Raw genomic sequence first — 144,179 nt, 5'->3', positions numbered from 1 at the left:
ACGCGAGATAAGTGAGATTTGACATCTCACGCGAGATGAGTGAGATGTGGCATCTCACGCGAGATGAGTGAGATTTGGCATCTCACGTGAGATGAGTGAGATTTGGCATCTCACGCGAGATGAGTGAGATTTGGCATCTCACGCGAGATGAGTGAGATTTGGCATCTCACGCGAGATGAGTTAGATTTGGCATCTCACGCGAGATGAGTGAGATATGGCATCTCACGCGAGATGAGTTAGATTTGGCATCTCACGCGAGCGAGATGAGTGAGATTTGGCATCTCACGCGAGATGAGTGAGGTTTGGCTTCTCACGTGAGAAGAATGAGATTTGGTATCTCACGCGAGATGAGTTAGATTTGGCATTTCACGTGAGATGCGTAAGATTTGGCATGGGCGTGCCAACGATGACGTCAGCGGCTGCGCCCAGTTCCCCGTAATCACTATTTGGCATCTCACGCGAGATGAGTGAGATTTGGCATCTCACGCGAGATGAGTTAGATTTGGCATCTCACGTGAGATGAGTGAGATTTGGCATGTCCCGCGAGATGAGTGAGATTTGGCATCTCATGTGAGATGAGTGAGATTTGGCATCTCACGCGAGATGAGTGAGATTTGGATCTCACGCGAGATGAGTGAGATTTGGCATCTCACGCGAGATGAGTGAGAGTTGGCATCTCGCGCGAGATGCGTGAGATTTGGCATCTCACGCGAGATGAGTGAGATTTGGCATCTCATGCGAGATGAGTTAGATTTGGCATCTCACGCGAGCGAGATGAGTGAGATTTGGCATCTCATGCGAGATGAGTGAGATTTGGCTTCTCACGTGAGAAGAATGAGATTTGGCATGGGCGTGCCTACGATGACGTCAGCGGCCGTGCCCAATTCCCCGTGCTCACAATTTGGCATCTCACGCGAGATGAGTGTGATTTGTCATCTCACACGAGATGAGTGAGATTTGGCATCTGATGCGAGATGAGTGAGATTTAGCATCTCACGCGAGATCAGTGAGATTTGGCATCTCACGCGAGATGTGTGAGATTTGGCATCTCACGCAAGATGAGTGAGATTTGGCATCTCACGCGAGATGAGTGAGATATGACATCTCACACGAGATGCGTGAGATTTGGCATCTCACGCGAGATGAGTGAGATTTGGCATCTCATGTGACATGCGTGAGATTTGGCATCTCACGCAAGATGAGTGTGATTTGTCATCTCACACGAGATGAGTGAGATTTGGCATGTCCCGCGAGATGAGTGAGATTTGGCATCTCACGTGAGATGAGTGAGATTTGGCATCTCACGCGAGATGAGTGAGATTTGGCATCTCACGCGAGATGAGTGAGATTTGGCATCTCACGCGACATGAGTGAGATTTGGCATCTCACGCGAGATGTGTGAGATTTGGCATCTCACGCGAGATGAGTGAGATTTGGCATCTCACGCGAGATGAGTGAGATATGACATCTCACGCGAGATGCGTGAGATTTGGCATCTCACGCGAGATGAGTGAGATTTGGCATCTCATGTGACATGCGTGAGATTTGGCATCTCACGAAAGATGAGTGTGATTTGTCATCTCACACGAGATGAGTGAGATTTGGCATGTCCCGCAAGATGAGTGAGATTTGGCATCTCACGTGAGATGAGTGAGATTTGGCATCTCACGCGAGATGAGTGAGATTTTGCATCTCACGCGAGATGAGTGAGATTTGGCAACTCACGCGACATGAGTGAGATTAGGCATCTCACGCGAGATGAGTGAGATTTGGCATCTCACGCGAGATTAGTGAGATTTGGCATCTCACGCGAGATGAGTGAGATATGTCATCTCACGCGAGATGCGTGAGATTTGCCATCCCACGCGAGATGAGTGAGATTTGGCATCTCACGCGAGATGAGTTAGATTTGGCATCTCACGTGAGATGAGTGAGATTTGGCATCTCACGCGAGATGAGTGAGATTTGGCATCTCACGTGAGATGAGTGAGATTTGGCATCTCACGCAAGATGAGTGAGATTTGGCATCTCACGCGAGATGAGTTAGATTTGGCATCTCACGCGAGATGAGTGAGATTTGGCATCTCACGCGAGATAAGTGAGATTTGGCATCTCACGTGAGATGAGTGAGATTTGGCATCTCACGCGAGATGAGTGAGATATGGCATCTCACCCGAGATGAGTGAGATTTGGCATCTCACGCGAGATGAGTGAGATTTGGCATCTCACGCGAGATGAGTGAGATTTGGCATCTCACGCGAGATGAGTGAGATTTGGCATCTCACGTGAGATGAGTTAGATTTGGCATCTCACGCGAGATGAGTGAGATTTGGCATCTCACGCGAGATGAGTGAGCTTTGGCATCTCACGCGAGATGAGTGAGATTTGGTATCTCACGCGAGATGAGGTAGATTTGGCATCTCACGTGAGATGCGTGAGATTTGGCATGGGCATGCCTACGATGACGTCAGCGGCCGCGCCCAGTTCCCCGTAATCACTATTTGGCATCTCACGCGAGATGAGTGAGATTTGGCATCTCACGCGAGATGAGTTAGATTTGGCATCTCACGCGAGATGAGTGAGATTTGGCATCTCACGCGAGATGAGTGAGATTTGGCATCTCATGCGAGATGAGTGAGATTTGGCATCTCACGCGAGATGAGTTAGATTTGGCATCTCACGCGAGATGAGTGAGATTTGGCATCTCACGCGAGATGAGTTAGATTTGGCATCTCACGCGAGCGAGATGAGTGAGATTTGGCATCTCACTCGAGATGAGTGAGATTTGGCTTCTCACGTGAGATGAATGAGATTTGGCATGGGCGTGCCTACGATGACGTCAGCGGCCATGCCCAATTCCCCGTGCTCACTATTTGGCATCTCACGAGAGATGAGTGAGATTTGGCATCTCACGCAGGATGAGTGAGATTTAGCATCTCACGCAAGATCAGTGAGATTTGGCATCTCACGCGAGATGTGTGAGATTTGGTATCTCACGTGAGATTTTGCATCTCACGCGAGATGAGTGAGATATGACGTCTCACGCGAGATGCGTGAGATTTGGCATCCCACGCGAGATGAGTTAGATTTGGCATCTCACGCGAGATGAGTGAGATGTGGCATCTCACGCGAGATGAGTGAGATTTGGCATCTCACACGAGATGAGTGAGATTTGGCATCCCACACGAGATGAGTGAGATATGACATCTCACGCGAGATGAGTTAGATTTGGCATCTCATGCGAGATGAGTGAGATTTGGTATCTCACATGAGATGAGTTAGATTTGGCATCTCACGCGAGATGAGTGAGTTTTTGCATCTCATGCGAGATGAGTGAGATGTGGCATCTCACGAGAGATGAGTGAGATTTGGCATCTCATGCGAGATGAGTGAGATTTGGCATCTCATGTGAGATGAGTGAGATTTGGCATGTCCCGCAAGATGAGTGAGATATGGTATCTCACGCGAGATGAGTGAGATTTGGCATATCACGCGAGATGAGTGAGATTTGGCATCTCACGCGATATGAGTGAGATGTGGCATCTCACGCGAGATTAGTGAGATTTGGCATGTCACGCGAGATGAGTGAGATTTGGCATCTCACGCGAGATGAGTGAGATTTGTCTTCTCACGTGAGATGAATGAGATTTGGCATGGGCATGCCTACGATGACGTCAGCGGCCATGCCCAATTCCCCGTGCTCACTATTTGGCATCTCACGCGAGATGAGTGCGATTTGTCATCTCACGCGAGATGAGTGAGATTTGGCATCTCACGCAGGATGAGTGAGATTTAGCATCTCACGCGAGATAAGTGAGATTTGGCATCTCACGCGAGATGTGTGAGATTTGGCATCTCACGCGAGATGAGTGAGATTTGGCATCTCACGCGAGATGAGTGAGATATGACATCTCATGCGAGATGTGTGAGATTTGGCATCTCACGCGAGATGAGTTAGATTCGGCATCTCACGCGAGATGAGTGAGATTTGGCATCTCACGCGAGATGAGTTAGATTTGGCATCTCACGCGAGATGAGTGAGATTTGGCATCTCACGCGACATGCGTGAGATTTGGCATCTCACGCGAGATGAGTGTGATTTGTCATCTCACGCAAGATGAGTGAGATTTGGCATCTCACGCGAGATGAGTGAGATTTGGCATCTCACGCAGGATGAGTGAGATTTAGCATCTCACGTGAGATCAGTGAGATTTGGCATCTCACGCGAGATGTGTGAGATTTGGCATCTCACGCGAGATGAGTGAGATTTGGCATCTCACGCGAGATGAGTGAGATATGACATCTCACGCGAGATGCGTGAGATTTGGCATCCCACGCGAGATGAGTTAGATTTGGCATCTCAAGCGAGATGAGTGAGATTTGGCATCTCACGCGAGATGAGTTAGATTTGGCATCTCACGCGAGATGAGTGAGATTTGGCATCTCCCGTGACATGCGTGAGATTTGGCATCTCACGCGAGATGAGTGTGATTTGTCATCTCACGCGAGATGAGTGAGATTTGGCATCTCACGCGAGATGAGTTAGATTTGGCATCTCACGCGAGATGAGTGAGATTTGGCATCTCACTCGAGATGAGTTAGATTTGGCATCTCACGCGAGATAAGTGAGATTTGACATCTCACGCGAGATGAGTGAGATGTGGCATCTCACGCGAGATGAGTGAGATTTGGCATCTCACGTGAGATGAGTGAGATTTGGCATCTCACGCGAGATGAGTGAGATTTGGCATCTCACGCGAGATGAGTGAGATTTGGCATCTCACGCGAGATGAGTTAGATTTGGCATCTCACGCGAGATGAGTGAGATATGGCATCTCACGCGAGATGAGTTAGATTTGGCATCTCACGCGAGCGAGATGAGTGAGATTTGGCATCTCACGCGAGATGAGTGAGGTTTGGCTTCTCACGTGAGAAGAATGAGATTTGGCATGGGCGTGCCTACGATGACGTCAGCGGCCGTGCCCAATTCCCCGTGCTCACTATTTGGCATCTCACGCGAGATGAGTGCGATTTGTCATCTCATGCGAGATGAGTGAGATTTGGCATCTCACGCGAGATGAGTGAGATTTAGCATCTCACCCGAGAACAGTGAGATTTGGCATCTCACACGAGATGTGAGAGATTTGGCATCTCACGCGAGATGAGTGAGATTTGGCATCTCACGCGAGATGAGTGAGATATGACATCTCACGCGAGATGCGTGAGATTTGGCATCTCACGCGAGATGAGTGAGATTTGGCATCTCATGTGACATGCGTGAGATTTGGCATCTCACGCAAGATGAGTGTGATTTGTCATCTCACACGAGATGAGTGAGATTTGGCATGTCCCGCGAGATGAGTGAGATTTGGCATCTCACGCGAGATGAGTGTGATTTGGCATCTCACGCGAGATGAGTGAGATTTGGCATCTCACGCGAGATGAGTGTGATTTGGCATCTCACGCGAGATGAGTTAGATTTGGCATCTCACGCGAGATGAGTGAGATTTGGCATCTCACGTGACATGCGTGAGATTTGGCATCTCACGCAAGATGAGTGTGATTTGTCATCTCACGCAAGATGAGTGAGATTTGGCATCTCACGCGAGATGAGTGAGATTTGGCATCTCACGCAGGATGAGTGAGATTTAGCATCTCACGCGAGATCAGTGAGATTTGGCATCTCACGCGAGATGTGTGAGATTTGGCATCTCACGCGAGATGAGTGAGATTTGGCATCTCACGCGAGATGAGTGAGATATGACATCTCAGGCGAGATGCGTGAGATTTGGCATCCCACGCGAGATGAGTTAGATTTGGCATCTCACACGAGATGAGTGAGATTTGGCATCTCACGCGAGATGAGTTAGATTTGGCATCTCACGCGAGATGAGTGAGATTTGGCATCTCCCGTGACATGCGTGAGATTTGGCATCTCACGCGAGATGAGTGTGATTTGTCATCTCACGCGAGATGAGTGAGATTTGGCATCTCACGCGAGATGAGTTAGATTTGGCATCTCACGCGAGATGAGTGAGATTTGGCATCTCACTCGAGATGAGTTAGATTTGGCATCTCACGCTAGATAAGTGAGATTTGACATCTCACGCGAGATGAGTGAGATGTGGCATCTCACGCGAGATGAGTGAGATTTGGCATCTCACGCGAGATGAGTGAGATTTGGCATCTCACGCGAGATGAGTGAGATTTGGCATCTCACGCGAGATGAGTTAGATTTGGCATCTCACGCGAGATGAGTGAGATTTGGCATCTCACGCGAGATGAGTTAGATTTGGCATCTCACGCGAGATGAGTGAGATTTGGCATCTCACTCGAGATGAGTTAGATTTGGCATCTCACGCTAGATAAGTGAGATTTGACATCTCACGCGAGATGAGTGAGATGTGGCATCTTACGCGAGATGAGTGAGATTTGGCATCTCACGCGAGATGAGTGAGATTTGGCATCTCACGCGAGATGAGTGAGATTTGGCATCTCACGCAAGATGAGTTAGATTTGGCATCTCACGTGAGATGAGTGAGATTTGGCATCTCCCGTGACATGCGTGAGATTTGGCATCTCACGCGAGATGAGTGTGATTTGTCATCTCACGCGAGATGAGTGAGATTTGGCATCTCACGCGAGATGAGTGAGATGTGGCATCTCACGCGAGATGAGTGAGATTTGGCATCTCACGCAAGATGAGTGAGATTTGGCATCTCACGCGAGATGAGTGAGATTTGGCATCTCACGCGAGATGAGTTAGATTTGGCATCTCACGCGAGATGAGTGAGATTTGGCATCTCACGCGAGATGAGTTAGATTTGGCATCTCACGCGAGCGAGATGAGTGAGATTTGGCATCTCACGCGAGATGAGTGAGGTTTGGCTTCTCACGTGAGAAGAATGAGATTTGGCATGGGCGTGCCTACGATGATGTCAGCGGCCGTTCCCAATTCCCCGTGCTCACTATTTGGCATCTCACGCGAGATGAGTGCGATTTGTCATCTCACGCGAGATAAGTGTGATTTGGCATCTCACGCGAGATGTGTGAGATTTGGCATCTCACGCGAGATGAGTGAGATTTGGCATCTCACGTGAGATGAGTGAGATTTGGCATCTCACGCGAGATGAGTGAGATTTGGCATCTCACGCGAGATGAGTGAGATTTGGCATCTCACGCGAGATGAGTTAGATTTGGCATCTCACGCGAGATGAGTGAGATATGGCATCTCACGCGAGATGAGTTAGATTTGGCATCTCACGCGAGCGAGATGAGTGAGATTTGGCATCTCACGCGAGATGAGTGAGGTTTGGCTTCTCACGTGAGAAGAATGAGGTTTGGCATGGGCGTGCCTACGATGACGTCAGTGGCCGTTCCCAATTCCCCGTGCTCACTATTTGGCATCTCACGCGAGATGAGTGCGATTTGTCATCTCACGCGAGATAAGTGTGATTTGGCATCTCACGCGAGATGTGTGAGATTTGGCATCTCACGCGAGATGAGTGAGATTTGGCATCTCACGCGAGATGAGTGAGATTTGGCATCTCACGCGAGATGAGTTAGATTTGGCATCTCACGTGAGATGAGTGAGATTTGGCATCTCCCGTGACATGCGTGAGATTTGGCATCTCACGCGAGATGAGTGTGATTTGTCATCTCACGCGAGATGAGTGAGATTTGGCATCTCACGCGAGATGAGTTAGATTTGGCATCTCACGCGAGATGAGTGAGATTTGGCATCTCACTCGAGATGAGTTAGATTTGGCATCTCACGCTAGATAAGTGAGATTTGACATCTCACGCGAGATGAGTGAGATGTGGCATCTCACGCGAGATGAGTGAGATTTGGCATCTCACGCGAGATGAGTGAGATTTGGCATCTCACGTGAGATGAGTGAGATTTGGCATCTCACGCGAGATGAGTTAGATTTGGCATCTCACGCAAGATGAGTGAGATTTGGCATCTCACGCGAGATGAGTTAGATTTGGCATCTCACGCGAGCGAGATGAGTGAGATTTGGCATCTCATGCGAGATGAGTGAGGTTTGGCTTCTCACGTGAGAAGAATGAGATTTGGCATGGGCGTGCCTACGATGACGTCAGCGGCCGTTCCCAATTCCCCGTGCTCACTATTTGGCATCTCACGCGAGATGAGTGCGATTTGTCATCTCACGCGAGATAAGTGTGATTTGGCATCTCACGCGAGATGTGTGAGATTTGGCATCTCACGCGAGATGAGTGAGATTTGGCATCTCACGCGAGATGAGTGAGATATGACATCTCACGCGAGATGCGTGAGATTTGGCATCTCACGCGAGATGAGTGAGATTTGGCATCTCATGTGACATGCGTGAGATTTGGCATCTCACGCAAGATGAGTGTGATTTGTCATCTCACACGAGATGAGTGAGATTTGGCATGTCCCGCGAGATGAGTGATTTGGCATCTCACGCGAGATGAGTGTGATTTGGCATCTCACGCGAGATGAGTTAGATTTGGCATCTCACGTGAGATGAGTGAGATTTGGCATCTCACGCGAGATGAGTGAGATTTGGCATCTCACGCGAGATGAGTGAGATTTGGCATCTCACGCGAGATGAGTGAGATATGACATCTCACGTGAGATGCGTGAGATTTGGCATCCCACGCGAGATGATTAGATTTGGCATCTCACGCGAGATGAGTGAGATTTGCAATCTCACGCGAGATGAGTTAGAATTGGCATCTCACGCGAGATGAATGAGATTTGGCATCTCACGTGACATGCGTGAGATGTGGCATCTCACGCGAGATGAGTGAGATTTGGCATCTCACGCGAGATGAGTGAGATTTGGCATCTCACGCGAGATGAGTGAGATTTGGTATCTCACGCGAGATGAGTTAGATTTGACATCTCTCGTGAGATGCGTGAGATTTGGCATGGGCGTGCCTACGATGATGTCAGCGGCCGCGCCCAGTTCCCCGTAATCACTATTTGGCATCTCACGCGAGATGAGTGAGATTTGGCATCTCACGCGAGATGAGTTAGATTTGGCATCTCACGCGAGATGAGTGAGATTTGGCATCTCACGCGAGATGAGTGAGATTTGGCATCTCACGCGAGATGAGTGAGATTTGGCATCTCATGCGAGATGAGTTAGATTTGGCATCTCACGCGAGATGAGTGAGATTTGGCATCTCACGCGAGATGAGTTAGATTTGGCATCTCACGCGAGCGAGATGAGTGAGATTTGGCATCTCACGCGAGATGAGTGAGATTTGGCTTCTCACGTTAGATGAATGAGATTTGGCATGGGCGTGCCTACGATGACGTCAGCGGCCATGCCCAATTCCCCGTGCTCACTATTTGGCATCTCACGCGAGATGAGTGCGATATGTCATCTCACGCGAGATGAGTGAGATTTGGCATCTCACGCAGGATGAGTGAGATTTAGCATCTCACGCGAGATCAGTAAGATTTGGCATCTCACGCGAGATGTGTGAGATTTGGCATCTCACGCGAGATGAGTGAGATTTGGCATCTCACGCGAGATGAGTGAGATATGACATCTCACGCGAGATGCGTGAGATTTGGCATCCCACGCGAGATGAGTTAGATTTGGCATCTCACGCGAGATGAGTGAGATTTGGCATCTCACGCGAGATGAGTTAGATTTGGCATCTCACGCGAGATGAGTGAGATTTGGCATCTCACGTGACATGCGTGAGATTTGGCATCTCACGCGAGATGAGTGTGATTTGTCATCTCACGCGAGATGAGTGAGATTTGGCATCTCACGCGAGATGAGTTAGATTTGGCATCTCACGCGAGATGAGTGAGATTTGGCATCTCACTCGAGATGAGTTAGATTTGGCATCTCACGCGAGATGAGTGAGATTTGACATCTCACGCGAGATGAGTGAGATTTGGCATCTCACGCGAGAAGAGTGAGATTTGGCATCTCACGCGAGATGAGTGAGATTCGGCATCTAACGCGAGATGAGTTAGATTTGGCATCTCACGCGAGATGAGTGAGATGTGGCATCTCACGCGAGATGAGTTAGATTTGGCATCTCACGCGAGATGAGTGAGATTTGTCATCTCACGCAAGATTAGTGAGATTTGGCATCTCACGCGAGATGAGTGAGATTTGGCATCTCACGCGAGATGTGTGAGATTTGGCATCTCACGCGAGATGAGTGAGATTTGGTATCTCACGCGAGATGAGTTAGATTTGACATCTCTCGTGAGATGCGTGAGATTTGGCATGGGCATGCCTACGATGACGTCAGCGGCCGCGCCCAGTTCCCCGTAATCACTATTTGGCATCTCACGCGAGATGAGTGAGATTTGGCATCTCACGCGAGATGAGTTAGATTTGGCATCTCACGCGAGATGAGTGAGATTTGGCATCTCACGCGAGATGAGTGAGATTTGGCATCTCACGCGAGATGAGTGAGATTTGGCATCTCATGCGAGATGAGTTAGATTTGGCATCTCACGCGAGATGAGTGAGATTTGGCATCTCACGCGAGCGAGATGAGTGAGATTTGGCATCTCACGCGAGATGAGTGAGGTTTGGCTTCTCACGTGAGAAGAATGAGATTTGGCATGGGCGTGCCTACGATGACGTCAGCGGCCGTTCCCAATTCCCCGTGCTCACTATTTGGCATCTCACGCGAGATGAGTGCGATTTGTCATCTCACGCGAGATAAGTGTGATTTGGCATCTCACGCGAGATGTGTGAGATTTGGCATCTCACGCGAGATGAGTGAGATTTGGCATCTCACGCGAGATGAGTGAGATATGACATCTCACGCGAGATGCGTGAGATTTGGCATCTCACACGAGATGAGTGAGATTTGGCATCTCATGTGACATGCGTGAGATTTGGCATCTCACGCAAGATGAGTGTGATTTGTCATCTCACACGAGATGAGTGAGATTTGGCATGTCCCGCGAGATGAGTGATTTGGCATCTCACGCGAGATGAGTGTGATTTGGCATCTCACGCGAGATGAGTTAGATTTGGCATCTCACGTGAGATGAGTGAGATTTGGCATCTCACGCGAGATGAGTGAGATTTGGCATCTCACGCGAGATGAGTGAGATTTGGCATCTCACGCGAGATGAGTGAGATATGACATCTCACGTGAGATGCGTGAGATTTGGCATCCCACGTGAGATGATTAGATTTGGCATCTCACGCGAGATGAGTGAGATTTGAAATCTCACGCGAGATGAGTTAGAATTGGCATCTCACGCGAGATGAATGAGATTTGGCATCTCACGTGACATGCGTGAGATGTGGCATCTCACGCGAGATGAGTGAGATTTGGCATCTCACGCGAGATGAGTGAGATTTGGCATCTCACGCGAGATGAGTGAGATTTGGTATCTCACGCGAGATGAGTTAGATTTGACATCTCTCGTGAGATGCGTGAGATTTGGCATGGGCGTGCCTACGATGACGTCAGCGGCCGCGCCCAGTTCCCCGTAATCACTATTTGGCATCTCACGCGAGATGAGTGAGATTTGGCATCTCACGCGAGATGAGTTAGATTTGGCATCTCACGCGAGATGAGTGAGATTTGGCATCTCACGCGAGATGAGTGAGATTTGGCATCTCACGCGAGATGAGTTAGATTTGGCATCTCACGCGAGCGAGATGAGTGAGATTTGGCATCTCACGCGAGATGAGTGAGATTTGGCTTCTCACGTTAGATGAATGAGATTTGGCATGGGCGTGCCTACGATGACGTCAGCGGCCATGCCCAATTCCCCGTGCTCACTATTTGGCATCTCACGCGAGATGAGTGCGATTTGTCATCTCACGCGAGATGAGTGAGATTTGGCATCTCACGCAGGATGAGTGAGATTTAGCATCTCACGCGAGATCAGTGAGATTTGGCATCTCACGCGAGATGTGTGAGATTTGGCATCTCACGCGAGATGAGTGAGATTTGGCATCTCACGCGAGATGAGTGAGATATGACATCTCACGCGAGATGCGTGAGATTTGGCATCCCACGCGAGATGAGTTAGATTTGGCATCTCACGCGAGATGAGTGAGATTTGGCATCTCACGCGAGATGAGTTAGATTTGGCATCTCACGCGAGATGAGTGAGATTTGACATCTCACGCGAGATGAGTGAGATTTGGCATCTCACGCGAGAAGAGTGAGATTTGGCATCTCACGCGAGATGAGTGAGATTCGGCATCTCACGCGAGATGAGTTAGATTTGGCATCTCACGCGAGATGAGTGAGATGTGGCATCTCACGCGAGATGAGTTAGATTTGGCATCTCACGCGAGATGAGTGAGATTTGTCATCTCATGCAAGATTAGTGAGATTTGGCATCTCACGTGAGATGAGTGAGATTTGGCATCTCATGCAGGATGAGTGAGATTTGGCATCTCACGCGAGATGTGTGAGATTTGGCATCTCACGCGAGATGAGTGAGATTTGGCATCTCACGCGAGATGAGTGAGATATGACATCTCACGCGAGATGCGTGAGATTTGGCATCCCACGCGAGATGAGTTAGATTTGGCATCTCACGCGAGATGAGTGAGATATGACATCTCATGTGAGATGTGTGAGATTTGGCATCCCACGCGAGATGAGTTAGATTCGGCATCTCACGCGAGATGAGTGAGATTTGGCATCTCACGCGAGATGAGTTAGATTTGGCATCTCACGCGAGATGAGTGAGATTTGGCATCTCACGTGACATGCATGAGATTTGGCATCTCACGCGAGATGAGTGTGATTTGTCATCTCACGCGAGATGAGTGAGATTTGGCATCTCACGCGAGATGAGTGAGATTTGGCATCTCACGCGAGATGTGTGGGATTTGGCATCTCACGCGAGATGAGTGAGATTTGGCATCTCACCCGAGATGAGTGAGATATGACATCTCACGCGAGATGCGTGAGATTTGGCATCCCACGCAAGATGAGTTAGATTTGGCATCTCAAGCGAGATGAGTGAGATTTGGCATCTCACGCGAGATGAGTGAGATTTGGCATCTCACGCGAGATGAGTTAGATTTGGCATCTCACGCGAGATGAGTGAGATTTGGCATCTCACGCGAGATGAGTTAGATTTGGCATCTCACGCGAGCGAGATGAGTGAGATTTGGCATCTCACGCGAGATGAGTGAGGTTTGGCTTCTCACGTGAGAAGAATGAGATTTGGCATGGGCGTGCCTACGATGACGTCAGCGGCCGTTCCCAATTCCCCGTGCTCATTATTTGGCATCTCACGCGAGATGAGTGAGATTTGGCATCTCACGCGAGATGAGTGAGATTTGGCATCTCACGCGAGATGAGTGAGATTTGGCATCTCACGCGAGATGAGTTAGATTTGGCATCTCACGTGAGATGAGTGAGATTTGGCATCTCACTCGAGATGAGTTAGATTTGGCATCTCACGCGAGATAAGTGAGATTTGACATCTCACGCGAGATGAGTGAGATGTGGCATCTCACGCGAGATGAGTGAGATTTGGCATCTCACGTGAGATGAGTGAGATTTGGCATCTCACGCGAGATGAGTGAGATTTGACATCTCACGCGAGATGAGTGAGATTTGGCATCTCACGCGAGATGAGTTAGATTTGGCATCTCACGCGAGATGAGTGAGATTTGGCATCTCACGCGAGATGAGTTAGATTTGGCATCTCACGCGAGCGAGATGAGTGAGATTTGGCATCTCACGCGAGATGAGTGAGGTTTGGCTTCTCACGTGAGAAGAATGAGATTTGGCATGGGCGTGCCTACGATGACGTCAGCGGCCGTGCCCAATTCCCCGTGCTCACTATTTGGCATCTCACGCGAGATGAGTGAGATTTGTCATCTCACGCGAGATGAGTGAGATTTGGCATCTCACGCGAGATGAGTGAGATTTAGCATCTCACGCGAGATCAGTGAGATTTGGCATCTCACACGAGATGTGTGAGATTTGGCATCTCACGCGAGATGAGTGAGATTTGGCATCTCACGCGAGATGAGTGAGATATGACATCTCACGCGAGATGCGTGAGATTTGGCATCTCACGCGAGATGAGTGAGATTTGGCATCTCATGTGACATGCGTGAGATTTGGCATCTCACGCAAGATGAGTGTGATTTGTCATCTCACACGAGATGAGTGAGATTTGGCACGTCCCGTGAGATGAGTGAGATTTGGCATCTCACGCGAGATGAGTGTTATTTGGCATCTCACGCGAGATGAGTGAGATTTGGCATCTCACGCGAGATGAGTGTGATTTGGCATCTCACGCGAGATGAGTTAGATTTGGCATCTCACACGAGATGAGTGAGATTTGGCATCTCACGTGACATGCGTGAGATTTGGCATCTCACACGAGATGAGTGTGATTTGTCATCTCACGCAAGATGAGTGAGATTTGGCATCTCACGCGAGATGAGTGAGATTTGGCATCTCACGCAGGATGAGTGAGATTTAGCATCTCACGCGAGATCAGTGAGATTTGGCATCTCACGCGAGATGAGTGAGATTTGGCATCTCACGCGAGATGAGTTAGATTTGGCATCTCACGCGAGCGAGATGAGTGAGATTTGGCATCTCACGCGAGATGAGTGAGGTTTGGCTTCTCACGTGAGAAGAATGAGATTTGGCATGGGCGTGCCTACGATGACGTCAGCGGCCGTTCCCAATTCCCCGTGCTCACTATTTGGCATCTCACGCGAGATGAGTGCGATTTGTCATCTCACGCGAGATAAGTGTGATTTGGCATCTCACGCGAGATGTGTGAGATTTGGCATCTCACGCGAGATGAGTGAGATTTGGCATCTCACGTGAGATGAGTGAGATTTGGCATCTCACGCGAGATGAGTGAGATTTGGCATCTCAGGCGAGATGAGTGAGATTTGGCATCTCACGCGAGATGAGTTAGATTTGGCATCTCACGCGAGATGAGTGAGATATGGCATCTCACGCGAGATGAGTTAGATTTGGCATCTCACGCGAGCGAGATGAGTGAGATTTGGCATCTCACGCGAGATGAGTGAGGTTTGGCTTCTCACGTGAGAAGAATGAGATTTGGCATGGGCGTGCCTACGATGACGTCAGCGGCCGTTCCCAATTCCCCGTGCTCACTATTTGGCATCTCACGCGAGATGAGTGCGATTTGTCATCTCACGCGAGATGAGTTAGATTTGGCATCTCACGTGAGATGAGTGAGATTTGGCATCTCACGCGAGATGAGTGAGATTTGGCATCTCACGCGAGATGAGTGAGATTTGGCATCTCACGCGAGATGAGTGAGATATGACATCTCACGCGAGATGCGTGAGATTTGGCATCCCACGCGAGATGATTAGATTTGGCATCTCACGCGAGATGAGTGAGATTTGCAATCTCACGCGAGATGAGTTAGAATTGGCATCTCACGCGAGATGAGTGAGATTTGGCATCTCACGTGACATGCGTGAGATGTGGCATCTCACGCGAGATGAGTGAGATTTGGCATCTCACGCGAGATGAGTGAGATTTGGTATCTCACGCGAGATGAGTGAGATTTGGCATCTCACGTGAGATGAGTGAGATTTGGTATCTCACGCGAGATGAGTGAGATTTGGCATCTCACGTGACATGCGTGAGATTTGGCATCTCACGCGAGATGAGTGTGATTTGTCATCTCACGCGAGATGAGTGAGATTTGGCATCTCACGCGAGATGAGTTAGATTTGGCATCTCACGCGAGATGAGTGAGATTTGGCATCTCACTCGAGATGAGTTAGATTTGGCATCTCACGCGAGATGAGTGAGATTTGACATCTCACGCGAGATGAGTGAGATTTGGCATCTCACGCGAGAAGAGTGAGATTTGGCATCTCACGCGAGATGAGTGAGATTCGGCATCTAACGCGAGATGAGTTAGATTTGGCATCTCACGCGAGATGAGTGAGATGTGGCATCTCACGCGAGATGAGTTAGATTTGGCATCTCACGCGAGATGAGTGAGATTTGTCATCTCACGCAAGATTAGTGAGATTTGGCATCTCACGCGAGATGAGTGAGATTTGGCATCTCACGCGAGATGTGTGAGATTTGGCATCTCACGCGAGATGAGTGAGATTTGGTATCTCACGCGAGATGAGTTAGATTTGACATCTCTCGTGAGATGCGTGAGATTTGGCATGGGCATGCCTACGATGACGTCAGCGGCCGCGCCCAGTTCCCCGTAATCACTATTTGGCATCTCACGCGAGATGAGTGAGATTTGGCATCTCACGCGAGATGAGTTAGATTTGGCATCTCACGCGAGATGAGTGAGATTTGGCATCTCACGCGAGATGAGTGAGATTTGGCATCTCACGCGAGATGAGTGAGATTTGGCATCTCATGCGAGATGAGTTAGATTTGGCATCTCACGCGAGATGAGTGAGATTTGGCATCTCACGCGAGCGAGATGAGTGAGATTTGGCATCTCACGCGAGATGAGTGAGGTTTGGCTTCTCACGTGAGAAGAATGAGATTTGGCATGGGCGTGCCTACGATGACGTCAGCGGCCGTTCCCAATTCCCCGTGCTCACTATTTGGCATCTCACGCGAGATGAGTGCGATTTGTCATCTCACGCGAGATAAGTGTGATTTGGCATCTCACGCGAGATGTGTGAGATTTGGCATCTCACGCGAGATGAGTGAGATTTGGCATCTCACGCGAGATGAGTGAGATATGACATCTCACGCGAGATGCGTGAGATTTGGCATCTCACACGAGATGAGTGAGATTTGGCATCTCATGTGACATGCGTGAGATTTGGCATCTCACGCAAGATGAGTGTGATTTGTCATCTCACACGAGATGAGTGAGATTTGGCATGTCCCGCGAGATGAGTGATTTGGCATCTCACGCGAGATGAGTGTGATTTGGCATCTCACGCGAGATGAGTTAGATTTGGCATCTCACGTGAGATGAGTGAGATTTGGCATCTCACGCGAGATGAGTGAGATTTGGCATCTCACGCGAGATGAGTGAGATTTGGCATCTCACGCGAGATGAGTGAGATATGACATCTCACGTGAGATGCGTGAGATTTGGCATCCCACGTGAGATGATTAGATTTGGCATCTCACGCGAGATGAGTGAGATTTGAAATCTCACGCGAGATGAGTTAGAATTGGCATCTCACGCGAGATGAATGAGATTTGGCATCTCACGTGACATGCGTGAGATGTGGCATCTCACGCGAGATGAGTGAGATTTGGCATCTCACGCGAGATGAGTGAGATTTGGCATCTCACGCGAGATGAGTGAGATTTGGTATCTCACGCGAGATGAGTTAGATTTGACATCTCTCGTGAGATGCGTGAGATTTGGCATGGGCGTGCCTACGATGACGTCAGCGGCCGCGCCCAGTTCCCCGTAATCACTATTTGGCATCTCACGCGAGATGAGTGAGATTTGGCATCTCACGCGAGATGAGTTAGATTTGGCATCTCACGCGAGATGAGTGAGATTTGGCATCTCACGCGAGATGAGTGAGATTTGGCATCTCACGCGAGATGAGTTAGATTTGGCATCTCACACGAGCGAGATGAGTGAGATTTGGCATCTCACGCGAGATGAGTGAGATTTGGCTTCTCACGTTAGATGAATGAGATTTGGCATGGGCGTGCCTACGATGACGTCAGCGGCCATGCCCAATTCCCCGTGCTCACTATTTGGCATCTCACGCGAGATGAGTGCGATTTGTCATCTCACGCGAGATGAGTGAGATTTGGCATCTCACGCAGGATGAGTGAGATTTAGCATCTCACGCGAGATCAGTGAGATTTGGCATCTCACGCGAGATGTGTGAGATTTGGCATCTCACGCGAGATGAGTGAGATTTGGCATCTCACGCGAGATGAGTGAGATATGACATCTCACGCGAGATGCGTGAGATTTGGCATCCCACGCGAGATGAGTTAGATTTGGCATCTCACGCGAGATGAGTGAGATTTGGCATCTCACGCGAGATGAGTTAGATTTGGCATCTCACGCGAGATGAGTGAGATTTGACATCTCACGCGAGATGAGTGAGATTTGGCATCTCACGCGAGAAGAGTGAGATTTGGCATCTCACGCGAGATGAGTGAGATTCGGCATCTCACGCGAGATGAGTTAGATTTGGCATCTCACGCGAGATGAGTGAGATGTGGCATCTCACGCGAGATGAGTTAGATTTGGCATCTCACGCGAGATGAGTGAGATTTGTCATCTCATGCAAGATTAGTGAGATTTGGCATCTCACGTGAGATGAGTGAGATTTGGCATCTCATGCAGGATGAGTGAGATTTGGCATCTCACGCGAGATGTGTGAGATTTGGCATCTCACGCGAGATGAGTGAGATTTGGCATCTCACGCGAGATGAGTGAGATATGACATCTCACGCGAGATGCGTGAGATTTGGCATCCCACGCGAGATGAGTTAGATTTGGCATCTCACGCGAGATGAGTGAGATATGACATCTCATGTGAGATGTGTGAGATTTGGCATCCCACGCGAGATGAGTTAGATTCGGCATCTCACGCGAGATGAGTGAGATTTGGCATCTCACGCGAGATGAGTTAGATTTGGCATCTCACGCGAGATGAGTGAGATTTGGCATCTCACGTGACATGCATGAGATTTGGCATCTCACGCGAGATGAGTGTGATTTGTCATCTCACGCGAGATGAGTGAGATTTGGCATCTCACGCGAGATGAGTGAGATTTGGCATCTCACGCGAGATGTGTGGGATTTGGCATCTCACGCGAGATGAGTGAGATTTGGCATCTCACCCGAGATGAGTGAGATATGACATCTCACGCGAGATGCGTGAGATTTGGCATCCCACGCAAGATGAGTTAGATTTGGCATCTCAAGCGAGATGAGTGAGATTTGGCATCTCATGCGAGATGAGTGAGATTTGGCATCTCACGCGAGATGAGTTAGATTTGGCATCTCACGCGAGATGAGTGAGATTTGGCATCTCACGCGAGATGAGTTAGATTTGGCATCTCACGCGAGCGAGATGAGTGAGATTTGGCATCTCACGCGAGATGAGTGAGGTTTGGCTTCTCACGTGAGAAGAATGAGATTTGGCATGGGCGTGCCTACGATGACGTCAGCGGCCGTTCCCAATTCCCCGTGCTCATTATTTGGCATCTCACGCGAGATGAGTGAGATTTGGCATCTCACGCGAGATGAGTGAGATTTGGCATCTCACGCGAGATGAGTGAGATTTGGCATCTCACGCGAGATGAGTTAGATTTGGCATCTCACGTGAGATGAGTGAGATTTGGCATCTCACTCGAGATGAGTTAGATTTGGCATCTCACGCGAGATAAGTGAGATTTGACATCTCACGCGAGATGAGTGAGATGTGGCATCTCACGCGAGATGAGTGAGATTTGGCATCTCACGTGAGATGAGTGAGATTTGGCATCTCACGCGAGATGAGTGAGATTTGACATCTCACGCGAGATGAGTGAGATTTGGCATCTCACGCGAGATGAGTTAGATTTGGCATCTCACGCGAGATGAGTGAGATTTGGCATCTCACGCGAGATGAGTTAGATTTGGCATCTCACGCGAGCGAGATGAGTGAGATTTGGCATCTCACGCGAGATGAGTGAGGTTTGGCTTCTCACGTGAGAAGAATGAGATTTGGCATGGGCGTGCCTACGATGACGTCAGCGGCCGTGCCCAATTCCCCGTGCTCACTATTTGGCATCTCACGCGAGATGAGTGAGATTTGTCATCTCACGCGAGATGAGTGAGATTTGGCATCTCACGCGAGATGAGTGAGATTTAGCATCTCACGCGAGATCAGTGAGATTTGGCATCTCACACGAGATGTGTGAGATTTGGCATCTCACGCGAGATGAGTGAGATTTGGCATCTCACGCGAGATGAGTGAGATATGACATCTCACGCGAGATGCGTGAGATTTGGCATCTCACGCGAGATGAGTGAGATTTGGCATCTCATGTGACATGCGTGAGATTTGGCATCTCACGCAAGATGAGTGTGATTTGTCATCTCACACGAGATGAGTGAGATTTGGCACGTCCCGTGAGATGAGTGAGATTTGGCATCTCACGCGAGATGAGTGTTATTTGGCATCTCACGCGAGATGAGTGAGATTTGGCATCTCACGCGAGATGAGTGTGATTTGGCATCTCACGCGAGATGAGTTAGATTTGGCATCTCACACGAGATGAGTGAGATTTGGCATCTCACGTGACATGCGTGAGATTTGGCATCTCACACGAGATGAGTGTGATTTGTCATCTCACGCAAGATGAGTGAGATTTGGCATCTCACGCGAGATGAGTGAGATTTGGCATCTCACGCAGGATGAGTGAGATTTAGCATCTCACGCGAGATCAGTGAGATTTGGCATCTCACGCGAGATGAGTGAGATTTGGCATCTCACGCGAGATGAGTTAGATTTGGCATCTCACGCGAGCGAGATGAGTGAGATTTGGCATCTCACGCGAGATGAGTGAGGTTTGGCTTCTCACGTGAGAAGAATGAGATTTGGCATGGGCGTGCCTACGATGACGTCAGCGGCCGTTCCCAATTCCCCGTGCTCACTATTTGGCATCTCACGCGAGATGAGTGCGATTTGTCATCTCACGCGAGATAAGTGTGATTTGGCATCTCACGCGAGATGTGTGAGATTTGGCATCTCACGCGAGATGAGTGAGATTTGGCATCTCACGTGAGATGAGTGAGATTTGGCATCTCACGCGAGATGAGTGAGATTTGGCATCTCAGGCGAGATGAGTGAGATTTGGCATCTCACGCGAGATGAGTTAGATTTGGCATCTCACGCGAGATGAGTGAGATATGGCATCTCACGCGAGATGAGTTAGATTTGGCATCTCACGCGAGCGAGATGAGTGAGATTTGGCATCTCACGCGAGATGAGTGAGGTTTGGCTTCTCACGTGAGAAGAATGAGATTTGGCATGGGCGTGCCTACGATGACGTCAGCGGCCGTTCCCAATTCCCCGTGCTCACTATTTGGCATCTCACGCGAGATGAGTGCGATTTGTCATCTCACGCGAGATGAGTTAGATTTGGCATCTCACGTGAGATGAGTGAGATTTGGCATCTCACGCGAGATGAGTGAGATTTGGCATCTCACGCGAGATGAGTGAGATTTGGCATCTCACGCGAGATGAGTGAGATATGACATCTCACGCGAGATGCGTGAGATTTGGCATCCCACGCGAGATGATTAGATTTGGCATCTCACGCGAGATGAGTGAGATTTGCAATCTCACGCGAGATGAGTTAGAATTGGCATCTCACGCGAGATGAGTGAGATTTGGCATCTCACGTGACATGCGTGAGATGTGGCATCTCACGCGAGATGAGTGAGATTTGGCATCTCACGCGAGATGAGTGAGATTTGGTATCTCACGCGAGATGAGTGAGATTTGGCATCTCACGTGAGATGAGTGAGATTTGGTATCTCACGCGAGATGAGTTAGATTTGGCATCTCTCGTGAGATGCGTGAGATTTGGCATGGGCGTGCCTACGATGACGTCAGCGGCCGCGCCCAGTTCCCCGTAATCACTATTTGGCATCTCACGCGAGATGAGTGAGATTTGGCATCTCACGCGAGATGAGTTAGATTTGGCATCTCACGCGAGATGAGTGAGATTTGGCATCTCACGCGAGATGAGTGAGATTTGGCATCTCACGCGAGATGAGTGAGATTTGGCATCTCATGCGAGATGAGTTAGATTTGGAATCTCACGCGAGATGAGTGAGATTTGGCATCTCACACGAGATGAGTTAGATTTGGCATCTCACGCGAGCGAGATGAGTGAGATTTGGCATCTCACGCGAGATGAGTGAGATTTGGCATCTCACGCAGGATGAGTGAGATTTAGCATCTCACGCGAGATCAGTGAGATTTGGCATCTCACGCGAGATGTGTGAGATTTGGCATCTCACGCGAGATGAGTGAGATTTGGCATCTCACGCGAGATGAGTGAGATATGACATCTCACGCGAGATGCGTGAGATTTGGCATCCCACGCGAGATGAGTTAGATTTGGCATCTCACGCGAGATGAGTGAGATTTGGCATCTCACGTGACATGCGTGAGATTTGGCATCTCACGCGAGATGAGTGTGATTTGTCATCTCACGCGAGATGAGTGAGATTTGGCATCTCACGCGAGATGAGTTAGATTTGGCATCTCACGCGAGATGAGTGAGATTTGGCATCTCACTCGAGATGAGTTAGATTTGGCATCTCACGCGAGATGAGTGAGATTTGACATCTCACACGAGATGAGTGAGATTTGGCATCTCACGTGAGAAGAGTGAGATTTGGCATCTCACGCGAGATGAGTGAGATTCGGCATCTCACGCGAGATGAGTTAGATTTGGCATCTCACGCGAGATGAGTGAGATGTGGCATCTCACGCGAGATGAGTTAGATTTGGCATCTCACGCGAGATGAGTGAGATTTGTCATCTCACGCAAGATTAGTGAGATTTGGCATCTCACGCGAGATGAGTGAGATTTGGCATCTCACGCAGGATGAGTGAGATTTAGCATCTCACGCGAGATGTGTGAGATTTGGCATCTCACGCGAGATGAGTGAGATTTGGCATCTCACGCGAGATGAGTGAGATATGACATCTCACGCGAGATGCGTGAGATTTGGCATCCCACGCGAGATGAGTTAGATTTGGCATCTCACGCGAGATGAGTGAGATATGACATCTCATGCGAGATGTGTGAGATTTGGCATCCCACGCGAGATGAGTTAGATTCGGCATCTCACGCGAGATGAGTGAGATTTGGCATCTCACGCGAGATGAGTTAGATTTGGCATCTCACGCGAGATGAGTGAGATTTGGCATCTCACGTGACATGCGTGAGATTTGGCATCTCACGCGAGATGAGTGTGATTTGTCATCTCACGCGAGATGAGTGAGATTTGGCATCTCACGCGAGATGAGTGAGATTTGGCATCTCACGCGAGATGTGTGAGATTTGGCATCTCACGCGAGATGAGTGAGATTTGGCATCTCACGCGAGATGAGTGAGATATGACATCTCACGCGAGATGCGTGAGATTTGGCATCCCACGCGAGATGAGTTAGATTTGGCATCTCAAGCGAGATGAGTGAGATTTGGCATCTCACGCGAGATGAGTTAGATTTGGCATCTCACGCGAGATGAGTGAGATTTGGCATCTCCCGTGACATGCGTGAGATTTGGCATCTCACGCGAGATGAGTGTGATTTGTCATCTCACGCGAGATGAGTGAGATTTGGCATCTCACGCGAGATGAGTTAGATTTGGCATCTCACGCGAGATGAGTGAGATTTGGCATCTCACTCGAGATGAGTTAGATTTGGCATCTCACGCGAGATAAGTGAGATTTGACATCTCACGCGAGATGAGTGAGATTTGGCATCTCACGCGAGATGAGTGAGATTTAGCATCTCACGCGAGATCAGTGAGATTTGGCATCTCACACGAGATGTGTGAGATTTGGCATCTCACGCGAGATGAGTGAGATTTGGCATCTCATGCGAGATGAGTGAGATATGACATCTCACGCGAGATGCGTGAGATTTGGCATCTCACGCGAGATGAGTGAGATTTGGCATCTCATGTGACATGAGTGAGATTTGGCATCTCACGCGAGATGAGTTAGATTTGGCATCTCACACGAGATGAGTGAGATTTGGCATCTCCCGTGACATGCGTGAGATTTGGCATCTCACGCGAGATGAGTGAGATTTGGCATCTCACGCGAGATGAGTGTGATTTGGCATCTCACGCGAGATGAGTGAGATTTGGCATCTCACGCGAGATGAGTGTGATTTGGCATCTCACGCGAGATGAGTTAGATTTGGCATCTCACGCGAGATGAGTGAGATTTGGCATCTCACGTGACATGCGTGAGATTTGGCATCTCACGCGAGATGAGTGTGATTTGTCATCTCACGCAAGATGAGTGAGATTTGACATCTCATGCGAGATGAGTGAGATTTGGCATCTCACGCAGGATGAGTGAGATTTAGCATCTCACGCGAGATCAGTGAGATTTGGCATCTCACGTGAGATGTGTGAGATTTGGCATCTCACGCGAGATGAGTGAGATTTGGCATCTCACGCGAGATGAGTGAGATATGACATCTCACGCGAGATGAGTTAGAATTGGCATCTCACGCGAGATGAATGAGATTTGGCATCTCACGTGACATGCGTGAGATGTGGCATCTCACGCGAGATGAGTGAGATTTGGCATCTCACACGAGATAAGTGAGATTTGGCATCTCACGTGACATGCGTGAGATGTGGCATCTCACGCGAGATGAGTTAGATTTGGCATCTCACGCGAGATGAGTTAGATTTGGCATCTCACGCGAGATGAGTGAGATTTGGCATCTCACGCGAGATGAGTTAGATTTGGCATCTCACGCGAGCGAGATGAGTGAGATTTGGCATCTCACGCGAGATGAGTGAGATTTGGCTTCTCACGTTAGATGAATGAGATTTGGCATGGGCGTGCCTACGATGACGTCAGCGGCCATGCCCAATTCCCCGTGCTCACTATTTGGCATCTCACGCGAGATGAGTGCGATTTGTCATCTCACGCGAGATGAGTGAGATTTGGCATCTCACGCAGGATGAGTGAGATTTAGCATCTCACGCGAGATCAGTGAGATTTGGCATCTCACGCGAGATGTGTGAGATTTGGCATCTCACGCGAGATGAGTGAGATTTGGCATCTCACGCGAGATGAGTGAGATATGACATCTCACGCGAGATGCGTGAGATTTGGCATCCCACGCGAGATGAGTTAGATTTGGCATCTCACGCGAGATGAGTGAGATTTGGCATCTCACGCGAGATGAGTGAGATTCGGCATCTCACGTGACATGCGTGAGATTTGGCAACTCACGCGAGATGAGTGTGATTTGTGATCTCACGCGAGATGAGTGAGATTTGGCATCTCACGCGAGATGAGTTAGATTTGGCATCTCACGCAAGATGAGTTAGATTTGGCATCTCACGCGAAATGAGTGAGATTTGGCATCTCACGCGAGATGAGTGAGATTCGGCATCTCACGTGACATGCGTGAGATTTGGCATCTCACGCGAGATGAGTGTGATTTGTCATCTCACGCGAGATGAGTGAGATTTGGCATCTCACGCGAGATGAGTTAGATTTGGCATCTCACGCGAGATGAGTGAGATTTGGCATCTCACTCGAGATGAGTTAGATTTGGCATCTCACGCGAGATGAGTGAGATTTGACATCTCACGCGAGATGAGTGAGATTTGGCATCTCACGCGAGAAGAGTGAGATTTGGCATCTCACGCGGGATGAGTGAGATTCGGCATCTCACGCGAGATGAGTGAGATGTGGCATCTCACGCAAGATGAGTTAGATTTGGCATCTCACGCGAGATGAGTTAGATTTGGCATCTCACGCGAGATGAGTGAGATTTGGCATCTCACTCGAGATGAGTTAGATTTGGCATCTCACGCGAGATGAGTGAGATTTGACATCTCACGCGAGATGAGTGAGATTTGACATCTCACGCGAGATGAGTGAGATTTGGCATCTCACGCGAGAAGAGTGAGATTTGGCATCTCACGCGAGATGAGTTAGATTTGGCATCTCACGCGAGATGAGTGAGATGTGGCATCTCACGCGAGATGAGTTAGATTTGGCATCTCACACGAGATGAGTGAGATTTGTCATCTCACGCAAGATTAGTGAGATTTGGCATCTCACACGAGATGAGTGAGATTTGGCATCTCACGCAGGATGAGTGAGATTTGGCATCTCACGCGAGATGTGTGAGATTTGGCATCTCACGCGAGATGAGTGAGATTTGGCATCTCACGCGAGATGAGTGAGATATGACATCTCACGCGAGATGCGTGAGATTTGGCATCCCACGCGAGATGAGTTAGATTTGGCATCTCACGCGAGATGAGTGAGATTTGGCATCTCACGCGAGATGAGTTAGATTTGGCATCTCACGCGAGATGAGTGAGATTTGGCATCTCCCGTGACATGCGTGAGATTTGGCATCTCACGCGAGATGAGTGTGATTTGTCATCTCACGCGAGATGAGTGAGATTTGGCATCTCACGCGAGATGAGTTAGATTTGGCATCTCACGCGAGATGAGTGAGATTTGGCATCTCACTCGAGATGAGTTAGATTTGGCATCTCACGCGAGATGAGTGAGATTTGACATCTCACGCGAGATGAGTGAGATTTGACATCTCACGCGAGATGAGTGAGATTTGGCATCTCACGCGAGATGAGTGAGATTTGGCATCTCACGCGAGATGAGTGAGATTTGGCATCTCACGCGAGATGAGTTAGATTTGGCATCTCACGCGAGATGAGTGAGATTTGGCATCTCACGCGAGATGAGTTAGATTTGGCATCTCACGCGAGCGAGATGAGTGAGATTTGGCATCTCACGCGAGATGAGTGAGGTTTGGCTTCTCACGTGAGAAGAATGAGATTTGGCATGGGCGTGCCTACGATGACGTCAGCGGCCGTTCCCAATTCCCCGTGCTCACTATTTGGCATCTCACGCGAGATGAGTGCGATTTGTCATCTCACGCGAGATGAGTGAGATTTGGCATCTCACGCGAGATGTGTGAGATTTGGCATCTCACGCGAGATGAGTGAGATTTGGCATCTCACGCGAGATGAGTGAGATATGACATCTCACGCGAGATGCGTGAGATTTGGCATCTCACGCGAGATGAGTGAGATTTGGCATCTCATGTGACATGCGTGAGATTTGGCATCTCACGCAAGATGAGTGTGATTTGTCATCTCACACGAGATGAGTGAGATTTGGCATGTCCCGCGAGATGAGTGAGATTTGGCATCTCACGCGAGATGAGTGTGATTTGGCATCTCACGCGAGATGAGTTAGATTTGGCATCTCACGTGAGATGAGTGAGATTTGGCATCTCACGCGAGATGAGTGAGATTTGGCATCTCACGCGAGATGAGTGAGATTTGGCATCTCACGCGAGATGAGTGAGATATGACATCTCACGCGAGATGCGTGAGATTTGGCATCCTACGCGAGATGATTAGATTTGGCATCTCACGCGAGATGAGTGAGATTTGCAATCTCACGCGAGATGAGTTAGAATTGGCATCTCACGCGAGATGAATGAGATTTGGCATCTCACGTGACATGCGTGAGATGTGGCATCTCACGCGAGATGAGTGAGATTTGGCATCTCACGCGAGATGAGTGAGATTTGGCATCTCACGCGAGATGTGTGAGATTTGGTATCTCACGCGAGATGAGTTAGATTTGGCATCTCTCGTGAGATGCGTGAGATTTGGCATGGGCGTGCCTACGATGACGTCAGCGGCCGCGCCCAGTTCCCCGTAATCACTATTTGGCATCTCACGCGAGATGAGTGAGATTTGGCATCTCACGCGAGATGAGTTAGATTTGGCATCTCACGCGAGATGAGTGAGATTTGGCATCTCACGCGAGATGAGTGAGATTTGGCATCTCACGCGAGATGAGTGAGATTTGGCATCTCATGCGAGATGAGTTAGATTTGGCATCTCACGCGAGATGAGTGAGATTTGGCATCTCACGCGAGATGAGTTAGATTTGGCATCTCATGCGAGCGAGATGAGTGAGATTTGGCATCTCACGCGAGATGAGTGAGGTTTGGCTTCTCACGTGAGAAGAATGAGATTTGGCATGGGCGTGCCTACGATGACGTCAGCGGCCGTGCCCAATTCCCCGTGCTCACTATTTGGCATCTCACGCGAAATGAGTGCGATTTGTCATCTCACTCGAGATGAGTGAGATCTGGCATCTCACGCGAGATGAGTGAGATTTAGCATCTCACGCGAGATCAGTGAGATTTGGCATCTCACGCGAGATGTGTGAGATTTGGCATCTCACGCGAGATGAGTGAGATTTGGCATCTCACGCGAGATGAGTGAGATTTGACATCTCATGCGAGATGAGTTAGATTTGGCATCTCACGCGAGATGAGTGAGATTTGGCATCTCACGCGAGATGAGTTAGATTTGGCATCTCACGCGAGCGAGATGAGTGAGATTTGGCATCTCACGCGAGATGAGTGAGATTTGGCTTCTCACGTTAGATGAATGAGATTTGGCATGGGCGTGCCTACGATGACATCAGCGGCCATGCCCAATTCCCCGTGCTCACTATTTGGCATCTCACGCGAGATGAGTGCGATTTGTCATCTCACGCGAGATGAGTGAGATTTGGCATCTCACGCAGGATGAGTGAGATTTAGCATCTCACGCGAGATCAGTGAGATTTGGCATCTCACGCGAGATGTGTGAGATTTGGCATCTCACGCGAGATGAGTGAGATTTGGCATCTCACGCGAGATGAGTGAGATATGACATCTCACGCGAGATGCGTGAGATTTGGCATCCCACGCGAGATGAGTTAGATTTGGCATCTCACGCGAGATGAGTGAGATTTGGCATCTCACGCGAGATGAGTTAGATTTGGCATCTCACGCGAGATGAGTGAGATTTGGCATCTCACGTGACATGCGTGAGATTTGGCATCTCACGCGAGATGAGTGTGATTTGTCATCTCATGCGAGATGAGTGAGATTTGGCATCTCACGCGAGATGAGTTAGATTTGGCATCTCACGCGAGATGAGTGAGATTTGGCATCTCACGCGAGATGAGTTAGATTTGGCATCTCACGCGAGATGAGTGAGATTTGACATCTCACGCGAGATGAGTGAGATTTGGCATCTCACGCGAGAAGAGTGAGATTTGGCATCTCACGCGAGATGAGTGAGATTCGGCATCTCACGCGAGATGAGTTAGATTTGGCATCTCACGCGAGATGAGTGAGATGTGGCATCTCACGCGAGATGAGTTAGATTTGGCATCTCACGCGAGATGAGTGAGATTTGTCATCTCACGCAAGATTAGTGAGATTTGGCATCTCACACGAGATGAGTGAGATTTGGCATCTCACGCAGGATGAGTGAGATTTGGCATCTCACGCGAGATGTGTGAGATTTGGCATCTCACGCGAGATGAGTGAGATTTGGCATCTCACGCGAGATGAGTGAGATATAACATCTCACGCGAGATGCGTGAGATTTGGCATCCCACGCGAGATGAGTTAGATTTGGCATCTCACGCGAGATGAGTGAGATTTGGCATCTCATGCGAGATGAGTTAGATTTGGCATCTCACGCGAGATGAGTGAGATTTGGCATCTCACGCGAGATGAGTTAGATTTGGCATCTCATGCGAGCGAGATGAGTGAGATTTGGCATCTCACGCGAGATGAGTGAGGTTTGGCTTCTCACGTGAGAAGAATGAGATTTGGCATGGGCGTGCCTACGATGACGTCAGCGGCCGTGCCCAATTCCCCGTGCTCACTATTTGGCATCTCACGCGAAATGAGTGCGATTTGTCATCTCACTCGAGATGAGTGAGATCTGGCATCTCACGCGAGATGAGTGAGATTTAGCATCTCACGCGAGATCAGTGAGATTTGGCATCTCACGCGAGATGTGTGAGATTTGGCATCTCACGCGAGATGAGTGAGATTTGGCATCTCACGCGAGATGAGTGAGATTTGACATCTCATGCGAGATGAGTTAGATTTGGCATCTCACGCGAGATGAGTGAGATTTGGCATCTCACGCGAGATGAGTTAGATTTGGCATCTCACGCGAGCGAGATGAGTGAGATTTGGCATCTCACGCGAGATGAGTGAGATTTGGCTTCTCACGTTAGATGAATGAGATTTGGCATGGGCGTGCCTACGATGACGTCAGCGGCCATGCCCAATTCCCCGTGCTCACTATTTGGCATCTCACGCGAGATGAGTGCGATTTGTCATCTCACGCGAGATGAGTGAGATTTGGCATCTCACGCAGGATGAGTGAGATTTAGCATCTCACGCGAGATCAGTGAGATTTGGCATCTCACGCGAGATGTGTGAGATTTGGCATCTCACGCGAGATGAGTGAGATTTGGCATCTCACGCGAGATGAGTGAGATATGACATCTCACGCGAGATGCGTGAGATTTGGCATCCCACGCGAGATGAGTTAGATTTGGCATCTCACGCGAGATGAGTGAGATTTGGCATCTCACGCGAGATGAGTTAGATTTGGCATCTCACGCGAGATGAGTGAGATTTGGCATCTCACGTGACATGCGTGAGATTTGGCATCTCACGCGAGATGAGTGTGATTTGTCATCTCATGCGAGATGAGTGAGATTTGGCATCTCACGCGAGATGAGTTAGATTTGGCATCTCACGCGAGATGAGTGAGATTTGGCATCTCACGCGAGATGAGTTAGATTTGGCATCTCACGCGAGATGAGTGAGATTTGACATCTCACGCGAGATGAGTGAGATTTGGCATCTCACGCGAGAAGAGTGAGATTTGGCATCTCACGCGAGATGAGTGAGATTCGGCATCTCACGCGAGATGAGTTAGATTTGGCATCTCACGCGAGATGAGTGAGATGTGGCATCTCACGCGAGATGAGTTAGATTTGGCATCTCACGCGAGATGAGTGAGATTTGTCATCTCACGCAAGATTAGTGAGATTTGGCATCTCACACGAGATGAGTGAGATTTGGCATCTCACGCAGGATGAGTGAGATTTGGCATCTCACGCGAGATGTGTGAGATTTGGCATCTCACGCGAGATGAGTGAGATTTGGCATCTCACGCGAGATGAGTGAGATATAACATCTCACGCGAGATGCGTGAGATTTGGCATCCCACGCGAGATGAGTTAGATTTGGCATCTCACGCGAGATGAGTGAGATTTGGCATCTCACGCGAGATGAGTTAGATTTGGCATCTCACGCGAGATGAGTGAGATATGACATCTCACGCGAGATGCGTGAGATTTGGCATCCCACGCGAGATGAGTTAGATTTGGCATCTCACGCGAGATGAGTTAGATTTGGCATCTCACGCGAGATGTGTGAGATTTGGCATCTCACACGAGATGAGTGAGATTTGGCATCTCACGCGAGATGAGTGAGATATGACATCTCACGCGAGATGCGTGAGATTTGGCATCCCACGCGAGATGAGTGAGATTTGGCATCTCACGCGAGATGAGTTAGATTTGGCATCTCACGCGAGATGAGTGAGATTTGGCATCTCACTCGAGATGAGTTAGATTTGGCATCTCACGTGAGATAAGTGAGATTTGACATCTCACGCGAGATGAGTGAGATGTGGCATCTCACGCGAGATGAGTGAGATTTGGCATCTCACGCGAGATGAGTGAGATTTGGCATCTCACGCGAGATGAGTGAGATTTGGCATCTCACGCGAGATGAGTTAGATTTGGCATCTCACGCGAGATGAGTGAGATTTGGCATCTCACGCGAGATGAGTAAGATTTGGCATCTCACGCGAGCGAGATGAGTGAGATTTGGCATCTCACGCGAGATGAGTGAGGTTTGGCTTCTCACGTGAGAAGAATGAGATTTGGCATGGGCGTGCCTACGATGACGTCAGCGGCCGTTCCCAATTCCCCGTGCTCACTATTTGGCATCTCACGCGAGATGAGTGCGATTTGTCATCTCACGCGAGATAAGTGAGATTTGGCATCTCACGCGAGATGTGTGAGATTTGGCATCTCACGCGAGATGAGTGAGATTTGGCATCTCACGCGAGATGAGTGAGATATGACATCTCACGTGAGATGAGTGAGATATGACATCTCACGCGAGATGTGTGAGATTTGGCATCCCACGCGAGATGATTAGATTTGGCATCTCACGCGAGATGAGTGAGATTTGCAATCTCACGCGAGATGAGTTAGAATTGGCATCTCTCGTGAGATGCGTGAGATTTGGCATGGGCGTGCCTACGATGACGTCAGCGGCCGCGCCCAGTTCCCCGTAATCACTATTTGGCATCTCACGCGAGATGAGTGAGATTTGGCATCTCACGCGAGATGAGTTAGATTTGGCATCTCACGCGAGATGAGTGAGATTTGGCATCTCACGCGAGATGAGTGAGATTTGGCATCTCACGCGAGATGAGTGAGATTTGGCATCTCATGCGAGATGAGTTAGATTTGGCATCTCACGCGAGATGAGTGAGATTTGGCATCTCACGCGAGATGAGTTAGATTTGGCATCTCACGCGAGCGAGATGAGTGAGATTTGGCATCTCACGCGAGATGAGTGAGATTTGGCTTCTCACGTTAGATGAATGAGATTTGGCATGGGCGTGCCTACGATGACGTCAGCGGCCATGCCCAATTCCCCGTGCTCACTATTTGGCATCTCACGCGAGATGAGTGCGATTTGTCATCTCACGCGAGATGAGTGAGATTTGGCATCTCACGCAGGATGAGTGAGATTTAGCATCTCACGCGAGATCAGTGAGATTTGGCATCTCACGCGAGATGTGTGAGATTTGGCATCTCACGCGAGATGAGTGAGATTTGGCATCTCACGCGAGATGAGTGAGATATGACATCTCACGCGAGATGCGTGAGATTTGGCATCCCACGCGAGATGAGTTAGATTTGGCATCTCACGCGAGATGAGTGAGATTTGGCATCTCACGCGAGATGAGTTAGATTTGGCATCTCACGCGAGATGAGTGAGATTTGGCATCTCACGCGAGATGAGTGTGATTTGTCATCTCACGTGAGATGAGTGAGATTTGGCATCTCACGCAAGATGAGTTAGATTTGGCATCTCACGCGAGATGAGTGAGATTTGGCATCTCACTCGAGATGAGTGAGATTTGACATCTCACGCGAGATGAGTGAGATTTGGCATCTCACGCGAGAAGAGTGAGATTTGGCATCTCACGCGAGATGAGTGAGATTCGGCATCTCACGCGAGATGAGTTAGATTTGGCATCTCACGCGAGATGAGTGAGATGTGGCATCTCACGCGAGATGAGTTAGATTTGGCATCTCACGCGAGATGAGTGAGATTTCTCATCTCACGCAAGATTAGTGAGATTTGGCATCTCACACGAGATGAGTGAGATTTGGCATCTCACGCAGGATGAGTGAGATTTGGCATCTCACGCGAGATGTGTGAGATTTGGCATCTCACGCGAGATGAGTGAGATTTGGCATCTCACGCGAGATGAGTGAGATATGACATCTCACGCGAGATGCGTGAGATTTGGCATCCCACGCGAGATGAGTTAGATTTGGCATCTCACGCGAGATGAGTGAGATTTGGCATCTCACGCGAGATGAGTTAGATTTGGCATCTCACGCGAGATGAGTGAGATTTGGCATCTCCCGTGACATGCGTGAGATTTGGCATCTCACACGAGATGAGTGTGATTTGTCATCTCACGCGAGATGAGTGAGATTTGGCATCTCACGCGAGATGAGTTAGATTTGGCATCTCACGCGAGATGAGTGAGATTTGGCATCTCGCTCGAGATGAGTTAGATTTGGCATCTCACGCGAGATAAGTGAGATTTGACATCTCACGCGAGATGAGTGAGATTTGACATCTCACGCGAGATGAGTGAGATTTGGCATCTCACGCGAGATGAGTGAGATTTGGCATCTCACGCGAGATGAGTGAGATTTGGCATCTCACGCGAGATGAGTTAGATTTGGCATCTCACGCGAGATGAGTGAGATTTGGCATCTCACGCGAGATGAGTTAGATTTGGCATCTCACGCGAGCGAGATGAGTGAGATTTGGCATCTCACGCGAGATGAATGAGGTTTGGCTTCTCACGTGAGAAGAATGAGATTTGGCATGGGCGTGCCTACGATGACGTCAGCGGCCGTTCCCAATTCCCTGTGCTCACTATTTGGCATCTCACGCGAGATGAGTGTGATTTGTCATCTCACGCGAGATGAGTGAGATTTGGCATCTCACGCGAGATGTGTGAGATTTGGCATCTCACGCGAGATGAGTGAGATTTGGCATCTCACGCGAGATGAGTGAGATATGACATCTCACGCGAGATGCGTGAGATTTGGCATCTCACGCGAGATGAGTGAGATTTGGCATCTCATGTGACATGCGTGAGATTTGGCATCTCACGCAAGATGAGTGTGATTTGTCATCTCACACGAGATGAGTGAGATTTGGCATGTCCCGCGAGATGAGTGAGATTTGGCATCTCATGCGAGATGAGTGTGATTTGGCATCTCACGCGAGATGAGTTAGATTTGGCATCTCACGTGAGATGAGTGAGATTTGGCATCTCACGCGAGATGAGTGAGATTTGGCATCTCACGCGAGATGAGTGAGATTTGGCATCTCACGCGAGATGAGTGAGATATGACATCTTACGCGAGATGCGTGAGATTTGGCATCCCACGCGAGATGATTAGATTTGGCATCTCACGCGAGATGAGTGAGATTTGCAATCTCACGCGAGATGAGTTAGAATTGGCATCTCACGCGAGATGAATGAGATTTGGCATCTCACGTGACATGCGTGAGATGTGGCATCTCACGCGATATGAGTGAGATTTGGCATCTCACGCGAGATGAGTGAGATTTGGCATCTCACGCGAGATGAGTGAGATTTGGTATCTCACGCGAGATGAGTTAGATTTGGCATCTCTCGTGAGATGCGTGAGATTTGGCATGGGCGTGCCTACGATGACGTCAGCGGCCGCGCCCAGTTCCCCATAATCACTATTTGGCATCTCACGCGAGATGAGTGAGATTTGGCATCTCACGCGAGATGAGTTAGATTTGGCATCTCACGCGAGATGAGTGAGATTTGGCATCTCACGCGAGATGAGTGAGATTTGGCATCTCACGCGAGATGAGTGAGATTTGGCATCTCATGCGAGATGAGTTAGATTTGGCATCTCACGCGAGATGAGTGAGATTTGGCATCTCACGCGAGATGAGTTAGATTTGGCATCTCACGCGAGCGAGATGAGTGAGATTTGGCATCTCACGCAAGATGAGTGAGGTTTGGCTTCTCACGTGAGAAGAATGAGATTTGGCATGGGCGTGCCTACGATGACGTCAGCGGCCGTGCCCAATTCCCCGTGCTCACTATTTGGCATCTCACGCGAAATGAGTGCGATTTGTCATCTCACTCGAGATGAGTGAGATTTGGCATCTCACGCGAGATGAGTGAGATTTAGCATCTCACGCGAGATCAGTGAGATTTGGCATCTCACGCGAGATGTGTGAGATTTGGCATCTCACGCGAGATGAGTGAGATTTGGCATCTCACGCGAGATGAGTGAGATTTGGCATCTCATGCGAGATGAGTGAGATTTGGCATCTCACGCGAGATGAGTTAGATTTGGCATCTCACGCGAGCGAGATGAGTGAGATTTGGCATCTCACGCGAGATGAGTGAGATTTGGCTTCTCACGTTAGATGAATGAGATTTGGCATGGGCGTGCCTACGATGACGTCAGCGGCCATGCTCAATTCCCCATGCTCACTATTTGGCATCTCACGCGAGATGAGTGCGATTTGTCATCTCACGCGAGATGAGTGAGATTTGGCATCTCACGCAGGATGAGTGAGATTTAGCATCTCACGCGAGATCAGTGAGATTTGGCATCTCACGCGAGAGGTGTGAGATTTGGCATCTCACGCAAGATGAGTGAGATTTGGCATCTCACGCGAGATGAGTGAGATATGACATCTCACGCGAGATGCGTGAGATTTGGCATCCCACGCGAGATGAGTTAGATTTGGCATCTCACGCGAGATGAGTGAGATTTGGCATCTCACGCGAGATGAGTTAGATTTGGCATCTCACGCGAGATGAGTGAGATTTGGCATCTCACGTGACATGCGTGAGATTTGGCATCTCACGCGAGATGAGTGTGATTTGTCATCTCACGCGAGATGAGTGAGATTTGGCATCTCACGCGAGATGAGTTAGATTTGGCATCTCACGCGAGATGAGTGAGATTTGGCATCTCACTCGAGATGAGTTAGATTTGGCATCTCACGCGAGATGAGTGAGATTTGACATCTCACGCGAGATGAGTGAGATTTGGCATCTCACGCGAGAAGAGTGAGATTTGGCATCTCACGCGAGATGAGTGAGATTCGGCATCTCACGCGAGATGAGTTAGATTTGGCATCTCACGCGAGATGAGTGAGATGTGGCATCTCACGCGAGATGAGTTAGATTTGGCATCTCACGCGAGATGAGTGAGATTTGTCATCCCACGCAAGATTAGTGAGATTTGGCATCTCACACGAGATGAGTGAGATTTGGCATCTCACGCAGGATGAGTGAGATTTGGCATCTCACGCGAGATGTGTGAGATTTGGCATCTCACGCGAGATGAGTGAGATTTGGCATCTCACGCGAGATGAGTGAGATATGACATCTCACGCGAGATGCGTGAGATTTGGCATCCCACGCGAGATGAGTTGGATTTGGCATCTCACGCGAGATGAGTGAGATTTGGCATCTCACGCGAGATGAGTTAGATTTGGCATCTCACGCGAGATGAGTGAGATTTGGCATCTCCCGTGACATGCGTGAGATTTGGCATCTCACGCGAGATGAGTGAGATTTGTCATCTCACACGAGATGAGTGAGATTTGGCATCTCACGTGAGAAGAGTAAGATTTGGCATCTCACGCGAGATGAGTGAGATTCGGCATCTCACGCGAGATGAGTGAGATTCGGCATCTCACGCGAGATGAGTTAGATTTGGCATCTCACGCGAGATGAGTGAGATGTGGCATCTCACGCGAGATGAGTTAGATTTGGCATCTCACGCGAGATGAGTGAGATTTGTCATCTCACGCAAGATTAGTGAGATTTGGCATCTCATGCGAGATGAGTGAGATTTGGCATCTCACGCAGGATGAGTGAGATTTGGCATCTCACGCGAGATGTGTGAGATTTGGCATCTCACGCGAGATGAGTGAGATTTGGCATCTCACGCGAGATGAGTGAGATATGACATCTCACGCGAGATGCGTGAGATTTGGCATCCCACGCGAGATGAGTTAGATTTGGCATCTCACGCGAGATGAGTGAGATATGACATCTCATGCGAGATGTGTGAGATTTGGCATCCCACGCGAGATGAGTTAGATTCGGCATCTCACGCGAGATGAGTGAGATTTGGCATCTCACGCGAGATGAGTTAGATTTGGCATCTCACGCGAGATGAGTGAGATTTGGCATCTCACGTGACATGCGTGAGATTTGGCATCTCACGCGAGATGAGTGTGATTTGTCATCTCACGCGAGATGAGTGAGATTTGGCATCTCACGCGAGATGAGTGAGATTTGGCATCTCACGCGAGATGTGTGAGATTTGGCATCTCACGCGAGATGAGTGAGATTTGGCATCTCACGCGAGATGAGTGAGATTTGGCATCTCACGCGAGATGAGTGAGATTTGGCATCTCACGCGAGATGAGTTAGATTTGGCATCTCACGCGAGATGAGTGAGATTTGGCATCTCACGCGAGATGAGTGAGATTTGGCATCTCACGCGAGATGAGTGAGATTTGGCATCTCATGCGAGATGAGTTAGATTTGGCATCTCACGCGAGATGAGTGAGATTTGGCATCTCACGCGAGATGAGTTAGATTTGGCATCTCACGCGAGCGAGATGAGTGAGATTTGGCATCTCACGCGAGATGAGTGAGATTTGGCTTCTCACGTTAGATGAATGAGATTTGGCATGGGCGTGCCTACGATGACGTCAGCGGCCATGCCCAATTCCCCGTGCTCACTATTTGGCATCTCACGCGAGATGAGTGCGATTTGTCATCTCACGCGAGATGAGTGAGATTTGGCATCTCACGCAGGATGAGTGAGATTTAGCATCTCACGCGAGATCAGTGAGATTTGGCATCTCACGCGAGATGTGTGAGATTTGGCATCTCACGCGAGATGAGTGAGATTTGGCATCTCACGCGAGATGAGTGAGATATGACATCTCACGCGAGATGCGTGAGATTTGGCATCCCACGCGAGATGAGTTAGATTTGGCATCTCACGCGAGATGAGTGAGATTTGGCATCTCACGCGAGATGAGTTAGATTTGGCATCTCACGCGAGATGAGTGAGATTTGGCATCTCACGTGACATGCGTGAGATTTGGCATCTCACGCGAGATGAGTGTGATTTGTCATCTCACGTGAGATGAGTGAGATTTGGCATCTCACGCGAGATGAGTTAGATTTGGCATCTCACGCGAGATGAGTGAGATTTGGCATCTTACTCGAGATGAGTGAGATTTGACATCTCACGCGAGATGAGTGAGATTTGGCATCTCACGCGAGAAGAGTGAGATTTGGCATCTCACGCGAGATGAGTGAGATTCGGCATCTCACGCGAGATGAGTTAGATTTGGCATCTCACGCGAGATGAGTGAGATGTGGCATCTCACGCGAGATGAGTTAGATTTGGCATCTCACGCGAGATGAGTGAGATTTGTCATCTCACGCAAGATTAGTGAGATTTGGCATCTCACACGAGATGAGTGAGATTTGGCATCTCACGCAGGATGAGTGAGATTTGGCATCTCACGCGAGATGTGTGAGATTTGGCATCTCACGCGAGATGAGTGAGATTTGGCATCTCACGCGAGATGAGTGAGATATGACATCTCACGCGAGATGCGTGAGATTTGGCATCCCACGCGAGATGAGTTAGATTTGGCATCTCACGCGAGATGAGTGAGATTTGGCATCTCACGCGAGATGAGTTAGATTTGGCATCTCACGCGAGATGAGTGAGATTTGGCATCTCCCGTGACATGCGTGAGATTTGGCATCTCACACGAGATGAGTGTGATTTGTCATCTCACGCGAGATGAGTGAGATTTGGCATCTCACGCGAGATGAGTTAGATTTGGCATCTCACGCGAGATGAGTGAGATTTGGCATCTCGCTCGAGATGAGTTAGATTTGGCATCTCACGCGAGATAAGTGAGATTTGACATCTCACGCGAGATGAGTGAGATTTGACATCTCACGCGAGATGAGTGAGATTTGGCATCTCACGCGAGATGAGTGAGATTTGGCATCTCACGCGAGATGAGTGAGATTTGGCATCTCACGCGAGATGAGTTAGATTTGGCATCTCACGCGAGATGAGTGAGATTTGGCATCTCACGCGAGATGAGTTAGATTTGGCATCTCACGCGAGCGAGATGAGTGAGATTTGGCATCTCACGCGAGATGAATGAGGTTTGGCTTCTCACGTGAGAAGAATGAGATTTGGCATGGGCGTGCCTACGATGACGTCAGCGGCCGTTCCCAATTCCCTGTGCTCACTATTTGGCATCTCACGCGAGATGAGTGCGATTTGTCATCTCACGCGAGATGAGTGAGATTTGGCATCTCACGCGAGATGTGTGAGATTTGGCATCTCACGCGAGATGAGTGAGATTTGGCATCTCACGCGAGATGAGTGAGATATGACATCTCACGCGAGATGCGTGAGATTTGGCATCTCACGCGAGATGAGTGAGATTTGGCATCTCATGTGACATGCGTGAGATTTGGCATCTCACGCAAGATAAGTGTGATTTGTCATCTCACACGAGATGAGTGAGATTTGGCATGTCCCGCGAGATGAGTGAGATTTGGCATCTAACGCGAGATGAGTGTGATTTGGCATCTCACGCGAGATGAGTTAGATTTGGCATCTCACGTGAGATGAGTGAGATTTGGCATCTCACGCGAGATGAGTGAGATTTGGCATCTCACACGAGATGAGTGAGATTTGGCATCTCACGCGAGATGAGTGAGATATGACATCTCACGCGAGATGCGTGAGATTTGGCATCCCACGCGAGATGATTAGATTTGGCATCTCACGCGAGATGAGTGAGATTTGCAATCTCACGCGAGATGAGTTAGAATTGGCATCTCACGCGAGATGAATGAGATTTGGCATCTCACGTGACATGCGTGAGATGTGGCATCTCACGCGATATGAGTGAGATTTGGCATCTCACGCGAGATGAGTGAGATTTGGCATCTCACGCGAGATGAGTGAGATTTGGTATCTCACGCGAGATGAGTTAGATTTGGCATCTCTCGTGAGATGCGTGAGATTTGGCATGGGCGTGCCTACGATGACGTCAGCGGCCGCGCCCAGTTCCCCGTAATCACTATTTGGCATCTCACGCGAGATGAGTGAGATTTGGCATCTCACGCGAGATGAGTTAGATTTGGCATCTCACGCGAGATGAGTGAGATTTGGCATCTCACGCGAGATGAGTGAGATTTGGCATCTCACGCGAGATGAGTGAGATTTGGCATCTCATGCGAGATGAGTTAGATTTGGCATCTCACGCGAGATGAGTGAGATTTGGCATCTCACGCGAGATGAGTTAGATTTGGCATCTCACGCGAGCGAGATGAGTGAGATTTGGCATCTCACGCAAGATGAGTGAGGTTTGGCTTCTCACGTGAGAAGAATGAGATTTGGCATGGGCGTGCCTACGATGACGTCAGCGGCCGTGCCCAATTCCCCGTGCTCACTATTTGGCATCTCACGCGAAATGAGTGCGATTTGTCATCTCACTCGAGATGAGTGAGATTTGGCATCTCACGCGAGATGAGTGAGATTTAGCATCTCACGCGAGATCAGTGAGATTTGGCATCTCACGCGAGATGTGTGAGATTTGGCATCTCACGCGAGATGAGTGAGATTTGGCATCTCACGCGAGATGAGTGAGATTTGGCATCTCATGCGAGATGAGTTAGATTTGGCATCTCACGCGAGATGAGTGAGATTTGGCATCTCACGCGAGATGAGTTAGATTTGGCATCTCACGCGAGCGAGATGAGTGAGATTTGGCATCTCACGCGAGATGAGTGAGATTTGGCTTCTCACGTTAGATGAATGAGATTTGGCATGGGCGTGCCTACGATGACGTCAGCGGCCATGCTCAATTCCCCATGCTCACTATTTGGCATCTCACGCGAGATGAGTGCGATTTGTCATCTCACGCGAGATGAGTGAGATTTGGCATCTCACGCAGGATGAGTGAGATTTAGCATCTCACGCGAGATCAGTGAGATTTGGCATCTCACGCGAGAGGTGTGAGATTTGGCATCTCCCGCAAGATGAGTGAGATTTGGCATCTCACGCGAGATGAGTGAGATATGACATCTCACGCGAGATGCGTGAGATTTGGCATCCCACGCGAGATGAGTTAGATTTGGCATCTCACGCGAGATGAGTGAGATTTGGCATCTCACGCGAGATGAGTTAGATTTGGCATCTCACGCGAGATGAGTGAGATTTGGCATCTCACGTGACATGCGTGAGATTTGGCATCTCACGCGAGATGAGTGTGATTTGTCATCTCACGCGAGATGAGTGAGATTTGGCATCTCACGCGAGATGAGTTAGATTTGGCATCTCACGCGAGATGAGTGAGATTTGGCATCTCACTCGAGATGAGTTATATTTGGCATCTCACGCGAGATGAGTGAGATTTGACATCTCACGCGAGATGAGTGAGATTTGGCATCTCACGCGAGAAGAGTGAGATTTGGCATCTCACGCGAGATGAGTGAGATTCGGCATCTCACGCGAGATGAGTTAGATTTGGCATCTCACGCGAGATGAGTGAGATGTGGCATCTCACGCGAGATGAGTTAGATTTGGCATCTCACGCGAGATGAGTGAGATTTGTCATCCCACGCAAGATTAGTGAGATTTGGCATCTCACACGAGATGAGTGAGATTTGGCATCTCACGCAGGATGAGTGAGATTTGGCATCTCACGCGAGATGTGTGAGATTTGGCATCTCACGCGAGATGAGTGAGATTTGGCATCTCACGCGAGATGAGTGAGATATGACATCTCACGCGAGATGCGTGAGATTTGGCATCCCACGCGAGATGAGTTGGATTTGGCATCTCACGCGAGATGAGTGAGATTTGGCATCTCACGCGAGATGAGTTAGATTTGGCATCTCACGCGAGATGAGTGAGATTTGGCATCTCCCGTGACATGCGTGAGATTTGGCATCTCACGCGAGATGAGTGAGATTTGTCATCTCACACGAGATGAGTGAGATTTGGCATCTCACGTGAGAAGAGTGAGATTTGGCATCTCACGCGAGATGAGTGAGATTCGGCATCTCACGCGAGATGAGTTAGATTTGGCATCTCACGCGAGATGAGTGAGATGTGGCATCTCACGCGAGATGAGTTAGATTTGGCATCTCACGCGAGATGAGTGAGATTTGTCATCTCACGCAAGATTAGTGAGATTTGGCATCTCATGCGAGATGAGTGAGATTTGGCATCTCACGCAGGATGAGTGAGATTTGGCATCTCACGCGAGATGTGTGAGATTTGGCATCTCACGCGAGATGAGTGAGATTTGTCATCTCACGCGAGATTAGTGAGATTTGGCATCTCATGCGAGATGAGTGAGATTTGGCATCTCACGCAGGATGAGTGAGATTTGGCATCTCACGCGAGATGTGTGAGATTTGGCATCTCACGCGAGATGAGTGAGATTTGGCATCTCACGCGAGATGAGTGAGATATGACATCTCACGCGAGATGCGTGAGATTTGGCATCCCACGCGAGATGAGTTAGATTTGGCATCTCACGCGAGATGAGTGAGATATGACATCTCATGCGAGATGTGTGAGATTTGGCATCCCACGCGAGATGAGTTAGATTCGGCATCTCACGCGAGATGAGTGAGATTTGGCATCTCACGCGAGATGAGTTAGATTTGGCATCTCACGCGAGATGAGTGAGATTTGGCATCTCACGTGACATGCGTGAGATTTGGCATCTCACGCGAGATGAGTGTGATTTGTCATCTCACGCGAGATGAGTGAGATTTGGCATCTCACGCGAGATGTGTGAGATTTGGCATCTCACGCGAGATGAGTGAGATTTGGCATCTCACGCGAGATGAGTGAGATATGACATCTCACGCGAGATGCGTGAGATTTGGCATCCCACGCGAGATGAGTTAGATTTGGCATCTCAAGCGAGATGAGTGAGATTTGGCATCTCACGCGAGATGAGTTAGATTTGGCATCTCACGCGAGATGAGTGAGATTTGGCATCTCCCGTGACATGCGTGAGATTTGGCATCTCACGCGAGATGAGTGTGATTTGTCATCTCACGCGAGATGAGTGAAATTTGGCATCTCACGCGAGATGAGTTAGATTTGGCATCTCACGCGAGATGAGTGAGATTTGGCATCTCACTCGAGATGAGTTAGATTTGGCATCTCACGCGAGATAAGTGAGATTTGACATCTCACGCGAGATGAGTGAGATTTGGCATTTAACGCGAGATGAGTGAGATTTAGCATCTCACGCGAGATCAGTGAGATTTGGCATCTCACACGAGATGTGTGAGATTTGGCATCTCACGCGAGATGAGTGAGATTTGGCATCTCATGCGAGATGAGTGAGATATGACATCTCACGCGAGATGCGTGAGATTTGGCATCTCATGCGAGATGAGTGAGATTTGGCATCTCATGTGACATGAGTGAGATTTGGCATCTCACGCGAGATGAGTTAGATTTGGCATCTCACACGAGATGAGTGAGATTTGGCATCTCCCGTGACATGCGTGAGATTTGGCATCTCACGCGAGATGAGTGAGATTTGGCATCTCACGCGAGATGAGTGTGATTTGGCATCTCACGCGAGATGAGTGAGATTTGGCATCTCACGCGAGATGAGTGTGATTTGGCATCTCACGCGAGATGAGTTAGATTTGGCATCTCATGCGAGATGAGTGAGATTTGGCATCTCACGTGACATGCGTGAGATTTGGCATCTCACGCGAGATGAGTGTGATTTGTCATCTCACGCAAGATGAGTGAGATTTGGCATCTCACGCGAGATGAGTGAGATTTGGCATCTCACGCAGGATGAGTGAGATTTAGCATCTCATGCGAGATCAGTGAGATTTGGCATCTCACGCGAGATGTGTGAGATTTGGCATCTCACGCGAGATGAGTGAGATTTGGCATCTCACGCGAGATGGGTGAGATATGACATCTCACGCGAGATGAGTTAGAATTGGCATCTCACGCGAGATGAATGAGATTTGGCATCTCACGTGACATGCGTGAGATGTGGCATCTCACGCGAGATGAGTGAGATTTGGCATCTCACACGAGATGAGTGAGATTTGGCATTTCATGTGACATGCGTGAGATGTGGCATCTCACGCGAGATGAGTGAGATTTGGCATCTCATGCGAGATGAGTTAGATTTGGCATCTCACGCGAGATGAGTGAGATTTGGCATCTCACGCGAGATGAGTTAGATTTGGCATCTCACGCGAGCGAGATGAGTGAGATTTGGCATCTCACGCGAGATGAGTGAGATTTGGCTTCTCACGTTAGATGAATGAGATTTGGCATGGGCGTGCCTACGATGACGTCAGCGGCCATGCCCAATTCCCCGTGCTCACTATTTGGCATCTCACGCGAGATGAGTGCGATTTGTCATCTCACGCGAGATGAGTAAGATTTGGCATCTCACGCAGGATGAGTGAGATTTAGCATCTCACGCGAGATCAGTGAGATTTGGCATCTCACGCGAGATGTGTGAGATTTGGCATCTCACGCGAGATGAGTGAGATTTGGCATCTCACGCGAGATGAGTGAGATTTGGCATCTCACGTGACATGCGTGAGATTTGGCATCTCACGCGAGATGAGTGTGATTTGTCATCTCACGCGAGATGAGTGAGATTTGGCATCTCACGCGAGATGAGTTAGATTTGGCATCTCACGCGAGATGAGTGAGATTTGGCATCTCACTCGAGATGAGTTAGATTTGGCATCTCACGCGAGATGAGTGAGATTTGGCATCTCACGCGAGATGAGTGAGATTTGGCATCTCACGCGAGAAGAGTGAGATTTGGCATCTCACGCGAGATGAGTGAGATTCGGCATCTCACGCGAGATGAGTTAGATTTGGCATCTCACACGAGATGAGTGAGATGTAGCATCTCACGCGAGATGAGTTAGATTTGGCATCTCACGCGAGATGAGTGAGATTTGTCATCTCACGCAAGATTAGTGAGATTTGGCATCTCACACGAGATGAGTGAGATTTGACATCTCACGCAGGATGAGTGAGATTTGGCATCTCACGCGAGATGTGTGAGATTTGGCATCTCACGCGAGATGAGTGAGATTTGGCATCTCACGCGAGATGAGTGAGATATGACATCTCACGCGAGATGCGTGAGATTTGGCATCCCACGCGAGATGAGTTAGATTTGGCATCTCACGCGAGATGAGTGAGATTTGGCATCTCACGCGAGATGAGTTAGATTTGGCATCTCACGCGAGATGAGTGAGATTTGGCATCTCCCGTGACATGCGTGAGATTTGGCATCTCACGCGAGATGAGTGTGATTTGTCATCTCACGCGAGATGAGTGAGATTTGGCAACTCACGCGAGATGAGTTAGATTTGGCATCTCACGCGAGATGAGTGAGATTTGGCATCTCACTCGAGATGAGTTAGATTTGGCATCTCACGCGAGATAAGTGAGATTTGACATCTCACGCGAGATGAGTGAGATTTGACATCTCACGCGAGATGAGTGAGATTTGGCATCTCACGCGAGATGAGTGAGATTTGGCATCTCACGCGAGATGAGTGAGATTTGGCATCTCACGCGAGATGAGTTAGATTTGGCATCTCACGCGAGATGAGTGAGATTTGGCATCTCACGCGAGATGAGTTAGATTTGGCATCTCACGCGAGCGAGATGAGTGAGATTTGGCATCTCACGCGAGATGAGTGAGGTTTGGCTTCTCACGTGAGAAGAATGAGATTTGGCATGGGCGTGCCTACGATGACGTCAGCGGCCGTTCCCAATTCCCCGTGCTCACTATTTGGCATCTCACGTGAGATGAGTGCGATTTGTCATCTCACGCGAGATGAGTGAGATTTGGCATCTCACGCGAGATGTGTGAGATTTGGCATCTCACGCGAGATGAGTGAGATTTGGCATCTCACGCGAGATGAGTGAGATATGACATCTCACGCGAGATGCGTGAGATTTGGCATCTCACGCGAGATGAGTGAGATTTGGCATCTCATGTGACATGCGTGAGATTTGGCATCTCACGCAAGATGAGTGTGATTTGTCATCTCACACGAGATGAGTGAGATTTGGCATGTCCCGCGAGATGAGTGAGATTTGGCATCTCACGCGAGATGAGTGTGATTTGTCATCTCACGCGAGATGAGTTAGATTTGGCATCTCACGTGAGATGAGTGAGATTTGGCATCTCACGCGAGATGAGTGAGATTTGGCATCTCACGCGAGATGAGTGAGATTTGGCATCTCACGCGAGATGAGTGAGATATGACATCTCACGCGAGATGCGTGAGATTTGGCATCCTACGCGAGATGATTAGATTTGGCATCTCACGCGAGATGAGTGAGATTTGCAATCTCACGCGAGATGAGTTAGAATTGGCATCTCACGCGAGATGAATGAGATTTGGCATCTCACGTGACATGCGTGAGATGTGGCATCTCACGCGAGATGAGTGAGATTTGGCATCTCACGCGAGATGAGTGAGATTTGGCATCTCACGCGAGATGTGTGAGATTTGGTATCTCACGCGAGATGAGTTAGATTTGGCATCTCTCGTGAGATGCGTGAGATTTGGCATGGGCGTGCCTACGATGACGTCAGCGGCCGCGCCCAGTTCCCCGTAATCACTATTTGGCATCTCACGCGAGATGAGTGAGATTTGGCATCTCACGCGAGATGAGTTAGATTTGGCATCTCACGCGAGATGAGTGAGATTTGGCATCTCACGCGAGATGAGTGAGATTTGGCATCTCACGCGAGATGAGTGAGATTTGGCATCTCATGCGAGATGAGTTAGATTTGGCATCTCACGCGAGATGAGTGAGATTTGGCATCTCACGCGAGATGAGTTAGATTTGGCATCTCACGCGAGCGAGATGAGTGAGATTTGGCATCTCACGCGAGATGAGTGAGGTTTGGCTTCTCACGTGAGAAGAATGAGATTTGGCATGGGCGTGCCTACGATGACGTCAGCGGCCGTGCCCAATTCCCCGTGCTCACTATTTGGCATCTCACGCGAAATGAGTGCGATTTGTCATCTCACTCGAGATGAGTGAGATCTGGCATCTCACGCGAGATGAGTGAGATTTAGCATCTCACGCGAGATCAGTGAGATTTGGCATCTCACGCGAGATGTGTGAGATTTGGCATCTCACGCGAGATGAGTGAGATTTGGCATCTCACGCGAGATGAGTGAGATTTGACATCTCATGCGAGATGAGTTAGATTTGGCATCTCACGCGAGATGAGTGAGATTTGGCATCTCACGCGAGATGAGTTAGATTTGGCATCTCACGCGAGCGAGATGAGTGAGATTTGGCATCTCACGCGAGATGAGTGAGATTTGGCTTCTCACGTTAGATGAATGAGATTTGGCATGGGCGTGCCTACGATGACGTCAGCGGCCATGCCCAATTCCCCGTGCTCACTATTTGACATCTCACGCGAGATGAGTGCGATTTGTCATCTCACGCGAGATGAGTGAGATTTGGCATCTCACGCAGGATGAGTGAGATTTAGCATCTCACGCGAGATCAGTGAGATTTGGCATCTCACGCGATATGTGTGAGATTTGGCATCTCACGCGAGATGAGTGAGATTTGGCATCTCACACGAGATGAGTGAGATATGACATCTCACGCGAGATGCGTGAGATTTGGCATCCCACGCGAGATGAGTGAGATTTGGCATCTCATGTGACATGCGTGAGATTTGGCATCTCACGCAAAATAAGTGTGATTTGTCATCTCACACGAGATGAGTGAGATTTGGCATGTCCCGCGAGATGAGTGAGATTTGGCATCTAACGCGAGATGAGTGTGATTTGGCATCTCACGCGAGATGAGTTAGATTTGGCATCTCACGTGAGATGAGTGAGATTTGGCATCTCACGCGAGATGAGTGAGATTTGGCATCTCACACGAGATGAGTGAGATTTGGCATCTCACGCGAGATGAGTGAGATATGACATCTCACGCGAGATGCGTGAGATTTGGCATCCCACGCGAGATGATTAGATTTGGCATCTCACGCGAGATGAGTGAGATTTGCAATCTCACGCGAGATGAGTTAGAATTGGCATCTCACGCGAGATGAATGAGATTTGGCATCTCACGTGACATGCGTGAGATGTGGCATCTCACGCGATATGAGTGAGATTTGGCATCTCACGCGAGATGAGTGAGATTTGGCATCTCACGCGAGATGAGTGAGATTTGGTATCTCACGCGAGATGAGTTAGATTTGGCATCTCTCGTGAGATGCGTGAGATTTGGCATGGGCGTGCCTACGATGACGTCAGCGGCCGCGCCCAGTTCCCCGTAATCACTATTTGGCATCTCACGCGAGATGAGTGAGATTTGGCATCTCACGCGAGATGAGTTAGATTTGGCATCTCACGCGAGATGAGTGAGATTTGGCATCTCACGCGAGATGAGTGAGATTTGGCATCTCACGCGAGATGAGTGAGATTTGGCATCTCATGCGAGATGAGTTAGATTTGGCATCTCACGCGAGATGAGTGAGATTTGGCATCTCACGCGAGATGAGTTAGATTTGGCATCTCACGCGAGCGAGATGAGTGAGATTTGGCATCTCACGCAAGATGAGTGAGGTTTGGCTTCTCACGTGAGAAGAATGAGATTTGGCATGGGCGTGCCTACGATGACGTCAGCGGCCGTGCCCAATTCCCCGTGCTCACTATTTGGCATCTCACGCGAAATGAGTGCGATTTGTCATCTCACTCGAGATGAGTGAGATTTGGCATCTCACGCGAGATGAGTGAGATTTAGCATCTCACGCGAGATCAGTGAGATTTGGCATCTCACGCGAGATGTGTGAGATTTGGCATCTCACGCGAGATGAGTGAGATTTGGCATCTCACGCGAGATGAGTGAGATTTGGCATCTCATGCGAGATGAGTTAGATTTGGCATCTCACGCGAGATGAGTGAGATTTGGCATCTCACGCGAGATGAGTTAGATTTGGCATCTCACGCGAGCGAGATGAGTGAGATTTGGCATCTCACGCGAGATGAGTGAGATTTGGCTTCTCACGTTAGATGAATGAGATTTGGCATGGGCGTGCCTACGATGACGTCAGCGGCCATGCTCAATTCCCCATGCTCACTATTTGGCATCTCACGCGAGATGAGTGCGATTTGTCATCTCACGCGAGATGAGTGAGATTTGGCATCTCACGCAGGATGAGTGAGATTTAGCATCTCACGCGAGATCAGTGAGATTTGGCATCTCACGCGAGAGGTGTGAGATTTGGCATCTCCCGCAAGATGAGTGAGATTTGGCATCTCACGCGAGATGAGTGAGATATGACATCTCACGCGAGATGCGTGAGATTTGGCATCCCACGCGAGATGAGTTAGATTTGGCATCTCACGCGAGATGAGTGAGATTTGGCATCTCACGCGAGATGAGTTAGATTTGGCATCTCACGCGAGATGAGTGAGATTTGGCATCTCACGTGACATGCGTGAGATTTGGCATCTCACGCGAGATGAGTGTGATTTGTCATCTCACGCGAGATGAGTGAGATTTGGCATCTCACGCGAGATGAGTTAGATTTGGCATCTCACGCGAGATGAGTGAGATTTGGCATCTCACTCGAGATGAGTTAGATTTGGCATCTCACGCGAGATGAGTGAGATTTGACATCTCACGCGAGATGAGTGAGATTTGGCATCTCACGCGAGAAGAGTGAGATTTGGCATCTCACGCGAGATGAGTGAGATTCGGCATCTCACGCGAGATGAGTTAGATTTGGCATCTCACGCGAGATGAGTGAGATGTGGCATCTCACGCGAGATGAGTTAGATTTGGCATCTCACGCGAGATGAGTGAGATTTGTCATCCCACGCAAGATTAGTGAGATTTGGCATCTCACACGAGATGAGTGAGATTTGGCATCTCACGCAGGATGAGTGAGATTTGGCATCTCACGCGAGATGTGTGAGATTTGGCATCTCACGCGAGATGAGTGAGATTTGGCATCTCACGCGAGATGAGTGAGATATGACATCTCACGCGAGATGCGTGAGATTTGGCATCCCACGCGAGATGAGTTGGATTTGGCATCTCACGCGAGATGAGTGAGATTTGGCATCTCACGCGAGATGAGTTAGATTTGGCATCTCACGCGAGATGAGTGAGATTTGGCATCTCCCGTGACATGCGTGAGATTTGGCATCTCACGCGAGATGAGTGAGATTTGTCATCTCACACGAGATGAGTGAGATTTGGCATCTCACGTGAGAAGAGTGAGATTTGGCATCTCACGCGAGATGAGTGAGATTCGGCATCTCACGCGAGATGAGTTAGATTTGGCATCTCACGCGAGATGAGTGAGATGTGGCATCTCACGCGAGATGAGTTAGATTTGGCATCTCACGCGAGATGAGTGAGATTTGTCATCTCACGCAAGATTAGTGAGATTTGGCATCTCATGCGAGATGAGTGAGATTTGGCATCTCACGCAGGATGAGTGAGATTTGGCATCTCACGCGAGATGTGTGAGATTTGGCATCTCACGCGAGATGAGTGAGATTTGTCATCTCACGCGAGATTAGTGAGATTTGGCATCTCATGCGAGATGAGTGAGATTTGGCATCTCACGCAGGATGAGTGAGATTTGGCATCTCACGCGAGATGTGTGAGATTTGGCATCTCACGCGAGATGAGTGAGATTTGGCATCTCACGCGAGATGAGTGAGATATGACATCTCACGCGAGATGCGTGAGATTTGGCATCCCACGCGAGATGAGTTAGATTTGGCATCTCACGCGAGATGAGTGAGATATGACATCTCATGCGAGATGTGTGAGATTTGGCATCCCACGCGAGATGAGTTAGATTCGGCATCTCACGCGAGATGAGTGAGATTTGGCATCTCACGCGAGATGAGTTAGATTTGGCATCTCACGCGAGATGAGTGAGATTTGGCATCTCACGTGACATGCGTGAGATTTGGCATCTCACGCGAGATGAGTGTGATTTGTCATCTCACGCGAGATGAGTGAGATTTGGCATCTCACGCGAGATGAGTGAGATTTGGCATCTCACGCGAGATGTGTGAGATTTGGCATCTCACGCGAGATGAGTGAGATTTGGCATCTCACGCGAGATGAGTGAGATATGACATCTCACGCGAGATGCGTGAGATTTGGCATCCCACGCGAGATGAGTTAGATTTGGCATCTCAAGCGAGATGAGTGAGATTTGGCATCTCACGCGAGATGAGTTAGATTTGGCATCTCACGCGAGATGAGTGAGATTTGGCATCTCCCGTGACATGCGTGAGATTTGGCATCTCACGCGAGATGAGTGTGATTTGTCATCTCACGCGAGATGAGTGAAATTTGGCATCTCACGCGAGATGAGTTAGATTTGGCATCTCACGCGAGATGAGTGAGATTTGGCATCTCACTCGAGATGAGTTAGATTTGGCATCTCACGCGAGATAAGTGAGATTTGACATCTCACGCGAGATGAGTGAGATTTGGCATTTAACGCGAGATGAGTGAGATTTAGCATCTCACGCGAGATCAGTGAGATTTGGCATCTCACACGAGATGTGTGAGATTTGGCATCTCACGCGAGATGAGTGAGATTTGGCATCTCATGCGAGATGAGTGAGATATGACATCTCACGCGAGATGCGTGAGATTTGGCATCTCACGCGAGATGAGTGAGATTTGGCATCTCATGTGACATGAGTGAGATTTGGCATCTCACGCGAGATGAGTTAGATTTGGCATCTCACACGAGATGAGTGAGATTTGGCATCTCCCGTGACATGCGTGAGATTTGGCATCTCACGCGAGATGAGTGAGATTTGGCATCTCACGCGAGATGAGTGTGATTTGGCATCTCACGCGAGATGAGTGAGATTTGGCATCTCACGCGAGATGAGTGTGATTTGGCATCTCACGCGAGATGAGTTAGATTTGGCATCTCATGCGAGATGAGTGAGATTTGGCATCTCACGTGACATGCGTGAGATTTGGCATCTCACGCGAGATGAGTGTGATTTGTCATCTCACGCAAGATGAGTGAGATTTGGCATCTCACGCGAGATGAGTGAGATTTGGCATCTCACGCAGGATGAGTGAGATTTAGCATCTCATGCGAGATCAGTGAGATTTGGCATCTCACGCGAGATGTGTGAGATTTGGCATCTCACGCGAGATGAGTGAGATTTGGCATCTCACGCGAGATGGGTGAGATATGACATCTCACGCGAGATGAGTTAGAATTGGCATCTCACGCGAGATGAATGAGATTTGGCATCTCACGTGACATGCGTGAGATGTGGCATCTCACGCGAGATGAGTGAGATTTGGCATCTCACACGAGATGAGTGAGATTTGGCATTTCATGTGACATGCGTGAGATGTGGCATCTCACGCGAGATGAGTGAGATTTGGCATCTCATGCGAGATGAGTTAGATTTGGCATCTCACGCGAGATGAGTGAGATTTGGCATCTCACGCGAGATGAGTTAGATTTGGCATCTCACGCGAGCGAGATGAGTGAGATTTGGCATCTCACGCGAGATGAGTGAGATTTGGCTTCTCACGTTAGATGAATGAGATTTGGCATGGGCGTGCCTACGATGACGTCAGCGGCCATGCCCAATTCCCCGTGCTCACTATTTGGCATCTCACGCGAGATGAGTGCGATTTGTCATCTCACGCGAGATGAGTAAGATTTGGCATCTCACGCAGGATGAGTGAGATTTAGCATCTCACGCGAGATCAGTGAGATTTGGCATCTCACGCGAGATGTGTGAGATTTGGCATCTCACGCGAGATGAGTGAGATTTGGCATCTCACGCGAGATGAGTGAGATTTGGCATCTCACGTGACATGCGTGAGATTTGGCATCTCACGCGAGATGAGTGTGATTTGTCATCTCACGCGAGATGAGTGAGATTTGGCATCTCACGCGAGATGAGTTAGATTTGGCATCTCACGCGAGATGAGTGAGATTTGGCATCTCACTCGAGATGAGTTAGATTTGGCATCTCACGCGAGATGAGTGAGATTTGGCATCTCACGCGAGATGAGTGAGATTTGGCATCTCACGCGAGAAGAGTGAGATTTGGCATCTCACGCGAGATGAGTGAGATTCGGCATCTCACGCGAGATGAGTTAGATTTGGCATCTCACGCGAGATGAGTGAGATGTAGCATCTCACGCGAGATGAGTTAGATTTGGCATCTCACGCGAGATGAGTGAGATTTGTCATCTCACGCAAGATTAGTGAGATTTGGCATCTCACACGAGATGAGTGAGATTTGACATCTCACGCAGGATGAGTGAGATTTGGCATCTCACGCGAGATGTGTGAGATTTGGCATCTCACGCGAGATGAGTGAGATTTGGCATCTCACGCGTGATGAGTGAGATATGACATCTCACGCGAGATGCGTGAGATTTGGCATCCCACGCGAGATGAGTTAGATTTGGCATCTCACGCGAGATGAGTGAGATTTGGCATCTCACGCGAGATGAGTTAGATTTGGCATCTCACGCGAGATGAGTGAGATTTGGCATCTCCCGTGACATGCGTGAGATTTGGCATCTCACGCGAGATGAGTGTGATTTGTCATCTCACGCGAGATGAGTGAGATTTGGCAACTCACGCGAGATGAGTTAGATTTGGCATCTCACGCGAGATGAGTGAGATTTGGCATCTCACTCGAGATGAGTTAGATTTGGCATCTCACGCGAGATAAGTGAGATTTGACATCTCACGCGAGATGAGTGAGATTTGACATCTCACGCGAGATGAGTGAGATTTGGCATCTCACGCGAGATGAGTGAGATTTGGCATCTCACGCGAGATGAGTGAGATTTGGCATCTCACGCGAGATGAGTTAGATTTGGCATCTCACGCGAGATGAGTGAGATTTGGCATCTCACGCGAGATGAGTTAGATTTGGCATCTCACGCGAGCGAGATGAGTGAGATTTGGCATCTCACGCGAGATGAGTGAGGTTTGGCTTCTCACGTGAGAAGAATGAGATTTGGCATGGGCGTGCCTACGATAACGTCAGCGGCCGTTCCCAATTCCCCGTGCTCACTATTTGGCATCTCACGTGAGATGAGTGCGATTTGTCATCTCACGCGAGATGAGTGAGATTTGGCATCTCACGCGAGATGTGTGAGATTTGGCATCTCACGCGAGATGAGTGAGATTTGGCATCTCACGCGAGATGAGTGAGATATGACATCTCACGCGAGATGCGTGAGATTTGGCATCTCACGCGAGATGAGTGAGATTTGGCATCTCATGTGACATGCGTGAGATTTGGCATCTCACGCAAGATGAGTGTGATTTGTCATCTCACACGAGATGAGTGAGATTTGGCATGTCCCGCGAGATGAGTGAGATTTGGCATCTCACGCGAGATGAGTGTGATTTGTCATCTCACGCGAGATGAGTTAGATTTGGCATCTCACGTGAGATGAGTGAGATTTGGCATCTCACGCGAGATGAGTGAGATTTGGCATCTCACGCGAGATGAGTGAGATTTGGCATCTCACGCGAGATGAGTGAGATATGACATCTCACGCGAGATGCGTGAGATTTGGCATCCTACGCGAGATGATTAGATTTGGCATCTCACGCGAGATGAGTGAGATTTGCAATCTCACGCGAGATGAGTTAGAATTGGCATCTCACGCGAGATGAATGAGATTTGGCATCTCACGTGACATGCGTGAGATGTGGCATCTCACGCGAGATGAGTGAGATTTGGCATCTCACGCGAGATGAGTGAGATTTGGCATCTCACGCGAGATGTGTGAGATTTGGTATCTCACGCGAGATGAGTTAGATTTGGCATCTCTCGTGAGATGCGTGAGATTTGGCATGGGCGTGCCTACGATGACGTCAGCGGCCGCGCCCAGTTCCCCGTAATCACTATTTGGCATCTCACGCGAAATGAGTGAGATTTGGCATCTCACGCGAGATGAGTTAGATTTGGCATCTCACGCGAGCGAGATGAGTGAGATTTGGCATCTCACGCGAGATGAGTGAGGTTTGGCTTCTCACGTGAGAAGAATGAGATTTGGCATGGGCGTGCCTACGATGACGTCAGCGGCCGTGCCCAATTCCCCGTGCTCACTATTTGGCATCTCACGCGAAATGAGTGCGATTTGTCATCTCACTCGAGATGAGTGAGATCTGGCATCTCACGCGAGATGAGTGAGATTTAGCATCTCACGCGAGATCAGTGAGATTTGGCATCTCACGCGAGATGTGTGAGATTTGGCATCTCACGCGAGATGAGTGAGATTTGGCATCTCACGCGAGATGAGTGAGATTTGACATCTCATGCGAGATGAGTTAGATTTGGCATCTCACGCGAGATGAGTGAGATTTGGCATCTCACGCGAGATGAGTTAGATTTGGCATCTCACGCGAGCGAGATGAGTGAGATTTGGCATCTCACGCGAGATGAGTGAGATTTGGCTTCTCACGTTAGATGAATGAGATTTGGCATGGGCGTGCCTACGATGACGTCAGCGGCCATGCCCAATTCCCCGTGCTCACTATTTGACATCTCACGCGAGATGAGTGCGATTTGTCATCTCACGCGAGATGAGTGAGATTTGGCATCTCACGCAGGATGAGTGAGATTTAGCATCTCACGCGAGATCAGTGAGATTTGGCATCTCACGCGATATGTGTGAGATTTGGCATCTCACGCGAGATGAGTGAGATTTGGCATCTCACACGAGATGAGTGAGATATGACATCTCACGCGAGATGCGTGAGATTTGGCATCCCACGCGAGATGAGTTAGATTTGGCATCTCACGCGAGATGAGTGAGATTTGGCATCTCACGCGAGATGAGTTAGATTTGGCATCTCACGCGAGATGAGTGAGATTTGGCATCTCACGTGACATGCGTGAGATTTGGCATCTCACGCGAGATGAGTGTGATTTGTCATCTCACGCGAGATGAGTGAGATTTGGCATCTCACGCGAGATGAGTTAGATTTGGCATCTCACGCGAGATGAGTGAGATTTGGCATCTCACTCGAGATGAGTTAGATTTGGCATCTCACGCGAGATGAGTGAGATTTGACATCTCACGAGAGATGAGTGAGATTTGGCATCTCACGCGAGAAGAGTGAGATTTGGCATCTCACGCGAGATGAGTGGGATTCGGCATCTCACGCGAGATGAGTTAGATTTGGCATCTCACGCGAGATGAGTGAGATGTGGCATGGGCGTGCCTACGATGACGTCAGCGGCCGCGCCCAGTTCCCCGTAATCACTATTTGGCATCTCACGCGAGATGAGTGAGATTTGGCATCTCACGCGAGATGAGTTAGATTTGGCATCTCACGCGAGATGAGTGAGATTTGGCATCTCACGCGAGATGAGTGAGATTTGGCATCTCACGCGAGATGAGTGAGATTTGGCATCTCATGCGAGATGAGTTAGATTTGGCATCTCACGCGAGATGAGTGAGATTTGGCATCTCACGCGAGATGAGTTAGATTTGGCATCTCACGCGAGCGAGATGAGTGAGATTTGGCATCTCACGCGAGATGAGTGAGGTTTGGCTTCTCACGTGAGAAGAATGAGATTTGGCATGGGCGTGCCTACGATGACGTCAGCGGCCGTGCCCAATTCCCCGTGCTCACTATTTGGCATCTCACGCGAAATGAGTGCGATTTGTCATCTCACTCGAGATGAGTGAGATCTGGCATCTCACGCGAGATGAGTGAGATTTAGCATCTCACGCGAGATCAGTGAGATTTGGCATCTCACGCGAGATGTGTGAGATTTGGCATCTCACGCGAGATGAGTGAGATTTGGCATCTCACGCGAGATGAGTGAGATTTGACATCTCATGCGAGATGAGTTAGATTTGGCATCTCACGCGAGATGAGTGAGATTTGGCATCTCACGCGAGATGAGTTAGATTTGGCATCTCACGCGAGCGAGATGAGTGAGATTTGGCATCTCACGCGAGATGAGTGAGATTTGGCTTCTCACGTTAGATGAATGAGATTTGGCATGGGCGTGCCTACGATGACGTCAGCGGCCATGCCCAATTCCCCGTGCTCACTATTTGGCATCTCACGCGAGATGAGTGCGATTTGTCATCTCACGCGAGATGAGTGAGATTTGGCATCTCACGCAGGATGAGTGAGATTTAGCATCTCACGCGAGATCAGTGAGATTTGGCATCTCACGCGAGATGTGTGAGATTTGGCATCTCACATGAGATGAGTGAGATATGACATCTCACGCGAGATGCGTGAGATTTGGCATCCCACGCGAGATGAGTTAGATTTGGCATCTCACGCGAGATGAGTGAGATTTGGCATCTCACGCGAGATGAGTTAGATTTGGCATCTCACGCGAGATGAGTGAGATTTGGCATCTCACGTGACATGCGTGAGATTTGGCATCTCACGCGAGATGAGTGTGATTTGTCATCTCACGCGAGATGAGTGAGATTTGGCATCTCACGCGAGATGAGTTAGATTTGGCATCTCACGCGAGATGAGTGAGATTTGGCATCTCACTCGAGATGAGTTAGATTTGGCATCTCACGCGAGATGAGTGAGATTTGACATCTCACGAGAGATGAGTGAGATTTGGCATCTCACGCGAGAAGAGTGAGATTTGGCATCTCACGCGAGATGAGTGAGATTCGGCATCTCACGCGAGATGAGTTAGATTTGGCATCTCACGCGAGATGAGTGAGATGTGGCATCTCACGCGAGATGAGTTAGATTTGGCATCTCACGCGAGATGAGTGAGATTTGTCATCTCACGCAAGATTAGTGAGATTTGGCATCTCACACGAGATGAGTGAGATTTGGCATCTCACGCAGGATGAGTGAGATTTGGCATCTCACGCGAGATGTGTGAGATTTGGCATCTCACGCGAGATGAGTGAGATTTGGCATCTCACGCGAGATGAGTGAGATATGACATCTCACGCGAGATGCGTGAGATTTGGCATCCCACGCGAGATGAGTTAGATTTGGCATCTCACGCGAGATGAGTGAGATTTGGCATCTCACACGAGATGAGTTAGATTTGGCATCTCACGCGAGATGAGTGAGATATGACATCTCACGCGAGATGCGTGAGATTTGGCATCCCACGCGAGATGAGTTAGATTTGGCATCTCACGCGAGATGAGTTAGATTTGGCATCTCACGCGAGATGTGTGAGATTTGGCATCTCACGCGAGATGAGTGAGATTTGGCATCTCACGCGAGATGAGTGAGATATGACATCTCACGCGAGATGCGTGAGATTTGGCATCCCACGCGAGATGAGTGAGATTTGGCATCTCACGCGAGATGAGTTAGATTTGGAATCTCACGCGAGATGAGGGAGATTTGGCATCTCACTCGAGATGAGTTAGATTTGGCATCTCACGTGAGATAAGTGAGATTTGACATCTCACGCGAGATGAGTGAGATGTGGCATCTCACGCGAGATGAGTGAGATTTGGCATCTCACGCGAGATGAGTGAGATTTGGCATCTCACGCGAGAGGAGTGAGATTTGGCATCTCACGCGAGATGAGTTAGATTTGGCATCTCACGCGAGATGAGTGAGATTTGGCATCTCACGCGAGATGAGTAAGATTTGGCATCTCACGCGAGCGAGATGAGTGAGATTTGGCATCTCACGCGAGATGAGTGAGGTTTGGCTTCTCACGTGAGAAGAATGAGATTTGGCATGGGCGTGCCTACGATGACGTCAGCGGCCGTTCCCAATTCCCCGTGCTCACTATTTGGCATCTCACGCGAGATGAGTGCGATTTGTCATCTCACGCGAGATAAGTGAGATTTGGCATCTCACGCGAGATGTGTGAGATTTGGCATCTCACGCGAGATGAGTGAGATTTGTCATCTCACGCGAGATGAGTGAGATATGACATCTCACGTGAGATGAGTGAGATATGACATCTCACGCGAGATGTGTGAGATTTGGCATCCCACGCGAGATGATTAGATTTGGCATCTCACGCGAGATGAGTGAGATTTGCAATCTCACGCGAGATGAGTTAGAATTGGCATCTCACGCGAGATGAATGAGATTTGGCATCTCACGTGACATGCGTGAGATGTGGCATCTCACGCGAGATGAGTGAGATTTGTCATCTCACGCGAGATGAGTGAGATTTGGCATCTCACGCGAGATGAGTTAGATTTGGCATCTCACGCGAGATGAGTGAGATTTGGCATCTCACTCGAGATGAGTTAGATTTGGCATCTCACGCGAGATGAGTGAGATTTGGCATCTCACGCGAGATGAGTGAGATTTGGCATCTCACGCGAGAAGAGTGAGATTTGGCATCTCACGCGAGATGAGTGAGATTCGGCATCTCACGCGAGATGAGTTAGATTTGGCATCTCACGGGAGATGAGTGAGATGTAGCATCTCACGCGAGATGAGTTAGATTTGGCATCTCACGCGAGATGAGTGAGATTTGTCATCTTACGCAAGATTAGTGAGATTTGGCATCTCACACGAGATGAGTGAGATTTGACATCTCACGCAGGATGAGTGAGATTTGGCATCTCACGATAGATGTGTGAGATTTGGCATCTCACGCGAGATGAGTGAGATTTGGCATCTCACGCGAGATGAGTGAGATATGACATCTCACGCGAGATGCGTGAGATTTGGCATCCCACGCGAGATGAGTTAGATTTGGCATCTCACGCGAGATGAGTGAGATTTGGCATCTCACGCGAGATGAGTTAGATTTGGCATCTCACGCGAGATGAGTGAGATTTGGCATCTCCCGTGACATGCGTGAGATTTGGCATCTCACGCGAGATGAGTGTGATTTGTCATCTCACGCGAGATGAGTGAGATTTGGCAACTCACGCGAGATGAGTTAGATTTGGCATCTCACGCGAGATGAGTGAGATTTGGCATCTCACTCGAGATGAGTTAGATTTGGCATCTCACGCGAGATAAGTGAGATTTGACATCTCACGCGAGATGAGTGAGATTTGACATCTCACGCGAGATGAGTGAGATTTGGCATCTCACGCGAGATGAGTGAGATTTGGCATCTCACGCGAGATGAGTGAGATTTGGCATCTCACGCGAGATGAGTTAGATTTGGCATCTCACGCGAGATGAGTGAGATTTGGCATCTCACGCGAGATGAGTTAGATTTGGCATCTCACGCGAGCGAGATGAGTGAGATTTGGCATCTCACGCGAGATGAGTGAGGTTTGGCTTCTCACGTGAGAAGAATGAGATTTGGCATGGGCGTGCCTACGATGACGTCAGCGGCCGTTCCCAATTCCCCGTGCTCACTATTTGGCATCTCACGTGAGATGAGTGCGATTTGTCATCTCACGCGAGATGAGTGAGATTTGGCATCTCACGCGAGATGTGTGAGATTTGGCATCTCACGCGAGATGAGTGAGATTTGGCATCTCACGCGAGATGAGTGAGATATGACATCTCACGCGAGATGCGTGAGATTTGGCATCTCACGCGAGATGAGTGAGATTTGGCATCTCATGTGACATGCGTGAGATTTGGCATCTCACGCAAGATGAGTGTGATTTGTCATCTCACACGAGATGAGTGAGATTTGGCATGTCCCGCGAGATGAGTGAGATTTGGCATCTCACGCGAGATGAGTGTGATTTGGCATCTCACGCGAGATGAGTTAGATTTGGCATCTCACGTGAGATGAGTGAGATTTGGCATCTCACGCGAGATGAGTGAGATTTGGCATCTCACGCGAGATGAGTGAGATTTGGCATCTCACGCGAGATGAGTGAGATATGACATCTCACGCGAGATGCGTGAGATTTGGCATCCTACGCGAGATGATTAGATTTGGCATCTCACGCGAGATGAGTGAGATTTGCAATCTCACGCGAGATGAGTTAGAATTGGCATCTCACGCGAGATGAATGAGATTTGGCATCTCACGTGACATGCGTGAGATGTGGCATCTCACGCGAGATGAGTGAGATTTGGCATCTCACGCGAGATGAGTGAGATTTGGCATCTCACGCGAGATGTGTGAGATTTGGTATCTCACGCGAGATGAGTTAGATTTGGCATCTCTCGTGAGATGCGTGAGATTTGGCATGGGCGTGCCTACGATGACGTCAGCGGCCGCGCCCAGTTCCCCGTAATCACTATTTGGCATCTCACGCGAGATGAGTGAGATTTGGCATCTCACGCGAGATGAGTTAGATTTGGCATCTCACGCGAGATGAGTGAGATTTGGCATCTCACGCGAGATGAGTGAGATTTGGCATCTCACGCGAGATGAGTGAGATTTGGCATCTCATGCGAGATGAGTTAGATTTGGCATCTCACGCGAGATGAGTGAGATTTGGCATCTCACGCGAGATGAGTTAGATTTGGCATCTCACGCGAGCGAGATGAGTGAGATTTGGCATCTCACGCGAGATGAGTGAGGTTTGGCTTCTCACGTGAGAAGAATGAGATTTGGCATGGGCGTGCCTACGATGACGTCAGCGGCCGTGCCCAATTCCCCGTGCTCACTATTTGGCATCTCACGCGAAATGAGTGCGATTTGTCATCTCACTCGAGATGAGTGAGATCTGGCATCTCACGCGAGATGAGTGAGATTTAGCATCTCACGCGAGATCAGTGAGATTTGGCATCTCACGCGAGATGTGTGAGATTTGGCATCTCACGCGAGATGAGTGAGATTTGGCATCTCACGCGAGATGAGTGAGATTTGACATCTCATGCGAGATGAGTTAGATTTGGCATCTCACGCGAGATGAGTGAGATTTGGCATCTCACGCGAGATGAGTTAGATTTGGCATCTCACGCGAGCGAGATGAGTGAGATTTGGCATCTCACGCGAGATGAGTGAGATTTGGCTTCTCACGTTAGATGAATGAGATTTGGCATGGGCGTGCCTACGATGACGTCAGCGGCCATGCCCAATTCCCCGTGCTCACTATTTGACATCTCACGCGAGATGAGTGCGATTTGTCATCTCACGCGAGATGAGTGAGATTTGGCATCTCACGCAGGATGAGTGAGATTTAGCATCTCACGCGAGATCAGTGAGATTTGGCATCTCACGCGAGATGTGTGAGATTTGGCATCTCACGCGAGATGAGTGAGATTCGGCATCTCACACGAGATGAGTGAGATATGACATCTCACGCGAGATGCGTGAGATTTGGCATCCCACGCGAGATGAGTTAGATTTGGCATCTCACGCGAGATGAGTGAGATTTGGCATCTCACGCGAGATGAGTTAGATTTGGCATCTCACGCGAGATGAGTGAGATTTGGCATCTCACGTGACATGCGTGAGATTTGGCATCTCACGCGAGATGAGTGTGATTTGTCATCTCACGCGAGATGAGTGAGATTTGGCATCTCACGCGAGATGAGTTAGATTTGGCATCTCACGCGAGATGAGTGAGATTTGGCATCTCACTCGAGATGAGTTAGATTTGGCATCTCACGCGAGATGAGTGAGATTTGACATCTCACGAGAGATGAGTGAGATTTGGCATCTCACGCGAGAAGAGTGAGATTTGGCATCTCACGCGAGATGAGTGAGATTCGGCATCTCACGCGAGATGAGTTAGATTTGGCATCTCACGCGAGATGAGTGAGATGTGGCATGGGCGTGCCTACGATGACGTCAGCGGCCGCGCCCAGTTCCCCGTAATCACTATTTGGCATCTCACGCGAGATGAGTGAGATTTGGCATCTCACGCGAGATGAGTTAGATTTGGCATCTCACGCGAGATGAGTGAGATTTGGCATCTCACGCGAGATGAGTGAGATTTGGCATCTCACGCGAGATGAGTGAGATTTGGCATCTCATGCGAGATGAGTTAGATTTGGCATCTCACGCGAGATGAGTGAGATTTGGCATCTCACGCGAGATGAGTTAGATTTGGCATCTCACGCGAGCGAGATGAGTGAGATTTGGCATCTCACGCGAGATGAGTGAGGTTTGGCTTCTCACGTGAGAAGAATGAGATTTGGCATGGGCGTGCCTACGATGACGTCAGCGGCCGTGCCCAATTCCCCGTGCTCACTATTTGGCATCTCACGCGAAATGAGTGCGATTTGTCATCTCACTCGAGATGAGTGAGATCTGGCATCTCACGCGAGATGAGTGAGATTTAGCATCTCACGCGAGATCAGTGAGATTTGGCATCTCACGCGAGATGTGTGAGATTTGGCATCTCACGCGAGATGAGTGAGATTTGGCATCTCACGCGAGATGAGTGAGATTTGACATCTCATGCGAGATGAGTTAGATTTGGCATCTCACGCGAGATGAGTGAGATTTGGCATCTCACGCGAGATGAGTTAGATTTGGCATCTCACGCGAGCGAGATGAGTGAGATTTGGCATCTCACGCGAGATGAGTGAGATTTGGCTTCTCACGTTAGATGAATGAGATTTGGCATGGGCGTGCCTACGATGACGTCAGCGGCCATGCCCAATTCCCCGTGCTCACTATTTGGCATCTCACGCGAGATGAGTGCGATTTGTCATCTCACGCGAGATGAGTGAGATTTGGCATCTCACGCAGGATGAGTGAGATTTAGCATCTCACGCGAGATCAGTGAGATTTGGCATCTCACGCGAGATGTGTGAGATTTGGCATCTCACACGAGATGAGTGAGATATGACATCTCACGCGAGATGCGTGAGATTTGGCATCCCACGCGAGATGAGTTAGATTTGGCATCTCACGCGAGATGAGTGAGATTTGGCATCTCACGCGAGATGAGTTAGATTTGGCATCTCACGCGAGATGAGTGAGATTTGGCATCTCACGTGACATGCGTGAGATTTGGCATCTCACGCGAGATGAGTGTGATTTGTCATCTCACGCGAGATGAGTGAGATTTGGCATCTCACGCGAGATGAGTTAGATTTGGCATCTCACGCGAGATGAGTGAGATTTGGCATCTCACTCGAGATGAGTTAGATTTGGCATCTCACGCGAGATGAGTGAGATTTGACATCTCACGAGAGATGAGTGAGATTTGGCATCTCACGCGAGAAGAGTGAGATTTGGCATCTCACGCGAGATGAGTGAGATTCGGCATCTCACGCGAGATGAGTTAGATTTGGCATCTCACGCGAGATGAGTGAGATGTGGCATCTCACGCGAGATGAGTTAGATTTGGCATCTCACGCGAGATGAGTGAGATTTGTCATCTCACGCAAGATTAGTGAGATTTGGCATCTCACACGAGATGAGTGAGATTTGGCATCTCACGCAGGATGAGTGAGATTTGGCATCTCACGCGAGATGTGTGAGATTTGGCATCTCACGCGAGATGAGTGAGATTTGGCATCTCACGCGAGATGAGTGAGATATGACATCTCACGCGAGATGCGTGAGATTTGGCATCCCACGCGAGATGAGTTAGATTTGGCATCTCACGCGAGATGAGTGAGATTTGGCATCTCACACGAGATGAGTTAGATTTGGCATCTCACGCGAGATGAGTGAGATATGACATCTCACGCGAGATGCGTGAGATTTGGCATCCCACGCGAGATGAGTTAGATTTGGCATCTCACGCGAGATGAGTTAGATTTGGCATCTCACGCGAGATGTGTGAGATTTGGCATCTCACGCGAGATGAGTGAGATTTGGCATCTCACGCGAGATGAGTGAGATATGACATCTCACGCGAGATGTGTGAGATTTGGCATCCCACGCGAGATGAGTGAGATTTGGCATCTCACGCGAGATGAGTTAGATTTGTAATCTCACGCGAGATGAGGGAGATTTGGCATCTCACTTGAGATGAGTTAGATTTGGCATCTCACGTGAGATAAGTGAGATTTGACATCTCACGCGAGATGAGTGAGATGTGGCATCTCACGCGAGATGAGTGAGATTTGGCATCTCACGCGAGATGAGTGAGATTTGGCATCTCACGCGAGATGAGTGAGATTTGGCATCTCACGCGAGATGAGTTAGATTTGGCATCTCACGTGAGATGAGTGAGATTTGGCATCTCACGCGAGATGAGTAAGATTTGGCATCTCACGCGAGCGAGATGAGTGAGATTTGGCATCTCACGCGAGATGAGTGAGGTTTGGCTTCTCACGTGAGAAGAATGAGATTTGGCATGGGCGTGCCTACGATGACGTCAGCGGCCGTTCCCAATTCCCCGTGCTCACTATTTGGCATCTCACGCGAGATGAGTGCGATTTGTCATCTCACGCGAGATAAGTGAGATTTGGCATCTCACGCGAGATGTGTGAGATTTGGCATCTCACGCGAGATGAGTGAGATTTGTCATCTCACGCGAGATGAGTGAGATATGACATCTCACGTGAGATGAGTGAGATATGACATCTCACGCGAGATGTGTGAGATTTGGCATCCCACGCGAGATGATTAGATTTGGCATCTCACGCGAGATGAGTGAGATTTGCAATCTCACGCGAGATGAGTTAGAATTGGCATCTCACGCGAGATGAATGAGATTTGGCATCTCACGTGACATGCGTGAGATGTGGCATCTCACGCGAGATGAGTGAGATTTGGCATCTCACATGAGATGAGTGAGATTTGGCATCTCACGCGAGATGAGTGAGATTTGGTATCTCACGCGAGATGAGTTAGATTTGGCATCTCTCGTGAGATGCGTGAGATTTGGCATGGGCGTGCCTACGATGACGTCAGCGGCCGCGCCCAGTTCCCCGTAATCACTATTTGGCATCTCACGCGAGATGAGTGAGATTTGGCATCTCACGCGAGATGAGTTAGATTTGGCATCTCACGCGAGATGAGTGAGATTTGGCATCTCACGCGAGATGAGTGAGATTTGGCATCTCACGCGAGATGAGTGAGATTTGGCATCTCATGCGAGATGAGTTAGATTTGGCATCTCACGCGAGATGAGTGAGATTTGGCATCTCACGCGAGATGAGTTAGATTTGGCATCTCACGCGAGCGAGATGAGTGAGATTTGGCATCTCACGCGAGATGAGTGAGATTTGGCTTCTCACGTTAGATGAATGAGATTTGGCATGGGCGTGCCTACGATGACGTCAGCGGCCATGCCCAATTCCCTGTGCTCACTATTTGGCATCTCACGCGAGATGAGTGCGATTTGTCATCTCACGCAAGATGAGTGAGATTTGGCATCTCACGCAGGATGAGTGAGATTTAGCATCTCACGCGAGATCAGTGAGATTTGGCATCTCACGCGAGATGTGTGAGATTTGGCATCTCACGCGAGATGAGTGAGATTTGGCATCTCACGCGAGATGAGTGAGATATGACATCTCACGCGAGATGCGTGAGATTTGGCATCCCACGCGAGATGAGCTAGATTTGGCATCTCACGCGAGATGAGTGAGATTTGGCATCTCACGCGAGATGAGTTAGATTTGGCATCTCACGCGAGATGAGTGAGATTTGGCATCTCACGTGACATGCGTGAGATTTGGCATCTCACGCGAGATGAATGTGATTTGTCATCTCACGCGAGATGAGTGAGATTTGGCATCTCACGCGAGATGAGTTAGATTTGGCATCTCACGCGAGATGAGTGAGATTTGGCATCTCACTCGAGATGAGTTAGATTTGGCATCTCACGCGAGATGAGTGAGATTTGACATCTCACGCGAGATGAGTGAGATTTGGCATCTCACGCGAGAAGAGTGAGATTTGGCATCTCACGCGAGATGAGTGAGATTCGGCATCTCACGCGAGATGAGTTAGATTTGGCATCTCACGCGAGATGAGTGAGATGTGGCATCTCACGCGAGATGAGTTAGATTTGGCATCTCACGCGAGATGAGTGAGATTTGTCATCTCACGCAAGATTAGTGAGATTTGGCATCTCACACGAGATGAGTGAGATTTGGCATCTCACGCAGGATGAGTGAGATTTGGCATCTCACGCGAGATGAGTGAGATTTGGCATCTCACGCGAGATGAGTTAGATTTGGCATCTCACGCGAGCGAGATGAGTGAGATTTGGCATCTCACGCGAGATGAGTGAGATTTGGCTTCTCACGTTAGATGAATGAGATTTGGCATGGGCGTGCCTACGATGACGTCAGCGGCCATGCCCAATTCCCCGTGCTCACTATTTGGCATCTCACGCGAGATGAGTGCGATTTGTCATCTCACGCAAGATGAGTGAGATTTGGCATCTCACGCAGGATGAGTGAGATTTAGCATCTCACGCGAAATCAGTGAGATTTGGCATCTCACGCGAGATGTGTGAGATTTGGCATCTCACGCGAGATGAGTGAGATTTGGCATCTCACGCGAGATGAGTGAGATATGACATCTCACGCGAGATGCGTGAGATTTGGCATCCCACGCGAGATGAGTTAGATTTGGCATCTCACGCGAGATGAGTGAGATTTGGCATCTCACGCGAGATGAGTTAGATTTGGCATCTCACGCGAGATGAGTGAGATTTGGCATCTCACGTGACATGCGTGAGATTTGGCATCTCACGCGAGATGAGTGTGATTTGTCATCTCACGCGAGATGAGTGAGATTTGGCATCTCACGCGAGATGAGTTAGATTTGGCATCTCACGCGAGATGAGTGAGATTTGGCATCTCACTCGAGATGAGTTAGATTTGGCATCTCACGCGAGATGAGTGAGATTTGACATCTCACGCGAGATGAGTGAGATTTGGCATCTCACGCGAGAAGAGTGAGATTTGGCATCTCACGCGAGATGAGTGAGATTCGGCATCTCACGCGAGATGAGTTAGATTTGGCATCTCACGCGAGATGAGTGAGATGTGGCATCTCACGCGAGATGAGTTAGATTTGGCATCTCACGCGAGATGAGTGAGATTTGTCATCTCACGCAAGATTAGTGAGATTTAGCATCTCACACGAGATGAGTGAGATTTGGCATCTCACGCAGGATGAGTGAGATTTGGCATCTCACGCGAGATGAGTGAGATTTGGCATCTCACGCGAGATGAGTGAGATATGACATCTCACGCGAGATGCATGAGATTTGGCATCCCAAGCGAGATGAGTTAGATTTGGCATCTCACGCGAGATGAGTGAGATTTGGCATCTCACGCGAGATGAGTTAGATTTGGCATCTCACGCGAGATGAGTGAGATTTGGCATCTCCCGTGACATGCGTGAGATTTGGCATCTCACGCGAGATGAGTGTGATTTGTCATCTCACGCGAGATGAGTGAGATTTGGCATCTCACGCGAGATGAGTTAGATTTGGCATCTCACGCGAGATGAGTGAGATTTGGCATCTCACTCGAGATGAGTTAGATTTGGCATCTCACGCGAGATAAGTGAGATTTGACATCTCACGCGAGATGAGTGAGATTTGACATCTCACGCGAGATGAGTGAGATTTGGCATCTCACGCGAGATGAGTGAGATTTGGCATCTCACGCGAGATGAGTGAGATTTGGCATCTCACGCGAGATGAGTGAGATTTGGCATCTCACGCGAGATGAGTTAGATTTGGCATCTCACGCGAGATGAGTTAGATTTGGCATCTCACGCGAGCGAGATGAGTGAGATTTGGCATCTCACGCGAGATGAGTGAGGTTTGGCTTCTCACGTGAGAAGAATGAGATTTGGCATGGGCGTGCCTACGATGACGTCAGCGGCCGTTCCCAATTCCCCGTGCTCACTATTTGGCATCTCACGCGAGATGAGTGCGATTTGTCATCTCACGCGAGATGAGTGAGATTTGGCATCTCACGCGAGATGTGTGAGATTTGGCATCTCACGCGAGATGAGTGAGATTTGGCATCTCACGCGAGATGAGTGAGATATGACATCTCACGCGAGATGCGTGAGATTTGGCATCTCACGCGAGATGAGTGAGATTTGGCATCTCATGTGACATGCTTGAGATTTGGCATCTCACGCAAGATGAGTGTGATTTGTCATCTCACACGAGATGAGTGAGATTTGGCATGTCCCGCGAGATGAGTGAGATTTGGCATCTCACGCGAGATGAGTGTGATTTGGCATCTCACGCGAGATGAGTTAGATTTGGCATCTCACGTGAGATGAGTGAGATTTGGCATCTCACGCGAGATGAGTGAGATTTGGCATCTCACGCGAGATGAGTGAGATTTGGCATCTCACGCGAGATGAGTGAGATATGACATCTCACGCGAGATGCGTGAGATTTGGCATCCCACGCGAGATGATTAGATTTGGCATCTCACGCGAGATGAGTGAGATTTGCAATCTCACGCGAGATGAGTTAGAATTGGCATCTCACGCGAGATGAATGAGATTTGGCATCTCACGTGACATGCGTGAGATGTGGCATCTCACGCGAGATGAGTGAGATTTGGCATCTCACGCGAGATGAGTGAGATTTGGCATCTCACGCGAGATGAGTGAGATTTGGTATCTCACGCGAGATGAGTTAGATTTGGCATCTCTCGTGAGATGCGTGAGATTTGGCATGGGCGTGCCTACGATGACGTCAGCGGCCGCGCCCAGTTCCCCGTAATCACTATTTGGCATCTCACGCGAGATGAGTGAGATTTGGCATCTCACACGAGATGAGTTAGATTTGGCATCTCACGCGAGATGAGTGAGATTTGGCATCTCACGTGAGATGAGTGAGATTTGGCATCTCACACGAGATGAGTGAGATTTGGCATCTCATGCGAGATGAGTTAGATTTGGCATCTCACGCGAGATGAGTGAGATTTGGCATCTCACGCGAGATGAGTTAGATTTGGCATCTCACGCGAGCGAGATGAGTGAGATTTGGCATCCCACGCGAGATGAGTGAGGTTTGGCTTCTCACGTGAGAAGAATGAGATTTGGCATGGGCGTGCCTACGATGACGTCAGCGGCCGTGCCCAATTCCCCGTGCTCACTATTTGGCATCTCACGCGAAATGAGTGCGATTTGTCATCTCACTCGAGATGAGTGAGATTTGGCATCTCACGCGAGATGAGTGAGATTTAGCATCTCACGCGAGATCAGTGAGATTTGGCATCTCACGCGAGATGTGTGAGATTTGGCATCTCACGCGAGATGAGTGAGATTTGGCATCTCACGCGAGATGAGTGAGATTTGGCATCTCATGCGAGATGAGTTAGATTTGGCATCTCACGCGAGATGAGTGAGATTTGGCATCTCACGCGAGATGAGTTAGATTTGGCATCTCACGCGAGCGAGATGAGTGAGATTTGGCATCTCACGCGAGATGAGTGAGATTTGACTTCTCACGTTAGATGAATGAGATTTGGCATGGGCGTGCCTACGATGACGTCAGCGGCCATGCTCAATTCCCCGTGCTCACTATTTGGCATCTCACGCGAGATGAGTGCGATTTGTCATCTCACGCGAGATGAGTGAGATTTGGCATCTCACGCAGGATGAGTGAGATTTGGCATCTCACGCGAGATCAGTGAGATTTGGCATCTCACGCGAGATGTGTGAGATTTGGCATCTCACGCAAGATGAGTGAGATTTGGCATCTCACGCGAGATGAGTGAGATATGACATCTCACGCGAGATGCGTGAGATTTGGCATCCCACGCGAGATGAGTTAGATTTGGCATCTCACGCGAGATGAGTGAGATTTGGCATCTCACGCGAGATGAGTTAGATTTGGCATCTCACGCGAGATGAGTGAGATTTGGCATCTCACGTGACATGCGTGAGATTTGGCATCTCACGCGAGATGAGTGTGATTTGTCATCTCACGCGAGATGAGTTAGATTTGGCATCTCACGCGAGATGAGTGAGATTTGTCATCTCACTCAAGATTAGTGAGATTTGGCATCTCACACGAGATGAGTGAGATTTGGCATCTCACGCAGGATGAGTGAGATTTGGCATCTCACGCGAGATGTGTGAGATTTGGCATCTCACGCGAGATGAGTGAGATTTGGCATCTCACGCGAGATGAGTGAGATATGACATCTCACGCGAGATGCGTGAGATTTGGCATCCCACGCGAGATGAGTGAGATTTGGCATCTCCCGTGACATGCGTGAGATTTGGCATCTCACGCGAGATGAGTGTGATTTGTCATCTCACGCGAGATGAGTGAGATTTGGCATCTCACGCGAGATGAGTTAGATTTGGCATCTCACGCAAGATGAGTGAGATTTGGCATCTCACTCGAGATGAGTTAGATTTGGCATCTCACGCGAGATAAGTGAGATTTGACATCTCACGCGAGATGAGTGAGATTTGACATCTCACGCGAGATGAGTGAGATTTGGCATCTCACGCGAGATGAGTGAGATTTGGCATCTCACGCGAGATGAGTGAGATTTGGCATCTCACGCGAGATGAGTTAGATTTGGCATCTCACGCGAGATGAGTGAGATTTGGCATCTCACGCGAGATGAGTTAGATTTGGCATCTCACGCGAGCGAGATGAGTGCGATTTGTCATCTCACGCGAGATGAGTGAGATTTGGCATCTCACACGAGATGTGTGAGATTTGGCATCTCACGCGAGATGAGTGAGATTTGGCATCTCACGCGAGATGAGTGAGATATGACATCTCACGCGAGATGCGTGAGATTTGGCATCTCACGCGAGATGAGTGAGATTTGGCATCTCATGTGACATGCGTGAGATTTGGCATCTCACGCAAGATGAGTGTGATTTGTCATCTCACACGAGATGAGTGAGATTTGGCATGTCCCGCGAGATGAGTGAGATTTGGCATCTCACGCGAGATGAGTGTGATTTGGCATCTCACGCGAGATGAGTTAGATTTGGCATCTCACGTGAGATGAGTGAGATTTGGCATCTCACGCGAGATGAGTGAGATTTGGCATCTCACGCGAGATGAGTGAGATTTGGCATCTCACGCGAGATGAGTGAGATATGACATCTCACGCGAGATGCGTGAGATTTGGCATCCCACGCGAGATGATTAGATTTGGCATCTCACGCGAGATGAGTGAGATTTGCAATCTCACGCGAGATGAGTTAGAATTGGCATCTCACGCGAGATGAATGAGATTTGGCATCTCACGTGACATGTGTGAGATGTGGCATCTCACGCGAGATGAGTGAGATTTGGCATCTCACGCGAGATGAGTGAGATTTGGCATCTCACGCGAGATGAGTGAGATTTGGTATCTCACGCGAGATGAGTTAGATTTGGCATCTCTCGTGAGATGCGTGAGATTTGGCATGGGCGTGCCTACGATGACGTCAGCGGCCGCGCCCAGTTCCCCGTAATCACTATTTGGCATCTCACGCGAGATGAGTGAGATTTGGCATCTCATGCGAGATGAGTTAGATTTGGCATCTCACGCGAGATGAGTGAGATTTGGCATCTCACGCGAGATGAGTTAGATTTGGCATCTCACGCGAGCGAGATGAGTGAGATTTGGCATCTCACGCGAGATGAGTGAGATTTGGCATCTCACGCAGGATGAGTGAGATTTAGCATCTCACGCGAGATCAGTGAGATTTGGCATCTCACGCGAGATGTGTGAGATTTGGCATCTCACGCAAGATGAGTGAGATTTGGCATCTCACGCGAGATGAGTGAGATATGACATCTCACGCGAGATGCGTGAGATTTGGCATCCCACGCGAGATGAGTTAGATTTGGCATCTCACGCGAGATGAGTGAGATTTGGCATCTCACGCGAGATGAGTTAGATTTGGCATCTCACGCGAGATGAGTGAGATTTGGCATCTCACGTGACATGCGTGAGATTTGGCATCTCACGCGAGATGAGTGTGATTTGTCATCTCACGCGAGATGAGTGAGATTTGGCATCTCACGCGAGATGAGTTAGATTTGGCATCTCACGCGAGATGAGTGAGATTTGGCATCTCACTCGAGATGAGTTAGATTTGGCATCTCACGCGAGATGAGTGAGATTTGACATCTCACGCGAGATGAGTGAGATTTGGCATCTCATGCGAGAAGAGTGAGATTTGGCATCTCACGCGAGATGAGTGAGATTCGGCATCTCACGCGAGATGAGTTAGATTTGGCATCTCACGCGAGATGAGTGACATGTGGCATCTCACGCGAGATGAGTTAGATTTGGCATCTCACGCGAGATGAGTGAGATTTGTCATCCCACGCAAGATTAGTGAGATTTGGCATCTCACACGAGATGAGTGAGATTTGGCATCTCACGCAGGATGAGTGAGATTTGGCATCTCACGCGAGATGTGTGAGATTTGGCATCTCACGCGAGATGAGTGAGATTTGGCATCTCACGCGAGATGAGTGAGATATGACATCTCACGCGAGATGCGTGAGATTTGGCATCCCACGCGAGATGAGTTGGATTTGGCATCTCACGCGAGATGAGTGAGATTTGGCATCTCACGCGAGATGAGTTAGATTTGGCATCTCACGCGAGATGAGTGAGATTTGGCATCTCCCGTGACATGCGTGAGATTTGGCATCTCACGCGAGATGAGTGAGATTTGTCATCTCACACGAGATGAGTGAGATTTGGCATCTCACGTGAGAAGAGTGAGATTTGGCATCTCACGCGAGATGAGTGAGATTCGGCATCTCACGCGAGATGAGTTAGATTTGGCATCTCACGCGAGATGAGTGAGATGTGGCATCTCACGCGAGATGAGTTAGATTTGGCATCTCACGCGAGATGAGTGAGATTTGTCATCTCACGCAAGATTAGTGAGATTTGGCATCTCACGCGAGATGAGTGAGATTTGGCATCTCACGCAGGATGAGTGAGATTTGGCATCTCACGCGAGATGTGTGAGATTTGGCATCTCACGCGAGATGAGTGAGATTTGGCATCTCACGCGAGATGAGTGAGATATGACATCTCACGCGAGATGCGTGAGATTTGGCATCCCACGCGAGATGAGTTAGATTTGGCATCTCACGCGAGATGAGTGAGATATGACATCTCATGCGAGATGTGTGAGATTTGGCATCCCACGCGAGATGAGTTAGATTCGGCATCTCACGCGAGATGAGTGAGATTTGGCATCTCACGCGAGATGAGTTAGATTTGGCATCTCACGCGAGATGAGTGAGATTTGGCATCTCACGTGACATGCGTGAGATTTGGCATCTCACGCGAGATGAGTGTGATTTGTCATCTCACGCGAGATGAGTGAGATTTGGCATCCCACGCGAGATGAGTGAGATTTGGCATCTCACGCGAGATGTGTGAGATTTGGCATCTCACGCGAGATGAGTGAGATTTGGCATCTCACGCGAGATGAGTGAGATATGACATCTCACGCGAGATGCGTGAGATTTGGCATCCCACGCGAGATGAGTTAGATTTGGCATCTCAAGCGAGATGAGTGAGATTTGGCATCTCACGCGAGATGAGTTAGATTTGGCATCTCACGCGAGATGAGTGAGATTTGGCATCTCCCGTGACATGCGTGAGATTTGGCATCTCACGCGAGATGAGTGTGATTTGTCATCTCACGCGAGATGAGTGAAATTTGGCATCTCACGCGAGATGAGTTAGATTTGGCATCTCACGCGAGATGAGTGAGATTTGGCATCTCACTCGAGATGAGTTAGATTTGGCATCTCACGCGAGATAAGTGAGATTTGACATCTCACGCGAGATGAGTGAGATTTGGCATCTCACGCGAGATGAGTGAGATTTAGCATCTCACGCGAGATCAGTGAGATTTGGCATCTCACACGAGATGTGTGAGATTTGGCATCTCACGCGAGATGAGTGAGATTTGGCATCTCATGCGAGATGAGTGAGATATGACATCTCACGCGAGATGCGTGAGATTTGGCATCTCACGCGAGATGAGTGAGATTTGGCATCTCATGTGACATGAGTGAGATTTGGCATCTCACGCGAGATGAGTTAGATTTGGCATCTCACACGAGATGAGTGAGATTTGGCATCTCCCGTGACATGCGTGAGATTTGGCATCTCACGCGAGATGAGTGAGATTTGGCATCTCACGCGAGATGAGTGTGATTTGGCATCTCACGCGAGATGAGTGAGATTTGGCATCTCACGCGAGATGAGTGTGATTTGGCATCTCACGCGAGATGAGTTAGATTTGGCATCTCATGCGAGATGAGTGAGATTTGGCATCTCACGTGACATGCGTGAGATTTGGCATCTCACGCGAGATGAGTGTGATTTGTCATCTCACGCAAGATGAGTGAGATTTGGCATCTCACGCGAGATGAGTGAGATTTGGCATCTCACGCAGGATGAGTGAGATTTAGCATCTCATGCGAGATCAGTGAGATTTGGCATCTCACGCGAGATGTGTGAGATTTGGCATCTCACGCGAGATGAGTGAGATTTGGCATCTCACGCGAGATGAGTGAGATATGACATCTCACGCGAGATGAGTTAGAATTGGCATCTCACGCGAGATGAATGAGATTTGGCATCTCACGTGACATGCGTGAGATGTGGCATCTCACGCGAGATGAGTGAGATTTGGCATCTCACACGAGATGAGTGAGATTTGGCATTTCACGTGACATGCGTGAGATGTGGCATCTCACGCGAGATGAGTGAGATTTGGCATCTCATGCGAGATGAGTTAGATTTGGCATCTCACGCGAGATGAGTGAGATTTGGCATCTCACGCGAGATGAGTTAGATTTGGCATCTCACGCGAGGGAGATGAGTGAGATTTGGCATCTCACGCGAGATGAGTGAGATTTGGCTTCTCACGTTAGATGAATGAGATTTGGCATGGGCGTGCCTACGATGACGTCAGCGGCCATGCCCAATTCCCCGTGCTCACTATTTGGCATCTCACGCGAGATGAGTGCGATTTGTCATCTCACGCGAGATGAGTAAGATTTGGCATCTCACGCAGGATGAGTGAGATTTAGCATCTCACGCGAGATCAGTGAGATTTGGCATCTCACGCGAGATGTGTGAGATTTGGCATCTCACGCGAGATGAGTGAGATTTGGCATCTCACGCGAGATGAGTGAGATTTGGCATCTCACGTGACATGCGTGAGATTTGGCATCTCACGCGAGATGAGTGTGATTTGTCATCTCACGCGAGATGAGTGAGATTTGGCATCTCACGCGAGATGAGTTAGATTTGGCATCTCACGCGAGATGAGTGAGATTTGGCATCTCACTCGAGATGAGTTAGATTAGGCATCTCACGCGAGATGAGTGAGATTTGACATCTCACGCGAGATGAGTGAGATTTGGCATCTCACGCGAGAAGAGTGAGATTTGGCATCTCACGCGAGATGAGTGAGATTCGGCATCTCACGCGAGATGAGTTAGATTTGGCATCTCACGCGAGATGAGTGAGATGTGGCATCTCACGCGAGATGAGTTAGATTTGGCATCTCACGCGAGATGAGTGAGATTTGTCATCTCACGCAAGATTAGTGAGATTTGGCATCTCACACGAGATGAGTGAGATTTGACATCTCACGCAGGATGAGTGAGATTTGGCATCTCACGCGAGATGTGTGAGATTTGGCATCTCACGCGAGATGAGTGAGATTTGGCATCTCACGCGAGATGAGTGAGATATGACATCTCACGCGAGATGCGTGAGATTTGGCATCCCACGCGAGATGAGTTAGATTTGGCATCTCACGCGAGATGAGTGAGATTTGGCATCTCACGCGAGATGAGTTAGATTTGGCATCTCACGCGAGATGAGTGAGATTTGGCATCTCCCGTGACATGCGTGAGATTTGGCATCTCACGCGAGATGAGTGTGATTTGTCATCTCACGCGAGATGAGTGAGATTTGGCATCTCACGCGAGATGAGTTAGATTTGGCATCTCACGCGAGATGAGTGAGATTTGGCATCTCACTCGAGATGAGTTAGATTTGGCATCTCACGCGAGATAAGTGAGATTTGACATCTCACGCGAGATGAGTGAGATTTGACATCTCACGCGAGATGAGTGAGATTTGGCATCTCACGCGAGATGAGTGAGATTTGGCATCTCACGCGAGATGAGTGAGATTTGGCATCTCACGCGAGATGAGTTAGATTTGGCATCTCACGCGAGATGAGTGAGATTTGGCATCTCACGCGAGATGAGTTAGATTTGGCATCTCACGCGAGCGAGATGAGTGAGATTTGGCATCTCACGCGAGATGAGTTAGATTTGGCATCTCACGCGAGATGAGTGAGATTTGGCATCTCACTCGAGATGAGTTAGATTTGGCATCTCACGCGAGATAAGTGAGATTTGACATCTCACGCGAGATGAGTGAGATTTGACATCTCACGCGAGATGAGTGAGATTTGGCATCTCACGCGAGATGTGTGAGATTTGGCATCTCACGCGAGATGAGTGAGATTTGGCATCTCACGCGAGATGAGTGAGATATGACATCTCACGCGAGATGCGTGAGATTTGGCATCCCACGCGAGATGAGTTAGATTTGGCATCTCACGCGAGATGAGTGAGATTTGGCATCTCACGCGAGATGAGTTAGATTTGGCATCTCACGCGAGATGAGTGAGATATGACATCTCACGCGAGATGCGTGAGATTTGGCATCCCACGCGAGATGAGTTAGATTTGGCATCTCACGCGAGATGAGTTAGATTTGGCATCTCACGCGAGATGTGTGAGATTTGGCATCTCACGCGAGATGAGTGAGATTTGGCATCTCACGCGAGATGAGTGAGATATGACATCTCACGCGAGATGCGTGAGATTTGGCATCCCACGCGAGATGAGTGAGATTTGGCATCTCACGCGAGATGAGTTAGATTTGGAATCTCACGCGAGATGAGTGAGATTTGGCATCTCACTCGAGATGAGTTAGATTTGGCATCTCACGTGAGATAAGTGAGATTTGACATCTCACGCGAGATGAGTGAGATGTGGCATCTCACGCGAGATGAGTGAGATTTGGCATCTCACGCGAGATGAGTGAGATTTGGCATCTCACGCGAGATGAGTGAGATTTGGCATCTCACGCGAGATGAGTTAGATTTGGCATCTCACGCGAGATGAGTGAGATTTGGCATCTCACGCGAGATGAGTAAGATTTGGCATCTCACGCGAGCGAGATGAGTGAGATTTGGCATCTCACGCGAGATGAGTGAGGTTTGGCTTCTCACGTGAGAAGAATGAGATTTGGCATGGGCGTGCCTACGATGACGTCAGCGGCCGTTCCCAATTCCCCGTGCTCACTATTTGGCATCTCACGCGAGATGAGTGCGATTTGTCATCTCACGCGAGATAAGTGAGATTTGGCATCTCACGCGAGATGTGTGAGATTTGGCATCTCACGCGAGATGAGTGAGATTTGTCATCTCACGCGAGATGAGTGAGATATGACATCTCACGTGAGATGAGTGAGATATGACATCTCACGCGAGATGTGTGAGATTTGGCATCCCACGCGAGATGATTAGATTTGGCATCTCACGCGAGATGAGTGAGATTTGCAATCTCACGCGAGATGAGTTAGAATTGGCATCTCACGCGAGATGAATGAGATTTGGCATCTCACGTGACATGCGTGAGATGTGGCATCTCACGCGAGATGAGTGAGATTTGGCATCTCACACGAGATGAGTGAGATTTGGCATCTCACGCGAGATGAGTGAGATTTGGTATCTCACGCGAGATGAGTTAGATTTGGCATCTCTCGTGAGATGCGTGAGATTTGGCATGGGCGTGCCTACGATGACGTCAGCGGCCGCGCCCAGTTCCCCGTAATCACTATTTGGCATCTCACGCGAGATGAGTGAGATTTGGCATCTCACGCGAGATGAGTTAGATTTGGCATTTCACGCGAGATGAGTGAGATTTGGCATCTCACGCGAGATGAGTGAGATTTGGCATCTCACGCGAGATGAGTGAGATTTGGCATCTCATGCGAGATGAGTTAGATTTGGCATCTCACGCGAGATGAGTGAGATTTGGCATCTCACGCGAGATGAGTTAGATTTGGCATCTCACGCGAGCGAGATGAGTGAGATTTGGCATCTCACGCGAGATGAGTGAGATTTGGCTTCTCACGTTAGATGAATGAGATTTGGCATGGGCGTGCCTACGATGACGTCAGCGGCCATGCCCAATTCCCCGTGCTCACTATTTGGCATCTCACGCGAGATGAGTGCGATTTGTCATCTCACGCGAGATGAGTGAGATTTGGCATCTCACGCAGGATGAGTGAGATTTAGCATCTCACGCGAGATCAGTGAGATTTGGCATCTCACGCGAGATGTGTGAGATTTGGCATCTCACGCGAGATGAGTGAGATTTGGCATCTCACGCGAGATGAGTGAGATATGACATCTCACGCGAGATGCGTGAGATTTGGCATCCCACGCGAGATGAGTTAGATTTGGCATCTCACGCGAGATGAGTGAGATTTGGCATCTCACGCGAGATGAGTTAGATTTGGCATCTCACGCGAGATGAGTGAGATTTGGCATCTCACGTGACATGCGTGAGATTTGGCATCTCACGCGAGATGAGTGTGATTTGTCATCTCACGCGAGATGAGTGAGATTTGGCATCTCACGCGAGATGAGTTAGATTTGGCATCTCACGCGAGATGAGTGAGATTTGGCATCTCACTCGAGATGAGTTAGATTTGGCATCTCACGCGAGATGAGTGAGATTTGACATCTCACGCGAGATGAGTGAGATTTGGCATCTCACGCGAGAAGAGTGAGATTTGGCATCTCACGCGAGATGAGTGAGATTCGGCATCTCACGCGAGATGAGTTAGATTTGGCATCTCACGCGAGATGAGTGAGATGTGGCATCTCACGCGAGATGAGTTAGATTTGGCATTTCACGCGAGATGAGTGAGATTTGTCATCTCACGCAAGATTAGTGAGATTTGGCATCTCACACGAGATGAGTGAGATTTGGCATCTCACGCAGGATGAGTGAGATTTGGCATCTCACGCGAGATGAGTGAGATTTGGCATCTCACGCGAGATGAGTGAGATATGACATCTCACGCGAGATGTGTGAGATTTGGCATCCCACGCGAGATGAGTTAGATTTGGCATCTCACGCGAGATGAGTGAGATTTGGCATCTCACGCGAGATGAGTTAGATTTGGCATCTCACGCGAGATGAGTGAGATTTGGCATCTCCCGTGACATGCGTGAGATTTGGCATCTCACGCGAGATGAGTGTGATTTGTCATCTCACGCGAGATGAGTGAGATTTGGCATCTCACGCGAGATGAGTAAGATTTGGCATCTCACGCGAGATGAGTGAGATTTGGCATCTCACTCGAGATGAGTTAGATTTGGCATCTCACGCGAGATAAGTGAGATTTGACATCTCACGCGAGATGAGTGAGATTTGACATCTCACGCGAGATGAGTGAGATTTGGCATCTCACGCGAGATGAGTGAGATTTGGCATCTCACGCGAGATGAGTGAGATTTGGCATCTCACGCGAGATGAGTTAGATTTGGCATCTCACGCGAGATGAGTGAGATTTGGCATCTCACGCGAGATGAGTTAGATTTGGCATCTCACGCGAGCGAGATGAGTGAGATTTGGCATCTCACGCGAGATGAGTGAGGTTTGGCTTCTCACGTGAGAAGAATGAGATTTGGCATGGGCGTGCCTACGATGACGTCAGCGGCCGTTCCCAATTCCCCGTGCTCACTATTTGGCATCTCACGCGAGATGAGTGCGATTTGTCATCTCACGCGAGATGAGTGAGATTTGGCATCTCACGCGAGATGTGTGAGATTTGGCATCTCACGCGAGATGAGTGAGATTTGGCATCTCACGCGAGATGAGTGAGATATGACATCTCACGCGAGATGTGTGAGATTTGGCATCTCACGCGAGATGAGTGAGATTTGGCATCTCATGTGACATGCGTGAGATTTGGCATCTCACGCAAGATGAGTGTGATTTGTCATCTCACACGAGATGAGTGAGATTTGGCATCTCACGCGAGATGAGTGTGATTTGGCATCTCACGCGAGATGAGTTAGATTTGGCATCTCACGTGAGATGAGTGAGATTTGGCATCTCACGCGAGATGAGTGAGATTTGGCATCTCACGCGAGATGAGTGAGATTTGGCATCTCACGCGAGATGAGTGAGATATGACATCTCACACGAGATGCGTGAGATTTGGCATCCCACGCGAGATGATTAGATTTGGCATCTCACGCGAGATGAGTGAGATTTGCAATCTCACGCGAGATGAGTTAGAATTGGCATCTCACGCGAGATGAATGAGATTTGGCATCTCACGTGACATGCGTGAGATGTGGCATCTCACGCGAGATGAGTGAGATTTGGCATCTCACGCGAGATGAGTGAGATTTGGCATCTCACGCGAGATGAGTGAGATTTGGTATCTCACGCGAGATGAGTTAGATTTGGCATCTCTCGTGAGATGCGTGAGATTTGGCATGGGCGTGCCTACGATGACGTCAGCGGCCGCGCCCAGTTCCCCGTAATCACTATTTGGCATCTCACGCGAGATGAGTGAGATTTGGCATCTCACACGAGATGAGTTAGATTTGGCATCTCACGCGAGATGAGTGAGATTTGGCATCTCACGTGAGATGAGTGAGATTTGGCATCTCACGCGAGATGAGTGAGATTTGGCATCTCATGCGAGATGAGTTAGATTTGGCATCTCACGCGAGATGAGTGAGATTTGGCATCTCACGCGAGATGAGTTAGATTTGGCATCTCACGCGAGCGAGATGAGTGAGATTTGGCATCCCACGCGAGATGAGTGAGGTTTGGCTTCTCACGTGAGAAGAATGAGATTTGGCATGGGCGTGCCTACGATGACGTCAGCGGCCGTGCCCAATTCCCCGTGCTCACTATTTGGCATCTCACGCGAAATGAGTGCGATTTGTCATCTCACTCGAGATGAGTGAGATTTGGCATCTCACGCGAGATGAGTGAGATTTAGCATCTCACGCGAGATCAGTGAGATTTGGCATCTCACGCGAGATGTGTGAGATTTGGCATCTCACGCGAGATGAGTGAGATTTGGCATCTCACGCGAGATGAGTGAGATTTGGCATCTCATGCGAGATGAGTTAGATTTGGCATCTCACGCGAGATGAGTGAGATTTGGCATCTCACGCGAGATGAGTTAGATTTGGCATCTCACGCGAGCGAGATGAGTGAGATTTGGCATCTCACGCGAGATGAGTGCGATTTGTCATCTCACGCGAGATGAGTGAGATTTGGCATCTCACGCAGGATGAGTGAGATTTGGCATCTCACGCGAGATCAGTGAGATTTGGCATCTCACGCGAGATGTGTGAGATTTGGCATCTCACGCAAGATGAGTGAGATTTGGCATCTCACGCGAGATGAGTGAGATATGACATCTCACGCGAGATGCGTGAGATTTGGCATCCCACGCGAGATGAGTTAGATTTGGCATCTCACGCGAGATGAGTGAGATTTGGCATCTCACGCGAGATGAGTTAGATTTGGCATCTCACGCGAGATGAGTGAGATTTGGCATCTCACGTGACATGCGTGAGATTTGGCATCTCACGCGAGATGAGTGTGATTTGTCATCTCACGCGAGATGAGTGAGATTTGGCATCTCACGCGAGATGAGTTAGATTTGGCATCTCACGCGAGATGAGTGAGATTTGGCATCTCACTCGAGATGAGTTAGATTTGGCATCTCACGCGAGATGAGTGAGATTTGACATCTCACGCGAGATGAGTGAGATTTGGCATCTCACGCGAGAAGAGTGAGATTTGGCATCTCACGTGAGATGAGTGAGATTCGGCATCTCACGCGAGATGAGTTAGATTTGGCATCTCACGCGAGATGAGTGAGATGTGGCATCTCACGCGAGATGAGTTAGATTTGGCATCTCACGCGAGATGAGTTAGATTTGGCATCTCACGCGAGATGAGTGAGATTTGTCATCTCACGCAAGATTAGTGAGATTTGGCATCTCACACGAGATGAGTGAGATTTGGCATCTCACGCAGGATGAGTGAGATTTGGCATCTCACGCGAGATGTGTGAGATTTGGCATCTCACGCGAGATGAGTGAGATTTGGCATCTCACGCGAGATGAGTGAGATATGACATCTCACGCGAGATGCGTGAGATTTGGCATCCCACGCGAGATGAGTTGGATTTGGCATCTCACGCGAGATGAGTGAGATTTGGCATCTCACGCGAGATGAGTTAGATTTGGCATCTCACGCGAGATGAGTGAGATTTGGCATCTCCCGTGACATGCGTGAGATTTGGCATCTCACGCGAGATGAGTGGATTTGTCATCTCACGCGAGATGAGTGAGATTTGGCATCTCACGCGAGATGAGTTAGATTTGGCATCTCACGCGAGATGAGTGAGATTTGGCATCTCACTCGAGATGAGTTAGATTTGGCATCTCACGCGAGATAAGTGAGATTTGACATCTCACGCGAGATGAGTGAGATTTGACATCTCACGCGAGATGAGTGAGATTTGGCATCTCACGCGAGATGAGTGAGATTTGGCATCTCACGCGAGATGAGTGAGATTTGGCATCTCACGCGAGATGAGTTAGATTTGGCATCTCACGCGAGATGAGTGAGATTTGGCATCTCACGCGAGATGAGTTAGATTTGGCATCTCACGCGAGCGAGATGAGTGAGATTTGGCATCTCACGCGAGATGAGTGAGGTTTGGCTTCTCACGTGAGAAGAATGAGATTTGGCATGGGCGTGCCTACGATGACGTCAGCGGCCGTTCCCAATTCCCCGTGCTCACTATTTGGCATCTCACGCGAGATGAGTGCGATTTGTCATCTCACGCGAGATGAGTGAGATTTGGCATCTCACACGAGATGTGTGAGATTTGGCATCTCACGCGAGATGAGTGAGATTTGGCATCTCACGCGAGATGAGTGAGATATGACATCTCACGCGAGATGCGTGAGATTTGGCATCTCACGCGAGATGAGTGAGATTTGGCATCTCATGTGACATGCGTGAGATTTGGCATCTTACGCAAGATGAGTGTGATTTGTCATCTCACACGAGATGAGTGAGATTTGGCATGTCCCGCGAGATGAGTGAGATTTGGCATCTCACGCGAGATGAGTGTGATTTGGCATCTCACGCGAGATGAGTTAGATTTGGCATCTCACGTGAGATGAGTGAGATTTGGCATCTCATGCGAGATGAGTGAGATTTGGCATCTCACGCGAGATGAGTGAGATTTGGCATCTCACGCGAGATGAGTGAGATTTGGCATCTCACGCGAGATGAGTGAGATATGACATCTCACGCGAGATGCGTGAGATTTGGCATCCCACGCGAGATGATTAGATTTGGCATCTCACGCGAGATGAGTGAGATTTGCAATCTCACGCGAGATGAGTTAGAATTGGCATCTCACGCGAGATGAATGAGATTTGGCATCTCACGTGACATGCGTGAGATGTGGCATCTCACGCGAGATGAGTGAGATTTGACATCTCACGAGAGATGAGTGAGATTTGGCATCTCACGCGAGAAGAGTGAGATTTGGCATCTCACGCGAGATGAGTGAGATTCGGCATCTCACGCGAGATGAGTTAGATTTGGCATCTCACGCGAGATGAGTGAGATGTGGCATGGGCGTGCCTACGATGACGTCAGCGGCCGCGCCCAGTTCCCCGTAATCACTATTTGGCATCTCACGCGAGATGAGTGAGATTTGGCATCTCACGCGAGATGAGTTAGATTTGGCATCTCACGCGAGATGAGTGAGATTTGGCATCTCACGCGAGATGAGTGAGATTTGGCATCTCACGCGAGATGAGTGAGATTTGGCATCTCATGCGAGATGAGTTAGATTTGGCATCTCACGCGAGATGAGTGAGATTTGGCATCTCACGCGAGATGAGTTAGATTTGGCATCTCACGCGAGCGAGATGAGTGAGATTTGGCATCTCACGCGAGATGAGTGAGGTTTGGCTTCTCACGTGAGAAGAATGAGATTTGGCATGGGCGTGCCTACGATGACGTCAGCGGCCGCGCCCAGTTCCCCGTAATCACTATTTGGCATCTCACGCGAGATGAGTGAGATTTGGCATCTCATGCGAGATGAGTTAGATTTGGCATCTCACGCGAGATGAGTGAGATTTGGCATCTCACGCGAGATGAGTTAGATTTGGCATCTCACGCGAGCGAGATGAGTGAGATTTGGCATCTCACGCGAGATGAGTGAGGTTTGGCTTCTCACGTGAGAAGAATGAGATTTGGCATGGGCGTGCCTACGATGACGTCAGCGGCCGTGCCCAATTCCCCGTGCTCGCTATTTGGCATCTCACGCGAAATAAGTGCGATTTGTCATCTCACGCGAGATGAGTGAGATTTAGCATCTCACGCGAGATCAGTGAGATTTGGCATCTCACGCGAGATGTGTGAGATTTGGCATCTCACGCGAGATGAGTGAGATTTGGCATCTCACGCGAGATGAGTGAGATATGACATCTCACGCGAGATGCGTGAGATTTGGCCTCTCACGCGAGATGAGTGAGATTTGGCATCTCATGTGACATGCGTGAAATTTGGCATCTCACGCAAGATGAGTGTGATTTGTCATCTCACACGAGATGAGTGAGATTTGGCATGTCCCGCGAGATGAGTGAGATTTGGCATCTCACGCGAGATGAGTGTGATTTGGCATCTCACGCGAGATGAGTTAGATTTGGCATCTCACGTGAGATGAGTGAGATTTGGCATCTCACGCGAGATGAGTGAGATTTGGCATCTCACGCGAGATGAGTGAGATTTGGCATCTCACGCGAGATGAGTGAGATTTGGCATCTCACGCGAGATGAGTGAGATATGACATCTCACGCGAGATGCGTGAGATTTGGCATCCCACGCGAGATGAGTTAGATTTGGCATCTCACGCGAGATGAGTGAGATTTGGCATCTCACGCGAGATGAGTTAGATTTGGCATCTCACGCGAGATGAGTGAGATTTGGCATCTCACGTGACATGCGTGAGATTTGGCATCTCACGCGAGATGAGTGTGATTTGTCATCTCACGCGAGATGAGTGAGATTTGGCATCTCACGCGAGATGAGTTAGATTTGGCATCTCACGCGAGATGAGTGAGATTTGGCATCTCACTCGAGATGAGTTAGATTTGGCATCTCACGCGAGATGAGTGAGATTTGACATCTCACGCGAGATGAGTGAGATTTGGCATCTCACGCGAGAAGAGTGAGATTTGGCATCTCACGCGAGATGAGTGAGATTCGGCATCTCACGCGAGATGAGTTAGATTTGGTATCTCACGCGAGATGAGTGAGATGTGGCATCTCACGCGAGATGAGTTAGATTTGGCATCTCACGCGAGATGAGTGAGATTTGTCATCTCACGCAAGATTAGTGAGATTTGGCATCTCACGCGAGATGAGTGTGATTTGGCATCTCACGCAGGATGAGTGAGATTTGGTATCTCACGCGAGATGAGTGAGATTTGGCATCTCACGCGAGATGAGTGAGATATGACATCTCACGCGAGATGCGTGAGATTTGGCATCCCACGCGAGATGAGTTAGATTTGGCATCTCACGCGAGATGAGTGAGATTTGGCATCTCACGCGAGATGAGTTAGATTTGGCATCTCACGCGAGATGAGTGAGATTTGGCATCTCCCGTGACATGCGTGAGATTTGGCATCTCACGCGAGATGAGTTTGATTTGTCATCTCATGCGAGATGAGTGAGATTTGGCATCTCATGCGAGATGAGTTAGATTTGGCATCTCACGCGAGATGAGTGAGATTTGGCATCTCACTCGAGATGAGTTAGATTTGGCATCTCACGCGAGATAAGTGAGATTTGACATCTCACGCGAGATGAGTGAGATGTGGCATCTCACGCGAGATGAGTGAGATTTGGCATCTCACGCGAGATGAGTGAGATTTGGCATCTCACGCGAGATGAGTGAGATTTGGCATCTCACGCGAGATGAGTTAGATTTGGCATCTCACGCGAGATGAGTGAGATTTGGCATCTCACGCGAGATGAGTTAGATTTGGCATCTCACGCGAGCGAGATGAGTGAGATTTGGCATCTCACGCGAGATGAGTGAGGTTTGGCTTCTCACGTGAGAAGAATGAGATTTGGCATGGGCGTGCCTACGATGACGTCAGCGGCCGTTCCCAATTCCCCGTGCTCACTATTTGGCATCTCACGCGAGATGAGTGCGATTTGTCATCTCACGCGAGATGAGTGAGATTTGGCATCTCACGCGAGATGTGTGAGATTTGGCATCTCACGCGAGATGAGTGAGATTTGGCATCTCACGCGAGATGAGTGAGATATGACATCTCACGCGAGATGCGTGAGATATGACATCTCACGCGAGATGCGTGAGATTTGGCATCTCACGCGAGATGCGTGAGATTTGGCATCTCATGTGACATGCGTGAGATTTGGCATCTCACGCAAGATGAGTGTGATTTGTCATCTCACACGAGATGAGTGAGATTTGGCATGTCCCGCGAGATGAGTGAGATTTGGCATCTCACGCGAGATGAGTGTGATTTGGCATCTCACGCGAGATGAGTTAGATTTGGCATCTCACGTGAGATGAGTGAGATTTGGCATCTCACGCGAGATGAGTGAGATTTGGCATCTCACGCGAGATGAGTGAGATTTGGCATCTCACGCGAGATGAGTGAGATATGACATCTCAAGCGAGATGCGTGAGATTTGGCATCCCACGCGAGATGATTAGATTTGGCATCTCACGCGAGATGAGTGAGATTTGCAATCTCACGCGAGATGAGTTAGAATTGGCATCTCACGCGAGATGAATGAGATTTGGCATCTCACGTGACATGCGTGAGATGTGGCATCTCATGCGAGATGAGTGAGATTTGGCATCTCACGCGAGATGAGTGAGATTTGGCATCTCACGCGAGATGAGTGAGATTTGGTATCTCACGCGAGATGAGTTAGATTTGGCATCTCTCGTGAGATGCGTGAGATTTGGCATGGGCGTGCCTACGATGACATCAGCGGCCGCGCCCAGTTCCCCGTAATCACTATTTGGCATCTCACGCGAGATGAGTGAGATTTGGCATCTCACGCGAGATGAGTTAGATTTGGCATCTCACGCGAGATGAGTGAGATTTGGCATCTCGCGCGAGATGAGTGAGATTTGGCATCTCACGCGAGATGAGTGAGATTTGGCATCTCACGCGAGATGAGTTAGATTTGGCATCTCACGCGAGATGAGTGAGTTTTGGCATCTCACGCGAGATGAGTTAGATTTGGCATCTCACGCGAGCGAGATTTGGCATCTCACGCGAGATGAGTGAGGTTTGGCTTCTCACGTGAGAAGAATGAGATTTGGCATGGGCGTGCCTACGATGACGTCAGCGGCCGTGCCCAATTCCCCGTGCTCACTATTTGGCATCTCACGCGAAATGAGTGCGATTTGTCATCTCACTCGAGATGAGTGAGATTTGGCATCTCACGCGAGATGAGTGAGATTTAGCATCTCACGCGAGATCAGTGAGATTTGGCATCTCACGCGAGATGTGTGAGATTTGGCATCTCACGCGAGATGAGTGAGATTTGGCATCTCACGCGAGATGAGTGAGATATGACATCTCATGCGAGATGCGTGAGATTTGGTATCTCACGCGAGATGAGTGAGATTTGGCATCTCATGTGACATGCGTGAGATTTGGCATCTCACGCAAGATGAGTGTGATTTGTCATCTCACACGAGATGAGTGAGATTTGGCATGTCCCGCGAGATGAGTGAGATTTGGCATCTCACGCGAGATGAGTGTGATTTGGCATCTCACGCGAGATGAGTTAGATTTGGCATCTCACGTGAGATGAGTAAGATTTGGCATCTCACGCGAGATGAGTGAGATTTGGCATCTCACGCGAGATGAGTGAGATTTGGCATCTCACGCAAGATGAGTGAGATATGACATCTCACGCGAGATGCGTGAGATTTGGCATCCCACGCGAGATGAGTTAGATGTGGCATCTCACGTGAGATGCGTGAGATTTGGCATGGGTGTGCCTACGATGACGTCAGCGGCCGCGCCCAGTTCCCCGTAATCACTATTTGGCATTTCACGCGAGATGAGTGAGATTTGGCATCTCACGCGAGATGAGTTAGATTTGGCATCTCATGCGAGATGAGTGAGATTTGGCATCTCACGCGAGATGAGTGAGATTTGGCATCTCACGCGAGATGAGTGAGATTTGGCATCTCATGCAAGATGAGTTAGATTTGGCATCTCACGCGAGATGAGTGAGATTTAGCCTCTCACGCGCGATGAGTTAGATTTGGCATCTCACGCGAGTGAGATGAGTGAGATTTGGCATCTCACTCGAGATGAGTTAGATTTGGCATCTCACGCGAGATAAGTGAGATTTGACATCTCACGCGAGATGAGTGAGATGTGGCATCTCACGCGAGATGAGTGAGATTTGGTATCTCACGCGAGATGAGTGAGATTTGGCATCTCACGCGAGATGAGTGAGATTTGGCATCTCACGCGAGATGAGTTAGATTTGGCATCTCACGCGAGATGAGTGAGATTTGGCATCTCACGCGAGATGAGTTAGATTTGGCATCTCACGCGAGCGAGATGAGTGAGATTTGGCATCTCACGAAAGATGAGTGAGGTTTGGCTTCTCACGTGAGAAGAATGAGATTTGGCATGGGCGTGCCTACGATGACGTCAGCGGCCGTTTCCAATTCCCCGTGCTCACTATTTGGCATCTCACGCGAGATGAGTGAGATTTGGCATCTCACGCGAGATGAGTGAGATTTGGCATCTCACGCGAGATGAGTGAGATATGACATCTCACGTGAGATGCGTGAGATTTGGCATGGGCGTGCCTACGATGACGTCAGCGGCCGCGCCAAGTTCCCCGTAATCACTATTTGGCATCTCACGCGAGATGAGTGAGATTTGGCATCTCACGTGAGATGAGTTAGATTTGGCATCTCACGCGAGATGAGTGAGATTTGGCATCTCACGCGAGATGAGTGAGATTTGGCATCTCACGAGAGATGAGTGAGATTTGGCATCTCATGCAAGATGAGTTAGATTTGGCATCTCACGCGAGATGAGTGAGATTTGGCCTCTCACGCACGATGAGTGAGATTTGGCATCTCACGCGAGATGAGTGAGATTTGGCATCTCACGCGAGATGAGTTAGATTTGGCATCTCACGCGAGCGAGATGAGTGAGATTTGGCATCTCACGCGAGATGAGTGAGATTTGGCTTCTCACGTTAGATGAATGAGATTTGGCATGGGCGTGCCTACGATGACGTCAGCGGCCATGCCCAATTCCCCGTGCTCACTATTTGGCATCTCATGCGAGATGAGTGCGATTTGTCATCTCACGCGAGATGAGTGAGATTTGGCATCTCACGCAGGATGAGTGAGATTTAGCATCTCACGCGAGATCAGTGAGATTTGGCATCTCACGCGAGATGTGTGAGATTTGGCATCTCACGCGAGATGAGTGAGATTTGGCATCTCACGCGAGATGAGTGAGATATGACATCTCACGCGAGATGCGTGAGATTTGGCATCCCACGCGAGATGAGTTAGATTTGGCATCTCACGCGAGATGAGTGAGATTTGGCATCTCACGTGAGATGAGTTAGATTTGGCATCTCACGCGAGATGAGTGAGATTTGGCATCTCACGTGACATGCGTGAGATTTGGCATCTCACGCGAGATGAGTGTGATTTGTCATCTCACACGAGATGAGTGAGATTTGGCATCTCACGCGAGATGAGGTAGATTTGGCATCTCACGCGAGATGAGTGAGATTTGGCATCTCACTCGAGATGAGTTAGATTTGGCATCTCACGCGAGATGAGTGAGATTTGACATCTCACGCGAGATGAGTGAGATTTGACATCTCACGCGATGAGTGAGATTTGGCATCTCACGCGAGAAGAGTGAGATTTGGCATCTCACGCGAGATGAGTGAGATTCGGCATCTCACGCGAGATGAGTTAGATTTGGCATCTCACGCGAGAGGAGTGAGATGTGGCATCTCACGCGAGATGAGTTAGATTTGGCATCTCACGCGAGATGAGTGAGACTTGTCATCTCACGCAAGATGAGTGAGATTTGGCATCTCACGCGAGATGAGTGAGATTTGGCATCTCACGCAGGATGAGTGAGATTTGGCATCTCACGCGAGATGTGTGAGATTTGGCATCTCACGCGAGATGAGTGAGATTTGGCATCTCACGCGAGATGAGTGAGATATGACATCTCACGCGAGATGCGTGAGATTTGGCATCCCACGCGAGATGAGTTAGATTTGGCATCTCACGCGAGATGAGTGAGATTTGGCATCTCACGCGAGATGAGTGAGATTTGGCATCTCACGCGAGATGAGTTAGATTTGGCATCTCACGCGAGCGAGATGAGTGAGATTTGGCATCTCACGAAAGATGAGTGAGGTTTGGCTTCTCACGTGAGAAGAATGAGATTTGGCATGGGCGTGCCTACGATGACGTCAGCGGCCGTTTCCAATTCCCCGTGCTCACTATTTGGCATCTCACGCGAGATGAGTGAGATTTGGCATCTCACGCGAGATGAGTGAGATTTGGCATCTCACGCGAGATGAGTGAGATATGACATCTCACGTGAGATGCGTGAGATTTGGCATCCCACGCGAGATGAGTTAGATGTGGCATCTCACGTGAGATGCGTGAGATTTGGCATGGGCGTGCCTACGATGACGTCAGCGGCTGCGCCAAGTTCCCCGTAATCACTATTTGGCATCTCACGCGAGACGAGTGAGATTTGGCATCTCACGTGAGATGAGTTAGATTTGGCATCTCACGCGAGATGAGTGAGATTTGGCCTCTCACGCGAGATGAGTGAGATTTGGCATCTCATGCAAGATGAGTTAGATTTGGCATCTCACGCGAGATGAGTGAGATTTGGCCTCTCACGCACGATGAGTGAGATTTGGCATCTTACGCGAGATGAGTGAGATTTGGCATCTCACGCGAGATGAGTGAGATTTGGCTTCTCACGTTAGATGAATGAGATTTGGCATGGGCGTGCCTACGATGACGTCAGCGGCCATGCCCAATTCCCCGTGCTCACTATTTGGCATCTCATGCGAGATGAGTGCGATTTGTCATCTCACGCGAGATGAGTGAGATTTGGCATCTCACGCAGGATGAGTGAGATTTAGCATCTCACGCGAGATCAGTGAGATTTGGCATCTCACGCGAGATGTGTGAGATTTGGCATCTCACGCGAGATGAGTGAGATTTGGCATCTCACGCGAGATGAGTGAGATATGACATCTCACGCGAGATGCGTGAGATTTGGCATCCCACTTGAGATGAGTTAGATTTGGCATCTCACGCGAGATGAGTGAGATTTGGCATCTCACGTGAGATGAGTTAGATTTGGCATCTCATGCGAGATGAGTGAGATTTGGCATCTCACGTGACATGCGTGAGATTTGGCATCTCACGCGAGATGAGTGTGATTTGTCATCTCACACGAGATGAGTGAGATTTGGCATCTCACGCGAGATGAGTTAGATTTGGCATCTCATGCGAGATGAGTGAGATTTGGCATCTCACTCGAGATGAGTTAGATTTGGCATCTCACGCGAGATGAGTGAGATTTGACATCTCACGCGAGATGAGTGAGATTTGACATCTCACGCGAGATGAGTGAGATTCGGCATCTCACGCGAGATGAGTTAGATTTGGCATCTCACGCGAGATGAGTGAGATGTGGCATCTCACGCGAGATGAGTTAGATTTGGCATCTCACGCGAGATGAGTGAGATTTGTCATCTCACGCAAGATGAGTGAGATTTGGCATCTCACGCGAGATGAGTGAGATTTGGCATCTCACGCAGGATGAGTGAGATTTGGCATCTCACGCGAGATGTGTGAGATTTGGCATCTCACGCGAGATGAGTGAGATTTGGCATCTCACGCGAGATGAGTGAGATATGACATCTCACGCGAGATGCGTGAGATTTGGCATCCCACGTGAGATGAGTTAGATTTGGCATCTCACGCGAGATGAGTGAGATTTGGCATCTCACGCGAGATGAGTTAGATTTGGCATCTCACGCGAGATGAGTGAGATTTGGCATCTCACGCGAGATGAGTGAGATTTGGCATCTCACGCAGGATGAGTGAGATTTAGCATCTCACGCGAGATCAGTGAGATTTGGCATCTCACGCGAGATGTGTGAGATTTGGCATCTCACGCGAGATGAGTGAGATTTGGCATCTCACGCGAGATGAGTGAGATATGACATCTCACGCGAGATGCGTGAGATTTGGCATCCCACGCGAGATGAGTTAGATTTGGCATCTCACGCGAGATGAGTGAGATTTGGCATCTCACGCGAGATGAGTTAGATTTGGCATCTCACGCGAGATGAGTGAGATTTGGCATCTCACGTGACATGCGTGAGATTTGGCATCTCACGCGAGATGAGTGTGATTTGTCATCTCACGCGAGATGAGTGAGATTTGGCATCTCACGCGAGATGAGTTAGATTTGGCATCTCACGCGAGATGAGTGAGATTTGGCATCTCACTCGAGATGAGTTAGATTTGGCATCTCACACGAGATGAGTGAGATTTGACATCTCACGCGAGATGAGTGAGATTTGGCATCTCACGCGAGAAGAGTGAGATTTGGCATCTCACGCGAGATGAGTGAGATTCGGCATCTCACGCGAGATGAGTTAGATTTGGCATCTCACGCGAGATGAGTGAGATGTGGCATCTCACGCGAGATGAGTTAGATTTGGCATCTCACGCGAGATGAGTGAGATTTGTCATCTCACGCAAGATTAGTGAGATTTGGCATCTCACGCAAGATGAGTGAGATTTGGCATCTCACGCAAGATGAGTGAGATTTGGCATCTCACGCGAGATGTGTGAGATTTGGCATCTCACGCGAGATGAGTGAGATTTGGCATCTCACGCGAGATGAGTGAGATATGACATCTCACGCGAGATGCGTGAGATTTGGCATCCCACGCGAGATGAGTGAGATTTGGCATCTCACGCGAGATGAGTTAGATTTGGCATCTCACGCGAGATGAGTGAGATTTGGCATCTCCCGTGACATGCGTGAGATTTGGCATCTCACGCGAGATGAGTGTGATTTGTCATCTCACGCGAGATGAGTGAGATTTGGCATCTCACGCGAGATGAGTTAGATTTGGCATCTCACGCGAGATGAGTGAGATTTGGCATCTCACTCGAGATGAGTTAGATTTGGCATCTCACGCGAGATAAGTGAGATTTGACATCTCACGCGAGATGAGTGAGATGTGGCATCTCACGCGAGATGAGTGAGATTTGGCATCTCACGCGAGATGAGTGAGATTTGGCATCTCACGCGAGATGAGTGAGATTTGGCATCTCACGCAAGATGAGTTAGATTTGGCATCTCACGCGAGATGAGTGAGATTTGGCATCTCATGCGAGATGAGTTAGATTTGGCATCTCACGCGAGCGAGATGAGTGAGATTTGGCATCTCACGCGAGATGAGTGAGGTTTGGCTTCTCACGTGAGAAGAATGAGATTTGGCATGGGCGTGCCTACGATGACGTCAGCGGCCGTTCCCAATTCCCCGTGCTCACTATTTGGCATCTCACGCGCGATGAGTGCGATTTGTCATCTCATGCGAGATGAGTGAGATGTGGCATCTCACGCGAGATGAGTGAGATTTGGCATCTCACGCGAGATGAGTGAGATTTGGCATCTCACGCGAGATGAGTGAGATTTGGTATCTCACGCGAGATGAGTTAGATTTGGCATTTCACGTGAGATGCGTAAGATTTGGCATGGGCATGCCAACGATGACGTCAGCGGCTGCGCCCAGTTCCCCGTAATCACTATTTGGCATCTCACGCGAGATGAGTGAGATTTGGCATCAGTTAGATTTGGCATCTCACGTGAGATGAGTGAGATTTGGCATCTCACGCGAGATGAGTGAGATTTGGCATCTCACGCGAGATGAGTGAGATTTGGCATCTCACGCGAGATGAGTTAGATTTGGCATCTCACGCGAGATGAGTGAGATTTAGCATCTCACGCGAGATGAGTTAGATTTGGCATCTCACGCGAGCGAGATGAGTGAGATTTGGCATCTCACGCGAGATGAGTGAGATTTGGCTTCTCACGTGAGATGAATGAGATTTGGCATGGGCGTGCCTACGATGACGTCAGCGGCCATGCCCAATTCCCCGTGCTCACTATTTGGCATCTCACGCGAGATGAGTGCGATTTGTCATCTCACGCGAGATGAGTGAGATTTGGCATCTCACGCAGGATGAGTGAGATTTAGCATCTCACGCGAGATCAGTGAGATTTGGCATCTCACGCGAGATGTGTGAGATTTGGTATCTCACGCGAGATGAGTGAGATTTTGCATCTCACGCGAGATGAGTGAGATATGACGTCTCACGCGAGATGCGTGAGATTTGGCATCCCACGCGAGATGAGTTAGATTTGGCATCTCACGCGAGATGAGTGAGATTTGGCATCTCACGTGAGATGAGTTAGATTTGGCATCTCACGCGAGATGAGTGAGATTTGGCATCTCACGTGACATGCGTGAGGTTTGGCATCTCACGCGAGAGGAGTGTGATTTGTCATCTCACGCGAGATGAGTGAGATTTGGCATGTCCCGCGAGATGAGTGAGATTTGGCATCTCATGTGAGATGAGTGAGATTTGGCATCTCACGCGAGATGAGTGAGATTTGGATCTCACGCGAGATGAGTGAGATTTGGCATCTCACGCGAGATGAGTGAGATTTAACATCTCGCGCGAGATGCGTGAGACTTGGCATCTCTGGCGAGATGAGTGAGATTTGGCATCTCATGCGAGATGAGTTAGATTTGGCATCTCATGCGAGCGAGATGAGTGAGATTTGGCATCTCACGCGAGATGAGTGAGATTTGGCTTCTCACGTGAGAAGAATGAGATTTGGCATGGGCGTGCCTACGATGACGTCAGCGGCCGTGCCCAATTCCCCGTGCTCACTATTTGGCATCTCACGCGAAATGAGTGCGATTTGTCATCTCACTCGAGATGAGTGAGATTTGGCATCTCACGCGAGATGAGTGAGATTTAGCATCTCACGCGAGATCAGTGAGATTTGGCATCTCACGCGAGATGTGTGAGATTTGGCATCTCACGCGAGATGAGTGAGATTTGGCATCTCACGCGAGATGAGTGAGATTTGGCATCTCATGCGAGATGAGTTAGATTTGGCATCTCACGCGAGATGAGTGAGATTTGGCATCTCACGCGAGATGAGTTAGATTTGGCATCTCACGCGAGCGAGATGAGTGAGATTTGGCATCTCACGCGAGATGAGTGAGATTTGACTTCTCACGTTAGATGAATGAGATTTGGCATGGGCGTGCCTACGATGACGTCAGCGGCCATGCTCAATTCCCCGTGCTCACTATTTGGCATCTCACGCGAGATGAGTGCGATTTGTCATCTCACGCGAGATGAGTGAGATTTGGCATCTCACGCAGGATGAGTGAGATTTGGCATCTCACGCGAGATCAGTGAGATTTGGCATCTCACGCGAGATGTGTGAGATTTGGCATCTCACGCAAGATGAGTGAGATTTGGCATCTCACGCGAGATGAGTGAGATATGACATCTCACGCGAGATGCGTGAGATTTGGCATCCCACGCGAGATGAGTTAGATTTGGCATCTCACGCGAGATGAGTGAGATTTGGCATCTCACGCGAGATGAGTTAGATTTGGCATCTCACGCGAGATGAGTGAGATTTGGCATCTCACGTGACATGCGTGAGATTTGGCATCTCACGCGAGATGAGTGTGATTTGTCATCTCACGCGAGATGAGTGAGATTTGGCATCTCACGCGAGATGAGTTAGATTTGGCATCTCACGCGAGATGAGTGAGATTTGGCATCTCACTCGAGATGAGTTAGATTTGGCATCTCACGCGAGATGAGTGAGATTTGACATCTCACGCGAGATGAGTGAGATTTGGCATCTCACGCGAGAAGAGTGAGATTTGGCATCTCACGTGAGATGAGTGAGATTCGGCATCTCACGCGAGATGAGTTAGATTTGGCATCTCACGCGAGATGAGTGAGATGTGGCATCTCACGCGAGATGAGTTAGATTTGGCATCTCACGCGAGATGAGTGAGATTTGTCATCTCACGCAAGATTAGTGAGATTTGGCATCTCACACGAGATGAGTGAGATTTGGCATCTCACGCAGGATGAGTGAGATTTGGCATCTCACGCGAGATGTGTGAGATTTGGCATCTCACGCGAGATGAGTGAGATTTGGCATCTCACGCGAGATGAGTGAGATATGACATCTCACGCGAGATGCGTGAGATTTGGCATCCCACGCGAGATGAGTTGGATTTGGCATCTCACGCGAGATGAGTGAGATTTGGCATCTCACGCGAGATGAGTTAGATTTGGCATCTCACGCGAGATGAGTGAGATTTGGCATCTCCCGTGACATGCGTGAGATTTGGCATCTCACGCGAGATGAGTGTGATTTGTCATCTCACGCGAGATGAGTGAGATTTGGCATCTCACGCGAGATGAGTTAGATTTGGCATCTCACGCGAGATGAGTGAGATTTGGCATCTCACTCGAGATGAGTTAGATTTGGCATCTCACGCGAGATAAGTGAGATTTGACATCTCACGCGAGATGAGTGAGATTTGACATCTCACGCGAGATGAGTGAGATTTGGCATCTCACGCGAGATGAGTGAGATTTGGCATCTCACGCGAGATGAGTGAGATTTGGCATCTCACGCGAGATGAGTTAGATTTGGCATCTCACGCGAGATGAGTGAGATTTGGCCTCTCACGCGAGATGAGTTAGATTTGGCATCTCACGCGAGCGAGATGAGTGAGATTTGGCATCTCACGCGAGATGAGTGAGGTTTGGCTTCTCACGTGAGAAGAATGAGATTTGGCATGGGCGTGCCTACGATGACGTCAGCGGCCGTTCCCAATTCCCCGTGCTCACTATTTGGCATCTCACGCGAGATGAGTGCGATTTGTCATCTCACGCGAGATGAGTGAGATTTGGCATCTCACACGAGATGTGTGAGATTTGGCATCTCACGCGAGATGAGTGAGATTTGGCATCTCACGCGAGATGAGTGAGATATGACATCTCACGCGAGATGCGTGAGATTTGGCATCTCACGCGAGATGAGTGAGATTTGGCATCTCATGTGACATGCGTGAGATTTGGCATCTCACGCAAGATGAGTGTGATTTGTCATCTCACACGAGATGAGTGAGATTTGGCATGTCCCGCGAGATGAGTGAGATTTGGCATCTCACGCGAGATGAGTGTGATTTGGCATCTCACGCGAGATGAGTTAGATTTGGCATCTCACGTGAGATGAGTGAGATTTGGCATCTCACGCGAGATGAGTGAGATTTGGCATCTCACGCGAGATGAGTGAGATTTGGCATCTCACGCGAGATGAGTGAGATTTGGCATCTCACGCGAGATGAGTGAGATATGACATCTCACGCGAGATGCGTGAGATTTGGCATCCCACGCGAGATGATTAGATTTGGCATCTCACGCGAGATGAGTGAGATTTGCAATCTCACGCGAGATGAGTTAGAATTGGCATCTCACGCGAGATGAATGAGATTTGGCATCTCACGTGACATGCGTGAGATGTGGCATCTCACGCGAGATGAGTGAGATTTGGCATCTCACGCGAGATGAGTGTGATTTGTCATCTCACGCGAGATGAGTGAGATTTGGCATCTCACGCGAGATGAGTTAGATTTGGCATCTCACGCGAGATGAGTGAGATTTGGCATCTCACTCGAGATGAGTTAGATTTGGCATCTCACGCGAGATGAGTGAGATTTGACATCTCACGCGAGATGAGTGAGATTTGGCATCTCACGCGAGAAGAGTGAGATTTGGCATCTCACGTGAGATGAGTGAGATTCGGCATCTCACGCGAGATGAGTTAGATTTGGCATCTCACGCGAGATGAGTGAGATGTGGCATCTCACGCGAGATGAGTTAGATTTGGCATCTCACGCGAGATGAGTGAGATTTGTCATCTCACGCAAGATTAGTGAGATTTGGCATCTCACACGAGATGAGTGAGATTTGGCATCTCACGCAGGATGAGTGAGATTTGGCATCTCACGCGAGATGTGTGAGATTTGGCATCTCACGCGAGATGAGTGAGATTTGGCATCTCACGCGAGATGAGTGAGATATGACATCTCACGCGAGATGCGTGAGATTTGGCATCCCACGCGAGATGAGTTGGATTTGGCATCTCACGCGAGATGAGTGAGATTTGGCATCTCACGCGAGATGAGTTAGATTTGGCATCTCACGCGAGATGAGTGAGATTTGGCATCTCCCGTGACATGCGTGAGATTTGGCATCTCACGCGAGATGAGTGTGATTTGTCATCTCACGCGAGATGAGTGAGATTTGGCATCTCACGCGAGATGAGTTAGATTTGGCATCTCACGCGAGATGAGTGAGATTTGGCATCTCACTCGAGATGAGTTAGATTTGGCATCTCACGCGAGATAAGTGAGATTTGACATCTCACGCGAGATGAGTGAGATTTGACATCTCACGCGAGATGAGTGAGATTTGGCATCTCACGCGAGATGAGTGAGATTTGGCATCTCACGCGAGATGAGTGAGATTTGGCATCTCACGCGAGATGAGTTAGATTTGGCATCTCACGCGAGATGAGTGAGATTTGGCCTCTCACGCGAGATGAGTTAGATTTGGCATCTCACGCGAGCGAGATGAGTGAGATTTGGCATCTCACGCGAGATGAGTGAGGTTTGGCTTCTCACGTGAGAAGAATGAGATTTGGCATGGGCGTGCCTACGATGACGTCAGCGGCCGTTCCCAATTCCCCGTGCTCACTATTTGGCATCTCACGCGAGATGAGTGCGATTTGTCATCTCACGCGAGATGAGTGAGATTTGGCATCTCACACGAGATGTGTGAGATTTGGCATCTCACGCGAGATGAGTGAGATTTGGCATCTCACGCGAGATGAGTGAGATATGACATCTCACGCGAGATGCGTGAGATTTGGCATCTCACGCGAGATGAGTGAGATTTGGCATCTCATGTGACATGCGTGAGATTTGGCATCTCACGCAAGATGAGTGTGATTTGTCATCTCACACGAGATGAGTGAGATTTGGCATGTCCCGCGAGATGAGTGAGATTTGGCATCTCACGCGAGATGAGTGTGATTTGGCATCTCACGCGAGATGAGTTAGATTTGGCATCTCACGTGAGATGAGTGAGATTTGGCATCTCACGCGAGATGAGTGAGATTTGGCATCTCACGCGAGATGAGTGAGATTTGGCATCTCACGCGAGATGAGTGAGATTTGGCATCTCACGCGAGATGAGTGAGATATGACATCTCACGCGAGATGCGTGAGATTTGGCATCCCACGCGAGATGATTAGATTTGGCATCTCACGCGAGATGAGTGAGATTTGCAATCTCACGCGAGATGAGTTAGAATTGGCATCTCACGCGAGATGAATGAGATTTGGCATCTCACGTGACATGCGTGAGATGTGGCATCTCACGCGAGATGAGTGAGATTTGGCATCTCACGCGAGATGAGTGAGATTTGGCATTTCACGCGAGATGAGTGAGATTTGGTATCTCACGCGAGATGAGTTAGATTTGGCATCTCTCATGAGATGCGTGAGATTTGGCATGGGCGTGCCTACGATGACGTCAGCGGCCGCGCCCAGTTCCCCGTAATCACTATTTGGCATCTCACGCGAGATGAGTGAGATTTGGCATCTCATGCGAGATGAGTTAGATTTGGCATCTCACGCGAGATGAGTGAGATTTGGCATCTCACGCGAGATGAGTTAGATTTGGCATCTCACGCGAGCGAGATGAGTGAGATTTGGCATCTCACGCGAGATGAGTGAGGTTTGGCTTCTCACGTGAGAAGAATGAGATTTGGCATGGGCGTGCCTACGATGACGTCAGCGGCCGTGCCCAATTCCCCGTGCTCGCTATTTGGCATCTCACGCGAACTAAGTGCGATTTGTCATCTCACGCGAGATGAGTGAGATTTAGCATCTCACGCGAGATCAGTGAGATTTGGCATCTCACGCGAGATGTGTGAGATTTGGCATCTCACGCGAGATGAGTGAGATTTGGCATCTCACGCGAGATGAGTGAGATATGACATCTCACGCGAGATGCGTGAGATTTGGCCTCTCACGCGAGATGAGTGAGATTTGGCATCTCATGTGACATGCGTGAAATTTGGCATCTCATGCAAGATGAGTGTGATTTGTCATCTCACACGAGATGAGTGAGATTTGGCATGTCCCGCGAGATGAGTGAGATTTGGCATCTCACGCGAGATGAGTGTGATTTGGCATCTCACGCGAGATGAGTTAGATTTGGCATCTCACGTGAGATGAGTGAGATTTGGCATCTCACGCGAGATGAGTGAGATTTGGCATCTCACGCGAGATGAGTGAGATTTGGCATCTCACGCGAGATGAGTGAGATTTGGCATCTCACGCGAGATGAGTGAGATATGACATCTCACGCGAGATGCGTGAGATTTGGCATCCCACGCGAGATGAGTTAGATTTGGCATCTCACGCGAGATGAGTGATATTTGGCATCTCACGCGAGATGAGTTAGATTTGGCATCTCACGCGAGATGAGTGAGATTTGGCATCTCACGTGACATGCGTGAGATTTGGCATCTCACGCGAGATGAGTGTGATTTGTCATCTCACGCGAGATGAGTGAGATTTGGCATCTCACGCGAGATGAGTTAGATTTGGCATCTCACGCGAGATGAGTGAGATTTGGCATCTCACTCGAGATGAGTTAGATTTGGCATCTCACGCGAGATGAGTGAGATTTGACATCTCACGCGAGATGAGTGAGATTTGGCATCTCACGCGAGAAGAGTGAGATTTGGCATCTCACGCGAGATGAGTGAGATTCGGCATCTCACGCGAGATGAGTTAGATTTGGTATCTCACGCGAGATGAGTGAGATGTGGCATCTCACGCGAGATGAGTTAGATTTGGCATCTCACGCGAGATGAGTGAGATTTGTCATCTCACGCAAGATTAGTGAGATTTGGCATCTCACGCGAGATGAGTGTGATTTGGCATCTCACGCAGGATGAGTGAGATTTGGCATATCACGCGAGATGAGTGAGATTTGGCATCTCACGCGAGATGAGTGAGATATGACATCTCACGCGAGATGCGTGAGATTTGGCATCCCACGCGAGATGAGTTAGATTTGGCATCTCACGCGAGATGAGTGAGATTTGGCATCTCACGCGAGATGAGTTAGATTTGGCATCTCACGCGAGATGAGTGAGATTTGGCATCTCCCGTGACATGCGTGAGATTTGGCATCTCACGCGAGATGAGTTTGATTTGTCATCTCATGCGAGATGAGTGAGATTTGGCATCTCATGCGAGATGAGTTAGATTTGGCATCTCACGTGAGATGAGTGAGATTTGGCATCTCACTCGAGATGAGTTAGATTTGGCATCTCACGCGAGATAAGTGAGATTTGACATCTCACGCGAGATGAGTGAGATGTGGCATCTCACGCGAGATGAGTGAGATTTGGCATCTCACGCGAGATGAGTGAGATTTGGCATCTCACGCGAGATGAGTTAGATTTGGCATCTCACGCGAGATGAGTGAGATTTGGCATCTCATGCGAGATGAGTTAGATTTGGCATCTCACGCGAGCGAGATGAGTGAGATTTGGCATCTCACGCGAGATGAGTGAGGTTTGGCTTCTCACGTGAGAAGAATGAGATTTGGCATGGGCGTGCCTACGATGACGTCAGCGGCCGTTCCCAATTCCCCGTGCTCACTATTTGGCATCTCACGCGAGATGAGTGCGATTTGTCATCTCACGCGAGATGAGTGAGATTTGGCATCTCACGCGAGATGTGTGAGATTTGGCATCTCACGCGAGATGAGTGAGATTTGGCATCTCACGCGAGATGAGTGAGATATGACATCTCACGCGAGATGCGTGAGATATGACATCTCACGCGAGATGCGTGAGATTTGGCATCTCACGCGAGATGAGTGAGATTTGGCATCTCATGTGACATGCGTGAGATTTGGCATCTCACGCAAGATGAGTGTGATTTGTCATCTCACACGAGATGAGTGAGATTTGGCATGTCCCGCGAGATGAGTGAGATTTGGCATCTCACGCGAGATGAGTGTGATTTGGCATCTCACGCGAGATGAGTTAGATTTGGCATCTCACGTGAGATGAGTGAGATTTGGCATCTCACGCGAGATGAGTGAGATTTGGCATCTCACGCGAGATGAGTGAGATTTGGCATCTCACGCGAGATGAGTGAGATATGACATCTCAAGCGAGATGCGTGAGATTTGGCATCCCACGCGAGATGATTAGATTTGGCATCTCACGCGAGATGAGTGAGATTTGCAATCTCACGCGAGATGAGTTAGAATTGGCATCTCACGCGAGATGAATGAGATTTGGCATCTCACGTGACATGCGTGAGATGTGGCATCTCATGTGAGATGAGTGAGATTTGGCATCTCACGCGAGATGAGTGAGATTTGGCATCTCACGCGAGATGAGTGAGATTTGGTATCTCACGCGAGATGAGTTAGATTTGGCATCTCTCGTGAGATGCGTGAGATTTGGCATGGGCGTGCCTACGATGACGTCAGCGGCCGCGCCCAGTTCCCCGTAATCACTATTTGGCATCTCACGCGAGATGAGTGAGATTTGGCATCTCACGCGAGATGAGTTAGATTTGGCATCTCACGCGAGATGAGTGAGATTTGGCATCTCACGCGAGATGAGTGAGATTTGGCATCTCACGCGAGATGAGTGAGATTTGGCATCTCACGCGAGATGAGTTAGATTTGGCATCTCACGCGAGATGAGTGAGATTTGGCATCTCACGCGAGATGAGTTAGATTTGGCATCTCACGCGAGCGAGATTTGGCATCTCACGCGAGATGAGTGAGGTTTGGCTTCTCACGTGAGAAGAATGAGATTTGGCATGGGCGTGCCTACGATGACGTCAGCGGCCGTGCCCAATTCCCCGTGCTCACTATTTGGCATCTCACGCGAAATGAGTGCGATTTGTCATCTCACTCGAGATGAGTGAGATTTGGCATCTCACGCGAGATGAGTGAGATTTAGCATCTCACGCGAGATCAGTGAGATTTGGCATCTCACGCGAGATGTGTGAGATTTGGCATCTCACGCGAGATGAGTGAGATTTGGCATCTCACGCGAGATGAGTGAGATATGACATCTCATGCGAGATGCGTGAGATTTGGTATCTCACGCGAGATGAGTGAGATTTGGCATCTCATGTGACATGCGTGAGATTTGGCATCTCACGCAAGATGAGTGTGATTTGTCATCTCACACGAGATGAGTGAGATTTGGCATGTCCCGCGAGATGAGTGAGATTTGGCATCTCACGCGAGATGAGTGTGATTTGGCATCTCACGCGAGATGAGTTAGATTTGGCATCTCACGTGAGATGAGTAAGATTTGGCATCTCACGCGAGATGAGTGAGATTTGGCATCTCACGCGAGATGAGTGAGATTTGGCATCTCACGCAAGATGAGTGAGATATGACATCTCACGCGAGATGCGTGAGATTTGGCATCCCACGCGAGATGAGTTAGATGTGGCATCTCACGTGAGATGCGTGAGATTTGGCATGGGTGTGCCTACGATGACGTCAGCGGCCGCGCCCAGTTCCCCGTAATCACTATTTGGCATTTCACGCGAGATGAGTGAGATTTGGCATCTCACGCGAGATGAGTTAGATTTGGCATCTCATGCGAGATGAGTGAGATTTGGCATCTCACGCGAGATGAGTGAGATTTGGCATCTCACGCGAGATGAGTGAGATTTGGCATCTCATGCAAGATGAGTTAGATTTGGCATCTCACGCGAGATGAGTGAGATTTAGCCTCTCACGCGCGATGAGTTAGATTTGGCATCTCACGCGAGTGAGATGAGTGAGATTTGGCATCTCACTCGAGATGAGTTAGATTTGGCATCTCACGCGAGATAAGTGAGATTTGACATCTCACGCTAGATGAGTGAGATGTGGCATCTCACGCGAGATGAGTGAGATTTGGTATCTCACGCGAGATGAGTGAGATTTGGCATCTCACGCGAGATGAGTGAGATTTGGCATCTCACGCGAGATGAGTTAGATTTGGCATCTCACGCGAGATGAGTGAGATTTGGCATCTCACGCGAGATGAGTTAGATTTGGCATCTCACGCGAGCGAGATGAGTGAGATTTGGCATCTCACGAAAGATGAGTGAGGTTTGGCTTCTCACGTGAGAAGAATGAGATTTGGCATGGGCGTGCCTACGATGACGTCAGCGGCCGTTTCCAATTCCCCGTGCTCACTATTTGGCATCTCACGCGAGATTAGTGAGATTTGGCATCTCACGCGAGATGAGTGAGATTTGGCATCTCACGCGAGATGAGTGAGATATGACATCTCACGTGAGATGCGTGAGATTTGGCATCCCACGCGAGATGAGTTAGATGTGGCATCTCACGTGAGATGCGTGAGATTTGGCATGGGCGTGCCTACGATGACGTCAGCGGCCGCGCCAAGTTCCCCGTAATCACTATTTGGCATCTCACGCGAGATGAGTGAGATTTGGCATCTCACGTGAGATGAGTTAGATTTGGCATCTCACGCGAGATGAGTGAGATTTGGCATCTCACGCGAGATGAGTGAGATTTGGCATCTCACGAGAGATGAGTGAGATTTGGCATCTCATGCAAGATGAGTTAGATTTGGCATCTCACGCGAGATGAGTGAGATTTGGCCTCTCACGCACGATGAGTGACATTTGGCATCTCACGCGAGATGAGTGAGATTTGGCATCTCACGCGAGATGAGTTAGATTTGGCATCTCACGCGAGCGAGATGAGTGAGATTTGGCATCTCACGCGAGATGAGTGAGATTTGGCTTCTCACGTTAGATGAATGAGATTTGGCATGGGCGTGCCTACGATGACGTCAGCGGCCATGCCCAATTCCCCGTGCTCACTATTTGGCATCTCATGCGAGATGAGTGCGATTTGTCATCTCACGCGAGATGAGTGAGATTTGGCATCTCACGCAGGATGAGTGAGATTTAGCATCTCACGCGAGATCAGTGAGATTTGGCATCTCACGCGAGATGTGTGAGATTTGGCATCTCACGCGAGATGAGTGAGATTTGGCATCTCACGCGAGATGAGTGAGATATGACATCTCACGCGAGATGCGTGAGATTTGGCATCCCACGCGAGATGAGTTAGATTTGGCATCTCACGCGAGATGAGTGAGATTTGGCATCTCACGTGAGATGAGTTAGATTTGGCATCTCACGCGAGATGAGTGAGATTTGGCATCTCACGTGACATGCGTGAGATTTGGCATCTCACGCGAGATGAGTGTGATTTGTCATCTCACACGAGATGAGTGAGATTTGGCATCTCACGCGAGATGAGTTAGATTTGGCATCTCACGCGAGATGAGTGAGATTTGGCATCTCACTCGAGATGAGTTAGATTTGGCATCTCACGCGAGATGAGTGAGCTTTGACATCTCACGCGAGATGAGTGAGATTTGACATCTCACGCGAGATGAGTGAGATTTGGCATCTCACGCGAGAAGAGTGAGATTTGGCATCTCACGCGAGATGAGTGAGATTCGGCATCTCACGCGAGATGAGTTAGATTTGGCATCTCACGCGAGATGAGTGAGATGTGGCATCTCACGCGAGATGAGTTAGATTTGGCATCTCACGCGAGATGAGTGAGACTTGTCATCTCACGCAAGATGAGTGAGATTTAGCATCTCACGCGAGATGAGTGAGATTTGGCATCTCACGCAGGATGAGTGAGATTTGGCATCTCACGCGAGATGTGTGAGATTTGGCATCTCACGCGAGATGAGTGAGATTTGGCATCTCACGCGAGATGAGTGAGATATGACATCTCACGCGAGATGCGTGAGATTTGGCATCCCACGCGAGATGAGTTAGATTTGGCATCTCACGCGAGATGAGTGAGATTTGGCATCTCACGCGAGATGAGTGAGATTTGGCATCTCACGCGAGATGAGTTAGATTTGGCATCTCACGCGAGCGAGATGAGTGAGATTTGGCATCTCACGAAAGATGAGTGAGGTTTGGCTTCTCACGTGAGAAGAATGAGATTTGGCATGGGCGTGCCTACGATGACGTCAGCGGCCATTTCCAATTCCCCGTGCTCACTATTTGGCATCTCACGCGAGATGAGTGAGATTTGGCATCTCACGCGAGATGAGTGAGATTTGGCATCTCACGCGAGATGAGTGAGATATGACATCCCACGCGAGATGAGTTAGATGTGGCATCTCACGTGAGATGCGTGAGATTTGGCATGGGCGTGCCTACGATGACGTCAGCGGCCGCGCCAAGTTCCCCGTAATCACTATTTGGCATCTCACGCGAGATGAGTGAGATTTGGCATCTCACGTGAGATGAGTTAGATTTGGCATCTCACGCGAGATGAGTGAGATTTGGCCTCTCACGCGAGATGAGTGAGATTTGGCATCTCATGCAAGATGAGTTAGATTTGGCATCTCACGCGAGATGAGTGAGATTTGGCCTCTCACGCACGATGAGTGAGATTTGGCATCTTACGCGAGATGAGTGAGATTTGGCATCTCACGCGAGATGAGTGAGATTTGGCTTCTCACGTTAGATGAATGAGATTTGGCATGGGCGTGCCTACGATGACGTCAGCGGCCATGCCCAATTCCCCGTGCTCACTATTTGGCATCTCATGCGAGATGAGTGCGATTTGTCATCTCACGCGAGATGAGTGAGATTTGGCATCTCACGCAGGATGAGTGAGATTTAGCATCTCACGCGAGATCAGTGAGATTTGGCATCTCACGCGAGATGTGTGAGATTTGGCATCTCACGCGAGATGAGTGAGATTTGGCATCTCACGCGAGATGAGTGAGATATGACATCTCACGCGAGATGCGTGAGATTTGGCATCCCACGCGAGATGAGTTAGATTTGGCATCTCACGCGAGATGAGTGAGATTTGGCATCTCACGTGAGATGAGTTAGATTTGGCATCTCATGCGAGATGAGTGAGATTTGGCATCTCACGTGACATGCGTGAGATTTGGCATCTCACGCGAGATGAGTGTGATTTGTCATCTCACACGAGATGAGTGAGATTTGGCATCTCACGCGAGATGAGTTAGATTTGGCATCTCATGCGAGATGAGTGAGATTTGGCATCTCACTCGAGATGAGTTAGATTTGGCATCTCACGCGAGATGAGTGAGATTTGACATCTCACGCGAGATGAGTGAGATTTGACATCTCACGCGAGATGAGTGAGATTTGGCATCTCACGCGAGAAGAGTGAGATTTGGCATGTCCCGCGAGATGAGTGAGATTTGGCATCTCACGCGAGATGAGTGTGATTTGGCATCTCACGCGAGATGAGTTAGATTTGGCATCTCACGTGAGATGAGTGAGATTTGGCATCTCACGCGAGATGAGTGAGATTTGGCATCTCACGCGAGATGAGTGAGATTTGGCATCTCACGCGAGATGAGTGAGATATGACATCTCAAGCGAGATGCGTGAGATTTGGCATCCCACGCGAGATGATTAGATTTGGCATCTCACGCGAGATGAGTGAGATTTGCAATCTCACGCGAGATGAGTTAGAATTGGCATCTCACGCGAGATGAATGAGATTTGGCATCTCACGTGACATGCGTGAGATGTGGCATCTCATGCGAGATGAGTGAGATTTGGCATCTCACGCGAGATGAGTGAGATTTGGCATCTCACGCGAGATGAGTGAGATTTGGTATCTCACGCGAGATGAGTTAGATTTGGCATCTCTCGTGAGATGCGTGAGATTTGGCATGGGCGTGCCTACGATGACGTCAGCGGCCGCGCCCAGTTCCCCGTAATCACTATTTGGCATCTCACGCGAGATGAGTGAGATTTGGCATCTCACGCGAGATGAGTTAGATTTGGCATCTCACGCGAGATGAGTGAGATTTGGCATCTCACGCGAGATGAGTGAGATTTGGCATCTCACGCGAGATGAGTGAGATTTGGCATCTCACGCGAGATGAGTTAGATTTGGCATCTCACGCGAGATGAGTGAGATTTGGCATCTCACGCGAGATGAGTTAGATTTGGCATCTCACGCGAGCGAGATTTGGCATCTCACGCGAGATGAGTGAGGTTTGGCTTCTCACGTGAGAAGAATGAGATTTGGCATGGGCGTGCCTACGATGACGTCAGCGGCCGTGCCCAATTCCCCGTGCTCACTATTTGGCATCTCACGCGAAATGAGTGCGATTTGTCATCTCACTCGAGATGAGTGAGATTTGGCATCTCACGCGAGATGAGTGAGATTTAGCATCTCACGCGAGATCAGTGAGATTTGGCATCTCACGCGAGATGTGTGAGATTTGGCATCTCACGCGAGATGAGTGAGATTTGGCATCTCACGCGAGATGAGTGAGATATGACATCTCATGCGAGATGCGTGAGATTTGGTATCTCACGCGAGATGAGTGAGATTTGGCATCTCATGTGACATGCGTGAGATTTGGCATCTCACGCAAGATGAGTGTGATTTGTCATCTCACACGAGATGAGTGAGATTTGGCATGTCCCGCGAGATGAGTGAGATTTGGCATCTCACGCGAGATGAGTGTGATTTGGCATCTCACGCGAGATGAGTTAGATTTGGCATCTCACGTGAGATGAGTAAGATTTGGCATCTCACGCGAGATGAGTGAGATTTGGCATCTCACGCGAGATGAGTGAGATTTGGCATCTCACGCAAGATGAGTGAGATATGACATCTCACGCGAAAAGCGTGAGATTTGGCATCCCACGCGAGATGAGTTAGATGTGGCATCTCACGTGAGATGCGTGAGATTTGGCATGGGTGTGCCTACGATGACGTCAGCGGCCGCGCCCAGTTCCCCGTAATCACTATTTGGCATTTCACGCGAGATGAGTGAGATTTGGCATCTCACGCGAGATGAGTTAGATTTGGCATCTCATGCGAGATGAGTGAGATTTGGCATCTCACGCGAGATGAGTGAGATTTGGCATCTCACGCGAGATGAGTGAGATTTGGCATCTCATGCAAGATGAGTTAGATTTGGCATCTCACGCGAGATGAGTGAGATTTAGCCTCTCACGCGCGATGAGTTAGATTTGGCATCTCACGCGAGTGAGATGAGTGAGATTTGGCATCTCACTCGAGATGAGTTAGATTTGGCATCTCACGCGAGATAAGTGAGATTTGACATCTCACGCGAGATGAGTGAGATGTGGCATCTCACGCGAGATGAGTGAGATTTGGTATCTCACGCGAGATGAGTGAGATTTGGCATCTCACGCGAGATGAGTGAGATTTGGCATCTCACGCGAGATGAGTTAGATTTGGCATCTCACGCGAGATGGGTGAGATTTGGCATCTCACGCGAGATGAGTTAGATTTGGCATCTCACGCGAGCGAGATGAGTGAGATTTGGCATCTCACGAAAGATGAGTGAGGTTTGGCTTCTCACGTGAGAAGAATGAGATTTGGCATGGGCGTGCCTACGATGACGTCAGCGGCCGTTTCCAATTCCCCGTGCTCACTATTTGGCATCTCACGCGAGATGAGTGAGATTTGGCATCTCACGCGAGATGAGTGAGATTTGGCATCTCACGCGAGATGAGTGAGATATGACATCTCACGTGAGATGCGTGAGATTTGGCATCCCACGCGAGATGAGTTAGATGTGGCATCTCACGTGAGATGCGTGAGATTTGGCATGGGCGTGCCTACGATGACGTCAGCGGCCGCGCCAAGTTCCCCGTAATCACTATTTGGCATCTCACGCGAGATGAGTGAGATTTGGCATCTCACGTGAGATGAGTTAGATTTGGCATCTCACGCGAGATGAGTGAGATTTGGCATCTCACGCGAGATGAGTGAGATTTGGCATCTCACGAGAGATGAGTGAGATTTGGCATCTCATGCAAGATGAGTTAGATTTGGCATCTCACGCGAGATGAGTGAGATTTGGCCTCTCACGCACGATGAGTGAGATTTGGCATCTCACGCGAGATGAGTGAGATTTGGCATCTCACGCGAGATGAGTTAGATTTGGCATCTCACGCGAGCGAGATGAGTGAGATTTGGCATCTCACGCGAGATGAGTGAGATTTGGCTTCTCACGTTAGATGAATGAGATTTGGCATGGGCGTGCCTACGATGACGTCAGCGGCCATGCCCAATTCCCCGTGCTCACTATTTGGCATCTCATGCGAGATGAGTGCGATTTGTCATCTCACGCGAGATGAGTGAGATTTGGCATCTCACGCAGGATGAGTGAGATTTAGCATCTCACGCGAGATCAGTGAGATTTGGCATCTCACGCGAGATGTGTGAGATTTGGCATCTCACGCGAGATGAGTGAGATTTGGCATCTCACGCGAGATGAGTGAGATATGACATCTCACGCGAGATGCGTGAGATTTGGCATCCCACGCGAGATGAGTTAGATTTGGCATCTCACGCGAGATGAGTGAGATTTGGCATCTCACGTGACATGCGTGAGATTTGGCATCTCACGCGAGATGAGTGTGATTTGTCATCTCACACGAGATGAGTGAGATTTGGCATCTCACGCGAGATGAGTTAGATTTGGCATCTCACGCGAGATGAGTGAGATTTGGCATCTCACTCGAGATGAGTTAGATTTGGCATCTCACGCGAGATGAGTGAGATTTGACATCTCACGCGAGATGAGTGAGATTTGACATCTCACGCGAGATGAGTGAGATTTGGCATCTCACGCGAGAAGAGTGAGATTTGGCATCTCACGCGAGATGAGTGAGATTCGGCATCTCACGCGAGATGAGTGAGATTTGGCATCTCACGCGAGATGAGTGAGACTTGTCATCTCACGCAAGATGAGTGAGATTTGGCATCTCACGCGAGATGAGTGAGATTTGGCATCTCACGCAGGATGAGTGAGATTTGGCATCTCACGCGAGATGTGTGAGATTTGGCATCTCACGCGAGATGAGTGAGATTTGGCATCTCACGCGAGATGAGTGAGATATGACATCTCACGCGAGATGCGTGAGATTTGGCATCCCACGCGAGATGAGTTAGATTTGGCATCTCACGCGAGATGAGTGAGATTTGGCATCTCACGCGAGATGAGTGAGATTTGGCATCTCACGCGAGATGAGTTAGATTTGGCATCTCACGCGAGCGAGATGAGTGAGATTTGGCATCTCACGAAAGATGAGTGAGGTTTGGCTTCTCACGTGAGAAGAATGAGATTTGGCATGGGCGTGCCTACGATGACGTCAGCGGCCGTTTCCAATTCCCCGTGCTCACTATTTGGCATCTCACGCGAGATGAGTGAGATTTGGCATCTCACGCGAGATGAGTGAGATTTGGCATCTCACGCGAGATGAGTGAGATATGACATCCCACGCGAGATGAGTTAGATGTGGCATCTCACGTGAGATGCGTGAGATTTGGCATGGGCGTGCCTACGATGACATCAGCGGCCGCGCCAAGTTCCCCGTAATCACTATTTGGCATCTCACGCGAGATGAGTGAGATTTGGCATCTCACGTGAGATGAGTTAGATTTGGCATCTCACGTGAGATGAGTGAGATTTGGCCTCTCACGCGAGATGAGTGAGATTTGGCATCTCATGCAAGATGAGTTAGATTTGGCATCTCACGCGAGATGAGTGAGATTTGGCCTCTCACGCACGATGAGTGAGATTTGGCATCTTACGCGAGATGAGTGAGATTTGGCATCTCATGCGAGATGAGTGAGATTTGGCTTCTCACGTTAGATGAATGAGATTTGGCATGGGCGTGCCTACGATGACGCCAGCGGCCATGCCCAATTCCCCGTGCTCACTATTTGGCATCTCATGCGAGATGAGTGCGATTTGTCATCTCACGCGAGATGAGTGAGATTTGGCATCTCACGCAGGATGAGTGAGATTTAGCATCTCACGCGAGATCAGTGAGATTTGGCATCTCACGCGAGATGTGTGAGATTTGGCATCTCACGCGAGATGAGTGAGATTTGGCATCTCACGCGAGATGAGTGAGATATGACATCTCACGCGAGATGCGTGAGATTTGGCATCCCACGCGAGATGAGTTAGATTTGGCATCTCACGCGAGATGAGTGAGATTTGGCATCTCACGTGAGATGAGTTAGATTTGGCATCTCATGCGAGATGAGTGAGATTTGGCATCTCACGTGACATGCGTGAGATTTGGCATCTCACGCGAGATGAGTGTGATTTGTCATCTCACACGAGATGAGTGAGATTTGGCATCTCACGCGAGATGAGTTAGATTTGGCATCTCATGCGAGATGAGTGAGATTTGGCATCTCACTCGAGATGAGTTAGATTTGGCATCTCACGCGAGATGAGTGAGATTTGACATCTCACGCGAGATGAGTGAGATTTGACATCTCACGCGAGATGAGTGAGATTTGGCATCTCACGCGAGAAGAGTGAGATTTGGCATCTCACGCGAGATGAGTGAGATTCGGCATCTCACGCGAGATGAGTTAGATTTGGCATCTCACGCGAGATGAGTGAGATGTGGCATCTCACGCGAGATGAGTTAGATTTGGCATCTCACGCGAGATGAGTGAGATTTGTCATCTCACGCAAGATGAGTGAGATTTGGCATCTTACGCGAGATGAGTGAGATTTGGCATCTCACGCAGGATGAGTGAGATTTGGCATCTCACGCGAGATGTGTGAGATTTGGCATCTCACGCGAGATGAGTGAGATTTGGCATCTCACGCGAGATGAGTGAGATATGACATCTCACGCGAGATGCGTGAGATTTGGCATCCCACGCGAGATGAGTTAGATTTGGCATCTCACGCGAGATGAGTGAGATTTGGCATCTCACGCGAGATGAGTTAGATTTGGCATCTCACGCGAGATGAGTGAGATTTGGCATCTCACGCGAGATGAGTGAGATTTGGCATCTCACGCAGGATGAGTGAGATTTAGCATCTCACGCGAGATCAGTGAGATTTGGCATCTCACGCGAGATGTGTGAGATTTGGCATCTCACGCGAGATGAGTGAGATTTGGCATCTCACGCGAGATGAGTGAGATATGACATCTCACGCGAGATGCGTGAGATTTGGCATCCCACGCGAGATGAGTTAGATTTGGCATCTCACGCGAGATGAGTGAGATTTGGCATATCACGCGAGATGAGTTAGATTTGGCATCTCACGCGAGATGAGTGAGATTTGGCATCTCACGTGACATGCGTGAGATTTGGCATCTCACGCGAGATGAGTGTGATTTGTCATCTCACGCGAGATGAGTGAGATTTGGCATCTCACGCGAGATGAGTTAGATTTGGCATCTCACGCGAGATGAGTGAGATTTGGCATCTCACTCGAGATGAGTTAGATTTGGCATCTCACACGAGATGAGTGAGATTTGACATCTCACGCGAGATGAGTGAGATTTGGCATCTCACGCGAGAAGAGTGAGATTTGGCATCTCACTCGAGATGAGTGAGATTCGGCATCTCACGCGAGATGAGTTAGATTTGGCATCTCACGCGAGATGAGTGAGATGTGGCATCTCACGCGAGATGAGTTAGATTTGGCATCTCACGCGAGATGAGTGAGATTTGTCATCTCACGCAAGATTAGTGAGATTTGGCATCTCACGCAAGATGAGTGAGATTTGGCATCTCACGCAAGATGAGTGAGATTTGGCATCTCACGCGAGATGTGTGAGATTTGGCATCTCACGCGAGATGAGTGAGATTTGGCATCTCACGCGAGATGAGTGAGATATGACATCTCACGCGAGATGCGTGAGATTTGGCATCCCACGCGAGATGAGTGAGATTTGGCATCTCACGCGAGATGAGTTAGATTTGGCATCTCACGCGAGATGAGTGAGATTTGGCATCTCCCGTGACATGCGTGAGATTTGGCATCTCACGCGAGATGAGTGTGATTTGTCATCTCACGCGAGATGAGTGAGATTTGGCATCTCACGCGAGATGAGTTAGATTTGGCATCTCACGCGAGATGAGTGAGATTTGGCATCTCACTCGAGATGAGTTAGATTTGGCATCTCACGCGAGATAAGTGAGATTTGACATCTCACGCGAGATGAGTGAGATGTGGCATCTCACGCGAGATGAGTGAGATTTGGCATCTCACGCGAGATGAGTGAGATTTGGCATCTCACGCGAGATGAGTGAGATTTGGCATCTCACGCAAGATGAGTTAGATTTGGCATCTCACGCGAGATGAGTGAGATTTGGCATCTCATGCGAGATGAGTTAGATTTGGCATCTCACGCGAGCGAGATGAGTGAGATTTGGCATCTCACGCGAGATGAGTGAGGTTTGGCTTCTCACGTGAGAAGAATGAGATTTGGCATGGGCGTGCCTACGATGACGTCAGCGGCCGTTCCCAATTCCCCGTGCTCACTATTTGGCATCTCACGCGCGATGAGTGCGATTTGTCATCTCACGCGAGATGAGTGAGATGTGGCATCTCACGCGAGATGAGTGAGATTTGGCATCTCACGCGAGATGAGTGAGATTTGGCATCTCACGCGAGATGAGTGAGATTTGGTATCTCACGCGAGATGAGTTAGATTTGGCATTTCACGTGAGATGCGTAAGATTTGGCATGGGCATGCCAACGATGACGTCAGCGGCTGCGCCCAGTTCCCCGTAATCACTATTTGGCATCTCACGCGAGATGAGTGAGATTTGGCATCTCACGCGAGATGAGTTAGATTTGGCATCTCACGCGAGATGAGTGAGATTTAGCATCTCACGCGAGATGAGTTAGATTTGGCATCTCACGCGAGCGAGATGAGTGAGATTTGGCATCTCACGCGAGATGAGTGAGATTTGGCTTCTCACGTGAGATGAATGAGATTTGGCATGGGCGTGCCTACGATGACGTCAGCGGCCATGCCCAATTCCCCGTGCTCACTATTTGGCATCTCACGCGAGATGAGTGCGATTTGTCATCTCACGCGAGATGAGTGAGATTTGGCATCTCACGCAGGATGAGTGAGATTTAGCATCTCACGCGAGATCAGTGAGATTTGGCATCTCACGCGAGATGTGTGAGATTTGGTATCTCACGCGAGATGAGTGAGATTTTGCATCTCACGCGAGATGAGTGAGATATGACGTCTCCCGCGAGATGCGTGAGATTTGGCATCCCACGCGAGATGAGTTAGATTTGGCATCTCACGCGAGATGAGTGAGATTTGGCATCTCACGTGAGATGAGTTAGATTTGGCATCTCACGCGAGATGAGTGAGATTTGGCATCTCACGTGACATGCGTGAGGTTTGGCATCTCACGCGAGAGGAGTGTGATTTGTCATCTCACGCGAGATGAGTGAGATTTGGCATGTCCCGCGAGATGAGTGAGATTTGGCATCTCACGCGAGATGAGTGAGATTTGGATCTCACGCGAGATGAGTGAGATTTGGCATCTCACGCGAGATGAGTGAGATTTAACATCTCGCGCGAGATGCGTGAGACTTGGCATCTCTGGCGAGATGAGTGAGATTTGGCATCTCATGCGAGATGAGTTAGATTTGGCATCTCATGCGAGCGAGATGAGTGAGATTTGGCATCTCACGCGAGATGAGTGAGATTTGGCTTCTCACGTGAGAAGAATGAGATTTGGCATGGGCGTGCCTACGATGACGTCAGCGGCCGTGCCCAATTCCCCGTGCTCACTATTTGGCATCTCACGCGAGATGAGTGCGATTTGTCATCTCACGCGAGATGAGTGAGATTTGGCATCTGACGCGAGATGAGTAAGATTTAGCATCTCACGCGAGATCAGTGAGATTTGGCATCTCACGCGAGATGTGTGAGATTTGGCATCTCACGCAAGATGAGTGAGATTTGGCATCTCTCGCGAGATGAGTGAGATATGACATCTCACGCGAGATGCGTGAGATTTGGCATCTCACGCGAGATGAGTGAGATTTGGCATCTCATGTGACATGCGTGAGATTAGGCATCTCACGCAAGATGAGTGTGATTTGTCATCTCACACGAGATGAGTGAGATTTGGCATGTCCCGTGAGATGAGTGAGATTTGGCATCTCACGTGAGATGAGTGAGATTTGGCTTCTCACGCGAGATGAGTGAGATTTGGCATCTCACGTGACATGCGTGAGATTTGGCATCTCACGCGAGATGAGTGTGATTTGTCATCTCACGCAAGATGAGTGAGATTTGGCATCTCACGCGAGATGAGTGAGATTTGGCATCTCACACAGGATGAGTGAGATTTGGCATCTCACGCGAGATGAGTGAGATTCGGCATCTCACGCGAGATGAGTTAGATTTGGCATCTCACGCGAGATGAGTGAGATGTGGCATCTCACGCGAGATGAGTTAGATTTGGCATCTCACGCGAGATGAGTGAGATTTGTCATCTCACGCAAGATGAGTGAGATTTGGCATCTTACGCGAGATGAGTGAGATTTGGCATCTCACGCAGGATGAGTGAGATTTGGCATCTCACGCGAGATGTGTGAGATTTGGCATCTCACGCGAGATGAGTGAGATTTGGCATCTCACGCGAGATGAGTGAGATATGACATCTCACGCGAGATGCGTGAGATTTGGCATCCCACGCGAGATGAGTTAGATTTGGCATCTCACGCGAGATGAGTGAGATTTGGCATCTCACGCGAGATGAGTTAGATTTGGCATCTCACGCGAGATGAGTGAGATTTGGCATCTCACGCGAGATGAGTGAGATTTGGCATCTCACGCAGGATGAGTGAGATTTAGCATCTCACGCGAGATCAGTGAGATTTGGCATCTCACGCGAGATGTGTGAGATTTGGCATCTCACGCGAGATGAGTGAGATTTGGCATCTCACGCGAGATGAGTGAGATATGACATCTCACGCGAGATGCGTGAGATTTGGCATCCCACGCGAGATGAGTTAGATTTGGCATCTCACGCGAGATGAGTGAGATTTGGCATATCACGCGAGATGAGTTAGATTTGGCATCTCACGCGAGATGAGTGAGATTTGGCATCTCACGTGACATGCGTGAGATTTGGCATCTCACGCGAGATGAGTGTGATTTGTCATCTCACGCGAGATGAGTGAGATTTGGCATCTCACGCGAGATGAGTTAGATTTGGCATCTCACGCGAGATGAGTGAGATTTGGCATCTCACTCGAGATGAGTTAGATTTGGCATCTCACACGAGATGAGTGAGATTTGACATCTCACGCGAGATGAGTGAGATTTGGCATCTCACGCGAGAAGAGTGAGATTTGGCATCTCACTCGAGATGAGTGAGATTCGGCATCTCACGCGAGATGAGTTAGATTTGGCATCTCACGCGAGATGAGTGAGATGTGGCATCTCACGCGAGATGAGTTAGATTTGGCATCTCACGCGAGATGAGTGAGATTTGTCATCTCACGCAAGATTAGTGAGATTTGGCATCTCACGCAAGATAAGTGAGATTTGGCATCTCACGCAAGATGAGTGAGATTTGGCATCTCACGCGAGATGTGTGAGATTTGGCATCTCACGCGAGATGAGTGAGATTTGGCATCTCACGCGAGATGAGTGAGATATGACATCTCACGCGAGATGCGTGAGATTTGGCATCCCACGCGAGATGAGTGAGATTTGGCATCTCACGCGAGATGAGTTAGATTTGGCATCTCACGCGAGATGAGTGAGATTTGGCATCTCCCGTGACATGCGTGAGATTTGGCATCTCACGCGAGATGAGTGTGATTTGTCATCTCACGCGAGATGAGTGAGATTTGGCATCTCACGCGAGATGAGTTAGATTTGGCATCTCACGCGAGATGAGTGAGATTTGGCATCTCACTCGAGATGAGTTAGATTTGGCATCTCACGCGAGATAAGTGAGATTTGACATCTCACGCGAGATGAGTGAGATGTGGCATCTCACGCGAGATGAGTGAGATTTGGCATCTCACGCGAGATGAGTGAGATTTGGCATCTCACGCGAGATGAGTGAGATTTGGCATCTCACGCAAGATGAGTTAGATTTGGCATCTCACGCGAGATGAGTGAGATTTGGCATCTCATGCGAGATGAGTTAGATTTGGCATCTCACGCGAGCGAGATGAGTGAGATTTGGCATCTCACGCGAGATGAGTGAGGTTTGGCTTCTCACGTGAGAAGAATGAGATTTGGCATGGGCGTGCCTACGATGACGTCAGCGGCCGTTCCCAATTCCCCGTGCTCACTATTTGGCATCTCACGCGCGATGAGTGCGATTTGTCATCTCACGCGAGATGAGTGAGATGTGGCATCTCACGCGAGATGAGTGAGATTTGGCATCTCACGCGAGATGAGTGAGATTTGGCATCTCACGCGAGATGAGTGAGATTTGGTATCTCACGCGAGATGAGTTAGATTTGGCATTTCACGTGAGATGCGTAAGATTTGGCATGGGCATGCCAACGATGACGTCAGCGGCTGCGCCCAGTTCCCCGTAATCACTATTTGGCATCTCACGCGAGATGAGTGAGATTTGGCATCTCACGCGAGATGAGTTAGATTTGGCATCTCACGCGAGATGAGTGAGATTTAGCATCTCACGCGAGATGAGTTAGATTTGGCATCTCACGCGAGCGAGATGAGTGAGATTTGGCATCTCACGCGAGATGAGTGAGATTTGGCTTCTCACGTGAGATGAATGAGATTTGGCATGGGCGTGCCTACGATGACGTCAGCGGCCATGCCCAATTCCCCGTGCTCACTATTTGGCATCTCACGCGAGATGAGTGCGATTTGTCATCTCACGCGAGATGAGTGAGATTTGGCATCTCACGCAGGATGAGTGAGATTTAGCATCTCACGCGAGATCAGTGAGATTTGGCATCTCACGCGAGATGTGTGAGATTTGGTATCTCACGCGAGATGAGTGAGATTTTGCATCTCACGCGAGATGAGTGAGATATGACGTCTCCCGCGAGATGCGTGAGATTTGGCATCCCACGCGAGATGAGTTAGATTTGGCATCTCACGCGAGATGAGTGAGATTTGGCATCTCACGTGAGATGAGTTAGATTTGGCATCTCACGCGAGATGAGTGAGATTTGGCATCTCACGTGACATGCGTGAGGTTTGGCATCTCACGCGAGAGGAGTGTGATTTGTCATCTCACGCGAGATGAGTGAGATTTGGCATGTCCCGTGAGATGAGTGAGATTTGGCATCTCACGCGAGATGAGTGAGATTTGGATCTCACGCGAGATGAGTGAGATTTGGCATCTCACGCGAGATGAGTGAGATTTAACATCTCGCGCGAGATGCGTGAGACTTGGCATCTCTGGCGAGATGAGTGAGATTTGGCATCTCATGCGAGATGAGTTAGATTTGGCATCTCATGCGAGCGAGATGAGTGAGATTTGGCATCTCACGCGAGATGAGTGAGATTTGGCTTCTCACGTGAGAAGAATGAGATTTGGCATGGGCGTGCCTACGATGACGTCAGCGGCCGTGCCCAATTCCCCGTGCTCACTATTTGGCATCTCACGCGAGATGAGTGCGATTTGTCATCTCACGCGAGATGAGTGAGATTTGGCATCTGACGCGAGATGAGTAAGATTTAGCATCTCACGCGAGATCAGTGAGATTTGGCATCTCACGCGAGATGTGTGAGATTTGGCATCTCACGCAAGATGAGTGAGATTTGGCATCTCTCGCGAGATGAGTGAGATATGACATCTCACGCGAGATGCGTGAGATTTGGCATCTCACGCGAGATGAGTGAGATTTGGCATCTCATGTGACATGCGTGAGATTAGGCATCTCACGCAAGATGAGTGTGATTTGTCATCTCACACGAGATGAGTGAGATTTGGCATGTCCCGTGAGATGAGTGAGATTTGGCATCTCACGTGAGATGAGTGAGATTTGGCTTCTCACGCGAGATGAGTGAGATTTGGCATCTCACGTGACATGCGTGAGATTTGGCATCTCACGCGAGATGAGTGTGATTTGTCATCTCACGCAAGATGAGTGAGATTTGGCATCTCACGCGAGATGAGTGAGATTTGGCATCTCACGCAGGATGAGTGAGATTTAGCATCTCACGCGAGATCAGTGAGATTTGGCATCTCACGCGAGATGTGTGAGATTTGGCATCTCACGCGAGATGAGTGAGATTTGGCATCTCACGCGAGATGAGTGAGATATGACATCTCACGCGAGATGCGTGAGATTTGGCATCCCACGCGAGATGAGTTAGATTTGGCATCTCACGCGAGATGAGTGAGATTTGGCATCTCACGCGAGATGAGTTAGATTTGGCATCTCACGCGAGATGAGTGAGATTTGGCATCTCCCGTGACATGCGTGAGATTTGGCATCTCACGCGAGATGAGTGTGATTTGTCATCTCACGCGAGATGAGTGAGATTTGGCATCTCACGCGAGATGAGTTAGATTTGGCATCTCATGCGAGATGAGTGAGATTTGGCATCTCACGCGAGATGAGTTAGATTTGGCATCTCACGCGAGATGAGTGAGATTTGGCATCTCACGCGAGATGAGTAAGATTTGGCATCTCACGCGAGCGAGATGAGTGAGATTTGGCATCTCACGCGAGATGAGTGAGGTTTGGCTTCTCACGTGAGAAGAATGAGATTTGGCATGGGCGTGCCTACGATGACGTCAGCGGCCGTTCCCAATTCCCCGTGCTCACTATTTGGCATCTCACGCGAGATGAGTGCGATTTGTCATCTCACGCGAGATAAGTGAGATTTGGCATCTCACGCGAGATGTGTGAGATTTGGCATCTCACGCGAGATGAGTGAGATTTGGCATCTCACGCGAGATGAGTGAGATATGACATCTCACGTGAGATGCGTGAGATTTGGCATCTCACGCGAGATGAGTGAGATTTGGCATCTCATGTGACATGCGTGAGATTTGGCATCTCACGCAAGATGAGTGTGATTTGTCATCTCACACGAGATGAGTGAGATTTGGCATGTCCCGCGAGATGAGTGATTTGGCATCTCACGCGAGATGAGTGTGATTTGGCATCTCACGCGAGATGAGTTAGATTTGGCATCTCACGTGAGATGAGTGAGATTTGGCATCTCACGCGAGATGAGTGGGATTTGGCATCTCACGCGAGATGAGTGAGATTTGGCATCTCACGCGAGATGAGTGAGATATGACATCTCACGCGAGATGCGTGAGATTTGGCATCCCACGCGAGATGATTAGATTTGGCATCTCACGCGAGATGAGTGAGATTTGCAATCTCACGCGAGATGAGTTAGAATTGGCATCTCACGGGAGATGAATGAGATTTGGCATCTCACGTGACATGCGTGAGATGTGGCATCTCACGCGAGATGAGTGAGATTTGGCATCTCACACGAGATGAGTGAGATTTGGCATCTCACGCGAGATGAGTGAGATTTGGTATCTCACGCGAGATGAGTTAGATTTGGCATCTCTCGTGAGATGCGTGAGATTTGGCATGGGCGTGCCTACGATGACGTCAGCGGCCACGCCCAGTTCCCCGTAATCACTATTTGGCATCTCACGCGAGATGAGTGAGATTTGGCATCTCACGCGAGATGAGTTAGATTTGGCATCTCACGCGAGATGAGTGAGATTTGGCATCTCACGCGAGATGAGTGAGATTTGGCATCTCACGCGAGATGAGTGAGATTTGGCATCTCATGCGAGATGAGTTAGATTTGGCATCTCACGCGAGATGAGTGAGATTTGGCATCTCACGCAAGATGAGTTAGATTTGGCATCTCACGCGAGCGAGATGAGTGAGATTTGGCATCTCACGCGAGATGAGTGAAATTTGGCTTCTCACGTTAGATGAATGAGATTTGGCATGGGCGTGCCTACGATGACGTCAGCGGCCATGCCCAATTCCCCGTGCTCACTATTTGGCATCTCACGAGAGATGAGTGCGATTTGTCATCTCACGCGAGATGAGTGAGATTTGGCATCTCACGCAGGATGAGTGAGATTTAGCATCTCACGCGAGATCAGTGAGATTTGGCATCTCACGCGAGATGTGTGAGATTTGGCATCTCACGCGAGATGAGTGAGATTTGGCATCTCACGCGAGATGAGTGAGATATGACATCTCACGTGACATGCGTGAGATTTGGCATCTCACGCGAGATGAGTGTGATTTGTCATCTCACGCGAGATGAGTGAGATTTGGCATCTCACACGAGATGAGTTAGATTTGGCATCTCACGCGAGATGAGTGAGATTTGGCATCTCACTCGAGATGAGTTAGATTTGGCATCTCACGCGAGATGAGTGAGATTTGACATCTCATGCGAGATGAGTGAGATTTGGCATCTCACGCGAGAAGAGTGAGATTTGGCATCTCACGCGAGATGAGTGAGATTCGGCATCTCACGCGAGATGAGTTAGATTTGGCATCTCACGCGAGATGAGTGAGATGTGGCATCTCACGCGAGATGAGTTAGATTTGGCATCTCACGCGAGATGAGTGAGATTTGTCATCTCACGCAAGATTAGTGAGATTTGGCATCTCACGCGAGATGAGTGAGATTTGGCATCTCACGCAGGATGAGTGAGATTTGGCATCTCACGCGAGATGTGTGAGATTTGGCATCTCACGCGAGATGAGTGAGATTTGGCATCTCACGCGAGATGAGTGAGGTATGACATCTCACGCGAGATGCGTGAGATTTGGCATCCCACGCGAGATGAGTTAGATTTGGCATCTCACGCGAGATGAGTGAGATTTGGCATCTCACGCGAGATGAGTTAGATTTGGCATCTCACGCGAGATGAGTGAGATTTGGCATCTCCCGTGACATGCGTGAGATTTGGCATCTCACGCGAGATGAGTGTGATTTGATATCTCACGCGAGATGAGTGAGATTTGGCATCTCACGCGAGATGAGTGAGATTTGGCATCTCACTCGAGATGAGTTAGATTTGGCATCTCACGCGAGATAAGTGAGATTTGACATCTCACTCGAGATGAGTTAGATTTGGCATCTCACGCGAGATGAGTTAGATTTGGCATCTCACGCGAGATGAGTGAGATTTGGCATCTCACGCGAGATGAGTTAGATTTGGCATCTCACGCGAGATGAGTGAGATTTGGCATCTCCCGTGACATGCGTGAGATTTGGCATCTCACGCGAGATGAGTGTGATTTGTCATCTCACGCGAGATGAGTGAGATTTGGCATCTCACGCGAGATGAGTTAGATTTGTCATCTCACGCGAGATGAGTGAGATTTGGCATCTCACTCGAGATGAGTTAGATTTGGCATCTCACGCGAGATAAGTGAGATTTGACATCTCACGCGAGATGAGTGAGATATGACATCTCATGCGAGATGAGTGAGATTTGGCATCTCACGCGAGATGAGTGAGATTTGGCATCTCACGCGAGATGAGTGAGATTTGGCATCTCACGCGAGATGAGTTAGATTTGGCATCTCACGCGAGATGAGTGAGATTTGGCATCTCACGCGAGATGAGTTAGATTTGGCATCTCACGCGAGCGAGATGAGTGAGATTTGGCATCTCACGCGAGATGAGTGAGGTTTGGCTTCTCACGTGAGAAGAATGAGATTTGGCATGGGCGTGCCTACGATGACGTCAGCGGCCGTTCCCAATTCCCCGTGCTCACTATTTGGCATCTCACGCGAGATGAGTGCGATTTGTCATCTCACGCGAGATGAGTGAGATTTGGCATCTCACGCGAGATGTGTGAGATTTGGCATCTCACGCGAGATGAGTGAGATTTGGCATCTCACGCGAGATGAGTGAGATATGACATCTCACGCGAGATGCGTGAGATTTGGCATCTCACGCGAGATGAGTGAGATTTGGCATCTCATGTGACATGCGTGAGATTTGGCATCTCACGCAAGATGAGTGTGATTTGTCATCTCACACGAGATGAGTGAGATTTGGCATGTCCCGCGAGATGAGTGAGATTTGGCATCTCACGCGAGATGAGTGTGATTTGGCATCTCACGCGAGATGAGTTAGATTTGGCATCTCACGTGAGATGAGTGAGATTTGGCATCTCACGCGAGATGATTAGATTTGGCATCTCACGCGAGATGAGTGAGATTTGCAATCTCACGCGAGATGAGTTAGAATTGGCATCTCACGCGAGATGAATGAGATTTGGCATCTCACGTGACATGCGTGAGATGTGGCATCTCACGCGAGATGAGTGAGATTTGGCATCTCACGCGAGATGAGTGAGATTTGGCATCTCACGCGAGATGAGTGAGATTTGGTATCTCACGCGAGATGAGTTAGATTTGGCATCTCTCGTGAGATGCGTGAGATTTGGCATGGGCGTGCCTACGATGACGTCAGCGGCCGCGCCCAGTTCCCCGTAATCACTATTTGGCATCTCACGCGAGATGAGTGAGATTTGGCATCTCACGCGAGATGAGTTAGATTTGGCATCTCACGCGAGATGAGTGAGATTTGGCATCTCACGCGAGATGAGTGAGATTTGGCATCTCACGCGAGATGAGTGAGATTTGGCATCTCATGCGAGATGAGTTAGATTTGGCATCTCACGCGAGATGAGTGAGATTTGGCATCTCACGCGAGATGAGTTAGATTTGGCATCTCACGCGAGCAAGATGAGTGAGATTTGGCATCTCACGCGAGATGAGTGAGGTTTGGCTTCTCACGTGAGAAGAATGAGATTTGGCATGGGCGTGCCTACGATGACGTCAGCGGCCGTGCCCAATTCCCCGTGCTCACTATTTGGCATCTCACGCGAAATGAGTGCGATTTGTCATCTCACTCGAGATGAGTGAGATTTGGCATCTCACGCGAGATGAGTGAGATTTAGCATCTCACGCGAGATCAGTGAGATTTGGCATCTCACGCGAGATGTGTGAGATTTGGCATCTCACGCGAGATGAGTGAGATTTGGCATCTCACGCGAGATGAGTGAGATTTGGCATCTCATGCGAGATGAGTTAGATTTGGCATCTCACGCGAGATGAGTGAGATTTGGCATCTCACGCGAGATGAGTTAGATTTGGCATCTCACGCGAGCGAGATGAGTGAGATTTGGCATCTCACGCGAGATGAGTGAGATTTGACTTCTCACGTTAGATGAATGAGATTTGGCATGGGCGTGCCTACGATGACATCAGCGGCCATGCTCAATTCCCCGTGCTCACTATTTGGCATCTCACGCGAGATGAGTGCGATTTGTCATCTCACGCGAGATGAGTGAGATTTGGCATCTCACGCAGGATGAGTGAGATTTAGCATCTCACGCGAGATCAGTGAGATTTGGCATCTCACGCGAGATGTGTGAGATTTGGCATCTCACGCAAGATGAGTGAGATTTGGCATCTCACGCGAGATGAGTGAGATATGACATCTCACGCGAGATGCGTGAGATTTGGCATCCCACGCGAGATGAGTTAGATTTGGCATCTCACGCGAGATGAGTGAGATTTGGCATCTCACGCGAGATGAGTTAGATTTGGCATCTCACGCGAGATGAGTGAGATTTGGCATCTCACGTGACATGCGTGAGATTTGGCATCTCACGCGAGATGAGTGTGATTTGTCATCTCACGCGAGATGAGTGAGATTTGGCATCTCACGCGAGATGAGTTAGATTTGGCATCTCACGCGAGATGAGTGAGATTTGGCATCTCACTCGAGATGAGTTAGATTTGGCATCTCACGCGAGATGAGTGAGATTTGACATTTCACGCGAGATGAGTGAGATTTGGCATCTCACGCGAGAAGAGTGAGATTTGGCATCTCACGCGAGATGAGTGAGATTCGGCATCTCACGCGAGATGAGTTAGATTTGGCATCTCACGCGAGATGAGTGAGATGTGGCATCTCACGCGAGATGAGTTAGATTTGGCATCTCACGCGAGATGAGTGAGATTTGTCATCTCACGCAAGATTAGTGAGATTTGGCATCTCACGCGAGATGAGTGAGATGTGGCATCTCACGCGAGATGAGTTAGATTTGGCATCTCACGCGAGATGAGTGAGATTTGTCATCTCACGCAAGATTAGTGAGATTTGGCATCTCACACGAGATGAGTGAGATTTGGCATCTCACGCAGGATGAGTGAGATTTGGCATCTCACGCGAGATGTGTGAGATTTGGCATCTCACGCGAGATGAGTGAGATTTGGCATCTCACGCGAGATGAGTGAGATATGACATCTCACGCGAGATGCGTGAGATTTGGCATCCCACGCGAGATGAGTTGGATTTGGCATCTCACGCGAGATGAGTGAGATTTGGCATCTCACGCGAGATGAGTTAGATTTGGCATCTCACGCGAGATGAGTGAGATTTGGCATCTCCCGTGACATGCGTGAGATTTGGCATCTCACGCGAGATGAGTGTGATTTGTCATCTCACGCGAGATGAGTGAGATTTGGCATCTCACGCGAGATGAGTTAGATTTGGCATCTCACGCGAGATGAGTGAGATTTGGCATCTCACTCGAGATGAGTTAGATTTGGCATCTCACGCGAGATAAGTGAGATTTGACATCTCACGCGAGATGAGTGAGATTTGACATCTCACGCGAGATGAGTGAGATTTGGCATCTCACGCGAGATGAGTGAGATTTGGCATCTCACGCGAGATGAGTGAGATTTGGCATCTCACGCGAGATGAGTTAGATTTGGCATCTCACGCGAGATGAGTGAGATTTGGCATCTCACGCGAGATGAGTTAGATTTGGCATCTCACGCGAGCGAGATGAGTGAGATTTGGCATCTCACGCGAGATGAGTGAGGTTTGGCTTCTCACGTGAGAAGAATGAGATTTGGCATGGGCGTGCCTACGATGACGTCAGCGGCCGTTCCCAATTCCCCGTGCTCACTATTTGGCATCTCACGCGAGATGAGTGCGATTTGTCATCTCACGCGAGATGAGTGAGATTTGGCATCTCACGCGAGATGTGTGAGATTTGGCATCTCACGCGAGATGAGTGAGATTTGGCATCTCACGCGAGATGAGTGAGATATGACATCTCACGCGAGATGCGTGAGATTTGGCATCTCACGCGAGATGAGTGAGATTTGGCATCTCACGCGAGATGAGTGAGATTTGGCATCTCACGCAAGATGAGTGTGATTTGTCATCTCACACGAGATGAGTGAGATTTGGCATGTCCCGCGAGATGAGTGAGATTTGGCATCTCACGCGAGATGAGTGTGATTTGGCATCTCACGCGAGATGAGTTAGATTTGGCATCTCACGTGAGATGAGTGAGATTTGGCATCTCACGCGAGATGAGTGAGATTTGGCATCTCACGCGAGATGAGTGAGATATGACATCTCACGCGAGATGCGTGAGATTTGGCATCCCACGCGAGATGATTAGATTTGGCATCTCACGCGAGATGAGTGAGATTTGCAATCTCACGCGAGATGAGTTAGAATTGGCATCTCACGCGAGATGAATGAGATTTGGCATCTCACGTGACATGCGTGAGATGTGGCATCTCACGCGAGATGAGTGAGATTTGGCATCTCACGCGAGATGAGTGAGATTTGGCATCTCACGCGAGATGAGTGAGATTTGGTATCTCACGCGAGATGAGTTAGATTTGGCATCTCTCGTGAGATGCGTGAGATTTGGCATGGGCGTGCCTACGATGACGTCAGCGGCCGCGCCCAGTTCCCCGTAATCACTATTTGGCATCTCACGCGAGATGAGTGAGATTTGGCATCTCATGCGAGATGAGTTAGATTTGGCATCTCACGCGAGATGAGTGAGATTTGGCATCTCACGCGAGATGAGTTAGATTTGGCATCTCACGCGAGCGAGATGAGTGAGATTTGGCATCTCACGCGAGATGAGTGAGGTTTGGCTTCTCACATGAGAAGAATGAGATTTGGCATGGGCGTGCCTACGATGACGTCAGCGGCCGTGCCCAATTCCCCGTGCTCGCTATTTGGCATCTCACGCGAAATGAGTGCGATTTGTCATCTCACGCGAGATGAGTGAGATTTAGCATCTCACGCGAGATCAGTGAGATTTGGCATCTCACGCGAGATGTGTGAGATTTGGCATCTCACGCGAGATGAGTGAGATTTGGCATCTCACGCGAGATGAGTGAGATATGACATCTCACGCGAGATGCGTGAGATTTGGCCTCTCACGCGAGATGAGTGAGATTTGGCATCTCATGTGACATGCGTGAGATTTGGCATCTCACGCAAGATGAGTGTGATTTGTCATCTCACACGAGATGAGTGAGATTTGGCATGTCCCGCGAGATGAGTGAGATTTGGCATCTCACGCGAGATGAGTGTGATTTGGCATCTCACGCGAGATGAGTTAGATTTGGCATCTCCTGTGAGATGAGTGAGATTTGGCATCTCACGCGAGATGAGTGAGATTTGGCATCTCACGCGAGATGAGTGAGATTTGGCATCTCACGTGAGATGAGTGAGATATGACATCTCACGCGAGATGCGTGAGATTTGGCATCCCACGCGAGATGAGTTAGATTTGGCATCTCACGCGAGATGAGTGAGATTTGGCATCTCACGCGAGATGAGTTAGATTTGGCATCTCATGCGAGATGAGTGAGATTTGGCATCTCACGTGACATGCGTGAGATTTGGCATCTCACGCGAGATGAGTGTGATTTGTCATCTCACGCGAGATGAGTGAGATTTGGCATCTCACGCGAGATGAGTTAGATTTGGCATCTCACGCGAGATGAGTGAGATTTGGCATCTCACTCGAGATGAGTTAGATTTGGCATCTCACGCGAGATGAGTGAGATTTGACATCTCACGCGAGATGAGTGAGATTTGGCATCTCACGCGAGAAGAGTGAGATTTGGCATCTCACGCGAGATGAGTGAGATCCGGCATCTCACGCGAGATGAGTTAGATTTGGCATCTCACGCGAGATGAGTGAGATGTGGCATCTCACGCGAGATGAGTTAGATTTGGCATCTCACGCGAGATGAGTGAGATTTGTCATCTCACGCAAGATTAGTGAGATTTGGCATCTCACGCGAGATGAGTGTGATTTGGCATCTCACGCAGGATGAGTGAGATTTGGCATCTCACCCGAGATGTGTGAGATTTGGCATCTCACACGAGATGAGTGAGATTTGGCATCTCACGCGAGATGAGTGAGATATGACATCTCACGCGAGATGCGTGAGATTTGGCATCCCACGCGAGATGAGTTAGATTTGGCATCTCACGCGAGATGAGTGAGATTTGGCATCTCACGCGAGATGAGTTAGATTTGGCATCTCACGCGAGATGAGTGAGATTTGGCATCTCCCGTGACATGCGTGAGATTTGGCATCTCACGCGAGATGAGTGTGATTTGTCATCTCATGCGAGATGAGTGAGATTTGGCATCTCACGCGAGATGAGTTAGATTTGGCATCTCACGCGAGATGAGTGAGATTTGGCATCTCACTCGAGATGAGTTAGATTTGGCATCTCACGCGAGATAAGTGAGATTTGACATCTCACGCGAGATGAGTGAGATGTGGCATCTCACGCGAGATGAGTGAGATTTGGCATCTCACGCGAGATGAGTGAGATTTGGCATCTCACGCGAGATGAGTGAGATTTGGCATCTCACGCGAGATGAGTTAGATTTGGCATCTCACGCGAGATGAGTGAGATTTGGCATCTCACGCGAGATGAGTTAGATTTGGCATCTCACGCGAGCGAGATGAGTGAGATTTGGCATCTCACGCGAGATGAGTGAGGTTTGGCTTCTCACGTGAGAAGAATGAGATTTGGCATGGGCGTGCCTACGATGACGTCAGCGGCCGTTCCCAATTCCCCGTGCTCACTATTTGGCATCTCACGCGAGATGAGTGCGATTTGTCATCTCACGCGAGATGAGTGAGATTTGGCATCTCACGCGAGATGTGTGAGATTTGGCATCTCACGCGAGATGAGTGAGATTTGGCATCTCACGCGAGATGAGTGAGATATGACATCTCACGCGAGATGCGTGAGATATGACATCTCACGCGAGATGCGTGAGATTTGGCATCTCACGCGAGATGAGTGAGATTTGGCATCTCATGTGACATGCGTGAGATTTGGCATCTCACGCAAGATGAGTGTGATTTGTCATCTCACACGAGATGAGTGAGATTTGGCATGTCCCGTGAGATGAGTGAGATTTGGCATCTCACGCGAGATGAGTGTGATTTGGCATCTCACGCGAGATGAGTTAGATTTGGCATCTCACATGAGATGAGTGAGATTTGGCATCTCACGCGAGATGAGTGAGATTTGGCATCTCACGCGAGATGAGTGAGATTTGGCATCTCACGCGAGATGAGTGAGATATGACATCTCAAGCGAGATGCGTGAGATTTGGCATCCCACGCGAGATGATTAGATTTGGCATCTCACGCGAGATGAGTGAGATTTGCAATCTCACGCGAGATGAGTTAGAATTGGCATCTCACGCGAGATGAATGAGATTTGGCATCTCACGTGACATGCGTGAGATGTGGCATCTCACGCGAGATGAGTGAGATTTGGCATCTCACGCGAGATGAGTGAGATTTGGCATCTCACGCGAGATGAGTGAGATTTGGTATCTCACGCGAGATGAGTTAGATTTGGCATCTCTCGTGAGATGCGTGAGATTTGGCATGGGCGTGCCTACGATGACGTCAGCGGCCGCGCCCAGTTCCCCGTAATCACTATTTGGCATCTCACGTGAGATGAGTGAGATTTGGCATCTCACGCGAGATGAGTTAGATTTGGCATCTCACGCGAGATGAGTGAGATTTGGCATCTCACGCGAGATGAGTGAGATTTGGTATCTCACGCGAGATGAGTGAGATTTGGCATCTCATGCGAGATGAGTTAGATTTGGCATCTCACGCGAGATGAGTGAGATTTGGCATCTCACGCGAGATGAGTTAGATTTGGCATCTCACGCGAGCGAGATTTGGCATCTCACGCGAGATGAGTGAGGTTTGGCTTCTCACGTGAGAAGAATGAGATTTGGCATGGGCGTGCCTACGATGACGTCAGCGGCCGTGCCCAATTCCCCGTGCTCACTATTTGGCATCTCACGCGAAATGAGTGCGATTTGTCATCTCACTCGAGATGAGTGAGATTTGGCATCTCACGCGAGATGAGTGAGATTTAGCATCTCACGCGAGATCAGTGAGATTTGGCATCTCACGCGAGATGTGTGAGATTTGGCATCTCATGCGAGATGAGTGAGATTTGGCATCTCACGCGAGATGAGTGAGATATGACATCTCATGCGAGATGCGTGAGATTTGGCATCTCACGCGAGATGAGTGAGATTTGGCATCTCATGTGACATGCGTGAGATTTGGCATCTCACGCAAGATGAGTGTGATTTGTCATCTCACACGAGATGAGTGAGATTTGGCATGTCCCGCGAGATGAGTGAGATTTGGCATCTCACGCGAGATGAGTGTGATTTGGCATCTCACGCGAGATGAGTTAGATTTGGCATCTCACGTGAGATGAGTAAGATTTGGCATCTCACGCGAGATGAGTGAGATTTGGCATCTCACGCGAGATGAGTGAGATTTGGCATCTCACGCAAGATGAGTGAGATATGACATCTCACGCGAGATGCGTGAGATTTGGCATCCCACGCGAGATGAGTTAGATGTGGCATCTCACGTGAGATGCGTGAGATTTGGCATGGGTGTGCCTACGATGACGTCAGCGGCCGCGCCCAGTTCCCCGTAATCACTATTTGGCATTTCACGCGAGATGAGTGAGATTTGGCATCTCACGCGAGATGAGTTAGATTTGGCATCTCATGCGAGATGAGTGAGATTTGGCATCTCACGCGAGATGAGTGAGATTTGGCATCTCACACGAGATGAGTGAGATTTGGCATCTCATGCAAGATGAGTTAGATTTGGCATCTCACGCGAGATGAGTGAGATTTGGCCTCTCACGCGCGATGAGTTAGATTTGGCATCTCACGCGAGTGAGATGAGTGAGATTTGGCATCTCACTCGAGATGAGTTAGATTTGGCATCTCACGCGAGATAAGTGAGATTTGACATCTCACGCGAGATGAGTGAGATGTGGCATCTCACGCGAGATGAGTGAGATTTGGTATCTCACGCGAGATGAGTGAGATTTGGCATCTCACGCGAGATGAGTGAGATTTGGCATCTAACGCGAGATGAGTTAGATTTGGCATCTCACGCGAGATGAGTGAGATTTGGCATCTCACGCGAGATGAGTTAGATTTGGCATCTCACGCGAGCGAGATGAGTGAGATTTGGCATCTCACGAAAGATGAGTGAGGTTTGGCTTCTCACGTGAGAAGAATGAGATTTGGCATGGGCGTGCCTACGATGACGTCAGCGGCCGTTTCCAATTCCCCGTGCTCACTATTTGGCATCTCACGCGAGATGAGTGAGATTTGGTATCTCACGCGAGATGAGTGAGATTTGGCATCTCACGCGAGATGAGTGAGATATGACATCTCACGTGAGATGCGTGAGATTTGGCATCCCACGCGAGATGAGTTAGATGTGGCATCTCACGTGAGATGCGTGAGATTTGGCATGGGCGTGCCTACGATGACGTCAGCGGCCGCGCCAAGTTCCCCGTAATCACTATTTGGCATCTCACGCGAGATGAGTGAGATTTGGCATCTCACGTGAGATGAGTTAGATTTGGCATCTCACGCGAGATGAGTGAGATTTGGCATCTCATGTGAGATGAGTGAGATTTGGCATCTCACGCGAGATGAGTGAGATTTGGCATCTCATGCAAGATGAGTTAGATTTGGCATCTCACGCGAGATGAGTGAGATTTGGCCTGTCACGCACGATGAGTGAGATTTGGCATCTCACGCGAGATGAGTGAGATTTGGCATCTCACGCGAGATGAGTTAGATTTGGCATCTCACGCGAGCGAGATGAGTGAGATTTGGCATCTCACGCGAGATGAGTGAGATTTGGCTTCTCACGTTAGATGAATGAGATTTGGCATGGGCGTGCCTACGATGACGTCAGCGGCCATGCCCAATTCCCCGTGCTCGCTATTTGGCATCTCATGCGAGATGAGTGCGATTTGTCATCTCACGCGAGATGAGTGAGATTTGGCATCTCACGCAGGATGAGTGAGATTTAGCATCTCACGCGAGATCAGTGAGATTTGGCATCTCACGCGAGATGTGTGAGATTTGGCATCTCACGTGAGATGAGTGAGATTTGGCATCTCACGCGAGATGAGTGAGATATGACATCTCACGCGAGATGCGTGAGATTTGGCATCCCACGCGAGATGAGTTAGATTTGGCATCTCACGCGAGATGAGTGAGATTTGGCATCTCACGTGAGATGAGTTAGATTTGGCATCTCACGCGAGATGAGTGAGATTTGGCATCTCACGTGACATGCGTGAGATTTGGCATCTCACGCGAGATGAGTGTGATTTGTCATCTCACACGAGATGAGTGAGATTTGGCATCTCACGCGAGATGAGTTAGATTTGGCATCTCACGCGAGATGAGTGAGATTTGGCATCTCACTCGAGATGAGTTAGATTTGGCATCTCACGCGAGATGAGTGAGATTTGACATCTCACGCGAGATGAGTGAGATTTGACATCTCACGCGAGATGAGTGAGATTTGGCATCTCACGCGAGAAGAGTGAGATTTGGCATCTCACGCGAGATGAGTGAGATTCGGCATCTCACGCGAGATGAGTTAGATTTGGCATCTCACGCGAGATGAGTGAGATGTGGCATCTCACGCGAGATGAGTTAGATTTGGCATCTCACACGAGATGAGTGAGACTTGTCATCTCACGCAAGATGAGTGAGATTTGGCATCTCACGCGAGATGAGTGAGATTTGGCATCTCACGCAGGATGAGTGAGATTTGGCATCTCACGCGAGATGTGTGAGATTTGGCATCTCACGCGAGATGAGTGAGATTTGGCATCTCACGCGAGATGAGTTAGATTTGGCATCTCACGCGAGATGAGTGAGATTTGGCATCTCACGCGAGATGAGTTAGATTTGGCATCTCACGCGAGATGAGTGAGATTTGGCATCTCACGCGAGATGAGTTAGATTTGGCATCTCACGCGAGCGAGATGAGTGAGATTTGGCATCTCACGAAAGATGAGTGAGGTTTGGCTTCTCACGTGAGAAGAATGAGATTTGGCATGGGCGTGCCTACGATGACGTCAGCGGCCGTTTCCAATTCCCCGTGCTCACTATTTGGCATCTCACGCGAGATGAGTGAGATTTGGCATCTCACGCGAGATGAGTGAGATTTGGCATCTCACGCGAGATGAGTGAGATATGACATCTCACGCGAGATGAGTGAGATTTGGCATCTCACGCGAGATGAGTTAGATTTGGCCTCTCACGCACGATGAGTGAGATTTGGCATCTCACGCGAGATGAGTGAGATTTGGCATCTCACGCGAGATGAGTGAGATTTGGCTTCTCACGTTAGATGAATGAGATTTGGCATGGGCGTGCCTACGATGACGTCAGCGGCCATGCCCAATTCCCCGTGCTCACTATTTGGCATCTCATGCGAGATGAGTGCGATTTGTCATCTCACGCGAGATGAGTGAGATTTGGCATCTCACGCAGGATGAGTGAGATTTAGCATCTCACGCGAGATCAGTGAGATTTGGCATCTCACGCGAGATGTGTGAGATTTGGCATCTCACGCGAGATGAGTGAGATTTGGCATCTCACGCGAGATGAGTGAGATATGACATCTCACGCGAGATGCGTGAGATTTGGCATCCCACGCGAGATGAGTTAGATTTGGCATCTCACGCGAGATGAGTGAGATTTGGCATCTCACGTGAGATGAGTTAGATTTGGCATCTCACGCGAGATGAGTGAGATTTGGCATCTCACGTGACATGCGTGAGATTTGGCATCTCACGCGAGATGAGTGTGATTTGTCATCTCACACGAGATGAGTGAGATTTGGCATCTCACGCGAGATGAGTTAGATTTGGCATCTCACGCGAGATGAGTGAGATTTGGCATCTCACTCGAGATGAGTTAGATTTGGCATCTCACGCGAGATGAGTGAGATTTGACATCTCACGCGAGATGAGTGAGATTTGACATCTCACGCGAGATGAGTGAGATTTGGCATCTCACGCGAGAAGAGTGAGATTTGGCATCTCACGCGAGATGAGTGAGATTCGGCATCTCACGCGAGATGAGTTAGATTTGGCATCTCACGCGAGATGAGTGAGATGTGGCATCTCACGCGAGATGAGTTAGATTTGGCATCTCACGCGAGATGAGTGAGATTTGTCATCTCACGCAAGATGAGTGAGATTTGGCATCTCACGCGAGATGAGTGAGATTTGGCATCTCACGCAGGATGAGTGAGATTTGGCATCTCACGCGAGATGTGTGAGATTTGGCATCTCACGCGAGATGAGTGAGATTTGGCATCTCACGCGAGATGAGTGAGATATGACATCTCACGCGAGATGCGTGAGATTTGGCATCCCACGCGAGATGAGTGAGATTTGCAATCTCACGCGAGATGAGTTAGAATTGGCATCTCACGCGAGATGAATGAGATTTGGCATCTCACGTGACATGCGTGAGATGTGGCATCTCACGCGAGATGAGTGAGATTTGGCATCTCACGCGAGATGAGTGAGATTTGGCATCTCACGCGAGATGAGTGAGATTTGGTATCTCACGCGAGATGAGTTAGATTTGGCATCTCTCGTGAGATGCGTGAGATTTGGCATGGGCGTGCCTACGATGACGTCAGCGGCCGCGCCCAGTTCCCCGTAATCAATATTTGGCATCTCACGTGAGATGAGTGAGATTTGGCATCTCAAGCGAGATGAGTTAGATTTGGCATCTCACGCGAGATGAGTGAGATTTGGCATCTCACGCGAGATGAGTGAGATTTGGCATCTCACGCGAGATGAGTGAGATTTGGCATCTCATGCGAGATGAGTTAGATTTGGCATCTCACGCGAGATGAGTGAGATTTGGCATCTCACGCGAGATGAGTGAGATTTGGCATCTCATGCAAGATGAGTTAGATTTGGCATCTCACGCGAGATGAGTGAGATTTGGCCTCTCACGCACGATGAGTGAGATTTGGCATCTCACGCGAGATGAGTGAGATTTGGCATCTCACGCGAGATGAGTTAGATTTGGCATCTCACGCGAGCGAGATGAGTGAGATTTGGCATCTCACGAAAGATGAGTGAGGTTTGGCTTCTCACGTGAGAAGAATGAGATTTGGCATGGGCGTGCCTACGATGATGTCAGCGGCCGTTTCCAATTCCCCGTGCTCACTATTTGGCATCTCACGCGAGATGAGTGAGATTTGGCATCTCACGCGAGATGAGTGAGATTTGGCATCTCACGCGAGATGAGTGAGATATGACATCTCACGCGAGATGAGTGAGATTTGGCATCTCACGCGAGATGAGTTAGATTTGGCCTCTCACGCACGATGAGTGAGATTTGGCATCTCACGCGAGATGAGTGAGATTTGGCATCTCACGCGAGATGAGTGAGATTTGGCTTCTCACGTTAGATGAATGAGATTTGGCATGGGCGTGCCTACGATGACGTCAGCGGCCATGCCCAATTCCCCGTGCTCACTATTTGGCATCTCATGCGAGATGAGTGCGATTTGTCATCTCACGCGAGATGAGTGAGATTTGGCATCTCACGCAGGATGAGTGAGATTTAGCATCTCACGCGAGATCAGTGAGATTTGGCATCTCACGCGAGATGTGTGAGATTTGGCATCTCACGCGAGATGAGTGAGATTTGGCATCTCACGCGAGATGAGTGAGATATGACATCTCACGCGAGATGCGTGAGATTTGGCATCCCACGCGAGATGAGTTAGATTTGGCATCTCACGCGAGATGAGTGAGATTTGGCATCTCACGTGAGATGAGTTAGATTTGGCATCTCACGCGAGATGAGTGAGATTTGGCATCTCACGTGACATGCGTGAGATTTGGCATCTCACGCGAGATGAGTGTGATTTGTCATCTCACACGAGATGAGTGAGATTTGGCATCTCACGCGAGATGAGTTAGATTTGGCATCTCACGCGAGATGAGTGAGATTTGGCATCTCACTCGAGATGAGTTAGATTTGGCATCTCACGCGAGATGAGTGAGATTTGACATCTCACGCGAGATGAGTGAGATTTGACATCTCACGCGAGATGAGTGAGATTTGGCATCTCACGCGAGAAGAGTGAGATTTGGCATCTCACGCGAGATGAGTGAGATTCGGCATCTCACGCGAGATGAGTTAGATTTGGCATCTCACGCGAGATGAGTGAGATGTGGCATCTCACGCGAGATGAGTTAGATTTGGCATCTCACGCGAGATGAGTGAGATTTGTCATCTCACGCAAGATGAGTGAGATTTGGCATCTCACGCGAGATGAGTGAGATTTGGCATCTCACGCAGGATGAGTGAGATTTGGCATCTCACGCGAGATGTGTGAGATTTGGCATCTCACGCGAGATGAGTGAGATTTGGCATCTCACGCGAGATGAGTGAGATATGACATCTCACGCGAGATGCGTGAGATTTGGCATCCCACGCGAGATGAGTTAGATTTGGCATCTCACGCGAGATGAGTGAGATTTGGCATCTCACGCGAGATGAGTTAGATTTGGCATCTCACGCGAGATGAGTGAGATTTGGCATCTCACGCGAGATGAGTGAGATTTGGCATCTCACGCAGGATGAGTGAGATTTAGCATCTCACGCGAGATCAGTGAGATTTGGCATCTCACGCGAGATGTGTGAGATTTGGCATCTCACGCGAGATGAGTGAGATTTGGCATCTCACGCGAGATGAGTGAGATATGACATCTCACGCGAGATGCGTGAGATTTGGCATCCCACGCGAGATGAGTTAGATTTGGCATCTCACGCGAGATGAGTGAGATTTGGCATCTCACGCGAGATGAGTTAGATTTGGCATCTCACGCGAGATGAGTGAGATTTGGCATCTCACGTGACATGCGTGAGATTTGGCATCTCACGCGAGATGAGTGTGATTTGTCATCTCACGCGAGATGAGTGAGATTTGGCATCTCACGCGAGATGAGTTAGATTTGGCATCTCACGCGAGATTAGTGAGATTTGGCATCTCACTCGAGATGAGTTAGATTTGGCATCTCACACGAGATGAGTGAGATTTGACATCTCACGCGAGATGAGTGAGATTTGCCATCTCACGCGAGAAGAATGAGATTTGGCATCTCACGCGAGATGAGTGAGATTCGGCATCTCACGCGAGATGAGTTAGATTTGGCATCTCACGCGAGATGAGTGAGATGTGGCATCTCACGCGAGATGAGTTAGATTTGGCATCTCACGCGAGATGAGTGAGATTTGTCATCTCACGCAAGATTAGTGAGATTTGGCATCTCACGCGAGATGAGTGAGATTTGGCATCTCACGCAAGATGAGTGAGATTTGGCATCTCACGCGAGATGTGTGAGATTTGGCATCTCACGCGAGATGAGTGAGATTTGGCATCTCACGCGAGATGAGTGAGATTTGGCATCTCACGCGAGATGAGTTAGATTTGGCATCTCACGCGAGATGAGTGAGATTTGGCATCCCACGCGAGATGAGTTAGATTTGGCATCTCACGCGAGATGAGTGAGATTTGGCATCTCACGCGAGATGAGTTAGATTTGGCATCTCACGCGAGATGAGTGAGATTTGGCATCTCACGCGAGATGAGTGAGATTTGGCATCTCACGCAGGATGAGTGAGATTTAGCATCTCACGCGAGATCAGTGAGATTTGGCATCTCACGCGAGATGTGTGAGATTTGGCATCTCACGCGAGATGAGTGAGATTTGGCATCTCACGCGAGATGAGTGAGATATGACATCTCACGCGAGATGCGTGAGATTTGGCATCCCACGCGAGATGAGTTAGATTTGGCATCTCACGCGAGATGAGTGAGATTTGGCATCTCACGCGAGATGAGTTAGATTTGGCATCTCACGCGAGATGAGTGAGATTTGGCATCTCACGTGACATGCGTGAGATTTGGCATCTCACGCGAGATGAGTGTGATTTGTCATCTCACGCGAGATGAGTGAGATTTGGCATCTCACGCGAGATGAGTTAGATTTGGCATCTCACGCGAGATGAGTGAGATTTGGCATCTCACTCGAGATGAGTTAGATTTGGCATCTCACACGAGATGAGTGAGATTTGACATCTCACGCGAGATGAGTGAGATTTGGCATCTCACGCGAGAAGAGTGAGATTTGGCATCTCACGCGAGATGAGTGAGATTCGGCATCTCACGCGAGATGAGTTAGATTTGGCATCTCACGCGAGATGAGTGAGATGTGGCATCTCACGCGAGATGAGTTAGATTTGGCATCTCACGCGAGATGAGTGAGATTTGTCATCTCACGCAAGATTAGTGAGATTTGGCATCTCACGCGAGATGAGTGAGATTTGGCATCTCACGCAAGATGAGTGAGATTTGGCATCTCACGCGAGATGTGTGAGATTTGGCATCTCACGCGAGATGAGTGAGATTTGGCATCTCACGCGAGATGAGTGAGATATGACATCTCACGCGAGATGCGTGAGATTTGGCATCCCACGCGAGATGAGTGAGATTTGGCATCTCACGCGAGATGAGTTAGATTTGGCATCTCACGCGAGATGAGTGAGATTTGGCATCTCCCGTGACATGCGTGAGATTTGGCATCTCACGCGAGATGAGTGTGATTTGTCATCTCACGCGAGATGAGTGAGATTTGGCATCTCACGCGAGATGAGTTAGATTTGGCATCTCACGCGAGATGAGTGAGATTTGGCATCTCACTCGAGATGAGTTAGATTTGGCATCTCACGCGAGATAAGTGATTTTTGACATCTCACGCGAGATGAGTGAGATGTGGCATCTCACGCGAGATGAGTGAGATTTGGCATCTCACGCGAGATGAGTGAGATTTGGCATCTCACGCGAAATGAGTGAGATTTGGCATCTCACGCAAGATGAGTTAGATTTGGCATCTCACGCGAGATGAGTGAGATTTGGCATCTCATGCGAGATGAGTTAGATTTGGCATCTCACGCGAGCGAGATGAGTGAGATTTGGCATCTCACGCGAGATGAGTGAGGTTTGGCTTCTCACGTGAGAAGAATGAGATTTGGCATGGGCGTGCCTACGATGACGTCAGCGGCCGTTCCCAATTCCCCGTGCTCACTATTTGGCATCTCACGCGCGATGAGTGCGATTTGTCATCTCACGCGAGATGAGTGAGATGTGGCATCTCACGCGAGATGAGTGAGATTTGGCATCTCACGCGAGATGAGTGAGATTTGGCATCTCACGCGAGATGAGTGAGATTTGGTATCTCACGCGAGATGAGTTAGATTTGGCATTTCACGTGAGATGCGTAAGATTTGGCATGGGCATGCCAACGATGACGTCAGCGGCTGCGCCCAGTTCCCCGTAATCACTATTTGGCATCTCACGCGAGATGAGTGAGATTTGGCATCAGTTAGATTTGGCATCTCACGTGAGATGAGTGAGATTTGGCATCTCACGCGAGATGAGTGAGATTTGGCATCTCACGCGAGATGAGTGAGATTTGGCATCTCACGCGAGATGAGTTAGATTTGGCATCTCACGCAAGATGAGTGAGATTTAGCATCTCACGCGAGATGAGTTAGATTTGGCATCTCACGCGAGCGAGATGAGTGAGATTTGGCATCTCACGCGAGATGAGTGAGATTTGGCTTCTCACGTGAGATGAATGAGATTTGGTATGGGCGTGCCTACGATGACGTCAGCGGCCATGCCCAATTCCCCGTGCTCACTATTTGGCATCTCACGCGAGATGAGTGCGATTTGTCATCTCACGCGAGATGAGTGAGATTTGGCATCTCACGCAGGATGAGTGAGATTTAGCATCTCACGCGAGATCAGTGAGATTTGGCATCTCACGCGAGATGTGTGAGATTTGGTATCTCACGCGAGATGAGTGAGATTTTGCATCTCACGCGAGATGAGTGAGATATGACGTCTCACGCGAGATGCGTGAGATTTGGCATCCCACGCGAGATGAGTTAGATTTGGCATCGCACGCGAGATGAGTGAGATTTGGCATCTCACGCGAGATGAGTTAGATTTGGCATCTCACGCGAGATGAGTGAGATTTGGCATCTCACGTGACATGCGTGAGGTTTGGCATCTCACGCGAGAGGAGTGTGATTTGTCATCTCACGCGAGATGAGTGAGATTTGGCATGTCCCGCGAGATGAGTGAGATTTGGCATCTCATGTGAGATGAGTGAGATTTGGCATCTCACGCGAGATGAGTGAGATTTGTATCTCACGCGAGATGAGTGAGATTTGGCATCTCACGCGAGATGAGTGAGATTTAACATCTCGCGCGAGATGCGTGAGACTTGGCATCTCTGGCGAGATGAGTGAGATTTGGCATCTCATGCGAGATGAGTTAGATTTGGCATCTCATGCGAGCGAGATGAGTGAGATTTGGCATCTCACGCGAGATGAGTGAGATTTGGCTTCTCACGTGAGAAGAATGAGATTTGGCATGGGCGTGCCTACGATGACGTCAGCGGCCGTGCCCAATTCCCCGTGCTCACTATTTGGCATCTCACGCGAGATGAGTGCGATTTGTCATCTCACGCGAGATGAGTGAGATTTGGCATCTGACGCGAGATGAGTAAGATTTAGCATCTCACGCGAGATCAGTGAGATTTGGCATCTCACGCGAGATGTGTGAGATTTGGCATCTCACGCGAGATGAGTGAGATTTGGCATCTCACGCGAGATGAGTGAGATATGACATCTCACGCGAGATGCGTGAGATTTGGCATCTCACGCGAGATGAGTGAGATTTGGCATCTCATGTGACATGCGTGAGATTTGGCATCTCACGCAAGATGAGTGTGATTTGTCATCTCACATGAGATGAGTGAGATTTGGCATGTCCCGTGAGATGAGTGAGATTTGGCATCTCACGTGAGATGAGTGAGATTTGGCTTCTCACGCGAGATGAGTGAGATTTGGCATCTCACGTGACATGCGTGAGATTTGGCATCTCACGCGAGATGAGTGTGATTTGTCATCTCACGCAAGATGAGTGAGATTTGGCATCTCACGCGAGATGAGTGAGATTTGGCATCTCACGCAGGATGAGTGAGATTTAGCATCTCACGCGAGATCAGTGAGATTTGGCATCTCACGCGAGATGTGTGAGATTTGGCATCTCACGCGAGATGAGTGAGATTTGGCATCTCACGCGAGATGAGTGAGATATGACATCTCACGCGAGATGCGTGAGATTTGGCATCCCACGCGAGATGAGTTAGATTTGGCATCTCACGCGAGATGAGTGAGATTTGGCATCTCACGCGAGATGAGTTAGATTTGGCATCTCACGCGAGATGAGTGAGATTTGGCATCTCCCGTGACATGCGTGAGATTTGGCATCTCACGCGAGATGAGTGTGATTTGTCATCTCACGCGAGATGAGTGAGATTTGGCATCTCACGCGAGATGAGTTAGATTTGGCATCTCATGCGAGAAGAGTGAGATTTGGCATCTCACGCGAGATGAGTTAGATTTGGCATCTCACGCGAGATGAGTGAGATTTGGCATCTCACGCGAGATGAGTAAGATTTGGCATCTCACGCGAGCGAGATGAGTGAGATTTGGCATCTCACGCGAGATGAGTGAGGTTTGGCTTCTCACGTGAGAAGAATGAGATTTGGCATGGGCGTGCCTACGATGACGTCAGCGGCCGTTCCCAATTCCCCGTGCTCACTATTTGGCATCTCACGCGAGATGAGTGCGATTTGTCATCTCACGCGAGATAAGTGAGATTTG

Source organism: Lissotriton helveticus, chromosome 12 (genome assembly GCF_964261635.1).
Source record: "Lissotriton helveticus chromosome 12, aLisHel1.1, whole genome shotgun sequence".
In the NCBI taxonomy this organism is placed as follows: Eukaryota; Metazoa; Chordata; class Amphibia; order Caudata; family Salamandridae; genus Lissotriton; species Lissotriton helveticus.
The sequence above is the reverse complement of the archived record's forward strand: the minus strand, read 5'-3'. Positions refer to the sequence as shown.